This window comes from Trichosurus vulpecula, chromosome 4, assembly GCF_011100635.1.
Source record: "Trichosurus vulpecula isolate mTriVul1 chromosome 4, mTriVul1.pri, whole genome shotgun sequence".
In the NCBI taxonomy this organism is placed as follows: Eukaryota; Metazoa; Chordata; class Mammalia; order Diprotodontia; family Phalangeridae; genus Trichosurus; species Trichosurus vulpecula.
The window spans coordinates 156,600,754-156,729,166 of NC_050576.1; the positions used below are offsets into that span (position 1 = coordinate 156,600,754).

Sequence of the window (128,413 nt, forward strand, 5' to 3'; positions counted from 1 at the left end):
TAAATCTCCCTTACTACTTCTAAGTAGTAAGGGCATTCTGGCGCTAGTCTAGTCAAGAAGTGTCAGAAAACTGAAGTCTTAAAACAGTTGGGAATTAACAGGTTGTCAAAGGGTCATCTTAAAATCTCTAGCAGAGCAGCGTACCCATTTACCCTCTTTCCCAATTTTAAATCCTATCATAACGAGATAGCTATGTGATCTCATCACTCAAACACCAGTACTAGCACCACGACTCTATCTATTTCCTTACAAAATTCAGTGACATTATAAAGGAGAGTATGGTCATCAATAGTAACAATTTGTAAATAAGCAATTACAGACACTTTTGGATCCTGGAGTGCACAGTTAGCTTTTTTTTTTTTTTTTTAGTTATCTTCCTAAAGAGTATTTTTCTGTCCACCAACATAGCAAGTGGTAAGTAAAGGTAATATGTTCAGCTGGTTCCTCCACACAACATATTTCACATTGCCAGGTGAACCTTTCACAGTTCCTTCCAGAAAGTCATGCACCAGGAATTAACTCATAGTCTTTTGTCCTGGAGTTGGTAGATACACTATTGCAACATAGTCTCTTTGCTCTGGAGTGGCACATCCTCTTTTCTATACTGTAGAGAGGTTATTAGTACAATTATCCTATCCACTTGCCTTAAACTCTATAGCAGCAAAAGTTCGTTTACAATTGAAGACGTGATTTCTGTATTGAAGCATCTGGCTTTCAGCAGTCATTTGTTGGCGGTAGCATAGTTACAAAAGTCTTTCAGAATTTCCTTTGTGATGGCTTTGGCGGCTACTTTAGCAGTAGGGGGAAAGGGAAGAGAAGAAAACAAGCATTTCCCATCATGCGCCAGGCCCTGCACTTGGCACTTTGCAAATATCTCATTCGATCCTCACAACAACCCTGTGAGGTAGGTGCTGTTATTAATCATCCTGTTTTACAATTGAGGAAACCGAGACAAACAGAGGTTAAGTAACTTGCCCGGGGTTATATAGCTAATAAGTGTCTCAGGTCAGATTTTCCCTAATGTCTTCCTGACTGTAGGCCCAGTGTAAGATAAACATCAATTCATTCTAAAATCGTATGTACAACAACAAGGATACATTCATCATTAGAGCACTTAGTCATATGATGAAAAGAAAAAAATCCATCATATATTCTCCTTTCTTTGTGTTAATAACTAGCATTCACATGGCTACTTGGAGGTTTACAAAATATTTTGTGTATCTAAATTCGTTTGATCTTCTCACTGTTCCCAGGGAATAGATGCTATTATCTGATTTTCACAGATAAGGAAACTGAGTCTGAAAGAGTAAGTGATTTGACCAGACTCACACAGACAATAAGGTTTCCCTGAGCCCAATGTGTTAATTACCCCATCCTTTTTGGGCAATATTATGTGCCTGACAGATGAAGCCAGTACAATAATGTTGTTAACATTTTCAAAAAAAAATTTTTTTGTAGTGCATAATAATATCGAATAATCCCAATTAACATCAACTACTCTCTTTGCCCCCGTGCATCACATCTGGCACTAAATGAAAGTGAGGATTATTTTTAAACAAAACAAGTCTTGTGGAAGAGCAAGGTCTTCTAGATAGGCTAAGGAAGCTAAAGTAAGGTTTAGTCATAACTGCTCTGTCTGAGGTTTGAAAAAGATCTTGGATATCGAATCGACTTCAGCCTAGCTATTCCCAGACCAGACTTGAATTGTACTTTTAAAAGAAAAAAAAATCCCCCTTCATAAGCTTTATGTAGTCTATGAAAACAAGATTTCCAAAGTTTGTCTCTAGCCTGAATTTTCCACTTAACTTTTTTATTCTCCTGAACCCAGTTCTCCAGAAAAATGGTTGACAAGAGACTTGATTTACAATAGTCTAAATTTGTAAATCAACCATAGCATTCTGATCAAGGGGGACATAACCTCCTAATGTTGCAAATGAATTACAGTGTCATTGCAAAATCAACAGCACCTCTATATAAAATTTCCAAACTTACAAACATAACACTAATATAAAACAATCTCATGGACTTAAAAGATAAACACAACATTCTATACTGATTGCATTCAAGGAGGGTTGTCTCAGTACTTCAAGCACTGGAAATAGTTCTCAACAATGAGAAGAAATCTGCTGGCAGTTGCCTGGGACTATGCTCAGAGTGAAATACCCACTGATAGAAGTTTAACAATCTCAAAAATAGGGTAACTTGAATAGATTACAGAAATATGTTTGGGTCCCTAAGGAACAATTTACTAAATTTATCATTAAGTACAATATAAGTAGTTTATCTCACATTTAAATTGCTTCTAAATATTCCCATTCCTTTGAATTTTACTGTTTTTCAAGCTACACTTTCTACTAGCATTTCCAGCTTCCCAAAATCTGTTGTACTGTTTACCAAATTCAAAAGGACATTAAAAAACAAACAGAGGATACACAGTCATCATTCCATACAAGAGACCTGTTTTGTAATGATTCTAATTCATAAATCAACAGTAGCATTCTGACCAAGGAGGATCCAACCTCCTGACATTTTAAGTGAATCACAATAGATATCATTGCAAAATCAACAGTATCTTCATATAATAATTTCCAAAAACCGTAACGGAATAAATTTATAAACATAACATTAATATAAAGCAATCTTATGGACTCAAAAGATAAATACAAAACAAAATGTCTCAATAATCAAACAAAATCAACCTAGTTGAATGCATCTCCAAATAACCCATGTGGAAAAATAATTTCATTTTTTTACCACTTTTGTCATTTTATACTGATTGCATTCAGGAACCAGAATAGCATTATTCTGATTTTTTTAATTTGGTTTTTCTCAAATTAACAAGTATTTTCTCTCCCTAACCCACTTCCCATTGAAAAAAGAAAAGAAAGAAACAATCCCCTTGTAAGAAATATCTATGATCAAGCAAAACAAATTCCCATATTGGCCATATAAAAATGTATACCTTGTTCTGCACCTTGAGTCAATCCCCTTATAGGAGATGAATAACATTCTTCATTATTAGTCTTCTGGAATTGTGGTTGGTCATTGCATTGACCAGAATTGTTTATCTTTACAATGTTATTATATAAATTGTTCTACTGGTTCTGCTCACTTCACTCTGCATCAGTTCATATAAGTCTTCCAGGTTTGTCTAATACCATCCCTTTTGTCATTTCTTATGACACAATGAAGTTTCATTTCATTCATATAACGTAATTTGTTCAGTTCTTCTCTAATTGCTGGTCTCTCTCTTAATTTCCAGAGGTTTTTTTTTGTTTTTGCCCTTACAGAAAGAGTTGCTACAGATATTTTTGTACATATAGGTCATTTTCCTCTTTGTGTGTCAAAGAAGTTGAACAGTTTAGTAACTCTGGGGGCACAGGTACAAATTGCTTTCCAAAATGGCTGGATTAGTTCACAGCTCTGACAACAATACATTAATATGCCAGTTTTCCCATAGCCCTTCCAATATTTGTCATTTTTCTTTTCTTGTGTTTGTCAATTTTGCCAGTATATAGGGTATGGGATAGAATCCCAGAGTTTAATTTGCATTTCTGTATTAGTGATTCAGAAGATTTTTTTTTTCATGACTATTGATAGATTGGATGTCTTTCTTCAAAAACGCCTGTTCACATCCCCTGACTATCAGTTGGGAAATAGTTCTTATTCTTATAATTTTGAATTTAGTACCCTGTCCATCTTGGAAATGGTAACTTTATCAAAGAAACCTGTTGCAAATTCTTCCTGCCCCACCCCAGTTGATTCCCTTCTAAGTTTAATTGAATTTAACCTAAATCCTCTTTTAAAAAACTTTTTTTCAAATTTTCAATTAAATTTTAATGTTCAATTAATGAAAATCCACCTTCTCTCCCTCCTCCCACCCCCCCTTACCATTGAAAAGGCAAGAAAAACAAAACCTTTGTAAAAATGCAGTCAAGCAAAATAAATTCCCATGTTGTGTCTCCCCCACTTCCCAAAAATGTCTCAATCTTCACTCTGATTCCATCACTTCTCTGTCAGCAGTTGATTTGCGTATTTTATCATGAGTACTCTGGAATTATCTTGGTCATTGTGTTGCTCAGAGTTTCTCACCCTCTCTTTAGGAGTAGAGAGGGGTAGTGATAAAGCACTAGTTCTTTTGGTTTGCTGCAATCTGCTTTGGCTCTACTGCCTCTTTTCTCTTTCCCTGTCCAGAGCCCAATCACAGATTCATATCCATTCTTTCTTTTTAAACCCCTCTTCAAGATCCATCCTCTAGGATTGGAGTTTATTTTGCTACTAGGACTAATTCCTGCCTTAGTTTACTCTCCTTTTTTATTCTTCCCTCTTTTTTTCCCCTATTTTTCTGTTGAATGAAATGTATTTCTGCATCCAACTCTGTGTGTGTGTGTGTGTGAGCATGTGTGCATTCTTCCCTTCTTTGACTAGTTCAGATGAGAGTGAGACTCAAGAGTCACCTGCTCCCCCCACTCTTTGGTCCTTTTTTTTTATTTCTGCACCTAAATTATGTGAAAATTTCCCCACACTTCTTCCTTTTCCCCTAGTGTGTACATTTTTCTCTCCCTTTCCTTTCTTCTTTTAAGATCATCAAAACATAAAAACTCCCTTCCAGTCCCTCTGTTTTATTATATTTTCTATGATCCCTTATGATGCTGGGGTTCTGAGGGGACACATTTATCATCACCTCTTATTAGAATGTAAACAGTTCATCCTTGTTTAGTTCCTTATTATTGTTTCCTCATACTGTTCTTTTATGTTTCTCTGGACAGCAGTCTATGTCTGTATTTCAAATTTTCTACGTAGCTCTGGGCTTTTCACCAGGAATACTTGTAAGTTCTCTATTTCAATAAAGGCCCAATACAGTGAGATTACATTTAAGTTTTCTGAATTAGTCTTGATCGTAAATCTACATCTTTTTACATTCTGGAACATTATATTCCAAGCTTTGGACTCCTTTATAGTGGCTGCTTCTAAATCTTGTGTGAGTCTGATTGGCTCTTCTGTATTTGAATTATTTTTTTTTGGCAACTTGTAGCATTTTTTCTTTGACTTGGAATCTCTGAATTTTGGTTAGAATGTTTCCGAGAGTTTTTATTTTAAAAATTTTTTAGGAGGTGACTGATGTATTTTATTTCCATTTTGTTCTCTGATTTTAAGAGATCTGGGTAGTTTTCTTTAATGATTTCTTAAAATATAATGTCTTGGCTCATTTCTTTTTTTTATCATGGTTTTCAGAAAGTTGAATGATTCTTAAATTATGTCTCCTTGATCTGTTTTCCATGTTAGTTGTTTTTGATAGGAGCTATGTTGCACTTTCTTCTATCTCCAAAATGCTTTTAGTTTTGACTTTGCTTTAATGTTTCTTCTTGTCTTGGGGAAACATTAACTTCTATCTTTGCCTTGGAATGCTACCCTTAGATGGCACCTTAGGTGGTCCTCTTCAATCTGCACTAGAACTGCGACCCAACACAAGAGATTAAATTACAAAGCTATCAGTTGGCATCTGGTGTTACTTCCTGTACAAACTCAGTCCTCTCTCTGCCAGATCTGTGACCTCTTCTTCTTGCTCTGGTACACAGTCACAGGCAGGCCTTCCTTCAGGCACCATGCTGGAAGGTTCTACACAATGCGCTCCTGCCATCCTTAGTGTCTACAGTTGTCTCTGACAATCTTTCCTATGCTGAACTGGGCTGGAAAAAATGACTTATAATTTTTTTCTTTAATTTCCCAAACAGGACTCAATGTGGTACGCTTTCTAAATCTACAGAGTGCAACTGGGGAAAGTTTGGCCCTATTATTTCCATCTACTCCACTGGTAGTTATCACTTTTACTAACACAGCCACAAAGATGTAGCACTAACATTTACTATTCAGAACACAGATTAGCCACACTTGGAATAATAATTATTCCTTATTAATTTATCAAACATGATATAAATTCAAGTTTTAAACTGTTTAATTTGTTAAGGCTGCTACGTGGATCCAGACACTTTTCCACATGTACAGGAATACTAGTTATGTGGAAATTAAGCTTTGAAATCATTAGCAATCTCAGTATTAACTTCATCTTCCCAAGGATAAAATAAGCATTTCTCCAAGTTGAATTCACAGCTTTAGAGGAGGCTTGCTATTTTGCCCTTCTCCTATTTCATGAAAGACCAAAAACTTTCTTAAACTTTATGTAATACTTTCCAAAATCCTGGCCTTTTCTTTTTTCTTTACCTTTCACTCTCCCCTATCACCTTCCACCCTCCACCCCCATCCCCAGTCCTGATTGGAGATTCTGACAGCTTTTGGGGAACCAGAAGTTGAAGCCACTCCTCTGAGTTTGAGACGAGTTTAATACTTCTGCAAGCAGAGTTGTATTTTTAGGTTTTGGGCTTTTTTTTAACTTTTAACAGCACCTTTATACATTTCTCATTGTCTTTTAATTGAGCGTCAAGTTGACACTCTGTCACAGCTATTTCTCATTCTGATTTTTCTCCCAAACTGAGCTTTCCAAATCACAAAATTACATTTCTCTTTATATATTATTTTACTTTCTAAGTTTGCGTATTTCTTAATCTCATTTTTGTTTGCTTTCAAATTGTTTCAAATTGTTTTTAAGGCCAGTTTCTTTTTACTCTACTGAGTCTCTCCTTTGCAAATTAGCTCAATTTTCTTATACCTCTCAAATCTATTTCAAAGCTTTGCTTTTGGGTGATCAGGGCTGAAACTTCCAGGTTTACTGGCAGTTTCTCATTTGGCCACGCAAAACACTTCCAATTTGGTTTTTTAACTTAAGAATTTGCAAACAAATGGTATATTGAAGTTCCCTTTAGGTAACTTTGCCTCTAATTTACAAAGACAATAATTTTCTGCCATATCATCCATAAACTCACATTAAGCTGGAAAACCAAACTTTTAAAATAAAAATTTGCCCTTTTTCCTCCCAGTTACTTGCCTTTTAAAAAGAACAAATACCTGCTAGTTTTTTTCTTGAGTACCAGGGATGACTTAGCTTTAAAACAAACAAACAAAAAAAGCAAATTCTTTTTTCTTTCTCTCTTTTTTGAAGTTACTGAAGAGAAAACTAGTTTCAGTTCTGTTTACGGACTGACCACCTTTTAACTAAACAGATATTAATACCGACTTACAGAAAAGATGAGAAATGTTTCCGTTGCTAACAACAATCATTCACATAACCAAAAATCTACAGGGTGCACTCTTAAATTGGATTAAACAAGGATCCTTTACAAACAATGTTAGTCAAATCATTTTGACCAAGATTTCATGTTTCATTTCTCTAGTGGGTGAGATATAAATGCTAGCTTTTCTGGGGACAGGGACATTCCTCAGTTGAAGGTTTCCCCAACTTTTCCCAAGTTGGACATTCAGTACTGATGCTAACTCCATAGTGGAAGACCTCTTTTCAAAGTTCACTGGCCAACAGAAGCCTGAAGCCAGCTCCACCCCGATAAAAGGGAATCTGGTCTTTTTTTTTTTTTCTGCATGCATAGACATCTCTAATTTCATTTCCTGTTGCAGAGGATCAGCAACCATGATTCTGAGGACAACCACTCTCAGCTAGGAGGGTTCAATAACCAATTTTGGTCAAGCACTCCAAAATGACCAAAAGGATCTCTGAATTAAGAAGTCAAGTACTTCTTGGGGTAGGAGGAGGATGCTCTTGTGGTCCCATACACTTTTTTCTATGCAGGCTCTACTAATTTTAAGATCAATCACTCTTTAGGCCTTTATATTTTAAATGCATAACTGAGGAATAGATACTAAAATGAACCACAGGAGTGAAAAATACCAAACGTACCACTTTTTTTGTTTGTTTGTTTTGCCAGTTCGGAGTTCCTTTGACAGAGTACATTGGGGTTTGTGGAATTCCCAGAGGATCCAGGAATAGTTAAGCTTATGGAAAAGACCACTAGTCCCAGGTGAACTGCTGCCCAACACCAAGAAAAGGGTAAAGATAGCTTACCTGTCACCTAGGATCATGGGATTAGGCACAATCATCCTCAATAGCAGAGACACCATCCTTTTCCTAACCAGGTGGTCAATTGTGGCTGAAATTGTCTTAGTTCCAGAGTAGAGAGATGACTTAAAGCTGCTAAATAAAGGATTTATGCTGGCATAACATAAAGCTTACCATACACAACATATAAGGTGGCCATCAACACAAACATGAACAGATATGCTCATGTTCATCAGGACAGGTACAAATACCTTTTTACTGTAGCTGACAGCGTCAGCCTTTCTCTCAAATGGTCAAACTCTGTGAGCCTCACCATAGGCTGGAGGCAAAGCTAGGGACAGTTCTGTAGTAAAAACCTTCCTATAAAGATTTAAAAGGTCCCTCCATTTCTATTTAGTTGGCCACAAAAGTCTTTCAAAGAAAAGTTGTCCAGGACCCGTGGTGGCTTTCTATTAGGCTTAGGAATTTAAGTAATTATCCAGTGTGAACTTTAAATAATAAAGAAAAAATAATACAGTACCCTGAATTTAGGCTCAGCTTTGTAAAAAAAAATTAATTTAGTATTAATCTAATATCTAAATATTTCTAGTTTGGAAAGAGAGATGTCCAAACTGCCTTAGTCTCCCATGCTTTCCAGCATTACTCTCTGCCCCAAGATTTCAGATAGCATTTCTAGGAATCTTAAACAAGGAAAAGATCTCAATATGTAAAAATACAGTTTGAGTTTATATTCCAGAATTGTTGCAAGTCACCATCACACTTCTTCCTGGCTTATTCCCCTTGAGGGACCAATGGGAGATGATATTGAAAATCTTTTCTGAATAGGATGTGGCAAGGGTGCCTCCCTTTCAATGGAAGAGAAGGCACTTCATTTGGTTGAGTCCTAGTATCAATTGTTTTAGGGGTAGGAGAGCAATGATGTAAAGAAGAGTTCTCCTTTGGTGGTTGCATCCTTAATCAAATTCCCTAAGAAAAACCTTATTGTTCTCTACCTATTAACTCACCTTTCCCCAAAGCTTTCCCCAGGAGTCTGGAAATCATCAGAAGAACTAGCACTTTAAGGTTTTTGAAGCATTTTACAAACATCTCATTTTATTCTCACAATAATCCTGGAAGGTGCTGTTATTATTGTCATTTCACAGATGAAAAAACTAAGGCAGACAGAGGTTAAATGACTTTCCCAGGGTCACATGGCTAGTAAGTATTTGAGAATGCATTTGAACTTGGGTGGTACAGTGGACAGAGTACCTGCCCTGAAGTCAGGAAGACTCATCTTCCTGAGTTCAAATCTGGCCTCAGACACTTACTAGTTGTGTGACCCTAGGCAAGTCATTTAACCTGTTTGCCTCAGAAATGGCAGACCACTCTGGTATTTTTGCCAAGAAAACCCCAAATGGGGACATGACGGAAAAACGACTAATTTCTGACTCTAGGTCACTGGAGTCTATCCATGCTACTACCTAGTTACCTCTTTATTTTTTTTTTTGAGGGGGAAGGTAGGGCAATTGGAGTTAAGTGACATGCCCAAGGTCACACAGCTAGTAAGTTTGTCAATCATCTGAGGCCAGCTTTGAAGTCTGGCCCTCCTGACTCCAGCGCCAGTGCTGTACTCACTGGGCCACCTAGCTTGTCCTCTAGCTACCTCTTTAGAGGAAGAAACTATTTCTCACTATTTTCACTTTTACTGAAAAAGGAAGTTCTTTTACTTCCTTTGGCACATAGCTGGGGTTCAGCCAAACTGGCTGTTTTGCTCATCCACTGCCCTCCTACCTTCATATCTTTGCACCGATTATCCCTCGTGCCTATAATGTACTTACTTCCTCCATCTTTCAGAATAAAAAGTTTCCTTCAAAGCTCAGCTGAAGCTTCACCAGCTACATGAGATTTTCCCTAGTTATCCCATGACTAATGTGATCTCCTCCCTCTAAATTGCCTTTTAATATTTTGTAGTTATACATGTATAATCTCTCCCTAAACCAGGGTTTCTTAACTTGAGGTCCTACAGACCTCCAAGGAAATCCATGGATAGCTTTCAAGGGGTCTGTGAGCTTGGATGGGAAAAAAAAAGTTCGGTATTTGCTTTAACTTGTAACATAAATTTAAAATTTCTTTCAATCATTTAACATTACTCTAAGAAAGAGTATTTAGGTTTCACTAGAATGCCAAAGAGGGCCATGACAGAGAAAGAAAGGTTAAAACCCTAGACAGTAAGCTCCTTGAGGCCAAGAGCTATTTTTACTTTTGTTTTTGTTTCCCCAATGCCTAGCCCAGTGACTGGCATATAAAGATACTTAATGGGAAGGAGGAAGGGGGACAGGAACAAGCATTTATTAAGTGCCTACCTACGTGCCCAGCACGGCACTAAGTGCTTTACAAAGACCTCATTTGATCCATACAAGAACCCTAGGATATAGGTACTATTATGTATAATCCTCATTTTACAGTTGAAGAAACTGAGGAAAACACATTTTTGGAACCCTTCAATGTCAATATCCCTTCCCATTAGGCAAGCATTGTCTGAATAATTGAGTGTAATATCGGAGGGGGGAAGGTCCAGATCTCTTGCCTCTTTCCTCATGGTGTGACTTTAGTCCTTTAGATGAAGAGGTCATGTGGGTGGTGTTTGTTCTCCAGACAGGATGCTGTTCCCAAATTGTGTGGGCAATCAATCATCTTTTTTTAGATGGTCTGTCTGATGCATGAACTCTCAAACTGTGTATTATTCATGAGGTAGCTCCCAAGGTTGGCGCTGCCCAGACAATCTCTTCTCTGGGTAGAAGGTTAGATTCTGGGTTGTCCAGGGTGCGGAAATCGCTGCCCCTCCCCCCAACCACAGGAGGTTAGAGTTCATGAACACCGTCCATAAATCCTCTCTTAAGACACATGAGCAAGCATATTGCTACTTTAGTCATGTGCTTCTATTGTCCTGAGAAAATCCCTGGCCAAGAACTCTAGTTTTCGCCCTCTTCTCAGAAAGCTGTGGACAAACTCAGGTAACTACCACTGTCTCTGCCCCAAGGCAGAGACTGGTTTGAACTGGAAAATGACAACAAACTAGAACTGGTTTGAAGGGCTAGGAAGACAATGTGCAAATGCACAGGCTCCCTTTACTGTGTGGTTATGAGTAAGTCACTTAGTTTTAGCCTTAGTTTGCTCATCTCAAAAGGGGGCACAACGTCTGTACCTTGTTGTGAGGCTCAAATGAGATAATGCTGAGCATGGTGCCTGGCACATAGTAGCAGCTTTTTATATCTGTTTGTTTATATAATGTACAGTGGCATGGAAATTAACTGGGACAAAGCAAAATAATTCGATTCATTGACATATGGCAAACCCGACAGCTTTTTACATCTTTTAAAAAACTTTTTTTAATATGCAATATCCTCTTCTGCTGCCATGACTTGTTTATCACGATTCAACACTGGGTTTAAAAGATGTCATGCTTTTATCACATTAAGGGTGCCTTTGATGATAATCCATTCATCTAAGTCTAGCCTTGATTATGGCCCAGAGGTTTTCAATGGGGCTCAGACAGGTTCTTGAGCCACTAAAGCATGTCTAGCTAGTGACAAGTGGACAGAGCGTTGAGCCTGGAATCAGGAAGACCTGAGCTCAGATCTAACCTTAGACACTTACTAAGCTGTAGGACTCTTGGCAAATCACCTGACCAGTCAATTTTTTTTAACAAAAGAAAGTTTCCTCAACTGTAAAACAGGTATAAGTAACACCTACCTCTCAGGGTTGTGGTGAGGATCAAATGAAATAATGCATGTAAAGCACCTGACACATAGTAGGTGCTTAATAAGTGCTTGTTTCCTTCCTTCCATCCATCACTTGGATACATTTCTTGACCTTTCGTGACATTCAGCATGATTCAAGGTTGTGTTTTTGCAACTTCAAGAAGCTTATGCTACATCCTTAGATAAAAGAATCCATAACAAGCCCTCTGGTTGCCAGGTCCCTCTGAGAGTCTTTGCTTATGGGCTTTGTTTTGGTTTGGGTTTTTTAGAGAGCTAACTGGGCTGTTTCCAGCAATAGTTTTGTCAGCTCTTGTTGTCATTTTTCATATTTGACCACGCTTTCCTTTGCACTTGGGTATGACTAGTCCCATTTCATTGTGGGCTCGATGACTCTTGAAACGCTTGGCTTCCCCCACACTTAGCCCCTGCAGTCTCTCTGACGGTCACTGAACTGTGCTCTCTGAGAGTTACAAACCTCATAAGATTCATTGTAATAATATCCATGCTTAAAACCACAGAATTAAAAATATCATAAAAAGGTAAGAGTTTGAGTATGGCACAAAATCCAGTGCCCAAATGACAGAGAAGCCAAGAGGCAGAGATGAAGAGGGAAGGCTTTCCAAGATTGAACTTAAGAGAGCCTAGCATATGTAGAGTGGACTTTTAGGTATGCCACTTTCAAACCTGAATGGGGTTGTGTTCAGATTCAAAAATATGGCCTTTTCTATGGCCACAGAAGAGTTGCGCACTCTTGGGTCTAGGGAGGATTGTAAAGCTAGGACTGGGTGACTTTTTACACAATTCAATTCAACAAACATTTATTAAGCACCTACTCTGTACTAGGTGCTAAGAATACAATGATAAAAAGCCCAATTCCTTTCTTTCTAGGAGCTTCCTTTCTAGGAGGACACAGCATCCTATGGAAATTTCTCAAGAAAATGACAAAGTCTCAAATTGTATGGTACCACAAGCATTCTAACCTACTCTTTAATTACTTTACCTTCTTATTTCTGAATATATATTTATATATTCTCTCCTGTTGTAAATAAGTCCTGAAAAAAAATGCCACTGGGGTTCTGAAGTGTGTGATAGACAAGTGGTGGTTGTTGCTGTTTGTCCATTATGGTTGTTTGTCCTTTGTTCTTAAAGAGGACCTTGACATCAGGGAGGTGATGCCATGACAGCCTCATTTTCTCCTCCACAGTTAGCCGGGTCCAGTGGCCAGATTCACATCAGGACAACTGAAGATGGCCCCAGATACAGTGGAAGACTTTGGCCTTTTAAAGCTTAGGTCTTTAGCCGAGTTTGACTGAGCCAAAGCTCATTCAGCAATTAAGGTGAGGTAAAAAATGAGGCAAAGAACAGCCCCTTTAACCTAGTTAAAAAAAAAAATCAAAACCCTCAGGGTTTCTGGACAAAACAGAAACAATTCCTATTTATATTCACTGTGAGTTGATGAATGAAGTTAATTGGGATAGGACTAATTGGGCTGGAGAGAGACTTGAGACATATGGCTGCTGATATCCAAGAACGGTGGGTCTCTTAGTATTCAGTGAACCCTGCTGGACTCTGGCAAAACCAGCCCAGGATGTGAGGCTGTCACTGGGATGGGGTTGGGGCTACAGCAGCAGCAGGAAAGGTGAGAAGGTGAAGCAGGACCCACAGCCTGAATTCCAAGAGAGTAAACTGGGGTTTTTGGTTTCGTGTACCTCTCTTTTGTGAAGCCAAGTATGTCTAGGTCACCATAAAGGAAAAACAAATTAAACTCCTCATACCTCACAGGAGTTGGAATAAAAATTGGGATAAATGGGTTCCAGAAAGCAGAATCCTCAAATACTGGGACACCAAGCTGAAGAAACCTTCAAAAAACCTATCAATAGGAATTCGAAGAAGGGAAGACAAGAAAGGAAGCTGTAGGAAAGAAGATGTCTGGTCTACAATACAGAAAAATAAAGAAGTGCTTTTTTTTTCAGAATTAATCCTTCACTATTTGGAGGCCTCTGCAGTATCAATGTGGAAAAAATAGTCCTGTAAACTGTTGCCCAGAACCCTAAGCTTAGGTTTTACGTGGACTATATTCATTTGTTAAGAGAGTCCACTTCCCAGATGTTATATACCTTTAGGTTTTTTGTTGTTTTGGGGAACCTTATATCTCGATCTCTTCAGAGAGAGAGAGGCCTCACCTCCTATGCAAGCATTCAAAGTAACAATGCATATCAGAAATAGCACAGCCCTTTTTTCACCTCATGGAAAATGAAAAACAATATAAAGGACTCACAAGTAGGCGTACATAGTCAATATATTTCTCTTTCCCCTCTTCTGTTGAGTCTCACCTTTTCCCCAGGGACCTATACAATCCTGCAGCATTATAGTACTATCCTAAGGGCTTAGACTCCCCCCTAGGAAAAAAGAAATTGAATTTGGGGTTGCTAGAGATCAATCCCTACATTCTGGTGAGTCCTACTTTCTACCCCAGGGACTTTTGCAGGCCTCCTATCTTATATTATTATTCTAAGGGCTTGTTTTCCCACCAAAAAGGAGACATTTAAGGTTGAGAGAAATCCCTCTTCCCACTGGAAGTTGTTAACTGAGTAAGCTATTGTGGCAAAGCCCAAGTTTAATTTCTCTACTTTGTGATTCAGTCCATTGCTATGCCTCCAATTCCAGGGTCAAATGCTGGATCTTTGGTCCACATCTAGAGGATGAACTCCCATAGTGGCTTTTCTCTCCATGGCTACCATCTCCGAGGCTGAGAGTTTGCATCACTGCCTGTCCAAGAACCAAGAGTTTTAGAACCGTTGCCACTCCACCCTTGCCACCTGTGCCCCCATCTATTGCCATTTCTTGGGCAAAGAGGCTTTGCTACTACATTTCCATGTCCACCATCTCTGAAACTGGGGGTTTGGTAAGCTGAGTTCCCTGAGGGACTTTACTGTTGGCACCCAAGTCCATTCTCATGTCTTTGGTCTGTACTCTATTATCTCTGAATCTACAGATCTCAGCTTGGCTCCCTTTCTAGTTCAAAGAATGTGTCTTAGATCTATAGTCCTCTGATCTAATGAAATCACCTCTGATAATTGCTACTTAATTATTCCACAGGGATGTTCCACCCATCAAGGAGGCATAATCAGAGTTTTCCCCACGCAATAAAAGACCTCCAAAATGGCTTTATCTCTATAACCGCACTTAGTTGACCAGCATCTGCTGATTCACCTGTACCGAACAAACAGAATTGGAGAAGGCAGAAGTTCCAGCTCAATGGGCTTACAGAAGGGTCTGAAAGAACCTGACTTGTTAAAAGGATAGAGTTAAGGTTGAAGAAAATATTCCTGAAGCGCTGATACTGGGGTGTTTGATCACCAGCCAAAAACAACTGTTTTCTCTTCCTGATAAGAAGAATGTGGACTCAATTCTAGAGGATTAGAAAAGTTTTAAATTACACAGAAACACAGATCAGAAGGATTGTGCTTGCTATTAATGGACTTGTGGCAGTGATCAAGGAACACTCCAAAGCAATGTCCTCAGTTACTCCACAAATTTGAGAAACCACAGTACATCGAGATCCTGGTCAATCATCCCACAACCCCTACGTCACAGGTCTACACTGCCAACATCGACTATGATGTGGACGCATGGATTGTTTTATGAATTCTCCCAATAAGAAGAATTTGGTTTATTGTTAAGCTATTTGCACCATTTCTTAAAATAAATGGCAATTCTTTGACTTTGTTTAGCACCAGTGACCTGTTCTGGGTATCATCAGAAAACTGTACTAACTTGACAGCTTATGTCATGTGCATATATCTATAAACATATATGCTTTATATATGTATTTGATTTAGTTGTTTTAATCTAAGCTTCAGTTATCTGTGAACACGTTGCATCCCCCTAGAATGTAAGCCCCTTGAGATCAGGGACTATCTCACTTTTGTCTTTGTACCCCCAGGACCTAGCACAATGTCTGACACATAGTAGGTGCTTAATAAATAGTTCCCAATGGATGTATGTAAGTTTTATTTTTATTCCTGTTCTTGTGCTAATCACAGACTTGGGAAATAATGTCTGTGTATATAACAGGACTGATGTTTATTTCTAAAGTAGAAAGTAATCCTAATCTGTAGATCTGTTGTTACTCTCCTGCTTAAAAACCTTCAGTGGCTCCCCACTGTTTATATGCTTAAATGCAAATTCCTGATCCTGATATTCATGCCATAGGGCACAGGAGATAACATATGGCATACTACTATTACCGCTCAATCACAATGTTTCTTCAGATCTTAATGGAAATAACCCAAGTCCCTGAGCCCAAAAGCTCTGGGAACAGCAATGCCCCCCAAGACCACCTACCTTGTTTCTAGACCTGTCTCTGCAGCCATCGTCCAAGGAGCCAAGCCCTGAAGAAGAGGCCATCCCTCTTCACCACCACCAACTGCTGACCAACTGCCACCAACAGGCAGAAGCCTCAGGACTCTAAGAACAGTAACATTCCAAACCCCTCTCCCCACCCCCACCCCAGGCCCCTGAGTTTCTTGAAGGCAGGGACTATCTTTTGCATCTTTTTTTATCTCTATCACTTAGTGTAGTGCCTGGCACATAGTAGACTTTTAATAAATGTTTATTGATTGGCTGCTTTCACCCCATTTCCTGAAGTCATCATTTAGAGAAGTCGTTGTGAAAAGGCCAGTTATCCCCTCCAACTGCCCATTATAACTGCCACCTACAAGGCAGGCAAGCTAGCCTGGTTGAAGGAATAAGGCATTCAGCAGTAAAAACAGAAGGCAGCATGTGCCAGGCAGGTCTAACTTTAACCACTACCTCTAGCTACTGCCCAACTGCTACCAACAGATGCTGCATCCTGCCTCCTCAGCTCTTCCAAATATTCCAATATTTTTATTACTCCTCTAGCCTCTCATTGAAATCCTTCCACCCATTTGACTGTGGACCTTGCCTTCACAAAAACAAACTAATAAATGGATAGGTAAATGAATGAATGATTAAGTAAATAAACAAATAAAAGTTGAGGACATTCACCAAGAGCTCCCTCTTCTGTCCACCCTCACCTCATACCACGGAGATAATATTCCCCAACTATCTCCTCCTTCCTCCTATTTTACATGAAGATGTGGCCCTTTTCCTTGCCAAGGCATCACTACCCAGCAGATTGCTCCTCAGTCTCTCTCTATTCAATTTCTCCCTTTCTATTGGTTCCTTCCCTGCTGCCTCCAAACACACTCATGTCTCCTGAATTCTTAAAAAAAATAATCCTCACTTAATCTGCCCCTCCCTACTACTTATCATCCTGTATCTCTCTTTTCAGTCTCATCTACACTCCTTGTAAAAGCTGTCTACATTAGCTACTCCACTTCCTTTTGACTCTCTACTAAACCCTCTGTTCCAATTTCCTTCTGCATCATTCAACTGAAATTGTTCTCTGCAAAATTACTAGTGATCTCTTAATCAACAAATCTAATATCCTTTTCTCAATCCCCATCTTTTTTTGACCTCTTGAAGCCTCTGACACTGTTAAGCACCCTCTTCTGGATGCTCTTTTGACTGTTTTGTGATGCAGCTCTCTTCCCATTCTCCTCCTATCTGTTCAACTACTCCTCAATCTCCTCTGCTGGATCATCATCCTGGTCATGCCTACTTACTGTGGTTGACCTTCAAGGACTCGTCATGGGTTCATTTTTCTTTCCCACTATACCAATTATCTTGGGAGATCTCACCAGCACCCATCGATTCAATGATCATCTCTAGGCTGAATATTGCCAGATCTATATATCCAACTCCAATCTGTCTTCTGAATTCTACTCCTATATAGCCAGTAGTTTTTTTGGACATCTCAAAGTCAGTATGTCCAAAATAGAAATCCTTATTGTTTCTCTCCAAACCCTCCCCTCTTCATTTTTCCTATTACTTTGGCGGGTGCCACCATCATCCCAATCACCCAGACTCACAATCTTGGGGTCATCATCAACTCTTCACTCTTCCTCACTCCTCATGTCCTATCTATCATCAAGATTTGCCATTTGTACTTCACAATAGCCATATTGTATGTTACATACAATATCAGTATATGGTCTCTCCTTTCCATTCTTAGTCACCACCCTGGTCCAGGCTGTCCAGCAGCATTAAGATTGAGAAAAGGTTATTGGATTTGGCAATTATGGATCAATGGTAATTTTGTAGGGAGTAGTTTCAGTTAAATCAGAAGCCAGACTAGTAGAGAGTGAAGATGAGAGTAAGAGGGAAGAAAGAGATGTCGATCGTAGATGTCTTCCTCCTGAGGAGTTTAGTCATGAAAAGAAGGAAACATATAAGATGATACCTAATGGGGATGGTCAGATCAAGTGAGAGTTTTTTTGAGCGAAACGTGGGTGTGTTTGTAGGTGGCAGGAAAGCAGCCAGTAGACAAAGAGAAGTTGAAAATAAGTGAGACAGCTGAGTGTGATCCACTGCAGCCTTTTAGGGGATCAAAATGTTTTGGATTTGCTGTGCAAGAGAATCTGAGCAAACATAAAAGCTAAGGTCATTATTTTCTCCATTCCCACCAAGTCCTGGCCTTTTAATAGGTATCTATAGCAGACACAAGCCTGATTGTTGTGATTTTCATAATTACTGCTTTTGATCTGGAAAGAACCTCAGACATTATTCCACCTCGATCTCTGTTAGATAAGCAGACTGAGGTCCAGAGCAGTGATATAATTTGCCTGAATAGAATCCAGGTCCTCTACCTCCCAATCCATTGCTGTTTCTTGTTTCCTGACTGGTCAAGACTGATAACCCTATTTAGAAAGAGGGAGAACCAGCTCTTTCTCTTTCACAAAGATCTTCAGAGGACAAAATGAAATGATAGGAATAGCTGTACTTTGAAAGTAAAAATGCTACAATAATAACAGTGGGCTTGGCTATTTTTATTAGTCGTTGTAATCTAACCTCAATTATCTTTGCTAATGATATGGTACCAATTATATAAAATCGGATAAGCCAAAACATTGATAGTTGATTTTAGAAGGCATTGTATGGTTTGTTTTAGCCATAGCTTTACCTTCTTAATTATGTTTTCCTTAGGCTGCAATTAAAGTTATTTTGGGTGGCCCGAACACATGCTAAATGATGGCAGGGAGCCCAGAAATTTCCTAGGTAGGAGGAAGAAGTTTGCTTGGAGTTAAAATTTGTTTCTTGTCTTAGTGCACATGGGGAATCATCTGCATCTCATTTGAAAATTTGAGGGCTAACTATTAAAATTGGCTTATCTTAAATTAATAGTCTCATTTATGTAGCACTTGTAAGATTTATAATTCATTTTCCTCGCAATCCCTTTCCTCGCAATAGCCCTAAGCAACTACTAGAGTGACCATTTTACAACTCAATCAGGCAACCAACAAGCCCTTAATAGGCTCCTACTATGTGTTAGGAACTTTGCTAGCACTGTGATAGAAACACAAAAATGAAATTGTCTCTGCCTCAAGGACTTTTTAGCCTAGACAACACATGCATATATAAGTGCATGCAAAACACAGAAAAAGGGAATGGGATTGACCAATAACTGTAAGCAGCTGGGCGGATCTGGAAGGTTTCATGTAGAAAGTGTCACTTGAGCAAAGTCTTGAAAGAGGCTAGAGATTCTTGGAGGAATGAAAGCATTCCAGGCATGGGGATCAGCCTGTTCGAATGCCTAGAGATGGAATGTGGAATGTCTTATGTGAGAAAGAGTAAGAAAGTCAATTTGACTGGACTGGAGAGGGCAGGAAGGGGAATACTATGTAATCAGGCTGGGAAGGTAGCTGGAGGATACGTTGTAAAGGGCTTTAAATGCCAAATTTTTTGTTGCTCAGTCAGTTGTGTCTGACTCTTTGTGACCCTCATTTGGGGTTTTCTTGGCAGAGATATTGGGATGGTTTACCATTTCCTTCTCCAGCTCATTTTACAGATGAGGAAACTGAGGCAAACAGAGTTAAGTGACTTTTCCAGGGTCCCACAGCTAATAAGTACCTGAGGCCAGATTTGAACTCAAGAAGATGAATCTTCCTGACTACAGGTCTGGTACTCTATTCATTGTGCCACCTTGATGAGTTTATATTTTATTCTGGAAGTAATAGGGAACCACTGGTGATTAATGAGTAGCGGAGTGACATGGTCAGGTGTGGGCTTTAATAAAATCACTTTGGCAGCTGTAGGGAGGGGAGGGGAGAGACTTGAGGTAAGGAAGCCAATTAAGGAACTATTTTATTAGTAGTGATAAGAACCCAGCTGAATAGAGAGGAAACAGATGTGAATATATCTTCTTGGAGAAATAAATGACAAGATTTAGTCACTGATTTGTGAGACGAGTGAGAGTGAGGATGACACCAGAGGTTGAGACCTGGGTGACTGTGAGGATTGTGATACCCTCGACAGGAATAGGGAAGTTCAGAAGAAAGGTGAATTTGGGAGAAAATATAATGAGTTTTATTTTTGACAGATTGAGTTTGAGATGTGCCTTCTCCAGTCTCAGTGCACTCACAGGATCTCCCAGCCTAGAATTCATTATCTCCTCACCTGGGGCATTAAAAATCCTTCTTTTCAAGCCTTCACCTGGTCATTACCTCCCCTCTGATCACCACCACCCCTTACCACCAGCTGCAAATGCCCCCCCCCCCAAATTTTCCTAGACTGTTTTGGATAAATGCTTGTTGGTTGTTCGATTGACGAATGGATCTCTTTTCCCTCCTAACTCCCTAACTTGTGTTATATTTTTAAACAAAATTATACTATATTTATTTCAACATTAATTTTTTAAAATTTTGAGCTCCAAATTCCCTCTAGCCCCTTCTCCACTTACTGAGAAGACAAGCAATATGATATCAGTTGTACAGTGATAACCTGTATACTTACCTATGTATATGTAATATGCCTGCCCCTCCCCCAACTATAACTTCTTGAGAGCAAAAACTTGTCATTTTTAATCTTTGTGGAAAACAGATCAAGGCTCTCCATATGTAAGGATGATTTGTTTCATTGTGTTCCCAGGCAGGTGGTATTATTGAGTTCTCATGTAAATAGGTGTCTCTAACATTTCCCAGCTACCTCACAGGTCCCTTTCTGGGCTCTCGTTTGTCTCAAAGGCTTCTTATGTTCTAGCTAGCAAAATAAGTGATAGTTTATGCTTAATTGCTTTCCTATTCTGCACGTGTATGACCTATATAAAATTACTTGCTTTCTCAATGTGGGGGAGAGGAGAGGGAGAGAGGGAAGGAGAGAATTTAGAACTCAACATTTTTGAAAAAATGAATGTTAAAAAGTTGTTTTTACATGTAATGGGGGGAAAATGAAATATTAAAAAATGCTTTCCCATTTATAGGTAGCTTACATTAGTCTAGAGGCTATGTTTATGGTACATCAATATTGCTTAGGTTGATGTTCAGTCATTTTCGTTGTGTCTGACTCTTTGTGACCCCATTTGGAGTTTTCCTGGCAAAGATAATGGAGTGATTTGCCATTTCCTTCTCCAGCTCATTTTACAGATAAGGAAGCTGAAGCAAACAGAGTTAAGTGACTTGCCCAGGGTCATAAAGTGTCTGAGGCCAGATATGAACTCCTTACTCCAGGCCCAGTGCTACCTATTGCTTATGGGAAGTTCAAATGGGATATATGTCCACCCTCCTCTTTGCCCCCTGCTCTCCTCAGATCATTTTCAAAACAGGGATAATATCTCCCATCTCTTTTGGGTCAAAACCTCTTCCCAAATCTTCATCCATGGTGCCCTTAATCACACCGACAAGCATGTAGGCATCTGTCTGATTTAGCATTTATCAAACACATGGACATATATAATAATGCAACAGGGTACAACTAGGAAATAAACAATGTAAACCCTCACCTATGTCCTTTCTTCTGTCTCTTCCTCCTCTTACCTGAGAAGGAAGGAAGGTAGGGGTAATAAGGAGCAGCTCACAGTTCATCTGGGAATTAAGGAGGCTTTCAGATAATGCCTCTCAGACAATGAAAAGGAGCAGAGGCCTGAGAAGCCCCAGTCAGTTCAGACCTCACCACTACTTCATTCAGTTCTCATTGATTGGTCCATTCCCCCCAGTTCCAGTTAACCCCCATGTTACAACAGCAGCTTGCAAGAGTTCCAGTAACCCAAGGGAAAGGGAAGGGGGCAGGTAGCCAGGGATCAGATGCCCGTACTTGACCCTGCCCACTACCCTCTACCCTGCAGCATACAAAATAAAATCACTTCTGGCTTCTCTTTCCCACATAAGTCTCAGTGCTAAATTAAAAACCCTCAAAACTGGTGAATTCTAAGGCAGAATCTATGTGGCTACATCTAGGGTCTGGTATCTCTATGGCTACATTCACTAGGCAGCAGGCTAAGGGCTAAAGGACTGCATTTGTATTCCCAGCAGCCCACCATAGGGCCATGCACATAGGAGCTGCTTTACAAATACACTTCACATTTCAGTTTCAGTTTAACTGGTCTTTATGATCCTTAGACAGCAGACATATCTCATGTATCGAGTCTGAAGCTTGGATAGTAATGGAAATCTGTTCATATTAGGCTTTTATAACTTTAGCTCTAATCAGATAGCTTTCCAGGCTCCCAGTCTACTACATGTCAAAGCCTTTTTGAGTGAGATTGTGTGTGTGTGTGTGTGTGTGTGTGTGTGTGTGTGGTGGGGGGGAGGGAAGGAGAGAGGGAGGAGAGAGAGAGAGAGAGAGAGAGAGAGAGAGAGAGAGAGATATTAAGGGAAGTGTCATATAAATAAATTAAGCTTCTTACACAAATTAGTTTTAGCAAATTCTACCCATCCAAGAGCTGGTTGTTTTACTCCTCTATTGGGAAAGAAAGAAATCTTTTGTTTTCAGAGGTACAAACCAATATCCTGTTATGTAACTTTACCCTCTCTCCACTTGGGCCTTTGAGGGAGAAGTTATAGGGGAATGAAGAAAGAAAGAACACAATACAGTCCTCCTGGACCATCAAAGAAGATAATTTAAGACTGCCTCATTAATTAGCTTTAATAAGCCCAGAAGGGATTTGACTCTCAAGATAGAATATAAGGGTGGATTAGAAAGGAACATTCTAATTAAAGTCCCTTCTAATTCTGAGATTCTATGCACAGTTCATTCATTATTTGAGAGAGAAGTGATATATAGTTCATGAATCCCCCTCCTGCTATATATCTCATCCATGCTGAACCTTGTTCTCTCCACATGAACTTAGGTAAAGATGGAGGGGATACTTTACATGACACCTATCTTCAAATGCTTGAAGGATTGGCACATGGAAGAGAGATTAGATTTGCTCTATTTGGCCCAAGAGGGTTAATTGTGTGAAAGTCATAAAGTGGCAAGATTTCAGCTGGATAGAAGTGTGAGCCATGGCAGAGGACCCCCTACATCCTGGGCTCACATGAACCATCTTGGGGATTCACCCCAAAATGGTCCTTTTCTCTTTGGTTTGTTCCCATTACAAGTTTACTTCAAGAACATTTTCCAATATGCTGGTACATGGCTCTCCACAAATGTGGCTAAACCATGGGTACCCAGCTACTGTACAAGCACGTGGTACAGTAAATGCAAATTGGCTATAGGACAGCCTTTATCTCACCCCACCAAAAATGCAAACGATTCAAAGAACTCACAGGATTTTGTAAGCAGATACAGAATACACACAAAGGACTCACAGGGGCCCATAAATAGATATTCAAAACACTTCAAGCAAAGTAGTTCTGCTCAGAAGGAACTGAACTTGAAACTTCCTCCGTCAGGCCCATCCTCCCAAGTGCTTCTTCTGCCCAAGAAAGCCATTAATAGCTCCTTGGGGGAGGAGATTGTGCATGCGTAGGTTTCCCCACTCCCTCACTGTAGAATATGGGGTTCACACTGCTATTTGCTGGTTTGTTCACCAAATATGGAAAAGGCAGAAAAGGACACCACGAGCTCTCTTCCAGAGAGATGGTTCCTTTGATGAGTCTGTCATCCTGAGCCCTAGACAACCAGTCACCTTAGGGGCAGCTCCAGTCACTGAAAAATCAATTAGTGTCCCAGATACTGGCAACCAATTAGGAGGTGTCTTTGATCTTTTAATAAGGTACCAATGAGCATGACCATGCTCTGACAGCTCACACAACTGATTGGGTGGGTGGAGGCACCCCTGAACAACCTTCTTATTTAAAGACAAACTTCTCAGCAGTTAGGACAGTCCAAAAATGAATTGCACTGCCCTGAGATCTATCTAGCAAGCTCTCTGTTACTGGAGATCTTTAAACAGAGATGGATGGATACAGGCTGGGACTGTCAGCTGGCTTGCTAGTTGTTTCCTGTACTTACCTTTCCATCTCCTGAATCTTGTATCTTTAAGGTATAGGGACTCTTCTGTTCCGGGAATGGCTCTCTCCTGTCCTGCACTTCCAAATGTCCCTAGCTTCTTTCAAAGCTCAGCTCAGGCATCACATTCTGTACAAGGCCTTTCCTAATTATCTCTTCTGCTAGTACCCTCTGCAACTTGGAAGTTATTTAGTCTTACTTCATGTGGATTTATCTGTGGTGTGTCTTTGAGCCCCTAGTGCCTAGCACGTAGTATCTCCCACAGAGCAAGAGGCTTAATAAATGTTAGCTGAAATGGAAAATGGAAGTTGAATTGGAATGTTTTGCTATAGAAAGAATTACTGTTCAGGTACGAGTTGGGCTAGAAACGGATGCACTGACGGTGTGTGCCTTGGTATAGAGTACAGTGTATAAAGTATGTCTAAATTTAGTATTATGGTGGAAAGAGCACTGGCTCCGGAGAGAAGACCCAAGTTCCAGGTCTGTTTCTGACATTTACTAACTGTCTGGCCTTGGACAAGTCACTTGACCTCCTTGGTCCTCAGTTTCCTCATTTGTAAAATGAAGGACTTGGACTAGATGGTTCCTGAGGTCCCTTCTAGCAACTATAGCTCCCTTCTGCACCTTTATTTTCCTGATGTCTTTCCAAAGCAAATTAACTTTCCTAATGATAATATATAACATTTAAATAGCACTTTGAGGTTTGCAAAGTGCTTTACAGGTGTTATCTCACTGGATCCCTGCAATGACTCTGGGAGGGAGGCATTATTGTTATCCCCATTTTACAGAAGGGGGAACTGAGGCAGACAGAGGGTATGTGGCTTGCTCGGGGTCACACTACTAGATTAGTGTTTGAGGCCTTTCTGACTCCCACCCGGTCCAGAGCTCTGTTCCCTGCACCTTTGGACTTGGTCATCAGCTGACTTGGTGATTGTGAAGCCTGGAGCCACATCCATCTCCTATCTACAGAAACTTACACTTTCAAAATTGTACCTTCAAGAGCATTGGCCATATCAGCGCTTCCCCCTCTGCCTCGCTGGTTTATGAGCCTAGAGTTAAATAAACACCTAGCCTGGTTTTAGCGGGCACACGGGTGTTCATGATCAAGGGCAGATTTTTGGTATATGTAAGAGATCATGCTGAAAATTAACTGAGGAGCATCCCTGCTGGGCCTAGAGTCAGGAAGACCTGGATTCAAATACAGCCTCAGACACTTACTAATAACCTTGGCCAAGTCACTCAACCCTCTCTTTGCCTTAGTTTCCTCAACTGCAAAGTGGAAGTAATGGTAACACCTACTGCTGAGGGTTGTGGTGAGGACAAAACATTTGTAAAAAGCACTTAGCACACTGCCTGGCAAATAGTAGGTGCTACATAAATGCTTATTCCTTTCCCCATGAGGAACATCTCAGATTGCACCAGTCTGTTGTACCTGGTTTTTTTTTAAGCAATTTAAAGGTTTTCCCCAGAAGAAGCAAAGCAGCCAATGAGACTAAAAAGTACTAGGTCTTTATCTGATGCATTTTAATTCACAGAGGAGAAACTACTTGACCATAGACATATGTAAGTAGTGAATGAATGGAATGAGATGAGAGAAGGGTAAGTCTGTATTACCTTCACCAGAGATACAAAGATATTGCTTTATCATCTGAAGGGTGGGCTATATAATCTGTGACTTAACCAGGAGGGAAAAGGGAAAGAAAGGACAGGAAACCCTCGCTTTGAGAGGATCTTTAGACCACTAGAGGATGAGGAAGGGGTCATGGGGGAAGCTCCCTCCTAACCTAGCATCCAGGTTAGACCAAAATCTTATGCCTTCTCCACTTTGGGGCTGGCATATTGTAATGTTAATGGGATAGGAAGATCTTCCCCTCTCATTAATAGGCCTCATGTAGAGCCCATTAAGGGAAGCTTGCTTGGGGAGGCTTGCTTGTAGGAAGGCTTTCACACCTTTTGGCACTAAGTTGATTAGGCACTGAGTCACAGAGGGCTGTGATGCCTTCTGGCTCTGAGAAGTATATATATATATATATATATATATATATACTCTGAGTTGGTATTTTGCTCATGAGAAGGACCTTGTGATTCCTTGGTTGAGACTCTGAGTAGCTGTATGTTCAGACCCCTCAACTGCTCAGATGTAAAGGCTCTCTCAGTCCAGTGGTTTATGTAAAGTGTATAGTGATATTGCTTTGATTCAGGCAGTCAGAGCCCTGTCTTTGTGCTTTGGTCTTTGTGCTAATTTCTCTGCTTGTATTTTCTCTGATGTTAAGGGTGTTGACCCTTCCCCTAAACTAGTGAATGTAATTAAAAGTAGGATTGTTAACCTCTTTTTGAGTAGTCTTTCCTAGAAAAGCAGCTTAAAGAACCTGTGCTAAGAGGCCATCCTGGCTATGCTAGGGTGCTTGCTGACACACACCTTTCATTGGCCCACACGGCGAGGCTGTTGCCCAACAGAAATGAAGGCTAGGGGCTTTGTGGTATGGGGCAACGTCTCCCTCAGACTAGTCTGACTAGCTGTTTGTCACATCTCTGATGTCACAGGAAGGTAGTTTTGCACTTAACACCTACTGTGTGCCAGTCACTGTGCTGAGCATTTTTTACAAATGTTACCTCATTTGCTCTTCATAACCACCTTGGGAGGTAGGTGCTTTTATTATCCCCATTTCTTACAGTTGAGGAAACTGAAGCAAATGGAGGTTAAGGACCTTGACTTGCCTAAGGTCACATAGCTAGTAAGTGTCTGAGGCTGGATCTGAACTCAGGTCTTTCTGAATCCCAGCCCAGTGCTCTATCCTTTGGGCTATCTAGCTGCCTAGGCAGGAATGAATTAGCTAGCTAAGGGAAAATTTCCAACCAGGAAGGGTCCAGATATATATAGTTTTAGACAAAGGGCAGGGACTGGGTAGGGTAAGAAGCAAGACTCGGGAGTGGAGGAAAAAAGGTAGCTTGAGTAGGGACAAACTATTTCAAGAAAGGCCAAGCTCAGAAAACATGAGGATTTTTGAATTACCACACAAAATGTAAGGAAAAACCCATGCCATAGTCCAGAACTGCCCTTTTCCTCAAAAGTGTGAAGAGCAGGCACTGTCAGCTTAAGAGAGGCAAGCAACAGCTATTGCACATCCTGTGGCAGTCTCCAATCCATCTTCCTCTAGAGCAGGGGTGGCCTTGAGGCCCCAGGTTCCCCACCCCCACTCTAGAGAGTGGGTGTTGATTGGGAAAGGAGAACCAAGGTTACCTTAGATTCAGCCTCAGATGGGCTAACTTAGATGGTAGCTCTTGTTCTAAGGTAACCTTAGTTCAATCTAACTGGGAGACAGCAGTGGTGGGATTCAGCCAGTTCACACCGGGTTTGGGAGAACCAATACCTAATTTTAGGTTGAGTTCGGTGAACTGATTGTTACTGGGGGTGGGGCCTGCGCCCCCACATCGCCACATTGACAGCGGTGCCTCGGCTCAGTGGAGAACCAGTTGTTAATTTATTTGAATCCCACCACAGAGAGACTTAGAATCCAGTGGGGGAGACAGTCCTTACCCTCAAAGAACTTACAATCTAATGGGGTAAGACAACACCTAAAAGGAGGAGTCAGAAAATGAGACCAGACTATAGCTACCGATTAGGAACAAATCTCAATAGTTTGCCAAAAATTTCTAACATTGCAATTTTGCATAGAATGGAGACTTCTGGAAGGAGCTTAAAACAATTTCTTTACAAGTATCCTTTGGTCTCATTTGCATTTGAGGAAGTGGGGCCTTGGAGGAGGGGATATGATGAATTCTAAGAAGCCAAAATGGGTTTCTAATTATAAGTGCTGAGCGAGAGACTCAGGGGGAGACAACAGAGAAGGCAGTTAAAAGTTTAGCTCAGAGAAGAATTCGGAAGAAGAGAAGCTGTTAACAGAAGAGTTCTGAGAATAGGTCAAAGGGCAGATCTGATCTGAGCCTAAGCTTCTAGCTTCTGTTGTTGCCTGGTGCTCGGAAAGAGCTAAGCCTTAGCCATTGATTGAGAGGCCTAAAGAAAGCTTCATAGCTATTGGTGGAGAGTGATGATGGATAAGACTAAAGTCAAGTTTCCTAACTATTGGTTAAGAATACCAACAGGCCACCATTTAAGTATAGGCCCTTATCACCCCTCAATTAGATTATTGCAATGGTCTTCTAATTGGCCTATCTACCTCAAGTTTCCCTCTTCTAATCCATTCTCTATACAGCTACCAAAGTGAGTTTCCTGAAGTCCAGTTCTGATCTTCTCCTACTCAATAGACTACAGTGGCCCCCTACTACTTCTAGGATAAAATATTATTGCATGCCATGCTATGCATAGCACTCTGTGTGTAATTTTTCTCTTTGTAACCCTGGGGCCTTAACATGGTACCTGGCACATAGTAGGTGCTTAACAAATACTTGTGGATTAATTGAATGCTGACTAAATGGAACCACAGTACTCAGTGACCAGGAAAAGTCAGTCATCCTGAAAAATAGTGAGATAACAATAAATGAATAAAACAGCTCACCAGTGCTTGGGGATCTGCAAAACACTTTCCTTATAACAATTATGTAAAGTAGATAGCATAAATATTTCTATCTGTTTTACAAATGGGGAAAGTAAGGCACAGAGCAGTGAAATGATTTATGCAGGGCCACACAGCTATGCAAGGGACTTGAATCAAGGTCTTCTAACCCCAAGACCCTTATTCTTTCTGCTACATCCCAGGAGCCTCTCCATGTTGACTGCCAAATAAGAGAACTATAATAAGGGCTATGTTAATTAAAAGGCAAGAGAAATCACAATAGGCTAAGGTGGTCAGAATGGACTTTATGGAAGAGGTGGGATATGAGTTGTCTTTTGAAGACGTGTGAGGAGAAACTTGGGTCAAAATCAGGATAAAAAACCTGGTCTTGAAAGAGATTGTTTCTCCAATTCCGAGGCAGAAGAGGGGGAAGCCAGGCTTTTTGGTGCAGACAGAGGAAGTTAGGGAACTACCAGGGATTGGATCATTTCCCTTTTACCAGACCCATCAGCCAATTGCCTTCCGTCTCTCTGTTCCTCTTCATTGGCCATCTCCTGCTTAGTATGTCCTATAGCTCCTGAGGCATTGCATCCTGAAACCAAATCCTAGGGCATTGCCAGGATGAAGGTCCCTCCTTGGCTCTTATTCTTCCTTATGCTTCTCCACCCCCAGGAAGGTAAGTGAGTATGGCCTATTCCTGTTCCCTTGTACCCCTTTTCCCTTTCTTTTTCTGCTAAGGCTTCATCTGGTATATAGTATCCAAGGGTGTGAATGTGATTGGGAGGAGGATGTTGCTATCCCCATGGAGAATTCAGCCTTTTCTCTTGGCTCCAGCTGAACTCAAGGATAGCTGCTCTCTGTGTGTCTTTTTTGCTTGTCTCTGTTAGTCTCCAAGGTTATCTTACTGTGTAGAAGAATTACAGGGCAGGTTTGAATGAGTGGAGAAAGCTAGAGCTGTAGGAAGAAGAGAAAAAACTTTGAATAAAATAAGAAGGAAAAATCGTCCCTACATGATGTTAGAACTGGAAAGATCCTTAAAGAGTCTCAAGTCAGGTCTAACCTTCTCATTTGATAAAAAGCCTGACCTCTAGAATGATGCCAGCAGGCATTAACAAATAGGTGGCATCCTCAAACCAGGATTTTCTCTGACTGAGCTGCCTCAGCCTCATATAGGACCTGGAAGTATGTAGGAGAGGTGAGTTCTACTAGGTCCCAGCAATCCTGTGGTACCCTCCTTGACACTTCAGCTAGTTAATGACTACTTCATACAGAAAGACCTCTTACTAATACTGGACTCCCCCCTTTTTTAAATCATATAAGATTATGAACATGAAGTCAGATAAAGTATCTGGGAAATGATACAGTTCTTTGAAAACCCAGGTAAGAGGTTATCAGGTATTTGGACCAAACTTATTAGCACCTTGCTGCATAATAGTCAATTAGCACCTATTTATTTATCAGTTACTATGCTGCTAGGCTCTGCAGGAACAGAAGATCCCTGTTCTCAAAGGGCTTACACGTGTGTGCACGCTCCCATATGCATATGCATGCATACCTGTGTGTATATGGATGTACATGTGAATGTACGTGCACATGCTCATACATGCATGCGTATATAGATATACATACCTATACATATATGTACATGTGTGTATGTGCGTACTTTAATCAATACTTAGAGACTCTTAGGATGACAGAGCTCGTAGGAACCATAAGACAGTCTATAGAATGTCAAAGCCAAAATGGATCCTCAGAGCAGATCCTTTGGAATCTAGAATCCTTTAAATTGTAAGGTGCTTGAGGGAAGGGACTGTCTTTTTCTTAATCGTATCCCCAGCACTTACCACAGTGCCTGGCACATAGTAAGTATTTAATAAACATTGATTGGATTGGTTGGATCTCATCCTAGGGAGCCTGTTGGCCTTAGGCTGAGAACTTCAGCTGAGCTAGAATGGGGCCAGGTTGGTGCTTCAAGGACAGAGGGTTGGACATGGGTTCAAATCCTGCCTCTGGCACTTACTAGATATATGACCCTGGGCAAGTCACTTAACCTTTCTCAGCCCCAATTTCCTTACTTGCAAAATGGGGATGATATTATCTGTATTGCTTACTTCTTAGAGTTGCTATAAGGTTTAAATGAGAAAGTATGTGTAAAGCACTTTGAAAAATTTAAAGTGCTATATACCAGTTAAGGTTATTATATCCATTAGGAGAAGGACAATCTGGAGAGGACCCTGATACAGAAGAGCTCATGGCAGTCCTGGGGGAGTCAATCACTCTCCCCATGAACATCCCAGAAGGTGAACAAATTGGGAAAATTATTTGGATTTTCAAATCACCTCTTGCCACCATTAAGGAAGGAGCCGCTGGAGAGCCCACCATCACTGTATCTGACCCTCGCTATAAGGTCCTAGTGAATAGCCCTGACCAGATCTACTCCCTGCAGATCAGTAACCTGAGCAAGGAGGATGAGGGAATCTACAGAGCAAATATATTCACTGAGGGTCCCCTGGACACCATCACTCGGAAGTTCACCCTACACATCTACCGTGAGTCTGGTGGGTGGGACGCCTGATGTCTGGTTTCTCCAATGTTTGTTCAAGTTGCTGTGTCTGGGAGGTGGACAGCAGGACCTCTGGAGGTCCTGTCCTTCACCTTCCCTTTACCTGGGCTATCCTGTGGCTGATCCTTAACCAGTTGGAGATGCTGGTACCAAGATTCCCTTTGAAGATCAAGGAAACATCCAAAGTCTCAGCCCCAGCTCTATGGGAGTGGTAGACCGGGGCCCCCAGACCTACAGGCACAAGTTTAGAGAGCTCATAGGATAACTGAGCTGGGAGAGATCTTAAGGTCAGGCATAGGCCCTTAATTTTACAAACGAGGAAACAGTCTCAGAGAGGGCTGTGATGTGTCCAAAGTTACAGAGGCCATGGAATTACAGTTGTTAAGTGGCTGAGCCCAGTATTCAACACAGATATGCCACCAAATCCATCATTCTAATCTGCCATGGGCTGAAAACCTCATTGTTCAGGAGTGGTCATTGTGAATGAATGGAAGATACTCCAAGGTTTGTGCCTCCCACCCTCTGAGGACACATATATCACTGTAACACCTTTGTTTTATGACAGATAAAACCTCCCTTACCCAACCTTTTCCTTCTTTGACCATCTTGACAAAAGGGAGGCAACCCTGTTACCTGGGCACATAACCTTACAGGTAGACAGAATAGGTAGGTTTTCAGCTCCACAGCAATGTTGAGAAGGTCTTTCCTTCAGTACTTCCCCAAAGTATCTCTTACTGACTGAAATTCCACTATTAGAGTTCACTCCTTTGGATTTATCCTAAAATACCTTAAATCTTACTGGTTAACACCTTATAAAGATCTGGAATCTGGAGGAATGGGGAGGAAGGAAGGGAGTGGTTGTTAGAGTTGTTAAGAGAGACAAAAAGGGGCCAGAGGGCTCAGCACAAACATCAGCTTTTAAATGAAGCCTTCCCCCTAAAATTATCTTGTTTCTATTTTGTATACGTATAATGTACAAATTAACATTTCTATGTTTTGTACATCTCCCCTTGAGAGTTTGTAAGTTCCTTGAGGACAGAGATAATTTCATTTTTGTCTTGGTATCCGCATAGTGCCTGGCATATAGTAGGTGCTTAATAAGTGTGTGTTAATTGAAGGAGAGGTGGGATGATACAAATAGGCAGGCTTTGTCTAATTCCTAATCTAAGGTGGAATTGAGTTTATAAGGGGAATCAGGGCCCAGAGAGTGAAACTGAGGTTCTCCTGACTCAGTGGGGGGGGGTCTAAGACCATAGTTTTAGTGACACCTCTTAGTCCAGAGGTGTCAAACACAGAGCCTACAATTCTCTGGAGCACCATAGAAACCAGATTAAAATGTAATGGGGAAGAATTTAAAAAAAAATAAAAATACAATGTAATGTTAATATGTTTTCTAGGTCAATATGCAGCCTGAAGGGATCTTTATGTACAGTTCAGCAGCCTCCCTTCTATTTGAGTTTGACTTCACTGATTTCATCTGCAGTCATTTTCCAGATGATGAAACTGAGGCTCATAAGGAAAAGTGACTTATCAGGGGGCACACAGAGAGTAAAGGGTAGACCTAAGATTGGAACTGAGATTTGAGAGCTCTCTGACTTCAGATCTAACATTCTTTCCACAGCACCAAGAATAGGTATTAGTTCTTGATCCCAAGGGTCTTCATACTGTCTTTCAGGACGACTTCCAAAGCCCAAAATCACCATATACTTGGAGATCTCAGAGGAGTCCATGTGCAACGTCACCTTAAAATGTCATGTGGATGGGAGTGGAGATGATGAGGAGTACGGCTGGACACCCCTGGGAGCAAGGACTATTGTTTCTGATGGGGGCTCTGTCCTCCACCTCTCCTGGAAGCCTGGAGACAGTGACTTCACTTCTACTTGTGTAGTCAGAAACCCTGTCAGCATCAGTTCCCACTCCCTACAAGCTGGGCATTTCTGCACAGGTAACTGGTTCCATTGCCACCTCCCTAGAGCCCCGAGAAAATGCCCTGAGCAGTCCCAGGGACTGGGTGTCAGAAGGAACATACCACCCTCACCCCTAGTTTGGTTCTTTCAGCAGCACCTTCTTTGCTGAAGCCTGTTTGAAACAGACACCAAGTCCTCCTCTCTCCAACCTCCACAGTAAAGGGGAGCATCTTCCTCTCCACCTATGTCCTCATCCTGACCCAAATCCCCATTCTCAAAGCATGCTTTCCCCTTCTCTCACCTAATGCCCAGAAATATGCCTCCAGCTGCTTCTCTCCTCAGATCTCCCAGGTTTCTTATCTCTCTGGAGACCCACTATCTGTCCTAGGGATTCTCCAATTCCCTTCTCAGTAGAATTCTGGCTTTAATTTAGCTTCCAGGTTTCTGGGGAGGGAGTCAGTTGAGTTCAGAGAATTCCCAGTGAAGAGATCTCAGCTGGTTCCAGACTGAAAGATTCCCTGCCCCACTCTGGGATTTGAGGGATGAGTCTGGTCCATTTGTGAGCTGCTCCAGCTTTCTTAAGGAGGCTCCAGAGTCTTCCCCTCTTCACTTTCCCCATTTGGCTTGGGGGCCCAAAATCCTTCTCTGGAGGAAGATAGTATCACATTCCCTTGGGAGGTACCCAGCTGACTGGTTCTTCTCTCTCTTTTCGCTATTCTAGGCTCCAGAAGTTCATCTTCAACATCATGTTCCCCCCTGACAAAGGGACTTTTCATCCTGTTACTCTTAGGGATCTTAATAGTTGGGATTATCGTAACTAGGATTTTAACAAAAAATAAAAAGACAATCACAAGAATTCACAGGCAGATGAAGCTGAGAAAGAATGTCAAGCGACAAAAAATGCGAGCAAAGGAGTTTCCATTAGCAGGTCACACCTCTGAATGACGGACAGGCTCAGGGCCTGAGCCCCGGATGGGGAGGCCCATCCCACCCCATTCCCTTGCTATATGTTTCCTCTTTGGGAGCCTTCTTGGGAATATTTTCTCAGGGACTTTTCTCCCTCTTGAAGACTTTATGAGAGCCATCAGGCAGGAACTCCAAAAGTTCTCACTATCTTAGGAAAGAGGTTCAGGCAATAAAATCAAGTCAAATGAAAATGACCAGAACTGCTCTTTTCCCCCCCTCTCTATCTTTAAAAATTCTTTGTTATAGAGGTGGCATTTTGGGTGAAGGAGGGAGAGGGAGATATTGGAAAAGGTAAGTGATGCACCAAATAAAAGAGAACAGCAGAACAATTAAGAAAAAAGAAGAGTAAAAAAAAAATTCAGAAGAGTTTTGCCCTGAGCCTGTCAATCTATTCTTTTCCCGCCGGTGGGGCTGGACTTTATTGAAAACTATTTCCCTATTCTCTCCAAGTCTCTCTTCCTTCTTGCAGCATTCCCTTCCCAGACTGGCTAGGTCCGTCTTCCAATCTGGGAGGAAAAGTAAATCTGACAAATGCACTTACAGTAAGTGTTAGTGGCTTAATATGCTAATTCTCCCAAGAGAACTTACCTTTAAAAAGATAACAGGGAATAATTTGGAATCTAGTGCAAGGAAATCTTTGAGAGAGGAATTTTAGCCAGGGGAAGGGTGGAAACATCTTTCGTCTGTCGGTGTCCACCTTCCTGGAGTTATGGTCTTTTTGTCTTTTCCACTCCAAAATCCTTTTACCTCTAGTAGATGAGTCCACTTAATATCTACCCTTTGGTTCATCCCTTCTTCCGGTCTGGGGACACTTCAACCTGAGTGAGAACCCCAGGTGAGAAGGAACCAGCAATATTCCCCGCCCCCCACTCCACCCCCTTCTTTATCTGCCCAAGCTTCCTTAACTCTGCTCAGTATTATTACGACTTGAACCAGCTGTTACTATGGTTCCTAGCCTCTCAAGACCCTTTGATCCTCCTCATCATGGCCCAAATATGGACAAATCTCTTTTCCCCCTAGTTCAGCTGAGGCAAAGATGGAATTATTCAAATGAAAGTTGAGCAAAAAGCAACTCAAACCCAAAAAGACCTGATCATATCAGTCCCCTTCTTAAATACTTTTAATGGTTTCCCTTTACCTAAGTGTTATAGGAATTTGTGATTTCTTTTTATTATTCAGGACTCAGGGCCATTCCTCCGGCAATTTTTGGTTAACTAAAAGTCTGTTTTAATATTGACCTTCACCTGAACAAAAGCTTTCTCTTGGGATATAAAAATTTATCTAAGAGCCTTAAGTATTCCTTAGATGAGAAGGCAGAGGAAGAATTTCCACTGTCCCTGACTCCTTAAGTGGCATTCTCCTCAAGCAGTCTATTTGAAATCTTCTAAATGTAGTATAATCTATAACTTGATTTAGTTTCTCTATAGAGTTTGTTTGACTTGGCTTGTTTCCTTAGGGGATGTGTGAATTTATGACTGTTTGAGATTGTTCAACTTTTGTGACTCTGAAGGAAGTATGGGATTAGGGATCTATCCTCTCTTTAACTCTGACGGCCTAAGATGAATGTGCAAGATTGCAATATGTAAAGAAATTCTTTTTCCATCACTCTGATTTAATTTTTCCTACAAGAAGACTTGTAAGAATCCTAATCAGGGTTCAGGTGAACCTGTGCTTGAGCATAATAATCAAACCTAGGTTTTTACCTTCATAATTTCTGTGTTGTGGTAAATATATTGGCCGCAGTTACCTAGCGCATGAACTCAGGAAACACTTCTCCCACAACAAAGAGATAGGGATGCGCCCTGCAATTCAACTGGTACAAAAAAGATACTTCTGACGAGGAAACTCCCCCTACGTATGCAGGTTGGCACCTTTTTTGTAACTGCTAGCCTTTGAGAAATGCCTATTCTCTAGGCCCTAGAACACAGAGGGGATAAGTGATTTAACTGAGAGGCAAAAAGATGTAGTGAGACTTAAGAGTCAGGAAGAGCTGGTTTTAAACTCATTTCAGATATTTAAGTAGCTATGTGACCCTGGGCAAAGTCACTTCATTCCTGGGCTTCAGTTTCTTCATCTGTAACGTGAGGGAGGTGGACTTGATCACTTCCACAACGCCTTCTAGCTTAGTCTCTATGACTTTCCCAAGGTCATGGGATTAGATTTTAGGGAGATTACATCTTGGGTCTTCTTGGTTCTCACACCAGGTCTCTATCTATGGTATTTCCATGGATGTACTGGAGATAGCTCAAAAGGCTTCTTAATTTTTCAGTATTAGCATTTTCACCTTGGAAATCTGCAAATACTTTGAATCAGGGCTTGATTTATTGTTTTGTTGATTGTCTAGACTTAATCTGATTTCAATCTAACTGTTCAATTTCCATTTGTGTACCATATGTTCAAATAAACTGGATTATTTCTGTGTCCCCAATTGCATCCTGCCCTCCCTATGACTGTTTCTACTATTCTCTCATGATTAGCAGGGACTCTTCCTCCACTCCTCTCTGTTGAAGTGCCCTCACTTTCATCAATTCAGATGTCATCCCTCCATGAAGCCCACATATGTGAATGTTCAATATAATTCAATTTCATAAACATTTATTGAGCAATTATTATGTGCAAGATTGCTTCGTTGGCATCCTTGAGATACCTTGAGAGTTCCCCTGGCATCTTGTAATGTCAGAAGAATCAAGGAAGGCCTCTAGCTTGTCAGGCGGACCCCTTGTGATGAATAAATAGGAAGAAATCAATGAGTTGCACAGGATGAACAGACATGGATGGGTATCATTGGCAGGAATATCCAAATTGATGAGATCATTGATACCTTTGAGCACTGAGATTTTTAAATGTGAAGGCGCCATGCAAGTTGCTGGGGATACAAAAATGAGAAACAGCCCAGTTCCTGCCCTTGAAGAATTTACATCTCTATTGGGAAGATGTAACATGTACAAAGATAAGTATGATACAGGGGAGACTGCGAAGTAATCAAGGGAGAAGTCTAAAGTATTCTAGGAATATCTAAGGAGAGAGAATATTATTTTAGCTGTTGGTGGGGGTGGAAGGGTGGGATAGGATCAGGGAAGGTCTTACAGATAAGACGGCACTTGAGCTAAGCCTTGAAGAAAAGAGAAGGCTTTTGACAGGTGGAAATGAGGGAATGCATTACAGTCACAGAGATGGCCCCAGCAAAAGCATGAGGGTAAGAAAAGGTCCATGTTGCACTATAAGTTCCTTGAAATGAAGCCTATGTCCCATCTGGGAATCCTCAGCATTTAGCACAGAAGGTTGCACCCAGTAGGAAGTTAATAAATATTGGTTGAGTTGAATTTGATGAAAAGAAAAAAGGGAAATTCAAAAGCACAGAGGTGAAGGAATTTAAAGAGGACAGACTCCTGAATAATATTTAGTTATACATTGGCTAGGTTCACCTGTTTTATGGGGGATCCAGGCCTTTTCCTATTCTTTACCTCAGCAGACCTCTCTTGTTTGCCCGAAGCATCTTTACTAGCCAGCTGTTAAAGTTGATTCTATATGTACTCATTGGTTGTGTAGGGCCTTGGGTCTGATGCTGCCTGGCATGAAACTACCTGGCATGAAGACAGGAGTGGGTAAACATTTAGTAGTGCAGCACAACCCTAAGCAAATGACATTGGCCAAGGTATGATCCTGATCATTGCTTGTACTCTTCTGTTACTGACCTAGAGAGATGTGACTAGGTTACATTACTGTTAAATAGATCTGGAACTGGCTGAACGTCCAGTTCCAGTGATTATGGATTGATTTTAAGTGTGAGTGACATCATGATGAAAGAAGTAGAAAATGAAAGATCCCACCTTTCCTATTGTTTGGGATATATTTGCATATGTACATATATGCATATGTTTATATACACACACAAGTATATACACATATACACACATACATATACATATTATGTAAATTTGATTAATTAGAGCAAAATATTGCCTTTAAGGGTAGGAAGAAAGGAAGGAAGGATTGGGAAGGCACTCTGCTGGCAATGTAGGGAGAACAAGAGATAACTGATACACAACCTTCAATGCTGCATTGGTATCAGCACAAAAGATCTAAGGAAAGGCTCCTACCACGTAGGATGAACAACCTGATGAATATTTTTCATAAAATACAACATATAGAATAAGCAAGATGAGAAAAAGATGGATAGGTTGCAAGTGACATCATTGGAAGAGTGCTCCTATTAATGAGGTCACTGATCCATCAAAGTATAGAAACAAGTCAGCCTAGAAGAAGTTCTCTAGTGGACTTCACCAAGGATCTGCACCCAGGACTGCACCAAGTATATTTCCTTCTGTTCAATAGCTTTATCAATGATTTGAATGTCATATATGCAGATGAAACTGACCTGGGAGGGCTAGTTAAAACACTGAATTCACAGAACTAATATTTGCAAAGATCTTGATGGGATGAACTTATTAAGATGCCATTTATTTATGCCATTTGCCTTTATATTACAGTAATTTCAACCTTCCAACCTCTAGACCAAACCCTCTTTTGTGACAAAAAAAACCAAAGGGAAAATATTTGATATAGGGACTACATCTGACAATGAATACAATCTCCTGTCCTATTCATCCCCTGCCTCTCTTTTGTGAAGATGAAATTTAACGTGGATAAATAAAAAACCTTATACTTGGCTTTTAAAAAAAATCAACTTTTAAAATTCAGGATGGGAGAGAATTTGTTAGATAACAGTTTGTGTGAAAAAGATTTGATAATTTTAATGAACTAGAAGGAAGTTGAGACTGAAAGTCATGATGAGGGCAAGAACAGGTATAGAAACATGTTAATACAGTAGAAAGGAGCTCTGGCTTTGGAGTTTTAAGGTTGAAATCCTACCTTTATCATACTGCCTGAGTATGACAGAGCCTACCTGTCCCACTTCCTTTCTTAAATCATAGATTAAGGACTGGAGGGAACACTAGAGATCATCTTTTTCAACCCTCGATTTTATCAATAAAGAAACTGAGACCCAAAGGGTTCAGTGACTTGCCCAAGGCTACTCATGTTTCTCTTCTATTATTTCCTTCATTATGGTGGTAAGGTTTTTTTGTGCTGTCATATTCTTCTGGGAGACTGATGATTCTTAGGTTGTCTCTATATACACATATGCTTTGCTTGTGAGCATATTTTCTTTTAATGTTCTTGTTTTTTGCTTGTCTTCTTCTAGGTTGTCTTTCATTTCTGTGTACTTGCATTTCCAATCTATTGTCCACTCTTTTGTTTCTTTGGTGAGGCTTGCCATGGAAAATTCAAGTTTCTCTATTTTGCTCATTATTTTTTTTGCTGTGGAAGACATAAATTCTTGCTTTTATAATTCACGTATCTCCTTTCTTGCCAAGTGTTGGATCATTTTCCTTCATTTTGCAATATTTATTTGCAGATGCTTGAAATAATTTACTAGATCTGGAAGCCAAATTTCCTTTCATTACTGTTTTTCCTGTTGATTTATCTGTTTATGTCCAAGGTTTTTGAGATTTCTTCTTCCTAGAATCTTTGATACTTTCAGTCTTCTCCCCACCCCCTTATTTTCCTCATTGCTTACTTCTGACTTCCTTCTATCTGATTGTGGTTTCTTTGTGGGTTGGTTCTCAAAGCTTCTCAGCCTCATCCCAGACTGGATGATTCACAGTTAACCAGCCTAGGTCTCTGCCTCAACTGACTTTTGGGTGGTCTGAATTGGCCCAACTGGATGCTGTGCTCTTCCCTTAGGTTTGGTGGAATGCTGCAAAACTCTCCACATACACTGTTACCTCTCCCACTCCTTCTGTTTCTTATTTCTTGGCCCAGTACTGGCACTTCAGAGCCTGCTAACACTAGCAGTTCAGAGCTTTGCAGCTTTGGTGCTTCCAGGTTGCAATCCTCAGCAGGCTCTTGCCCCTGAAGGGTTGTGGCCAAGTTGGCTAACAAGGCCCCTTGGAAACTTCTGCAGCCTCGAGCCAGAGTCTCTAAGGCCCTAGAAAGAGGTAAGGGGACCAGAGTGTTGGGGTGGGTTTTGAATTAAGCCTGTGTCATGCTTGGCTATACTATTTCAGCCTCACTTCAGTAGCATGGAAAGTGAAGGAGGAGTGCTAAGTGAGCTCAGGATGAGTGGATGTCAGTTCCTGGATTTGGGGTTTTTTTAAACCTTGTTTTGGATTCTTGGTTTCCTAGACCATGGAAACAGCTGGATTTGCTTTATCTTTAGGGCATAATTTCTGTTTTGGGGAAGTTTGAGAGGTTGTGGATACTGGGAAAAACTGTCTTGCCCCATGTTGTTGCTGATGTGACCAGGAACAGAATAGGAACTAAGCAATATGTTTTCCTTTCAGTCATCACTTAACTTTGTAAAAGGGGATGCCCCACTGAAAGCTGAAAGGCTGCTGGGGCTAAATGATAGAAATTGAAACTTAAAGCAGAAAACCCTCAGATGCAAGGTAAGCATTCTCTACCCCAGAAAGAGTAGGAGGCTTAAATAGCCCAATTGCCTATGAAGAAGTCAATGAAACACAGAACCTACATCCAAGGCATAACTGGCCGTAGCCAACTCTTCTATATAAGGTTCCCAAAAGAGTATGGGAGGTGAAACTGACTAAATTGAAACTAATCACCCTAAGGCAAGTGGAATGGATTATTGAAGGTAAGGGTTTGTAAACCAGGGATTGTCAAATAGGAAAGGCAAGACTTCACTGTTGTTCTGCTTGAAAGTATCTATTTGATAGATACCTCAACTTTGAGAGTAAAAGGGCAGAGGCTTCTGTACATTCTAAGCTGTTCCAAGGGGTGTTACCTCAACTTAAAAGAGGCATAGAATAACATTCCAGCTGAAAAGAGTTCCATGGAACTACCCATCCAAGTCAATGACTGAAAATAGAAAAGACTGTAGCTGCCCATTGAAGAATAAGCCCAGAGCAGATTGAGCCACTACAACCTGAAAAAAGCCCAGTGGTCAACTGACCTGCCAACAGACCTGCCTTGGGGGCTTGGTCTGGTCCAACTGCAGTGTATCCTGCCCAGTACTGTCTGGTAACAAGATACCATACCCTAGGGTGAGCAAACCCAGCTGTACACTTTGCAAATATTCTCAAATAGACTTTTCTATTCTGTCTATCTTGCTTTTAATAAGAAGCAATAATGAAAATACAAACTATGTCCCTATTGGCTCCACTTTCTTGCCCCCAATTTCAGAATCTTTGGTAATGCTTTCTATGTTTTTCCTGTTATCATTTTTACTCATGTGAATCATACATTTTGACACACAAGATGTCATCCATTTGGACAAGTCTTGAAAGGTTCTTTGTTAACATCTTGGATACAAGACCACTGTATAATTATACTCTTCTTGCTGTGATAGCAACTGTGGATCTACCCTATCATTTCTTGGAGGACAAGTAGTTGTTTTCTCCTCAGAACGTCCAGCTTCTTGCTCTTCATAGAACCTCAATACCCTATCTCACTCTGATTCACAATTGTTATGTGTCCAAATAATTTCCCAACATACCCTCCTCATGGAAATCTCCCTTAAGAAATTTGAGGATAACCCAACAGACACAGCAATTGTTTTTGAGAATATATTCACCATTCTACACCTGTAGTCTTCTTTCACACTACGAAGAGAAGGGACATATATTTCCTTTATCTTTCTCTGGGCCCAAACTGGTCACTATGTCCTACAATGTTTTAATGTTGTTTTCATTTACATCACTATGGTCCCTGTATTTATTATTCTTTTGGTCCTACTCGCTTCACTTTGCATCAATGAGTTTATACAAATTTTCTCATGTTTCTAAGTTCCCTATCATGTTAAAATCGGTTTGTTATTTTAACTGCAAATGTTCAGTGATCCTTCTTCCCTTCCTCTTCCTCGTGGACAGTTGTCCATCCTCCAACCTTGGGAAAGCGATCAGTATTCTTTATCAGTTTGGATCCACTTCAAATTGAATTTCTATATCAGTATTTTCACATTGAAGTTTCCTATCTGCTGGAACTAGTTTTGGAACACTACACAGTCCCTGATAAACTGGAACAAATGTGAGCTTTCGTCTTTTCTTCTAGGAGGAAGAACAACCTGAATTCTGAACAAAAGTGACAACCATTTGTCCCTGGCAAAAATGCAAGCATCTCTCACTCAATGTATATCACTGCAAACTTCTCCTCGCTCTCACTTCTCCCTGGAAGTCACATCTTCTATCCTTGCTTTTCAAATAGCTCGTGGGTGATTATAACCTACAACATTAGCTCCTCATTAAGACCTTAATAACCTCTTTGGTGGCTCCTAAGAACCCAGTCATACCTAATTTCCTTTGCCTTCATTGTACCCCACCTTATCTTACTGATTGCTTTTCCTTACTTTGCTTTAATAACTACCTTCTCCTTGAGGCCTCCTCAGGTGCTTTCTTTCAATCTTTTCCCTCCTTCAGATTGATCCCTTCTTTTTTTTTTAGCCTCCCTCAACTTCTCCCAAATTTCTCCATATCAAATTCAAACTCTTGCCTTTTTCACAATTCCAAAGCCCTCTAAAACACCTCCATGATGTTCTCACGCTTTTCCCAAACCCATTTTTTGCCTCACAAACTTCTCCTTCACAAGGCAGAAATTTTTAAATATCAAAATCCTTTATTTGTTTACCCTTCAGGTAGCTAAGTGGCACAGTGAGAACACTGCTGGGCCAGAAGTCTGGAAGGCCTGAGTTCAAATCAGGTCGCAGACACTTACTAGCTATGAAACCGTGGGCAAGTCGCTTAACCTCTGTCTGTGTCAGTTTCCTTGACTGTAAAATGGGAATAATGAAAGCATTTCTCTCCTAAATTTGTTAAGATCAAATGAGATAGTATACATAAAGTGCTTATTAACAGTGCCTGGCACACAGTAGGCCTTTAATAAATGTTTGCTCCCTTCCCCTACAATCAGGTACCGCACTACCTTTTTAATTTTATTGTGTATTATTCCCTTCCCGCACAATCAATGTTGCTTCTAAACCATGCTGCTCTCTGTCACTCTAACATGCCTTGTATGTTCTCAATTCCTCCATATAGTTGTATCAACCATTCCCTGTTTCTGGAATGTTCTCCTTCCCTCTCTTATCCTTTTGATTCTTACCAATTCTTTAAAGTCTCATTCAAAACAACTTGAAACACCAGACCTCACATAGATTTTTTTTTGGTACTTTTCCAACATATATTTGCTAATTAAGGTGATCCCCGTTGTCGTCGTTCCATCGCGTCTGACTTTCTGTGATCCTATTTGGGGTTTTCTTGGCAAAGATACTGTAGTGGTCTGCCACTTCCTTTTCCAGCTCACTTTACAGATGAGGAAACTGAGGCAAACAGGGTTAAGTGACTTGCTCAGGGTCACAAAGCTAGTGTCTGAGGGCAAATTTGAATTCAGGTCCTCCTCACTCCAGGTCTGGCACTCTACCCACTGAACCACCTAGCTGACCCTATTTTACTCCCATTCTAGACTGTTATCTTCATAAGGGCTGGACCATGTCTTATCTCATATATTTGCATCTTCCCTAGCACCTAATATAGTGCTTTCTGTACAGTGGATGTTCAACTTGTAGACTTGAATGATTTTGCCTTAGCAATTGGGAACAGCTCATAATTGCCTCTGTTTCCCAAATTTGAGGTAGAGGTGAGAGAATCTAGGGCTTATCCAGTCCTTGAAAAACAATATTATTAGACATTTAATTATTTGGTAAACATTTTATTTATACCTTTTTATATCACCCACATTTTACAATATATCCCTTACATTTTCCCCACCCAGAGAGCCATTTCTTATAACAAAAATTAAAAAAAAAACAAAACAGAAAGCTCATCAAAAAGTAACCAATACATGGAAAAAGGTTGATCATAAATGCAGTGTTATTCACCCATAATTTCCCGCCTCTGTAAAGAAGGACTGGAGAAGTTCCTTCTCATATTTCTTCTTTGAACTGAAACTCTGTCATTATACATTCAGGACAAGTCGACATGCATTTATGAAACATCTGCTATGTACCAAGCACTGTATTTTAATTGATTGTGACTGTTCTCTGTATGCATTACTAAGGTCATGGTATATATTGTTTCTGAGGTTCTGATTACTTCACTTTACTTCAGTTCATAAAAATCTTCCCTTGTTTCTCTGTATTCATCTTACTCATAATTTCTTGTGCGCAATAATATTCCATTTCATTAATATACCACAACTTACCTATTTCCAAACAATGAACAGCTACTTCATTCCAGTTCTTCGCTATATTGACATTTGTTTAGCGCTTTAAGATTTGAAAAAATTTGATGTGTTTCCCATACATTATTTCATTTTATCCCTTCAATAATCTTGTGAGGATAGTGCTACAGGTATTATTATTTACATTCTATAGATGACAATACTGAGACTAAGACAGAGTGTCACTTAATCTGCCTGGGCCTCAGCGTCCTAATCCTTCAAATGAGGGGATTAGACCACATGGTCTCTGAGGACTTTTCTAGCTCTAGATCCATGACTTGTCCACAGCCACACAGCTAGGAATTATTTGAGGTAAGATTCAACCCCTAGAACTCTAGGGGAAACCCAGCGCTCTAACTACCATGACACCCTGAAACTACAATGATTCTTGAAATTTACAAAGTAGCCTAATTAATAGGGGTTAACCACTAATAGGGAGTAGAGGTGCTAAACTCATGGACAGAAAGTAGGACAGATGACATAGGATACAGACTCTAGAACCTGGGCTATATCTGAAACAGAACATTGAGGACTACTGGGGAGGGGGAGGTTGGCTTTGGATTCCTCCAAGCCTTACTATGGCTAGGTTTACAGTCATGATGATGATGATAGCAACTAGCATTTACACTGTATTGTCAAGGTTTGTAAAGAACTTTACATTGCTAATTCATGTAATCCTCACAACGATTATATAGGTTGTTATACTTTCACCTGTAGGTGCTATATTATCATTTTTGTAGATGAGAACACCGAGGCTGACAAAGTTTAGATGGCTTGTTCAGAGACTCAGGTCTGTCCAACTCCAAGTTCAACATGTATCCATCGTATCCATTGTACCCTTTAGCCATCTAGCTAATTCCAACATTGTGCCCTCAGCTACCTTGCTAACTACAGCACTGTGCCACCTAGCGGCAAAATGAGGCTTATAACCTTTTGTTCCTCTGGTCCCCACTTATCTAATTAGTCCAAATATAGTCTGTTCCCCCTGCTGTATTATAAGCCACCTTTCTAAAAATAGTATCTCATTGAAAATATATATATATATATATGCATATATGTATGTGTGTGTGTGTGTGTGTGTGTGTGTTATGTACTGAAAAATAGCACTGCTTATAGCCTACACATTTTTTACAAGCCTGATTTTGAAGGGAAAGAGAGTTTGTTGTTGTTGAACCATTTCAATCATTTCCAACTCTTCTTGACCTCATCTGGGGTTTTTTTGGCAAAGATACTGGAGTGGTTTGCCATTTCCTTCTCCAGCTCATTTCACAGATGAGGAAACTGAGGCAAATAAGGCTAAGTGACTTGGCCAGAGTCACACAGCTACTAAGTGTCTGATGCTGGACTTGAACTTAATGAAGATGAGTTTTCCTGGTTCCAAGCCCAATGCTCTATCCACTGCTCTACCACATTCAAATCAATACGGCATTTTGAACATAGGAGTGGCATTGTAAATACCCTAAATGCCTTGGAGTCAGGAAGACCTAGGCTTAAATCCTGCCTCTAACCTTTACTGGGAAGCCCTGGTTGTTGTTGTTGGTCAGTCGTTTTTTGGTTGTATCCAAGTCTTTGCGACCCAATCTGAAGTTTTCTTGGCAGAGATACTAGAGTAGTTTGCTGTTTCCTTCTCAAGATCGTTTTACAGAAGAGGAAATTGAAACAAATAAGATTAAGTGACTTGCCCAGGGTCACACAGCTAGTCAGTCTGAGGTGAGATTTGAACTCAGCAAGATGAGCCTGTCTGACTCAAAGCCTGGGGCTCACTCCACTGTGCCACCTAGCTGCCCTATGAAACTCTGGGCAAGTCATTTAACCTCTATGTATTTCAGGCAATTCACTAAGTAATAATGTACTAAGTCACAGATGGGCTGTGATTTGTCTCAATTTACATAGCTTTCACACCTGGAGTCCCAAGCTGACAAAATTACAGATCCCCTATGTATTCATGTATAGTATGCCAAGTCCTCAGCCTGCCATTCAAGGCTCTTCACAAACTGACCATAACCTACATTTATTTTCAACCCTATCTCTCATTAGTTTTCCATACTCTTCACTGTTCTGCTCAGAGTCTCTTGATTGTACTCCATAGCTTACTTACACTGTTCCTCCTGCCTAAAATGTCTTCTTTGTCACCCTTCTTACTACAACAATCCTGCCCATCCTTCAAGGGCCCACTAGAATCCCACCGCCTCTTGCCTATGAGCCTATGTGGCCCTTGGCAAATCAGCTAAGCCCTTCTATGCTTCAGTTTAATCATCTACCAAATTAAGGTTGGGCTTCTTGGTCTCAAGAACACTTCCAGCTCTAAACCCATGATCCTATGATCCTTTTTTGATCGCTCCATGGAAGAAGGAAAGACATCATCTCTGTTCCCTCTGGAGTCTTACAGCACCTCTTTCATGCATATGGCACTTATATTTAGCCCATTATTACCTTTTTTTAGATGTTTAAGTTTTTTAATGTAATGCTTATGAAGTTTTCGACTGTTCCTGTTCACATGTGACTTTGTTCTAATTGCACTGAGCAAGAGGGAATGTGCAATAATGGATTTGGAGACAGGGGATCTAGGTAAGAATCTTGGCTCTTTTACTTAGATACAATAGCTATGTGAGCTTGGGCAATGGTTTGATTTTACACCCTGGTCCTCATATTCCTCACTTTAAAAAGAAAGAGTTGGACAACATAATCTTTTAGTTTTCTTCTGGTTCTCTATGATCCTAACACTGCAAAACACACTCAGAGAAATCCATAATGCAAAAGAGATTATACTAACCATTCACATTATAAAAACAAAGTGAATGAAAAGTACATATCACTTAGACTATGATAAATGATATCAATCAGACTATGAAAAGCCCATCAAACACTACAGATGTTCTTTAAGCTGGAACCAGGATCAGAGGGGATAGAGTTCAATTCAATTTGACAGACATTTATTATATACCTACTATATGCAAGAAACTATGGTAGGCACTCTGGATATAAGGAAATTGCATTATTAAGTACCTACTGTGCAAAGAACTATGCACAGTTGTATACAAAGAAATCCTGAATTATGCATAAAGAATACAAAAAATAGAAAAAAATTAAATTAACATTTTTAAAGATATAAAAACAAAACCAAAACAGTCCTTTTCCCCCAAAGAACTTGTAGTATGGCATAACGGAGAGAGTGTTAGACTTGGAGTCAGGAAGACCTAGCTTTTAATCCTACCCCAGACATTTCTAGCTACATGACTTTGTGTAAGTGAGTTAACCTTTTCAAGTCATAGGTTTCTCATCTATAAAATGAGATAATAACAGCACCTACCAAACAGGGTTGTTGTAAGTACCAAATGCCAAAGGCTTTGAAGACATTAAAGCACTACATAAAGATTGGTTATTTTATTGTGCTATATTGTATTTGAAAAATTTCTCATTACCTTCACTGATTTTTTAAAACCCCTTTCCTTCCACAAAAGTCCAGTATCCTCTAGCCCATCCTCTAGAACCTTGAAAAATTCAATAGGATGCTCCTGGAAGAATCAAAATTACAAATGCCCTCAAAGGCATTGAAAAGAAGCATGATTAGTTCTAACTTGACCCCAAGAAATGGCCTAACATACTTTATGAAAGACATGTGTGAGCAAAAAAAAAAGAGGGAGTCTATCATATGTTGAGAATGAGATCTAACAGACAGATGGTGGCTGCATGGCATAGTGGAAAGAATGGTGCATCTGGAGTCTAAGGACCTGCATTCTAATTCTGGGTCTGCCATTTACTAGCTGTCTTTTTTTTTTATTCATGTGTAAATCGTATTTAAGTGAGGCAGAGTTGCACAAGTCATTGGCCTTACTCTCCTCCAGAGTCATTACAGTCCAGTGGTAGGACAGAATCAAGATGACTGCTGATGGCTCAAGATGCAGTGGATCACCTTGGACTCTTCAATGTCTAACCAGGCTCTAAGCACTCCACAGCACCTGCTTCAGCTACCTTCACGGCCATTGGAATAAATTGTTCTCATCTGCCCATTCCACCAAGGCAAGTCTTCACATGCTTGAGGTAGACATTCTCCTAACTCACCAACGGATCTGAGACCCCTGGGTTACCCTCAACCTGGTTCAGCCTGTCTGCCCAAATGGTTTGCCAGGGTGTGGCCATTGTGCATTCTACAGCTTGTTGGAGCCACAAGTAAGAGTTAGGTAGAACAGGTGGACACTACAGGTGGAAAGCTAACCTGAAAAGGGCTCAGCAGCCTTCACACCAGAGGTACTAGTCTTCCCTGAACACATTTATTAGCTCTATAGTCTAAGACAAGTCACTCAACATTCCTGGGTCTCAATTGCCTCATCTATAAAATGGCAGGGGGATAGGAGGTTACATTAGATAACTTCTAAGGCCCCTTTTAGTTCTAAACCTGTTATCTTCTATCGTATGACATCCTGAACGGTCCACTGGTACCCCCAACATAGTAAGGGAACAAGAAGAAGAGCTCCAGTGTTGGGTAGATTCTCTTGTGGAGGACTTAAGGGAGGTGGAAGAATGAATAAGGCACAGGATGAGAAGGCATGGAGGGGCTTTAATCTGCACCGGCAGATGGAACACCTATACTGATGAAATCAACAAAATGTGAGTAGAATGTAAGCTCCTTCTAGGCAGGGAATTTTTTGCTTTTGTCTTTGCTATTTTTTTCTCATGAGTCAAAGCCATGATGGCATCTAACTCAGTGCCTTGAACATAATAGGCACTTAATAAACATTGGTTGAATTGAATTGGACCTCCCTAAACAGACTGTAAAGTCCTTGAGGAAAGGAGACATCTTAGCACTTTTTTTTTTTAAAAATCCCAGCTCTTTGTATGTACCATGTACCAATATATGGGTAGGTGGCACAGTGTATAGAGTGAAGGATTTGGAATCAGGAAGACCTGAGTTTGAATTCTGACTTGGATCCCAACCCTAGGCAAATTACTTAATCTCTCCATGTCTGCAATATTGGGATAATAATAGTACCTACCTCACAGGGTTTTTATGAGAGTCACACGAGATAACACATGTACAGTGCTTTGTAAACCTTAAGGTTCTAGATAAATGCTAGCTATTATTGTTATTAATATATATGGAATTTATAGCATTACTCTACTTATCTGGAATCATGTTTCATGGTTATCATGTTCTTGTGTTATTTCATGTTTACCCTGTCACCCTAACTAGCTCAACAGCAGAATCTAGGTCTTATTTATCTCTATGTCCCCTAAATAGTCTAGCCTACAGCTGGGTATATAGAGGGTACTTAATAAATGTTGACAATGTAGTTAGTACCTGCCCCTTTCACTGATCTAGCCCAATAATTGATTTTGCTTTTCTTCTCCAATCTTGACCCTAGCCAATTCAACTCCACAATGTCCTCCACTCTTGAATTCCCTACTCCCTTGTCCTATTACCACTCATCTCTTGGCAAGCCCCAGCCCTGGATTACTCTCACCATATGCCTCCTCTGCTCCTCCTTATGTGCTGCTGAGCAGAACTGGAGGAAGCCACACAACTGAGCTTACTGGTACATTAGAAATTCATGATATCCAACTTCAGTTAGGCCAGGGCTGTCCAACCTTAGGTTATCTTAGGGCCGCATTAAAATAATTATTTGAGGGCTGCACCCAGAATAAAAAATACAGTACACTAATAGAAAGTGGGGGAACATGTGTTATCAATATGACAGGAGAAGGGATGACGTGCAAAAGCAAACACAAAACAACAAAGCAATAACACAACAGTATAAAGGTAGGTGCATACTGACTAGTCTGCAACCTACAGACAGAACGCATCCCACAGATCAATTGAAAATTCCGTGAGATATGTTCTGTCTGTAATACTGCTTAGAAACACCAAAGAAAATTAACAAGATTATTTATTAGTGATGGAATTAAAAATATAATATGCATTCCATGCAAATTATTATTTTATTTTATCGTTCATGATAATTAAAATCCACAGGCTGGCCATGTAAAATCGCACTGCAGGCTGCATGTGGCCTGCAGGCTGTATTTTGGACAGCCCTAAGTTAGGCTATCATTGTAGGAAGCTGGATCTTTTGTTCTTTCCTATCTAAATCTTCACAAAAACTTTCCAAACTTCTCTCATCAAACTTCCTACACCTCCTCCCTCTCCCCTCTCTCAGCTCGGGAGATCACCCAATGTTAGCGGTCTCTTCTCTCCTTCTCTTCACCTCAAAATCTCTTGATATCATCCTTACTCTTACTCCCTTTGCTCCAGTCTCTGACAATGATGGGGTCTGTCTCCTTGTGAAGACGAACCCCTCTCCATCCTGTCCATTCCTATATTTTCCAGCAGATTACAAATTCAATTATTCCCCCTCCCCACCAATCTTAATTTCTTCTACCTATCCATCGGCTCCTTTCTTACTGCCTTCAATCATGTCCAAGTCTCTCCCATCCTTAAAAATCCATCAAGCTACTCTTCTATTTCTCTCCTCTCTTCCTCAGACAAACTCCTAGAAAAAAACATCTACTCCCTTTACTCCCTCTCCTCTCACTTCATTCTAGAACAACCTGTTGCAGTCTGGCTTCCAACCTCATCATTCAACTAAAACTGCTCTTTTCAAAGTTACTGGTAATACTTTCATTGCTAAATCTGATGGTCTTTTTTTCAATGCTCATCCTTCTCAACCTGTCTGCTGCGTTTGACACTGTTGATCACCCTCTCCTCTTGAGTATTATCTCCTCTCTGAGTTTTCATGGTGCTTATCTTTCCTCAGTCTTCTACCTGTCTAGCCATTCCTTATCCATCTCCTTTGCTGGTTCATCATCCAGATTATACTCTCTAACTGTGAGTGTTTTCCAAATCACTGTCTGAGCACTCCCCCTGCCCCACCCATTCTTCTCTCTATCTTCCTCCCTTCTCTTTTCTCCCCTTCATCTCCCTCTAGTTTTCTCTTTCTCCCTTTCCTCCTTCTCTCTTTATCCTTCTTTATCTCTCTCTTTATCCTTTATCTTTATCCTTCCTTCCCATGTCCCTTATCTTCCCTCCTTTTTCCTCCCTCTCCCCCCTTTCTTTTTCATCCTCCATGGGTTTCATTATCTCTATGCCAGAGTGACTTACAGATCTAAATAGTCAGCCCCAGTTTTTGCTCCAAGCTTTAATAGTATATTACCAACTGATTATTGGACATTTCAGACTGGATGTCCTGGAGACATTCAAATTGAATATGTACAAAAAAAGAACTGGTTATCTTCCCCCACCCCCTTAGAAACTTCCTTATTTCTGTCAAAGACACCATCATTCTTCCAGACTCCTAGGTTCATAACCTTGACATTATCCCCAACTCCTCACTCTTCCTCACCCCACATAGACAATTATTTGCCAAATCTTGACATTTCTACTCCCCTCACCCCCAACACCTCTTTTCTCTCTCTATTCACATCGTTACTGTGTAATATTCTTGCCTAGATTATTTCAATGGCCTCCTAACTGATTTCTCTGCCTCAGTCTCCCTCTACTCCTGTCCATTCTCCATACTGTTGATGGCCCTATTGCTTCTTGGATGAAATTCAAACACCCTGTTTAGCTTTGCCCCAACCTATCTTTCCAGCCTCCTTACTACATAATTATCCTTGACGCACTCTGGGATCCAGCTAAATTGGCCTTCTCTTTATTCCTTATGCAAGATATTCCACCTCCCATTTCTGATGCCTGGAATACACTCCCTCGTCACCTACTCTTCAAAGAATCCCTCTTTTCCTTCAAGGCACAACACATGCCCAGCTTTCTACATGAAGCCTTTCCTAATTCACTCAACTGCTATTATTCAACTACTTTGTATATAATGTGTATGTATGATATATACTGTATACATTGTAGATATTTATATTTATTCTGTAATACACATATATATGTATATAGGTATAACTAACTTGTTTCCTCTGTTAGTTCCTGTGAATTCCTTTTGAAATGTTTTATTTAGTTTTATAGTTCATTGTATACTGTGTTACACTCTGGGGTTCCCCCAAACTGGCCTATTCTCTACTCATTACACCACATTCCATCTCCCATATATAATATACACTGTATACATTGTATATCCAGAGTCTAGCATATAGTAGGCACTTAATACTTATGTTTGATTTGAAAGGGAGAGACTGAGACAAAGAGGAGGAATGTTCTCTTGACACATGGGTAGTTTGTGGTAGAATTAAAACTCAGATTTTCTGACTTTTAATGTGAACCTTTGATTTCATCTTCTTTACTACCACTGAAAATAACTTAATTTGTCTGAATCTCAATATCATCTTCTATTAAATGGGGATAGACATGGACAAAGGGTTAGACTAGATGATTGTTAAAGTGCCTTCTAGCTCTAAACCCCAAAAGACCAAGTTGTTCCACATCTATGGACCTGTTTCCTCATCAGCTAATTGGCAATAATAATATTTGTACTATTTACCTCACAGAGTTATTGTGAGGAAAGGGCTTTATAAAGCCAAAATAAGATAAAAATTAGTTATTGTTATCATTAAAAAGTTAATTCACTCAACAAATATCTACTGATCACCCACCAAGAGTAAGATTGACAGCAGTTTCTTCCCTCAGGGTTATTATACTCCAGCAGGGGAGACAAGATTAAGAAATGAAAAGGAAAAATCTTTGAAAAGGAAAAAAGATACGGTGTGTGGACAAGAAAAAAACACATTGATTATAGGTTCTATTTAAGTTACAAGAGGTATCATAAGACAATAAATTATAATTACTAGATGAGTGACAGAGACAATAAGGGAGAGATGAATGTCTGTGTGAAAAGTAGTAGGAAGTTTCAAGGATGAAATTTGAGTAGGTCTTGAAGTGTAGGAACAGCGTCCAGCGAAAACGGGACCTCTGCCAATTAAGAGTTCTCAAGTGGAAATGTTGGACTCTAGACTTCCAATCTTTGGATTTAGAGCTGGAAGGGAGTGAAATCCAGGGTCTAGCATTGTAGAGTTCCTGGGCGAGGCTGAGGAGCAGCGGGTCCCGCCTCTATACAATGCGGGCGGTGGGAGTAGGATTAGGGCGCTTGCCAACACAGACAGGTATTTCCAGTCCAGTAAGAAAGTCAGGGGGAGGGCGTGGGGCGGGGAGGGGATTGGATGTACCGAAGAGTGGGGTGGATCTCCTGGGAGAGGGCGGGGAGGTCTGCACCCTGCGTGCTGTTTCTGCCCCTAGGGTTCAAATTTCAGCCTGGGCTCCAGCCCCAGTCCCACTGCTCTTCCCCCCAGAGAGTAAAGGACAGCGGCGTAAGGCTACAGGACTGCAGAGACAGGAGGTAGAAATAAATGAGAAGGGGACAAGCTAAGGAACTAGCTCCTCCTGTCAACACCAAGGACAAGGACATTGTCTGAGCTAGCTGGCTACCAGCCGGGACTTTCGAGAGCGCCACGAGGGGGCGCCAAGGGTCCGTGGTCCACGCTGCAAACCCCTAGAGAAACTACAACTCCCAGATTCCGGCTGGGACCCCGCCAGCCTAACCCCTCCCCTAGCTGGCTCCCATTGGCAGCAGGCTGAGGGGGGATTGGCGGTCTCCAGGGTAACTGGAGGCGCTCCGAGCCCCTGAGCCTGAGAGGCGGGACCGCCCCCTATTGTGTGACTGGGAGAGCGGGCGAGCAGAGCGCAGCAGGTGAGGGAGGAGGATCTCTGGGGGAGCAGAAGAAGTGGGGAGTGGGCTGGGGGGGGGTGCTTATGCTGGGGAGACCCATAGAAGTGGGAAACTCGGGTAGTGGGGTGGAGGGGTGGAGGATAGAGCAGAAGAGAGAAGTTTTGGGGGAGAAAACAAAGACCAGAGTATTTTTTAGGGGGGAGGGAAGGAGGGGTGTTGGAAACAGGAGAACAAGAGAGTTCTTGGGGAGATAACAGGAAAAGAAAAGAGTTTTGGAGGTCAAACCACGAGGAGAGGGGAGTTCTGGGGGACAAGAACTGGAGAAGAGAAGCGTTCTAGGGGGAACAACAGAAGAGGGGCTTACTAGGGGATAACAGAAGAGGGAAGTAGAAGGAGATGAGAACAGAAAAGGAGTTCTGGAGGAGAGAACTGGAGAGGAGGATTCCAGGAGGTGGAAACAAGACCGAAGTTCTGCGGCAGAGAATAGAAGACGGGGAAATTCTAGGAGGAGAGAATGGGAAAAGCACGGAGTACCTGGGGAGGGACCACTAAGAAATGGGAGTTCCGAGGAGAGAACAAGAGAAGAGACCGCAAGAGGGGAGGACAGAGAGACAAGAACAGAAGTGGAGTTCAGGTGGTGGAAACAGAAAAGGGGAGTTGGGGGACGGGATCAGGGGAAGAAGGAGATTCTGGAGAAAGAGAACAGAAAAGGGAGTTCTAGAAAAGAGGAATTCAGGAGGAGATAACAGGGGAAGAGAAGATCTGGGAGGGTGAGAGAACAGGAAAAGAAAATTTCTCAGGGAGAGAAGAGGGAGTTCTGGGAGAAAAGACCACCAGAAGAGAGGGGTTCAAAGAGGGCTCTGAGAGAAACAGAAGAGAAAACAGTAGTAGTTCTGGGAAGAGAACAGAAGAGGGGAGATCCAGGAGGAGAGAAAAGGAGATGAGGGAGTTCTGGTAAACAAGAAAAAGAGATAAGGGGAGTTCTGAGGGACAAAAATAGGAGGGGGGATCCTAGGGAGAGAGAACAGAAGAGAGGAGTTCTTGGAGGAGAGACAACTAAAAGCGGAGCTCTGGGAGAGAACAGAAGAGGAAGAGAACCGTAGAGGAAAAGAAAAGATGAAGGGAGTGGGGAGGGCAGAGAACAGAACAAGAGTAGTTCTGGGGGAGAAAACAGGAAAAGAAAGGAATTCTATGGGAGAGAACAGGAAAAGAGGAGAGTTCTAGGGGTAGAGAACAGAAGAAAAGGGGAGAGAAAAAGAGATTCTAGTGGGGATGGGGTGGGGGAGGCCAGAGCGGAGTTCAGCTGGATCTGTTGGAAAGGAGAGGAAAAACAGTTTGGGGGATTTCAAGTCCTGAGGGTTTGTACCTCACTATTGTTTGTTCTGGGGCTAATGGTGTCTGTCATCTGGGCAGTTCCCACATTGAGTACCAAAGAATTGCTTCACAGAAAAGAGAAATGAATTATATTGGCTTCCAGCAGTAGTAGAACCACTGGGTTGGGGTAAGCTTGCCCAGTGGGGTAGGAAGGGCATAGAAAGGAGCGACCCTGGAGGATGTTAAGGGGATATTTGAGGGAAGAGGGAGGAGATTAAGTGGGAAGATGGGGTATGGAACCTGGCAGAAGGAGGGCTAGGCAGTCTATGGAGTCAAGAAAAGGAAAGAAAGGAACTAACTTGTTCAACTACCTACCCAGACCTGGAGGGAGGCTCCACCTGCGCCCCCCTCAGCCTGTGAGAGGGTTGGGGAAGTTGTTCCCACCTACTCCCTGGGGAATGTGATTCATCTTTGAAACAGGAACCTTTTGGGGAGGCTTCTGAGAAAAGCAGAGAATACACAGCTTGGATACAGTTGGAGTCCATCATGAAGCAGGGTGTCAGAGAGGAGGGCTTAACAAGTAGCAGTATGAGTAAAAGAGAAGGCAGGAAAGCTGGGGAGGCGGGGGGGGGGGGGGGGGGGGGGGGGCTCAGTACAGGCTAATGTGATTTTTAAGCTGAGATTTCCTTGCAATAGATAGATGGCTGTCTTTAAACTTTTTTCTTTTCTTTTTTCAATTACAAGCATATGTTTTCTCCCACTTCCCCTTCTCCCGAATTGGGAGGGGGGTGGTGGATTTGTAATAAATAGGTATAGTCTAGCAAAACTAATTCCCACATTGGCCATGTCTGAAAATGTGTATATCATTCTGCATCACTCTGTCAGGAGGCAATTGGTATGTTTCATCATTTGTCCTTTAGTATCACTGCTTGGTTATTTTGTCCATCAGAGCTCTTTAAGTCTGTCAAAGTTGTTCGTCTTTACAGTTTTATTAATATTGTATAAATCGGTCTCCTGGTTCTGTTCAGTTCGTACAAGTCTTCCTAGGCTTCCCTGAAACCTCTCTTTCATCATTTCTTATGGCCCAATCATATTCCATTACATTCATATACCATAATTTGTCCAGCCATTCCCCCAATGTTCATCCCTTTAGTTTCAAACAGTTCTCTGCCACTAAAAATAACTGCTACACGTATTTTTGCACATATGGGTGGATGGCAGTGGTGGGGGCGGGGGAGAAGAGAGAGAGAGACAGAGACAGAGTAAGACACACACACACACACACACACAGTAAGAGACAGACAGACAGACACACACACACAGAGACAGAGTCAGAGACAGACATACACAGACAGAGATGGAGAGGAGAAATTGGGGATAGTGGAAGTAGGGGCAAGAAAGTTACAGTAGGAATTGAGAGACTGGAATGTCCTGACTCTGACACTATCTGGTGTTGTCAGAGCACTAGCAGGTAACTTAACCCCCCTGCCTCAGTTTCTTCTCTCAAATTGGGACTATAATTATAATAGGTATTGTAATCATCCTCACTGAGTTGACCCTCTCCAAACTTGATGATGCCATCAATCTCCCTAGTTTCCCAGGGTCACAAAACTCAGTCAGCATTGATTCTTTCCTATTCCCTCTCCTCACATAATAATCAGTTGCCAAAATACCATTTTCTGTCTCTATAATGTCTCCCACATCTGCCTCCATAATATCTCTCATATCTGTCTGTGCTTTTTCCAGATTCTTATCATCTCACATCTGGATTATTTTAATAACCTCCTAACTGGTTACAATCTATTTTCAGTCCCTCTCTTCTCTGATCTGTACCTCATACAAGTGCCAAAATAATCTTCCCAAAAAATAGACTTGACTCTTTTATTCTCTGGCCAAAACCTTTGAGTTGGTCCCTATTGTTTCTATTGATGGCGTCATCAAGTTTGGAGAGGGTCAACTCAGTGAGGATGATTAAAATACCAACTGCTTTGCCTGGCATTTAAATTCTCTGCGGTCTGACTCCAGCCTCTGCTTTCTAGCCTTACCTCACATTCCCTTCCTCCCTTCTGCCTCCTCCCCCCACCCAGGCTGTCTGTATTCCTTACTGGACTTATAGCCATTTCTCACTTCTTGATTTTTGTACAAATTGTAACCTATGCTTGCAATGGTCCCTTGTTTCTGCCTTTCAGAATCCTTTGCTTCCTTGGAAGCCTTTAGTGATTTTCTACCGGAAAGTGTTTCCTCTCTCCTCAATTTTCCCAGAGCGTTTTATCTATATTTATCCACTGCCCTCTACTTTATACTATATACTTAGCTTCATACCCATTGTATTCTCACCCCAACCCCAATAGAATGTCAGCTTCTTGAAGGCAAGGGACGTTTTCATTATTTTTTCATCTTAATATCCCCAGTACCTAGCCTACGCTAGGCATTTACTATAGGTTTATTGAATTAAATTAACCCCATAATACTTTCACAGTCCTGTTGTGAGGCTCAAATAAACCTAGGAATAAAAAATATTATTGGGAAACTTGGTGGGGAGCAGATTATCCAGTCTGGTCTTAGGGATTCAGGATTTTTCGTTTGAGCTTGAGTCTCTATTTTTCTATTCCTCAGGGCCTCCACTTTGCACCACCTGGTATACTGCCTATCATTCCCCTTATATATTCTTTCTAGCCTAGTAGGTTCTCCCTTGACATATTCTGACTGACATGCTTTGCTTTACCCCTTTGCATTTTCTTCTTCCTTTCAGATACTGGTTCCCCAGAGAGTATCCCCATCTGGAGTCACCTGGGCCAAGGCCCTGATCTCTCAAACATCAAATCTGGCGAGTCACATCTCCCTGGTGGCTACACAGAGGAATTGAGGAGTCTGCTGAAAAGCAGAGAGGAGCACCCCTCAGCCAGGGCCCATCCCTCGGCCCCTCCGTTAGGGCTCCTTGGGGACAGGAGGGGCCGGGTGGGACAGCTGTGCTATGATTTGGTGCCTCGGCCTGGCCACCCTCAGCCTGATCATCAGTCAGGGGGCCGACGGTGAGCTCCTTCTGGGGCTCATGAAGCCCAGAACTACACACACACACACACACACACACACACACACACACACACACATGTACATGCACATGTACATGCACATGCACATGCATACACGCACATACATGCACACACATGAAAAATACAGCAAGGTCCAGCTTGGGAAGAAAGAGAGCCCCTAGCTCAAAGTGGGTCCTGAAGGGCTGTGGGGCCTTGGGTTTATACCTGGGTCAGGAGATGGCCAAAATAAATGTTTCTTTGATTGAATTAAAGCCTTCACCCCTAAGTCACCTGTATGACCCTGGCACAGGTACTCCTTACTGTAGTCCCATTGCCTCTCTCCACTCACTTCCCACAGGCCGTGTGAAACCTGAGGCAGTGACAGTGGTGGGCCGTACTGGGGAGAGTGCCTTGCTAAGCTGTGACCTACTGCCCCCCACGGGGAGACCTCCCCTGCATGTCATCGAGTGGTTGCGCTTTGGCTTCCTGCTTCCCATTTTCATCCAGTTTGGGCTGTACTCCCCCCGTGTCGATCCTCACTACGTGGGTAAGAACCATTCCTTAACAGGGGCATCCACGTCATAAGGATAGGAGCTGGGACTTCCTAGCTTGTTAATCAAGCTCTCTAACCCTCATCCCATTGCCCTGACCCTCAGTTCTAGTGCCTAACCTTTGATCCCTTACTCCTATGCCTAACTTTTACCAAGTTGATAATAGCTTTACCTTTGGGGACCCTGTACCCCAAGCCTCTGAACTAATCCCATCTTGAAATCCTATCAGACTCTACTCCACCCTCTCAGATTTATCATAAACCCAAATTATCCTCCTCTCCAGACTCCATCCTCTGATTCCTCAACCCTTAGGATATACATAGAGCTGACATAGAGCCCCAACTTGTGTCTCCCCATGGGAAGTTTCCCAAGGCTAGAATGCAGAAGAGAAGAGGATTTTTTAGAGCTGGAAGGGACGTTAAGAGGTCATGTAATCCAAGCCCTTCATTTCAGAGATGTCAGGGTTCCAGGAGGCCTTAGTACATTCTATCACAATATTAGGGTACAGCTTGACAATGAAGGAGAAGGAAGTACTACACCTAAGCTGGTGAGAAAGGCCTCTAGAAGCTGTTACCTAATGATTATACAAGGGAGAAGGCTTGGATGAAGGATGTATTTTTTCCCTTTCATGCCCCTGGGGTTGGGTACTGGACCCCAAAGCTGTCCCTCTCTTTCTAGGCCCTTTACTCCACCCCTCAGTCCCTGGGTGGCTCTGCTTGCTTTAATCTGCCAGTTGGAGACATAATTCTGTGGCTGGTGCCGGGTCCCAGGGACAAGCTCTGGTCTCTGAATTTAGGGGTAACACAAAGGAAGAAAAGACTTTTTCCTTCCTCCTGACTTAACCCCTAGCTTTTCAACAACAGATAGGAAAGAGACAACTGTTGTCTATTAACCCCTTGAGTGCGCTACAATTGAAGGCACCCATCCCCAGAGCCAGAGCCTTGGGATGGCAGTGATGGAGTCTGAAGGAGGATTACACAGAGGTGGTGTGGGCTAACGACTAGGTGGGATGGGGTGTCATGGTAGGGTGGGGATCAAGAAAAAGTTGTATCAGCAACCGATGTTGGAAAAGGATGGAGTTTAGACCATCATGGTGGTATTCAGGGGGGGAGAATCCCAAACCTCTGAATAAGGTATCCCTCTACCTCCCTATCCTCAAAGTCTTTCCATGCTGAGCCTCCCAAGGAGAAACCCAGAAGAGGCCACTGAGGGAGCAGAAGTGGGATCTTGAGAGCCCACCCTCTTTCTCTACTTTGAATCCTGGAGGGAGCTGTGGGATTGGTTGAGATTAGTGGAGGAGGTGCCAGTGGGAGAGGAGGAGACTGGCAGGTACCTAGGGGAGGGATACCCAGTGATTTACTTCTGTTTTGTTTTTTTTTTTTTCAAACTAGGACGGTTGTTGGCTACAGGCCCAGTTGGGGGAAGGGCTTGGTCAACTTCATAGGACCCCTCTCCCTCTGTGTATGCAAATGATGCTCCAATTAGGGCCACTAGAATAAAAACAGCTCCACTGCCTAGGGTAATTAGAGTCTGTGAGGAGATACAAGCTCTAAGACAGTGGGGCCTCCCTAACTGTAAGAAGGACCTGCCTGGGCAGCCTCTCCTATTAGAAAGGTGGGGCTGCCTGCCCGCTGGAGAATGTGGTGGGGGGCAGGGAGTTTGGGATAAGAGAAAAGATACTTTCCCCAATGATTCCCAAAGGGAACTCTGCAACTCATAACTTTCTACCCTTCCTGCCTCCACCCTGCATCCCCACCCATCGCCTCCTTTAGTTGTCAGGCTCCCAAAGAGATAATTTTCCCCTAGGGCTTCTTGCAGGGGTGGAGGGGTGAACAGAGATCTATTGCCAAGCAAACACTCACTGTCTCCCCTCTTTTTTATCTCTCTCTATTGCTCCGGTTTCTTAATCTACCTACCGAAAAAGCTTTGTGCCTTTCTTGGCCTCATTTTCTGGTACTCCTTATTGTACTTAAGGGCTCCTGGGGGTGATGTCTCTGGGGAAAAGGCATGGGGAATAAGGGAAGTACTGTTTCCTAATTTGGGGCTCCCTCTTACCAGAGACAAGTTGCTGCTGGACAGTATGCTGGGTTAGGAAGTCAGATAGGTAAGAGATACCTGTGCCTATTAACCCCTTGAGTCCACCACAATTAAGGCATTCTTATCTATCACCCCTACTCCCTGCCTACCCCCCATTACCTGCCAACCCCCCATTCCCTGCCTACTCCCCATTCCCTGCCTACCACTCCCCACTCCCTGCCTAACCCCACCCCCCCATTCCCTACCCCCAGGGCCTCTCCTGCCTTTGTGTGGGGACTCCCAACCACAGAGTTGCCAAGCAACAGGAGGTGGAAGTTGTTTAGGACAATGATGTTTTGTCATAAACCCTCTGGGCTAGTGTAGGGGAGACAGGCACGAATGCAGTGGAGTCAGTAGGGGGTGGGGCAGGATGGACCTGAGATTTAGGGCATATCTTTGGGAAAATAAGTTTAGGATTTGGAGGGGGTGAGTGGGAGAGGGATTAATGTTATACTGAAGAAGAAAGATGGAGAGTTTGATGTCAAAAAGGGAAGAGTTAAGGCCTAGATGCCCATGTTCCACGAAGAGTCAACTACTTTGGAGTTTTCCTTGCCTGGGAAGGAAGGACTAGCAGCTAAGGAGAGTTAGAGGGAGAGGGACTTTTAGTGTTATGGTGGGATAAGCTAGAGAGACTCCCCATACCTTCCACCCTAAAGCAATGAATCTCGAACATGGTTTTTCAATTGGAAGATATCATTAATTTAACAGATGGGTTGAATGCTTAGCAGCAATGGATGTGAGTGGGGGGAGTGGGGAAGAGGGGAGAGAGGGACAAGAAAAGCAGAAGATAGATGGCATGGCCTTGAAGACTTACAGAGTTACATGCAAGAAACAATCTGAGCTTACTCTAGACTTCAGTACTTCGTGGATTCCTGATTTCACTGGTCTAGGTCTGGCTGCCGCTGGTGCAGACACACTACTTACTACAGCTCCATTCATTCTCTGCCCCTTCTACCCTCCTATTTGAAGCATTCAGGACAACATGTAACCCAGCACTGGGTGATGTGTTTTTTTCTCAGTAGGAAAAGATGGGGAGAAAGGAAGAAGGAACTCACCCTCGTCCTCACCATAAAGGAGGTTTCCTGAAATAATGCTCTCTTTCCTTCAGTTCAAAAATAATTTATTAATCCCACCCTTCAAGTGCCAGGTGCTGTGCTAATCACTGGGCATATATACAAAGACAAGAAGAAAACGGCCTTCTAGGAGCTGGCATTCTATTGGTTGGAAATATTGTGCCCAAACAAGTAAATATAGGTAAAAAAAATTTTGTACCAAACTTATGGCTTCATTGGTATAGGGAATTCCCAGTGAGAAAATTCCTTCTACTAACATAAATAAGGACCTGCTCTGGAATGTAGGATCTTAGAGAATTACTTGAGCCCTGAGTTGTTAAGTGACTTGCTCAGGGTCACACAGTCAGTACATGTCAGAGACAGAACTTGCACTCAGATCTTCCTGGTTCTGAGGTTAGCTCCCTCTCCACTACTTCAGGCTGCCTCTCTGTAAGTATAAAATACGTACAAATTAATTACAAAATATTGGGGGATGGGAGAGGAGGGACAGCACAAAACCTTTCAGGGAAAGGGAATATCTCCAAGGAGGAGGGAAACTGAGGCAAACAGGATTAAGTGACTTGCCTAAGTTCACACAACTAGTAAGTGTCTGAGGCTGGATTTGAACTCACAAAGATGAGTCTTCCTGACTCCGGGCCTGGTGCTCTATCTACTATGCCAACTAGTATTGCCAGGCTCTAAATACTCAGAACTGAAATGCTGTAGAAGTGTCCCAGGTTAAGGAAGTGGCTGTGCATTCTTTCTGTCCTGGGTAACTTGAGAACTCAAATGCTTCTGTTCATTCTCTCCCACCCAGAATGCCCAGCCTTTCTCCCTGTACTCCTTCATGTGTCTCTCCTTCAAAAATTTTATCTCTTCCAGTAAGCCTTTCCTGGTTTCCCTTGCATCTCTCTCTACGGGGTGTTCCTAAAGTCTGGACACATAGGCAAAAATGCGTATTTTCAAGAAACGAAATGAATGAAGTTTTCAACAACATTTTATTTAATTGTAATATTAACAAATAATATCTTCAATATGATTTCCACCATTTGTGATGCAAAGGCTGATGCGCTTTGCAAGATTCACGTGAACTCGATGCAATAACTCCACATTGCCATCAGCTTTAGCACATTCACTCTTTATGCGTTCAATGAAGTGCATTGCATCTGTGATTTTCGTTGAGTACACCTTCTCCTTTAGCATACTCCAGTAAAAGAAGTCAAGGGGGCTAAGGTCTGTTAATATTCCAATGAAATGAAATGTTGTTGAAAATTTCATTCATTTCTTGAAAATATGCATTTTTTCCTATGTGTCCAGACTTTAGGAACACCCTGTACATTATTTATTCTTCATACCCTCTACATTTATTTACCTACACAATTGGCACTAGATTCTTCTGTATTCCTTCCTCTGTTTCTATGGTCTTATCTCTCTCATCATTCTCCAAGGTCAAAGATTGTCTCCAGCTCTCAGGACTAGCACAGAGCTCTGTCTGCCTGTGGTGCTGCCCCAAACCAGGAAGGACAGACTTGCCAACAATCTTATCATCTGTAGCAAAGAACAGGGGACACTGGTGACCTCTGCCCCCCAGAGTGGGCCATGGAGGCTGGTATCATCTGTTCTGCTCTATATCAGGACAGTCAGGTGTTCCACATCACCAAATATTCAGGTTAACTGAGAGTCACCACAGAGATCCTGTGGGAATCACCAAGGTCTATTAAAACATGCTCTGCACTGAGACATTAGGAAACACAATTTGATCTGTGATAAATGAAAAGGCACATCAGTGTCCCAGGATCACTATCGTGACATCTATTACCACTCTTAAAACATGCTGAAGCAACCTGGTTACCTTGGTGGTTTTGAATCTGTATCAACTGGAGTTCATTGCAAGTCTTTGGTTTTTCTTAGGTGTCTATAGACCTATGTCCAGAGTACTCAGTAGTCAGAGGTGTAGCCATATGGTTAAATATTTACTTGCCTGAGCAAGGCTTATCACCTGGGAGGGGAATTGGATGGAAAACCCTTTAAACAGGTCCACCCATTCTTCAGTGTCACACCTGTGCAACTCAGGGCCCATCTGAGAGTGATTTACAAAGGGACATAGTCCACTTGAATAAACATGTTAATATGGGCTTTACTATCAAGTATCTTAATGTGGGTAGTTCCTCCTTTCAGTGGAACTAGCCTAGATTTGAAGTATTAAGGGATGTGATCAAAGTATGATTTTGTTCATTGGGAATTCAAAGAGATAGACAGAATTGGGATATTGCAGGGACTAAAAAGTTGGAGTTGAGTTTTATGTATGTGTATGTGTATTGGATTGTGAGTCCACATTAAGCTATGTGCACATCTGTAACTTAGTCTAGGCATCTACTATGTTTTTCGAGCATTAAGTATCTACTATGTGTTTAACATAGGGACATCTAGATGAGTCAGTGGATAGAGCGCTGAGCCAGGCATCAGGAAGACCTGAGTTAAAATTCAGCCTCACACACTTACTGTGTGACCTTGGGTAAGTCAGTTAGCCTCTGCCTAGGAGGCAACTTTGTGTCGGATAGAAGGCCGGGCCTGGAGTCAGGAAGACCTGCATTCAAATCCAGCCTCAGATACTTACTAGTGGTGTGACCTTGGCCAAATCACTTAACTTCTGTTTGCCTTAATCCACTGGAGATGGAAATGACAAACCACTCGGTATTTTTGCCAAGAAAGTCCTCTGGACCATATGATCCACAGGGTCATGAAGAGTCACACATCACTAAATGACTAAACCACAACAGCGTGTTTAATAGCACAGCACTGTTACTGTACCCCAAGTACCCTGACACTGTGCTGGGCTTGAGTACCCAAAGACAAAAGAGAGGCTTTGGTCCCTACCCTCAGGGAGTCTGTTTTTTATTGGGAGGCACAAAACTTTTTACTTGTGTCACAAGTCTAGTCTAGTCCTCTCCTAACTTGGTTGCTACTTTAGGTCAGGAGGCTGTTAATTTTTTTCCATCATCGTCTCCCCATTACCTAAACAGCATCTTGGTCTGAATTAGGTGTTTGATGGTTTAATGCTTATTGAATTGAAAGCAGGAAGCAGGAAGCATTCTAGGACTAGAACCAAGGACCAGTGTTAGCCAGGACCTGACCACAAGTCTGGGAGTACAGTGAGCACGAATGCTTGGGGAAATCGACAAAGCTGCCTGGAAGGTTTTATAAGAGGCAAAGGAGGAGAAATGAGTCTAGGAGGTTGGTTTATGTTAGTCTCTCCACTACAATTCCCATAAATCCTAGTGTCTTGGTGCTGGGGGTGGATGTGGGGGTTGTGTGTTCATGTGGGTGGAGGTATATGTTTGTATAGAGCTATACATCTGTAGGTCTGTATGAATCTCTGTGAATTGGGCACTCTGAGAGTCCAGAAGAAGGCAACCAGGATGTTGAAAACACTTGAGTCCGTGCTCTAGGAGGATCCATTGAAGAGACTGGTCATGTTTGGCCTAGGGAAGAGAAGCTGGACTGTCAGGGTGGGAGGAACCAGAATGATAGCCATCTTCAGATATCTCGAGGGCTGCCACAGAGGAGACATTAGACGTTTCTACTTAGCCCCATAGGACAGAACCAGGAACAATAGGTAGAAATTGCAGAAGCATGTTTAGATATCAGGAAAAAAAAAATCCAAAAGCCTTCTTTAACAGATCTGTCCAGAAGTAGAGGTGTGTGTATATGTTTGTGTGTGTGTGTGTGGGGGGGTGTTCCCCTTTTCTTGGAGGTCTTTAAGCAGAGGTTCGATGATCACTTGTGGGTTATGTTAGTGTTAATTTATAGATTGTATTAAATGACCAATGAGGTTCCTTCCAACTTTAACGTTCTGTGACTCAGTGATTCTTCAAATCAGTCCAGGGTATGAACATCTAGGGGGAAAGGAGCTTTCTGAGGTAACAAGGCCTCTGATTTTGCTCCCAGCCTGTTTGCCTGGCTGACCTGGGTTCTAGCCACCCTAAGGCGCTTAGGCCTCTGATAATAGCTCTGGGAGATTAGGGGCTTTGGCTGGAGAAACTTGGCCCCCAGCCAGGACAACCAGCTCTGTTAGAGTTACAGGGGCCCTGATTCCCATGGTGGGTGGATGTGGGTGGCAGGGTCAGTAGGGGAGGGGGAATGACAAGCGATCATAATAGCTCTATGTATCTCAAACAGTTTCAGCCATACCTCACCCTCCTGAAGAAGGGCTTTAGAGGTGGAATATCTTTTGGGGTAAGGGGTGAGGAGGATAAATCCTGCAAAAAGATGGAAGAAACTGAGAGCTAATGTCTCTTTTCATCTGCCTTCTTACCCTTAGGCTATCTATGTTGGAGCAGGAGGGAGTGTTTCCTTTTGTTTGGGGGTGGATCCCACATGTAGAAGCTGGAGCAAGGGGGAGAGGGGAGAGGAGGAGAGGGAAGGAGGAGGTACAGAGGTGGGCTTGCTGGACAAAGGGAACAGCTTTTTCAGACCCCTTTCCCAGTTGTGGTAGTATGCTCTGCCAGAATTCCCAACATCCAAGGGGGCAGGGGGTTGCCCTGGGTGTCCATAAGGAGTTTTTCAGATGATAAAACAATGCTTTATGTCCGTCTTTCTTCTTCTAGGGCGTGTGCGGCTTCAGGAAGGGGCATCTTTACTCATTGAAAGGCTTCAGACAGAGGACCAGGGTTGGTATGAATGCCGTGTCCTCTTCCTGGATCAGCCCAGCCCTGAAGATGACTTTGCCAATGGCTCCTGGGTGCACCTCACAGTTAACTGTACGGGCTGGGCAACAAAGTAGTTAGGGGGAGGAGGGAAGTCTAGGGTTGAAAGAAATATGGGGCCAGGGGAGCTGGAAGGTGGGAACTGCTCAAAGGGGATAATGGGAAGAAGTTATTCTTTCTATGTGAAGTACAGTTCAATTCCACAGCTTTTTCCATTTCTGTGTTCTATTCTCTCCTTTCATCCCTTCCCCTCCATCTTTTCTCCAGTCATCTTCTTTACTCTGCTCTCCTCCTGTGATTCCCTTGGGTATTATGTACCATCCCTGTATGATCTTAACCCTCTTGCAAAGTGCATTGGCACGTTGTCTCCTTTGAATCCTCAAAACAGAGTAGGGAGGCTGTTTTTATCCTTATTTTGCAAATGAGACACCTGAAGCACAGACTACATGACTTGCCCAGGCTCACCCAGCTACTTTGGAGGGAGGACTAGAACTCTCTCAGTTATGCTATACTGCCTTCCTTCTTCCCCCCTACCCCAAAAAGGCCCAACTCGCCCCCCTGCAACTCCAAACAAGTCTGGTATGGGGGAGGGTGTGGGTGCATCCAGCCTGTCGGTCCCACTAATCCTGGCCTGACTTTCAATGACAGCTCCACCCATCAATTATGGCCCTGGGCCATGGATTGCCTGGGCTGGTAGGGAGGAGCAGCTGTGGATAGGGTCACTGTGATGAGAGTCATGGTGGTTATAATGGAGATAGGGCTGAGTCCAGAAGACCCGAGGTCAAATCCTTCCTCCCATGGGCAAGTCACTTAATCTTGGCCTATGTTTTCTCATTGGTAAAATCAGGGCCTTGGACCCAATGACCTTTAAGGTCCCTTCATGCTCTAAATCTGTGCTATGGATCCTACCGTGGATCCAATTTAATTAACTTTAGGGAGAGTCTGCTTCGTGCTGGAGATAATACTTATGTTTTAAATGTCTGTCTGTGTGTCTTTTCCCCACCCCATCCCCACCCTCGTTGGGGAGACGTAACCCAGGGGCCCTGATGCGTCCTGGGTCGGCGACAGGGCCAGGGGATGATTCTGCTGACTCACCCAAGATACAAACCCTCCTTCTTCTGCCCACTGATTGATTGATTGGGCAGGGCCTTGTGCCCTCTAACAAACTCTTTGTCAACAGCCCCTCCCAGATTCCTGGAGACTCCCCCACCAGTGTTAGAGGTCTGGGAGTGGGAGCCAGTGACCCTGCACTGTGCTGCCAGTGGCAGCCCCCAGCCTCGTGTGGCCTGGAAGCGTGATGGGCGGGACCTGGGCCAGGGCCAGGGCCAGGTACAGGTATGAAGCAAGGAGGGTGGCAAGGGAAGGAAACTGGGAAAGGGACATAGAACTAGGGCAGAGCAATGGGCAGGGAGGATGAAGAGGACTGTGGCTACCCCTCCCTGTAGCTGGAGGTGGGAGGCAGTCTGGCTTGATCTATTCCTGGAACTAAGTGCCATGGCTGTGGTCTCCCTGTTCTTGGGGTTCTGCTGCCCTCTGCTGGTCATCTCTGGTAGCACAGGACTGTGCTGGAGACTGAAGCTGAGTTCTCTCCCTCCCTCTCCCATTCTTGCCCCCCAGGTGCAGAATGGAACCCTTAGGATTGGAAGAGTGGAGCAGTCCAGTGCTGGAATCTATACGTGCCATGCCTCCAGCACTGAGGGCAGTGCCACACATGCTACCCACCTCCTGGTGCATGGTAAGCAGTAGGGTTGAGAGTGCTCAGGAACAAAGGAAAAGAGATGATGATGTGGTAGGAGCTGGGACGGGGAGGGGTAAGGACTGGGAAAGCAAATCCATTTACTCCCCTAGGAAGAACCCACAGGGGCTGGGGAGCCAACTCCTCTGTGCCCTGATCCCACCCTCTCCTGTTTCTCAGAAGTTTGGCCCTTCTATCATCCCCCTGCCACTGTCTTCAATCCCTCTCTATATAATGGCTCCTTTTCTGCTGCCTATTAACATGCCAAGGTCTCTTACATCCTTTAAAAACTTTTATCTAGCCCTGCCGTCTTGCCAAGTTACCATCCTGTATCTCTTCTTGCTTTTACAGCCAGAATAAGTCATCTCTACTCTACTTACCTTCATGTCCCCATCCCTCCTCTCAGTACTGCTTTTGACCCAAGAAGCCTTGGGCTTCAGACACCAGCTCTGTCCTCTTACTTCTCCATTCTTAACATCAGATTCAATTCAAATCTAAAGAATTTGCTCACTATGTGCAAAGCACTGTACTAAATATTGGGAATACGAACACCAAAAGGAAACTGTTCCTGTTCTCAAGCAATTCCTGGTCTATAGGGGAAAATATCACCTGTAGAGAAGCAAGTAAATATAAGTTAATTTGAGGACGGAGAAAACATTATCAAGTGAGGGAATCAAGAAAAGAGAGAAATTGGGGCTGAGCTATTACCCTAAAACAGCATCTTGGTTCCAGGGGCATCGACCGATCCCCAAATAACTACTGAGCTTTAGCTATGTTTCCAATCATGTTACATTTGTTGTAGAAGAAACAAAGAAGCAACAGCCCAAGATCCCAGGATTTAGAGACAGATGGGACCTTTGAGATTATCTAGGCTCACCTTTTCATTTTATAGGCGAAGAAACAAGTCCCAGGCAAGTTAAATAAGGTACTAAGGTCGCTCAGATAGTAACAAAGCTGGGTTCTCTGGCTCCAGACCCAGGAAACATTCAAGTACCCTGCCCTTAAGTAACTTGCAATTGAATTGGAGAGTACTAGCACTCATAAAGCTATTCCAGAACCAAGTGTTAGAATGGGAAAGCATTGGCCATCAGGACTTCTCAGGAGGAAGGATGACTTCATGAAGTGGTGGGACCTCATCTGGGAAATGGAGGATGGGTTGGATTTAGATAGGTGGAGAAGAGGAGGAGGTAAGGAATTCCAAGTAGGCAGACAGGCATGAATGAAAGCACAAATGAATGAATGAGCATTTTGTGTGCAGGAAGATAATGAAAAGACCAGACTGGAATGGAGTGGAGTTGTGTGTTAGGGAAAGGAATAAGATTGGCTCCATAGACCTGAGGACTACTTTTCAGCATTGTTTTGCAAGGAAGGATTTATTAAACACCTACTACGAGCTAGGCATTGTGCCAAGCACTTTACCAATATCTCATCTGATCCTTGAAACAAGGCTGCAAGGTTTTGCTATTGCCATTATGCTGTTGAGAAAATTGAGACAGATAGGTTACGTGACTTGCCCATGGTTAGGCAGCTAGTAGATGTCTAAGGCTGGATTTGAACTCAAGTCTTCCTGACCCTAGGCCCAGCAGTCTACCCACTGTACCATGTAGCTGCCTCAGAAAGGTTTCTTGGTCAGGTATAGATTTGATTAGATGGCCTCTGAAGTCTCCTCCACTTCTAACATTCTGTGATTTATATTATGGAATATCTTGAAAAGTTATAATAACAGCATTTTTATAGTGCTTTAAGGTGTACAAAGCACTTACATGTGTTACTTTATTTGAACCTTACAATAACCCTAGGAGGTAGGAGCTATTATTATCACCTTTGTTTTAACAGATGAGGAAACTGAGGCTGAAAGAGGTTAAATGGCTTACCCAGGCTCACACAGCTAGGATTCAAACTCAGGACTTCCAGACTCCTAAGCCAGCACTGTGGCCACAGCACTGCCTAACTTTCCACTTGAGAGCCCAGTGGAAGTGTTCACCCTTGATGCCATTGAAATATTTGCCCTCTCTTGGCCTCAGTTTCTTCATACATAAAGTGCAGTTGCACTCGATGAACTAGGAGGTATCTAGGACACATTTTGATGAAATAGAAACATCCATGAGTTTGTAACCAGAGGATTTGAGACCTCAACTCTGCCACCTATGTGACCATGGGCTAGTCACTCAACGTTTCAAGGTTTTGGTTTCCTCATCCTATAAAATGTGAGGATTGGACTAGATAGCCTAAATTTCTTCTAGATCAAAGCCTAGGATTCTAGTACCTAGCACAGTGTCTAGATCATAGTGGATACTTAATGGATGTTTGTGGAATTGAATCATATAATCTCTAAGGTTTCTTCCACTTTTGGCTCCTATGCTCTTAAGGAAGATGGGAGCCATGGTACATTCATAATTAGGGTTAAAGATATGCATGAGGATTGAGGGTGAGGGAAAGGCTGTAGCCAGACCATATAGAAGGCTTCTGAAGTAATCTTGGAGTAACATGATGGGAACAAGGGAAGTAGGAATGGAAAATAAAAGGAGAATCTAAAAGACATTTTGAAGGAAGAAACAAGAAGATTTAGAATGGCCATCTGGACTGAAGAAGAGGGAAGGGTCAAAGATGACCCCAAGCTTGGTAGTCTGGGGGTTAGGAGAAAGCCTAGAGTAGCCCTGAGTTCATGTATGGCTTGATTGATCAGCCTCAAGATGCCCAAGGGCCATGTTGTGTGTTGGTCAAGCAATGCCCTTTGCCATCTGTTCTCCCTTCTTCCTTCTCCTTGATGAAAATGGGAGAGTTAGGAAGGGGAGCTGGTTTTGCAGAGAAAATTGTGATCATGCATAATATTCCAAGTGGAGATATTCTCTGTGTCTGGTGCTCTACTGTCTCCATAACAAACAATTGTAATTTGTCTGAAAGAGAGGGTCAAGGGGATGAAGGTAGAGATGGGGAAAGGAACAGGCAGAGAGTTCTCTCTTCTGTGGTTCTGAGATGAGTATAGTAGAGTCCCCTTTGATGTGCTTCCCCCACAGGACCTCCAATCATCGTGGTGCCCCCCGAAAATAGCACAGTTAATGCCTCCCAGGATGCCTCCTTGGCCTGCCAGGCTCAGGCTCACCCTGCCAACCTCACCTACAGCTGGTACCAGGGAAGCACCAATGTCTTCCACATCAGGTGGGACCCAGGGAGGACTAAGGGAACTGCTGCTCTCCCAGAAGGGAAACAGACCACAGGGAAGTTTGGGGTGGGGCAAGGAGATGAATGGAGGGGAGCCCCTTCTGGGTGGGACAGGAGTCCTGATAACCTAACCTCTCTAAGAAAATGATCCCAAGTAAGCAAGTGAGGGCTGGTGCAATCAATCTGGAGAACCAGGCCTCCCTGAGAAACAGTTTGCCTTTTCTCTGCACCTCAGAGCTGATAGTATAGTGGCCCCTCTCTCTTTGCTGCTGCCAGCCCCAGATTTACCATCCTCTCCCCACCTATCCATTTTCCTGGACTGGACATAGAGGTCCCTTTCATCCCCCTTGTTCACCAGAGGTAAAGAATGGGGATTTTTTTTTCTTCTGCTACCAGTCCCTACCTGGCTTCCAAGGTATAAGTGGGAAGAAATTCACATGAGAAAATAAAACTCATGGAGGGTGGTCTGAGGTCCAGCTACAAGTGCATATTCTCCTACCTGCCCTAGCATTCCTTTACATGCTCTCCACACATATTGCATTGCAGCCGCCTGCAGCCCCGAGTTCGGATCCTGGTGGATGGGAGCCTCTGGCTGCAGGCTACCCAGCCTGATGATGCTGGACGCTACACCTGTGTGCCAAGCAATGGCCTTCGCCACCCACCCTCAGCATCTGCCTACCTCACTGTGCTGTGTAAGACCCTCTCCTAGCTCAGAGATCTCTGTCCTCTGTGGTTCTAGCCTGTCCTTCTAAAGCTTTTTGTCTCATCACTACCCAATCCATTATCACCTGCCTCACATCTCCACCCTCCTATCACTACCCTTTCTCTCTCATGATCCCTCAGTGGCATAGACTACTCTGGTACATATGTCTTTTCCCCCTCTTTATTGCCTGCTTCCCTTCAGACCCTGCCCAGGTGACAGCAATGCCCCCGGAGACACCCTTGCCTGTGGGCATGCAGGGAGTAATACGATGTCCCACTCGTGCCAATCCCCCTCTACTCTTTGTCAACTGGACCAAAGATGGCCAGGCCTTGCAGCTGGACAAGGTATGGTTTGGGGGAGGTGGGGAGAAAGGTCACAGTGGAAGCTGGATGGGATCAGGAGGAGGTCTGGGGTGGGGGACTCAGGGCCTTTGTTTCCTCATCTCTAAAAATAGGAGGGGATGTAGACTTGCTGACTTGTAACATCTCCTTCAATCTCTGACATTCTGTGATTCCCTTGGTCCCATCCTCAGTTCCCAGGCTGGTCCCAGGCTTCAGATGGCTCATTGGTCATTGCCCTGGGGAATGAGGATGCCTTAGGAGAATACACCTGCACTCCCTACAACAGCCATGGCACAGCTGGACCCTCCTCCCCAACCCGCGTGCTGCTCAAGGTGAGTGAAGGTCCTGGGCCTTCTCTGTCCATGGCTGGCCCCCAGCCTCTCCTTCTCCTGAGGCAACCATGGCAGAAACTTTCCGATGCTGGGTTTCCCAGCCCAGAGTTAGTGCTAATTCCTAGTGTTAGCATCAACACAAACCGGGGAGATAAAGGGGGGAAGGGACAGGAACAGTGTCCATTCTGGGCCCAGCACTGTGCTGGACACTTAAGGAAGTGCAGCTTCAAAAGGGATCCTCCCTGCCCTCATGGAGTTTGTGATCGAATAGGAGAGTAAAGTGTGCAGCACTAGATACACAAGGATGTCTAACGATATTAGAGAGTGGCAAAATAAAGAACTGTGTGAGCTTTAAGGCAGAAGGCTCTGAGGGACTTTTGTGGAGATAGCTTTAATTCACTTCAGTTCAACGGCCTTCCAACGGAACGGACATTCACTGAATGTTTCTATGTACCCTTGTATGTACGTACGTTTTATACAAAGACGAAAATTAAACAGCCGCTGCCCAAAAGGGAGATGATCGTCTTGGCTTCAGATGCTAGGGAGAAATTGAACAGTTGAAGGGAAATAAGAATATTCTGGAATTGGGAACATAATGAGCAAAGACAAGGAGGTGAGAAAACACAAAGTATATTTGGGGACAGAGAGTAGTCCGGCTTGGCTAGAGTGTATGGAGGGAGAGGGGTACTGTAGCACCTGCTCTGTGCCAGGCACTGTGCTAAGTGCTTTAAAAATATTACCTCATTTGAGCCTTACAATAACCCTTGCAAGGTAGGTGATGACATTATTCTCACTTTACAATTGAGGAAACTGAGGCAGACCTAAGCAATTAGGTGACTTGCTCAGGATCACACAACTAGTAAGTGTGTGAGGCCAGATTCGAACTCAGGTCTTAAGGTCCCACTTCACCACCAGCTGCCTCACATAAGAGTGGTGCTAGGTTGTGGAGAGACTCGAATGCCAGACTCAGGTTAATGAACTTTCCTTTGTATGTAGGGAGTCATGAAAGAATTTGGAGCACAGTCATGATATGACTTGATTTATGGATTAGGTAAATCATTCTGGCAGGGGTAGGAAGGATGATGCAAGCCATTCTCCCTGCCCCTCTGGATTTGTGGAGTGGGAAGCTGGCTGCGAGGCTACCAGATGAAGAATTGGAGATCTGTTCTCTCTTGATCCTCCTGACCTGATGCAAGCACTTCAGTCTCTTCTGTAGCAGTCCAGTCCCCTCCATTGACTGTCTATCACAGGGGGTCATCTACTTCCCTAGAAATAACCTACTTTCCCAGATTTCCTTCCACCTCAGCTGAAGTCATGGGGAGTCAGAAAAATTAGGGAAGCTAGTAGAGAGGAACAGGGAAAGTAAGAGAGCTAAGTGGTGGGAGAGGCCAACCCTCGGGCACATAAGACTGACATGCATGTTAAGAATGAGTTGGGGTAGGAGATTGGTGTTTGTTTTTGGTGTGTGTCCTTTGTTCTCAAAGAGGACAATGACATCAGGAAGGTGATGCTGTGACACGCAAGTGAACTGGATTTAAGTGAGGCAGGGCTGTGCAAAGTCACTAGCCTCACTTTCTCCTCCAGAGCCATCTGGGTCCAGTGGCAAGACATAGTTCAGGACGATTGGAGATGGCCCACTGGGGTAGGCGATGGGGTACCACTGGAACCCTCACTCTGTCTTTCTACCCTTCAAACCTCGATCTACATTTCAGGCTCCTCCAGCTTTCATTGAACAACCAAAGAAAGAGTACTTCCAGGAGGTGGGGAGGGAATTGCTCATCCCTTGCTCAGCCCATGGGGACCCCACACCCACCATCACCTGGTCTAAGGTGAGACACTCAGACCTGGGCCCCATAGTACTCAGCATTCATTTACCTCCTACCCTTTCATCCCCAGGCACCTGGTGGGAAGAAAAAAACCCAAATGCCTTTTCTGAGGGGGAGGCAGGGAATTCTAGGATCCCATTCTCAGTCATGGGGTGGAGTAGTGTTAGGGAAGATGAGGGGTGCCTTGGATAAAGGGTATGGTACTTTGTCATTAGGAGTGACAGATGGTTCTTCTGCAGGTGGACCGAGGCCTACGGGGTGAGGCCCAGGTGGATAGTAATAGCAGCCTGGTCCTGCGGCCACTGAGCAAGGAAGCCCATGGGCGCTGGGAGTGCAGTGCCAGCAATGTTGTGGCTCGTGTAGCAACCACTACTAATGTCTACGTGTTAGGTCAGTGTCCAGGGGTCAGGGTTTGGGGCAGGGAGCATGGGGTGGGACAGATGGGGAATCCGGATATGAGGAACTTGGCTCCAGAGGCATAAGGTTTGAGGATGATGGAGGAGCATGGAAGGGGGCTCAGACATAGAAGGGCCTCAGGTTAGAGGATTCGGGCCTCCACCAAGACCCTGCCCTATCTCCTTCCCAATCCCCTAACCCTAACCTTACCCTACTTCTGTCTCCCTAACAAGGTACCAGTCCCCATGCTGTAACCAATGTGTCTGTGCTGTCCTTACCTGAGGGGGCCAACATCTCCTGGGAGCCTGGTTTCGATGGTGGCTACCTTCAGAGATTCAGTGTGTGGTATACCCCTCTGTGAGTATTCCCCTACCCTCCTCTTCTTCCTGGCCAGTTCCTTGAGGCTTTTCTCTTTTCCTTAACCACCTCAATCCCACTGTCCGCCTTCTTGTCGCTTCTCCACTCCCTAGCCTCTTCCCCAAATCTCTTATCTCTCTGTCCCAGTGGTTTTCTCAGGGACTCCTGGGGATCCCCAAGACTCTTTTGGAAGGTCCACAAGGTCAAAACTATTTTTGTAATGATACCAAGATGTTTTAGTTTCTAATATGGTAAATATCAATAGACATAACCCACATAAACAAAAGTTTGAGAACTTGGTCTGGATCAGTTCTAGGCTTTGGGTTCCAACGATGGGTTAGTCTCAGTTCCCAGGTGAGTGAGATCAGGAGCCAACCCCCAGAGGACAGGAGGACAAATGCAGAAGGGGTGGCTGAGGGGACAGGAAGACATAGACTACTTGTTTGTCCTAGGATCTGAAGGCTCTCATGGACTTGCCACACACCTCCTAGTTTTTCTCTTCACCCCTCCCCCAATCTTAGAAAATTCTGGATAATACTTATAGGAAACCAAATTATCTCACTCCTCTGTGCCCCAAACCTCTCCAGTTCATTAGCCTCTTTGCCTTTAATTTCCACAGGGCCAAGCGTCCCGACCGTGCCCACCATGACTGGATATCCCTGCCAGTGCCTGCAGGTGCTGCCCACCTAGTGGTAGCAGGTCTGCAACCCCATATCAGCTACCAATTCAGTGTCCTGGCCCAGAACAAGCTAGGGAGTGGCCCTTTCAGTGAGATCATCTTGTCTTCTCCAGATGGTGAGACTTCTCATCCTAAGAGCTATCCAGATAAAGTTGGGGGAGGGCAAAGCTAGGGGCAGGGATGTGGGAGGGGTTTGAGAGGGACTTGGGTGGGGACAGGAATGAGGAATTGAGAAGGGAGAAAGAGGTGTTTGGGAACTTGGGTATGGGAAGGGGAAGATTGGAGAGGGGAGTTGTTGACTTGCATAGTTTACAGTAATGTGGAGGGTAAATGTTAGGGACTGAAGAGAGATTGAGGAAGTGGAATGTTGATGCTGAAAAGAGAACAGATGCTTGGGAATTACAGAAGGATTACCATGCGGTAGAGAGGTGTTTTGAGAAGGAGAACACTTGAGTGCTGGGGAACTGGAGGACTGAGGAAGAAGTAGAAAGGTTTGGGGGAAATGAAGCAACCTGTGTCCTAAGTGTCTGCTGTTCCTAGCAGGGCTCCCAACCACCCAGGTGGTCCCTATGTCACACGCTACGAAATCCCAACTACCCCTGTCCCCACCTCGGGGACTCATGGCAGCGAGGACCCCGAGGGGTGTGCTGCTGCACTGGGAGCCTCCCTTGCTGGCTCCTGAAACATTGGCCAGTTATGCCCTGGAAGGGCGGCATGGCTCCCATGGCTGGGAGGTGCTGGACAGGGCCATCAATGGAGCTGACACTCAGCTGCTGGTGCCTGGGCTCATCAAGGTAGGAGAGAAAGGCTGGTGGGCTGGAGGGAATGGGGAGACAGAGACAGAGAGAGAGAAAGAAAGAGAGAGACAGAGACAGAGAAAGACAGAGAGAGACAGAGAGAGACAGAGACAGAGACAGAGAGAGACAGAGACAGAGACAGAGAAAGACAGAGAGAGACAGAGACAGAGACAGAGAGAGAAAGATAGGGGGAGAGAGGAAGAGAGTGCAAGCAAGTGCATGAGTGTTCCAGGCACTGCTAAATGCTAGGAATACAAATATAAGCAAATAAGACAGTCTCTACTGATAAAGGGGAGCTAGGAGTAGGGAGAAGGGCTGGAGGGGCTATGGCTGCAGTCAAGGGGGTGGAACAATCAGAGAGAGGGAGCTGGGTCTGGAGTGAAATGAGCATGGCTGGAACCCTTTGGAAAGGTCTGGGCTAGGAAGTCACAAGTTGGGAGAGTGGGCCCTAGAGTAATGGTTTCTCCAGGATGGGAAGGTAGGTGAGGATTAGTTTTCTTCTGAGGGTTTTCCTCCTGTGGCCTTTGACATCATTTCCCAGGTGACTCTTCTGCTCCTTATTCACTATTTCCTTCTCCCCATCACCTTCAAAAAGACATTTTATTGTGTGCCTGCTCTACATGGGACACTGAGCTGTATCCTGTACCCCTTCCCCTCCCCAACCCTCTTGCCCCAACGTAGGATTCCTTCTATGAGTTTCGTCTTGTGGCTTTTGCTGGCAGCTACATCAGTGACCCCAGCAACGTGGCCAACATCTCCACAGCTGGTGAGGCCTAGGGTGGGTCTATGCTGGGGTTGAAAGAGAAGTGGAACCTCTTTACCTTTGGGAATGGTGGGCCCTCAGAGTCTTTGGGGTCACTCTGTTTCCCTCAGCTCCCCCACACTGACTTCTTTCCCCACTTCCACACTCAGGCATGGAGGTGTACCCTTCTCGAACACAGCTTCCTGGCCTGCTGCCCCAGCCTGTGCTGGCTGGTGTGGTAGGTGGTGTCTGCTTCCTGAGCATAGCCATTCTCATCAGCACAGTGGCTGCCTGTGCCATGAATAGACGGCGGGCTGCCAGACTCCGAAAACGCCACCGAGGTAGGCCCTATCCCACTGCTACCCACCTAGACCCCAGCTTTTCACTTGTACCCCACCTGAGGGGGGATGTATCCCAGCCTCACCTGTCCTCTCACCTAGGCCCTCTTCTTCATCCCCAGAAGCCCCAGCCCCACCAAACCCTACCTCCTCATCTGGTCTCACCCTCAGCCCCAACTTCCAAGCCCCAGGACAGTTCCCATTCTCCTAGCTTGTTTCCCCTAGTATAATTCCCATTCTTCCTTTAGGCCCCATCCATGGCCTGTATTTCTACTCCATGTCCATACTTACTGGTAATGAACAACCTGTCTTTACCCTCACGGTCCTGTGCCATGCCCCAATCACAGCACCCTGCCCCAGCCCCTTTTCCTTCCCACTCCCTCTAGAGGACTTTTGGAGCTCCCCATGTTGGGGCTGGGGGCTCTATGGGGTGGGTAGGAGGAGCATGTCCCAGGGCCTGGAGCATGGAGTAAACAAAAGACCAGAGTCCTCTCTCCATTGCTGTCATCATCCCCCTGTTCTCACACCCTTCCAGATCTACCACTCATCTTCTCCCCCCCAAGGAAGTCACCTCCCAAGTAAGTTCTTCCATTCCCAAATCCTTTGACCCTGCTGTGCCCTGGGCTCTGCTACTTCCTTTATTTCTCCTTCGCCTTAGGTGGGGAAGCAGGTGGTGGGGCCTTGGGGGTGGGTGGGGCTTGCCTGGGGCGGAAGCAGTTTGGAGCAGGTCAAATAGGGGGCCTGACAAGGGAAGCTCCACCTTTAGCCTTCCCACAGGCCAGGGTCATTGTGCCAGTTAGGGCCCAGGCTTACCACTCTCCCTAGACTGGTCTTCTCTTTCCTTTAAACCAGGGGTTCTTAACTTGGGAGTCCATGAACTTAAAAAAAAAAAGAACTACAACAATTCCAATAGAATTGGTTTTCTTTGTGGTCTATGTGTTTTATTTTGTGTATTTAAAAATACTATGGGTCCATAGGCTTCACCAGACTACCACAGAGGCTCATGACAAAAATGGTTAAGAACCCCTGTGTAGACACTGGCTTTGCCTCCCGCCTTCATCTCCTTGGCATTGTCTTCCCATCTGTGGCTCCTGGGTGGTTAGAATTGTCCTGTGCTCCCCTCCAAGCTGACATGGGCACTGATGCCCTGCCCCTCTCCAGTTCTGCTCCAGGCTCGGGCAGCCCTGACAGTGTGGTGAAGCTGAAACTCCAGGAGTCCCCATCTCTCAGCCTTCGACAAAGCCTGCTGTGGGGGGAGACCAGCCAGCTCCCCAGTCCTCCCGCCCAGCTCCTGCCTAGCCCACTGCCCCTAGAACCAATCTGCCGAGGCCCTGATGGGCGATTTGTGATGGGACAAGGTGCTGGGTCCCCCCAGGTTTCACTGACCCAGATCCAAGATGAGCCCCAAAGCACAGGCCATCGCCAGGCTCACTCACGTGACTGTAGCAATAGCAGTCCCAGTGGAGCGGCCCAGCCCCTTTACATTGCTGATATCAGTCCTGTGGGCCCACCGCCTAGCCCTCTGCCAGCCCCTGGCCCCCTGCTCCAATATTTGAGTCTCCCCTTTTTCCGGGAGATGAACGTTGATGGGGACTGGCCCCCTACTGAAGAACCCACTCCTGCCCCACCTCTTGACTACATGGACACCCGGCCAGGCCCTGAGACAACCCCCTCTCGACCTCTGGGCTCCCCATTAGGCCTCCCTAAGGCAGTTCTGCCTGGCAGCAGGGTCAGCAGGCCAGGCTCTGAGTCATCCTACACTGCTTTGGCAGACTGGACACTTCGGGAGAGGGGGCTGCCTGGACCTCCCCTCCCTGTGCCCAGAGGCAGCCTCACCAGTCAGAGCAGTGGGAGGGGCAGTGCCTCCTTTTTTCGCCCACCCTCACTGGCCCCCTCTCTTGGGGGCAGCTACCTCAGTCCCCCCTCAGGGGACACTAGCAGTTGGGCCAGTGGAGGAATTGGTCTGGAGAGGTGGCCTCGGAGAGAACATGTGCTGACTGTCAGTAAAAGGTAAGGATGGTTTTTTCCCAACCCAGGGTCCCAATCCCTGATCTCCTCTTCCTTTTCTGTTGCCCTCCCTTTTCTCTTTGTCCTCACTATTTCTTCCTTGTACCAAAACCTTGATTCACCCCTCTCCTTAGGGTTCTCTGAAGTAGTGGTTAATCTCTGATTGTGGGCATTCCTCCGAGGCTGAGGGCACCTTCCATAGCCATTTCCAGGTGAGGAGGCACATACTCTCCTGAACTTTTCTGCTCTATAACCAACACGTACACAATCATATGCTTACAGGAGGAATACTTCAGTGGATGAAAACTATGAGTGGGACTCTGAGCTTCCTGGAGACTTGGAACTGCTTGAATCACTGCAGCTGGGGCAGAGGGGTGGTGGCCCCCGGGGCCAGCCAGAACTGAAACTGGGTACGTGAGACCCCAGGGCAGGGGATCAGGTCCTGGCCTCTTCATCCTTCCCAGCTTAGCTCCCTGGGCATCTGTCTGCTCCATGATTTTTGCTTCCTACCTCTCCAGCCCTGGATTCAGCTTGGGGCCTGCTTGTTCTTCACTCCTAGCCAAAGTTTAGTTTGCACTTGTACCCCTAGTCTCTCTGTTCTGAGATAATAGGATATTTCCTATCTTACTCTCACAAGGGAGGTTGGCTTAGGCACTCTCTCTTCTATGTCCATCACTCAGCTTGTCCCCTGAAGCTTTTGTATCCTCTAAATCTGTTCCTTCAAAATCTTTCTATCTCTCGCTCCCCTGCTTCATGCTTTCACAGGCTCCAAGGAACCAGAGGAGTGCACCTGGGGTGCTGCCCACCCCCCTGGGCCAGAGGAACGCTGTGCTGCCCTCCGTGAGGAATTCTTGGCCTTCCGACGTCGCCGTGATGCTACCCGGGCACGGTTGCCTGCTCGCCGGGACCCTATCAGCCACCCTGAGCAAGCCACATTGCTATGAATGCTTGGTGGTAGTGGGACAAGGACCTATGGGCAGAGTTGAACAGGGACAGCTGCAGGGATACTGGGGACATTGATAATACCCATTGGTACCCAGGCACGGACACTTGCTGGGTAGGGGGAAGGATGTGGGTAGCACTATCTCCCTTAGGTTGAATTGGGTTTCCCCAGAGGGGCCTCTCCTCCCTCCTAGGGCAGAGAGGGAGGAGATAGCTACAAAGATCTCAGGGTCTGCCTTTGCCCCTTCTGTGTGAGTGAGGCATGGGGAAAGTTTTTACAAGCAATTAAAGAGAGACTAAGAATCCTTTACTTGTGTGTTGTGCCTGGCTTTGAAGCTGGAGGGAGAGGTGGGGAACGGAATAGGACCATGACTGGTAGGGATGGGAATCCTCCAAATTGCAACATGAATCCCTCTGCAGCAAGGGGCCAGACCCAAAGCTGTGCTGAAAGGGTGATCCCTGAAGGAACTTCTGTCCCAGCAACTGCTGTCTCCTTTACTCTCAGCTCCAGCCTCACCTCTCTGCCTAAGAAGGCTGAGTCCCTTCTGAGGAGACCTCCCTGCCACAACCCACTTTCCTCCATCTTGTAAATGTGCTAAGGAGTAATAACTGAAATGAAAAAAAGTGATGGAAAGTGGGAGAGGAAAGTCAGTCCTGAGCTCCCAGAAGCCAACCCTACCTCTGCCTCTGGGGCCCCAGGGAGGAGAGAGTGACCTCACTCTGTTACCACCTGTCCAGGCTTGAAGAAGGTGGCAGAGCAGGGCAGGGCAGGCCAAGCAAACAGAATAGGATCGAGTCCTTGGCCTGAAGAGCCAGGAGTTGGGGTAGTACAGAAATAAAATCAACAAGCATTATCAAGCACTTAGCCTGTACCAGGTATTGTGCTAAAAGGCTTGGAATACAAAGGGAAAAACAGGCCCTGCCTTCAAGGAGCTGTCTAATAGGGGAGACTACATCAAGACAATCGCACCAACAAGATATTTGCTGGATAAATCGGAGATAACCTTGGAACAGAGGCGCTACTATTAAAGGGGACGGGAAAAAGCTTTTTGCAGAAGGGAACGCACTGAAATCAAAGGCCCTGGACTTCAGTCTTCACTGTCACTACCTTGAGCAATTCACTTCTCTGACTTCAATGACCTCCTCTGTTATCTGGACTAGATTTCTAAGATCCCTGATCATTCCAAAGTCCACGATTTTACTATCTTCTTCCCAATCAGAACTTATTTCTATCCCCATTCTGCATAATGGAGGGGGAGGAGGAAGAGAGAGTTGTCTTGGAGTGTGCCTCAGTTTCCCTATTTATTCCACTTATCGATACGTATACATAAGGGGTGGCAGGACTTACACCCAATATTTAATCACTCAGCTCCGAAGTTTCCCAGCTAGCTCCAAATCTCTGGGCTTGCTAATGGAATCTGAAGGGGGTACCTCCCAAGAGTCCCAGAACTCAACATAGCTCCCCGTTGCCTTCCCTGCCCTGTGCCTTTAAGTCCTCGCCCGTGGCTCCGCCCCAGGCCCGCCCCTTGGCCGAGGCGGGATCTGCCTGAAAACCCCCCGCCTCGGGAAGTCCAGTGCCACTCACTGCGCGCCGCGCCCCAGCCCGCTCCGCTCTCCATCCACCGCCTCGCGGTAAAGGTGAGCGCGGAGGGCAGGGGGGGAGGGGAGAGGGCAGAACTGGGAAGCCTTGGGTGGCTGCGCTGTGGGTCACTGAGAGCGGGACTCAGGGTCCCCTCCGTGCCCTGTAGTGCCCCGCCCGTCCTCTGGCTTGGTTCTGCGCTAGGCTAGCTAGGCAGGTGGGGCAGGGGCGGCGGCCCTTGCTCTGTGCGCTGCGCTTAGGCTTCGCGGGGTCCAGAAAACTTGGAATCCGTGCCCCCCTCGCCGGGCAACAGGAGAGATCTGGGCGAAGCGGTGGTCGCGACTTTGAGAAAGGAGGAGGGGGAAGATGTGGGGCTGGCACGGGAAAGGACCGTATAAGTACCGGGTCCTTTCCCGTGCCAACCCGTTAGTGCCCTCCTTGAGACTGCCCTCTTGGCTTTCCTTGACCTCAGGCACTTAGGTTTTCCCCTGATGCACTTCTCACTTCTCTATTCGTGCGTGGCACACGTGTGGAGTGCTGTCCTCTGTTCTCCAAACTCATGGCTGACTTTCTTCTTGCCAACTTTTCTCTGGAGCATGGCACTGCCTGATTCAGGCCTCCCAACAGGGACGTCCCTATGCCGGTGCTCCGTTCCTCAGAGGCACTGGGGTTAGGACTATAGTACCTGGGTTGCCTCAGTAACCTCATTGTCTTCGTATTAAGAGCAGGGTCAGCACTTTGATCCCATCCCTCCAGAATTATTGGGGGCTGGAGGGGGTGGGCTCCCTCCATACTGAGGATCCCTGGTTGCAGCCCGACCGGTCTGGCTCCCATGGCCTTGGGTTGGGGGGGAGGGGGTCTGCCCCTTCCCCACCCCCATGCCCCCTGCTGCTGGGAAAGCCTCTGGCCGTGGCTGTTGGGCGGGCTGGCTGCCCAGACCACTGCGTCACCCTGGCGGCGGGTGAGTCATCTTTCAGTAACGGCCAGGGTGTGGTTGGGGTGGGGGGGGCGAGAAGGTAAGGATTAGGGAAGGCAGGGGGCCAGACGTGCTAGGCAAGAGCGGGATTAGCACCCCTCCTGTAGAGATGGGAATGGAAGAGTATAGAAGGCCAGGAGGCCACAGATTTAGATTTGGGATTGGGGTGGGAATGAAGCTGGATGTATCTTAGTTGGAGGGGCTGAAATAGCTCCCTCCCTATTCTTACAAACAATCTGGAGAGATACCCATCTGGAAACTGGACTAGGGGTGCACAGTGCATTGCCTGGTACACCACAGGTGCTTAATAGGTGCTTCTTGATTCTTTGATTTGCTGGTTCCTAGCTGGAAAGAGTAGTGGTGGGATTTGTGTGTGGGAGGGGCATTATGGATTTTCCCTCACAACTCCCTAGTACATACAGCCTTGAGTTTCCCATTCCTGTCTTCTGATGAATGGGAAGGGAGTGGAGATGTTGGGGTGGAGCAGAACCTGGAGGGCCCTCTGGACCCCAGAACCAACAAATCCTCTTTGTCTTCCTTCCCCCTCGCCCCCATCCTGCCTCTGCCTTCCTGTTCCCTCAGGGCTAGATCCTGACCTCATTTACCCCTCTGGGATTTTTCTTTTGTACATATGGGTACTAGCCCTGAATGCTAGTACCTCCAGTAGAAAGAGTCGTAGGACTCTTTCCCCCAGCTCACTGGCCTTGGGGGCCTATGGAAAAATCTCCCTGCTTGTTCTGAGGTGACCCTAGCTAGTAAATGCTCCTCAGGGTGGTGGTGCCACCTCCTCCTTACTCCAGACTGTTCTCAGAGCCTTCTCACCCTTTTTCTGTCTGGGAGGGATCGTCTTTGTGCCCTGCCTGGCGCCCCCACCTAGCCCCTTGTACTATGTTTAGTATACAAAACCCATAGCAACAACCCCCGCCTGACCTCCTCTTGCCCCCCCTCCCTTCTCCACCCCAGCACACCCTCCTCCCACCCAGGCCTTGTGGCTTCCTGTTTGTGTATCTCTAGCTTTCTCCACTGGGGGGGGGGGCTGCCCCGTGGGGGACACTGTAATCAGACCCATACTGCCTTCCCATCTCCCCTCCTTCTTCCTGCTCCTCTTATCCCTTTACCCTGTGAGCAGATTCCCATTCCTTCCTTCTATGGTTCCTTTCAGCATGGTCTGGGAAACTGACTCACCCTTCTTCCTCCTTGGCCTTCAGAAAGGCTTTTCCTCTTCACCTGAGATTGGGGCTGAGGGACACAAGGAGAACAGCATAGGCCCTTGGTTTATTCTGAGGTTGGGCTTGAATCTAGTAATTTGAGGGTAACAGGGGCATCCCTTTTCCCTATTCCTCCAGCTCTTAGTAACCTGGAGAGTAGGATCGGGTTCTCGTCAGCCTTCCTGGGTCAGGCTTGAGGTCCTACCTTTTTCCCTTTACCTCCCACTCCCATACACCGTCCCTCCTTGTGCATCTCAGAGTAGTTTTAGTGTTCAGATCTGCCCCCTCCCTTCCTCTTAACTGCCTTTCCATATTCCTGAGCTATCCAGCTGCTGGCTTTCCATGTCTACTGTGGTTTAGGCATCTCTGAGGACCCCACACCGACTTTGTAATCAGCATGTCCTCCCCTCTGGGCAGAAACCCACTCTTTTCCCATCCAAGGTAGGAGGGGCAGTCCAAGGGGTTTGCTGCCAGGGTGGGCCTCTTCACCCTTAACAGCCCAGCCGGAGCTTGTCAGCTCACGCCTGTGATACCTCCTTCCTCCCTTCAGCCAGGATGGAGAAGGGAGGAAGAACAGCTGTTGGCCAGGATAGTTCCTTCCCAGGGCCCCTCCCTGCTGCTCTGGCACCACAGAGTGGCTGGGGCTTCAGAACATAGCAGACATTGCAGCTGGAGCCCCCATCCTTTGCCAGCTGTGGCCCAGGCCCAGGACAGTGGGGGAAGTGGTACCTCTGAATTCCTCCTCTCAGGGGCAGTTTGGTACAGTTCTGTGCCTGGTTCAGCCCTGGGAGGTTAAAAGGATCTGTCTAGCTGGGCATTACTTTCCCTTCTTTCCCCACCCCCTGTGCTTGGGTTAATTATTCTCTTACCTGACTCTTCCCTTAGGCTGTGCCCTGGTGATCCCTGGGCCATTTAGCACTGAACAAGATGCTGATCTGAGGACCAGGCATGCAAAACTGAGTTGATAGGAGGAGATGAGGCTCAGAACTTGGCTTGGGAAGATTGGGATGCTTACGTCTCTTCAAAAGGGATCCACCTTAGGATTTTCCTCTCCCCTTACGTCCTCCTCTACCATTCTTTTAAAGCCCTCACATTATCAAGGAAAGGTTGGCAAGCACAATGACATTTGGATCAGGAAAGGAAAACGCAGTCTCCTTCTTCAAACCTTGTCCCCCAAAAGGCTTGACCAGATTCCTCAGCTCCGTCTCTTTTCCCAGCCTCTCTGCTCTCAGTTGATGAGGAGGTCAGGTTAGGGCCCAGACCAGAAGTTATTCATTCTCACCAGTCTTACTGTCTTGGCTTTCTCCTGGGGGAAAGAGTATGTGTACTGGGGGTAGGGAGGATGCTTGTTAATGAAGTTAAAAATAGTTGATTTTAGAACCTTCTAAGCAGGAAGTAAACTGTAAAACTTGATAAGCTGGGAAAGGAAGGAGGGTTTAGATAGTGAAAAGAGGCTGAGCCCCTGGTTATTTGGGAAGAGAAGCCTTTATAATTCCCTGGGGCTCTTCACCACACTCATATCTCAAGGGGGAGGAAGCTTCTAGAGGTATGTGCCCTGGTTACCTTCCATGTTGCCATGATGAATTTAGACTCCTCAGTTGGATCCCACTAGGGAAAGCTGGAGTAGGAGGATGGGGGTAGTAGATTGCCCACCTCTGAGGATTGGTCTATGGGCTTTTGAAGCTAGTGCAGTAAAGGAGGCAATTTCTTAGCACACATTTGTTCCTTCACCTGGATAGTGGCAGCTGCCCTGGCAAATGCCTTTTGTAGCGTAACCCTACAGCAGGGGTGGAGAACCTTCGGCCTCAAGGCCACATGTGGCCCTCTAGGTCCTCAAGGGCAGCCCTTTGACTGTTTGGATTCAGACAAAGGACTGTACTTGAGGACCTACAGGGCCACATGTGGCCTCGAGGCCACAGTTCCCCACCCCTGTCCTAGATCTGTCCTCTAATTCTGGGGATAGAGGATTCTGAAGGAGAGAGTGGGCATGGGATGGAGGCTGAACAAGTTTCCAGATGGGGCAGTAGGATTGTACTGGGCCTGCCTAGACAGGTATTTGGGTACTGGGCCAAGGCAGGGGGCGGGAGGGTGAGGATAGGCAGCCCCTTGGCACAGCATGGAGGTTCTAGCTCAGGCTGGCAGACAAGCAACCACCCAACCACTTTCCCTTCTATCCCTTTGACTCATGCCTCTTCCCACTTCCAGTCCCTTCATATCCATCCCATCCAGTTAAGGGAAACTACCCTCACCTGGATTCTGTAGAACCATGCCATTCTAGAATCCCAAGAAAGGAGGGATGAGGGACCATTCCCCTCCTATAAACCTACTGTCTGCTAGCCTTGAGCAGTTTACAATTGTAAACTCTCCCTGGTACCATTCCCTCTACCTGGACTGCCTTCTAGAACATCTAGCCATCCTTACCACCCATCTAAATGCTGCCTATTTTTCCAGGCCAAGCCCAAGTCCTCCGTGTTCCATGAGGAGGTTCTTGACTACCCTAACCCCACTATGTATCTTCTGAATGCCAATAGCCTGTAAGAATCAGTACCACACAATTAAACCTAAATTGCAGAGTTTGCTGTGATTGTTTCATATGTGTGGACTCTTGCCTCTCCAGTGAATAGTAAGCTCCTTCAATAGAATGTATGCTCCTCAAGGGCCAGGCCTATTTTGTTTTTGTTTTTAAATGCAAGTTGAATACTTGAATGAATTAATCCTTCAAGGCTGGGTTTTCTCTTACATTGCCCACGGGGGCCAGCATGGAACTAGGCACATAGTAATGTCTCAGGAAACATTTATTGGCTGACTCTACCCAAGTCTTTTTTGCCCAGTCATACAAGTCAGGCCCCACTACCATTGCTTCCTACTCTATTGTTCGGAGTTCTTTTCCCCAACACAGAGAAAAGGGAAGGAGAGACCTGGGTTAGGATGAGTAGAGTTGATTACTGTCCAATCAGTAGTACATTTGTCTACAGTGTCTCACCTGTCGGTGAGATGCTATTAGCCATGCACCTTGAAGGATGTTATATGGGTATGGGTTATATCCTCTGCCCTGCAGGGAATAGTAAAAGCATTTACTGCATTCCAGGCTTTGGGGATAGAAACCAAAAATGAAAATAGTGTCAGCCATCAGGGAGCTTATATTCTACTGGAATACAATGTGTAATGGAATTCATTCTAGTCTTAGAATCATCAACTATATCTGTGTGACCTTAGGAAAGTCTTTCTCTCCTCGGGGCCTCAGTTTACTCATATTTAAAGTAAGGAAGTTGAGTTAGATCAGAGCCAGAAGGATCCCTAGAGAGAAGGCTCAGTACCTTTGCTTAACTTGAGTATGGGGTGTCTCCTCCCAGATACCTGCACCACCGTCTCAGAATGGCCAACAGGGGACCTGCTTACGGACTGAGCCGGGAGGTACAGCAGAAAATCGAGAAGCAGTATGATGCTGACCTGGAGCAGATCCTCATTCAGTGGATCACCACACAGTGCCGCCGAGATGTTGGGCGGCCCCAGCCTGGACGAGAGAATTTCCAAAACTGGCTCAAGGATGGCACGGTCAGAGCTGGGGTTCAAGATATGGAATCAGCAGGGAGAGGAGACAAAAATATAATCTCTATTTCTATAGCATCTTATGATTTATAAATTGCTTTATAAACAGTATCTCACCTGATACCCAGAGGGCATAGAAAGAGTTCAGAAGGGTTCTAGTAGCACAGAGTATGAAGGTGGAGCCAGGAAGGGGAGGGCCCACGTTCGCCAGTTGGGAATCTGCTACCCTATGGAAGAGGAAACTGAGAACGTGGGTCCTCACTCTCAGGGGGGATCTACTCTGCTCTCTCCATTGAGCATAGGGTGAGAGTGATCAAATGTTCTAGAAGAAAACTTGTAGAATGCCAGGATGGGAGCTAGAGAGCTGTCATGTTCTTGGGTGGGTGTTATTTAGACAGAAGAAATTCCTGCTCTTCTCTACTGATCTTGGTAGATTCAGCTAGATGCTCCTAAGGAGACTATTGGAGTCTTCCCCGGGGATACAGGGTGTCATTTCTGTCCTACCTCCTCCTCCTTTTCTGACCCCAGGGGGCAATTATGGGCCAAGATAAGGCAGGCCAGGAAAATTGGTCTGCCCCATCTGTCTGCTGTGGGTTAGATTCCCTTTCATGCCAAGCCTTGCCTTCATCCAGGTGCTGTGTGAGCTCATCAATGGGCTATACCCTGAAGGCCAGGGCCCGGTAAAGAAGATCCAGGCTTCAGGCATGGCCTTCAAACAGATGGAACAGATTTCTCAGTTCCTGCAGGCAGCAGAGCGCTATGGCATCAATGCCACTGATATCTTCCAAACTGTGGACCTCTGGGAAGGTTCGAAGCAAAGGCGGGGGATGGGCTGATGGAAGGGGAGGCTGGATGTGGTGGTAGTGGTGGCGACGGTGGTGGGAGGGTCATGGTGGGGTTAGGACATCTCCTGGGATTTGATCAGGTCTAATTTAGCTCAGAGACTAGATACTGGCCCAAGAGCAGCTTTGAAGGATGGTGGCTTTGTGGTTGGGAAGAAGATTCAGGTTACTGATGGGCAAGGATTTAAAGGGCAGGGTAGCATTTTGAAGGAGAGAGAAGAAGGAAGGACCGGGTCATGGTGGGAGGGGATTGGGGAAGAAGGGTAAAAGATTCAATGGGATGGTCTCTCCTTCCTAATATTTTTGGGGAGACTTTTATCTAGATCTCCAGCCTTTCCTTCTCATTCCTAGGAAAGAATATGGCCTGCGTGCAGCGGACACTGATGAACTTGGGTGGGCTGGCAGTGGCTCGGGGTGATGGGTTCTTCTCTGGAGATCCTAACTGGTTCCCTAAGTAAGTAATGGGACATTCCACCCTCCCCAGCGTGGGTGGGAAAATTCTTGCCTACTTCCCTTCCATCAACAGGGTGGCAGGATTTATTCTGACATCTCTGGATTTCCCCCTTGCCCAGAATTTCCCTTGTGGCTGACCCCTGTCTTTTCTACCACCAGGAAGTCCAAGGAGAATCCCCGAAATTTTACAGATAACCAGCTGCAGGAGGGCAAGAATGTCATTGGACTGCAAATGGGCACCAACCGTGGGGCATCTCAGGCAGGCATGACTGGATATGGGATGCCGCGGCAGATCCTCTGATCACCACTCTTCTTTACCCTCCCTTGAATGGTTAATATATTTCTAGCAGTGACATTCCCAGGAAGCCCGTGGAACTCTCAAGCCCCTTCTGTTCCCAACTCTTCCTCTTTCCCCCCTACTCCCTACCCACTAGTGGCACTACTTCTGTTGTGCCTATAGGTGCTGAGCCAGTGGCTTTTCACCTTGAACTTGCCGTAATACACTCCTCATCCCCCAAATCAGCAAAACTGGACCAACCACCCCATCTCCCCTTCTGGACCAAAACTGGGGGGTACCTGACCCCTTCAACATTCCTATTCATTCTCCCACCCTGGCTCATCCTCTCATTTGGGAACTTGCACCCATATAGCCATTCTTTAAGCTGGGGTTCAGGGCACTGCCTTGAAAGGAGCTGAACATGGGACCAATTTCTCTTCCACAAGGTTGTTCTTCCTGCTCCTCCCACCCCCCAGCCTTGCCACTGTGGGGACTTAATTTATAGGGAGGGACCTATGGTGGCTGCCGTCCTGGCCACAGCTGGACTTTGAAAGCCATACATCTGGGTAGGCCTCTCCTTGGCAGGGCCTTCTTTTTCCCTTGGTCCCTTCCTTCTTGGCATTCCCTTATGCCTATTCCCCTCTTTACCCGGTGGCCTGAGACAGGGTTGGGGGGCGGAGGGGATGTCCAGGGAGGTGGGTTGGCCTTGCCTTCTCTCTCCTCCATCCTTCCCCTCTTCCTCAGAAGGCCCACCCAAAGTCTGAGACTTGAGGAATGTGAGTTTGCTGATCTGAATAAAGATTCCCAGTCTTTGTAAGATGAAGCCTGGCTGTGTCTGAGGGAGCTATAATGTAGATGGGAGGGAGAAGGGGAGAAGGGTGCATGTCAGAAATGGAATTAACTTAAGTCAGCGACAAGGGAAATGAATTCTGGAAGGGGAGGGGATCTTCAGACCTGTTTCTTCATCTGTAAAATGAAAGGACTGCTCTGCACAATCTCTTCAGTTTATTTTCATCTCTAACCAGACTGTATGCATCTATGCTCACACCTCTACTTTCCCTTAGAATATCTCCCTACCTTAGAATAAGGGTGGGAATTAACAAGGACCTGCCTCTGAGTTGTCCCTGGGGTAGGAACTGTGATGAGTGGGAGAACAAGGACTTTGGGCCACTGGGAACAATCCCAGACAGACATGTCTGTTGGTCCTTTTCTTCTCCACTAAGGTGGAATTGAGAAGGCTGTACTGTTTTCCACTGGAGGCAGTGACCTCCTTCCCAAGTAGGGCCAAATGATCTATGTTTCTCTATGTACCTGCCCCTGACTCAGGTGAACCCTCTCTATACTCCCATAGGCTCGCACAGCCCTCAAACACGGCCACCCCAGCATTTAGGAAGAAGATCCTGTGGGAAGACCTTGGTGGGGAATAACCGTTGTGTCTGGATAAAATACGGAGAGGCAGCATGACATAGTGTATGCAATATTGGATTTAAAGTCAGAAAGACCTAGGTTCAAATCCTATCTCGGATATTTACTAGCTCTGTGACCTTGGTCAAATCACTTATATTCTCTGAAACCTAGTTTCCTCATCTGTCAGTTGGGGAAAATAATGTCACCTGCCTCCTAGGGTTCCTGGGAAGACTGAATGAAGCAATATGTCTGAAGCACATTGTAAATCGTAAAGTGCCACATAAATCTTAGCTATTATTTTTACTACTTACTTATGAGGCTCAGATGAAATGACTTTAAAGCACAGCATGGTTATCCCTTCCACACTGCAACTTTCCCTGTCTCAGTTTCAATATGTCGCAAGTTGGAATAAGAAATTTAATGGGAATTTTAGGGGAGTTTTGCGAAAGCCACAGATGACATGCAAAGGCCAGCAGACACAAAAAGAGTTTAGAAACTCAGAAATGCATAAAATATATGTATAGTATTGTATGTCAACCCAAATTTTACAATAACATGCTGTAAACACCCCATAAAAGAAAAAAAATTGAGACAAAGGAAGGGCCAAAAACTTTTACACAGATTTTTCAGAGGGTGGGGTGCCACACCTCTAACCTCCATGATGTGGAAGTGATAATAGTATAAATACCAGTTATTACTAGAGAAAGTGGCATGCATCAACTGGAAAATAAGCCTGCTTGGGGTTGGGAGGTGGTACTCAGAACCTCTCTATTAACTTCATTTCTTGTGTGGGAAAGCCCCAGTCTGCAACAAACATTTATTAAGTGCCTTCTGTGTGCAGAACACCACACTCTGGATTGGAGACATAAATGACCACACTTGCCCTCATGTAGCTTATAATCTAGTTCAGGGCTGTCCACCCTTACGTTTTTATTGAAACAATAGACAATCTATTTTGATTTGCCATTTTAGTGAGAGCTCTGCAGTAGCTCAGCTTCATTTACTAAAGCATTTATGTAAATGTCTATGCTTGTAGGTGGGCTGCATAAATCGCTCTGCAGACAGCATGCATTTTGGACAGCCCTGATCTAGATAGAAGGATACTGTTAATCGCTCACTCATTGCTTGTATAGCATCTCAAGGTTTCCAAGGTGCTTCTTCTTACAACAACCCTTCAAGGCAGGTATTTAAGTCACGCTGTACCCTGCCTCCCTCCATTTTATACATACAGAAACAAGATCAGAGAGCGAGCTTTAGTGGTAGGATTTGAAATTAAGTCTGGTGCATTCCATCCTCTCTCTATATGTCTATTTACATATGTCTCTAGGCGTGATACATGTAAGTAACTACAATACAAAGTGACATGATAACAATACCCGAGAAGGGCCAACCAAGTGCTGCATAAGGTTTGAGGAGCAGAAAAATGTAACTTGTTCTGGGGGATCAAAATGGGATGTGTGGTATGGTGAAAAGAACTCAAGTGAGAGTCCACAGGTTCAAATCTCTCCTCTATCTATGACCTTGGGTAAGTCAGTTAGTTTCTTCTGTAAAATTGATGATTCAAACAGATGGCCTCTTAAGTCCATTTCAGCACTAGATTTATGAGCCTGTAAAAAAAGTTTTTTGGGGGCAATCAGGGTTAAATGATGTGCCTAGGGTCACACAGTAAGTTTCTGAGGCTGGATTTAAATTCAGGTCCTCCTGACTCTAGCCACTTAGATGTCCGGAGCCTATAAACTTTTGGGATAAACCTTAAAAGTCAGATAATGGGTAGAGTTAGGGTGGAAGAGAGGAACATTTCAGATATGGAACCTCATTTTCTTTATAAACATTAAACCAGGGGTTCTTAATCTTTGTATTTAAAGCACAATACAGTTATCTCTTCCATGGACATCTTTGGAAGTCTGTGGACCCCTTCTTGGAATAATTTTTTTAAAAAAGAAAATAATTTTATTAAAGCTAAGGAAGGTTTAGTATATTTCTAGGAGTAAGATAAAACAGAAATAGAAACATTTAAATATTAGTTTCTAGGTTTCAGAGAATTTAAGTGATTTGCCCAAGGTAGTAAATATTCAAGATAGGATTTGAACCTAGGTCTTTCTGACTTTAATTAGAACTGAGCAATCCCATATTTATGGCAAGAAAGAATACTCCCACAATGGAAACTCTCAACTTACCACAAATTTTGGAATACATTTTTAAATGTACAGAATAGAATATGTTGGATGACAAAGGGAAACAATTATGTTGTAATACAACTATAAAAATTTTTTGAAGTTCATGAATCCAAAAATTAGAACCCCAGTTTAAAGTTTAAACAGAGTGTGTAGGGTTAGATTATCTCCAAGGTCCATTCCAATTCCAAATCCTATCATTCCCTGAGAAAGGCATGAATGTCAGGAGCAGGCTGTAACCAGCCCACAACTCAGGTGTGGTAATCCTGCCTACAGCAAATATTGACTGAGAGTTGGGCCATCTCGGCCTGGTACATGCCTAACCCTTTGCTCCTCCCATGTGCAGAACTCCTGAAGTCTTCTCCCCAGAGCCATGTGTTGTTACCCTCTTTTCCTCCCAAACCACCCTGTTTCTAATATTCTGACCTACTTTGTATTTATGCCGTTTTTGCAGTGCTAAAGGCTCTTGGGTAGAAATTTTATATCTCCCCAAGCTATTTCCATTCCATCATTTTCTGGTGACTTATTTTTCCCCAAGGGATAGCTCTCCTTAAGAGAAAAGCCATCTTCCTAATTCTTGAGAGTGATAAATTAAGGGAGAGCTTGGAATCAGGCCTCTTGGCCCCAGATATTTCCTGCCTTGTGAATAGACGTAGGGAGGGATTGGGAAGAGACTGAACTTCAAAGAGAGGGTGGAGCAGGATAGATACAAGAAGGCCAAAAAAGATACGGACAGAAGACATCTAGAATTGTACATAACTATGCACAGCGAGAAGTTTAGTAATGATCCAGTAATACCGATACCTTATATATGCTTCCAAATTCCCAATCCCTTGTGATTCCTATACAGGATTTAGGACCAGAGTTCTTATCAATGGGACTGTTCTCTTTGATACTTGCTTCTTTTTAATAGACACCAGGGAGCCCTGTAAGGAAATTTTTCTTCTGATCTGACACAGACCTGGAGCTAGAAATTTTGAGACTTGGGACAAGAGGTACTAAAAGTGGAATGGGACACTGGCATAAGGCATTGGAGGCAGAGGAAGGTCCACAACTTTTCATTTAAAATCTCCCTTTTCCTCTTCTCTTTCTTTGTAGGTTCCACCTGTGGTTGCTAGAGCAATGAGAGGGGGAGCTTATGGTAGCATCAACAAGCTAGGCTGTGTGTGTGGGGGGGAGAAGAGTGTCGTAGAAGGGGGTATTTTGGGAAGGGAGGTGAGGATGGGAGAGTATTACTTCCTCCTCTAAGTCTTTGAGAAGGCTCAGCAGAAAGGGCTTGAATCCTCACAGTGTGAGGGGATGGGTGCTTATGGCAGTGGAACCATGATGTCAATTTGACCTTCCCTCTAACCCTATGAATGATACCAGAGTCCATTCCATTTTGGCTGGCATGAGGACTTCCTGTTGTGTGAATCTCCTCGTGCTAGCCTTGTTACCACACCTATCCATTCCACTCCAAAGGCAGGTCCTCAGCCAGACTCAATAGGATGCTGAGGCCCTACTCAAGCCCAGGTCCTTGTCTTGGGGCTATCCTATGCTTTCTGCTATGGCCATGGGAGATTACCTAATGCATCAGTTTTAAGATCAAAGGATTCCTAGCTGTCTCCAGCTCTACAACCCTGTCTTGGCCAGCTTGGGGAGGAGGTACCCGTGGTATTAGGGTTGAGGTGGGTCTGAGGGAAGAAGAACTATTTGGTTCCAATTTTCCTTCATACTGCAGTGTAAGGGCAATGTTTGCCTCTGGTAGCACCAAAGCCATGGTAGGAAAATCATTTTCCAAAGAACGTAGGCTTTGCCAGTTAAGCTAAGGGTGTGGAAGAAAGGTCATAACCTCATGTGTGTAAGGAAGTGGTATGGGAGGAGATTCCTTTCTCTCCTGCTGTTACTCTCTAATATGTGGACCTTTAACCTCTTTCCCCACACCCACAATGAGTTTGGCTTTTGGTAAGAGTCCTCAAAATCTGGCACCATGGAGCAAAGCCATTGTTCCATCTAGTTATAGCTCTGGTATAAACCAAGCCAGTTAGTTATTGTAGTTTCAGTTCCTTTCCTTGAGCTCTATCCTCAAAGGAAATACTTCTGAGTCCAGCCAGCTCAATGTTCCCTTCCCCAGGATACATCTCAGACATCTTTTAGTGTTTTTTCTTCATCTCCCTTCTGTTGTTATTCTTCATCTAAAGTTGAGGCACTCAAAATGACCCTGGGGCTGGGATCCAGGAAGAACTCTCTCCTAATGTTTTCCTATTGGTGAATGCCCATAGCACAGTAGTCTATAATTCCTATATCACAATAACCTAGCATCCCCATATTTTAGTAACCCAATGTCCTGTCAGTCTGTATTGAAGCAATCCAGAGTCCTTAGATTTGAGACGAACTCAAGATGATCAGCTCTCTCTTCCTGAGGACAGATTCCCCCCTCCTAGCTAATCTAAAGCAATAGTTCTAAAACATTTTGGTCATAAGATTCCTTTACACCAAAGGGGAAAAAAGTTATTTATTTATTTTTAACATTCTTTTAAAATTTTGAGTTTCAAATTCTCTCCCTCCCACCCATCCCCCAACCACTGAGAAGGCAAATAATATATCAGTTCTATACGTGAAATCATGTAAAACATATTGCTATATTAGCCATATTGCAAAAGAAGCAAGAGAAATAAAGAGAGAAAACTATATTTCAGTTTGCTCTTGGAGTTCCTCATTTCTCCCTCTGGAAGTGGATAACATTGTTTTCATCATTAAGTCTTTTGGAATTATTTTGGACCACTATATTGATCAGAGTAGTCAAGTCTTTCACAGTTGATCATTATTACAATATTGCTATTACCATGAACAATGATCTCCTGGTTCTTACTTCACTTTGCATCAGTTCATGTAACAAGTCTTGATGCATTTTTCTGAAACCACCCTCCTGATCATTTCTTGTAGCACAATAGTATTCCATCACAATCGCAGGTTACAACCTGTTCAGCCATTCCCCAGTTGATGAGCATCCCCTCAATTTCCAATTCTTTGTCACCTAAAAAAGAGCTGCTATGTGATTTCACATATATAATTGATAACACATTTCTTGCCTTCACAATGGGTGGGAAGGAGCGAGAGAACTCAAAACTCAAAATTTTTAAAAAGAATGTTAAATGTTATAATTTTTTAAAAAGAGCTACTATAAATATTTTTGTACTTATAGGTCCTTTTCCCTTTTGTTTTATCTATTTGGGGTATAGATTTAGTAGTGGCATTGCTGGGTCAAAAGGCATGCACAGTTTTATAGCCCTTTGGGCATAGTTTCAAATTGTTCTCCAGAATGGTTGGACCAGTTTATAACTGTACCAATAGTTCATTAGTGTGCCTATTTTCCCCATAGCATTTGTCATTTCTGATAGGTGTAAGGTGGTACCTCAGAGTTATTTTAATTTGCCTTTCTCTAATCAATAGTGACTTAGAACATTTTTATATGACTATATATAACTTTGATTTCTTCTTCTGAAAACTGCCTGTTCATATCTTTGACCATTTATCAATTGGGGAATGGCTCTTATTTGTATAAATTTGACTCATTTCCCTTGAGAAATGAGACCTACTAAAGTTGCTATAACATTTTTTGATATTCCTGCATTGTCTGTGGTACCTTTTAGCAAAATGTAGTTTCTAATTCTATTTTTGCTTCTGCTTTGCCTGAGATCATGATTGCTATCTCCAGCAGAAGCATAATAGATACTGCTCTAGCCTTTTATTTTAACTCTATGTATGTCTTTGTGTTTCAAGTTGTTTCTTGTAAACAACATATTGTTGGATTCTGGTTTCTAATACATTCTACTTTCTACTTCTGTTTTATGGGCGAGCTCATCCCATTCGCATTCACAGTTATGATTACTGTGTATTTCCCTCTGTCCCATTTTCTTCTGCTTCTCCTCTCTCTTTTTATCCTGTCCCTGTCTGTTTTGCTTTTGATCACAGCCTCCCTTGATTCACCCTCCCCTTTATCATTCTCCACACCTCCCTTTCTCTTATCCCTTTCCCCTCCTAATTCCTTATTGGGTAAGATAGATTTCTATACCCATTTGCACATATATTCTTCCTTCTTTGAATAATTCTGATAATAGTGAGGTTTATTCATTGCCTGCCATGCCTCCTCTACTTTCTTTGCCACTGTAAAAGCTCTTCTTTGCATGCCTTTTATGTGAGAAAATTTACTCCATTCTTTCTCTCCCTTCCCCCTTCTCCCAGGGCATCACTCTTTCTCACCCCTTCATTTTTTTTTTTGAGATCATCCTAACATAAATCAACTTATCCAGGGGTTGGGAACCTGTGGCCTTGAGGCCACATGTGCCCTTCTAGGTCCTTGGGTGTGGCTTTTTGACTGAGTCCAAGTTTTAAAGAACAAATCTTTTTATTAAGGGGATTTGTTCTGTGAAGTTTGGATTCAGTCAAAGGGCTGCACTTGAGGACCACATGTGGCCTCAAGGCTGCAGGTTCCTCACCCCTGATTTATACCCATGTTGTCTGCCTATGTAGACTCCTTCTAACTACCCTAAAAATGATAATGTTTTCAGGAGTTACATGTGTCATCTTCCCAAATAAGAATGTAAATAGCTTAACTTTATTGAGGCCCTTATGATTACTCTTTCATTTTTATCTTTTTATGCTTCTCTTGAGTCTTCTGTTTGAATGTCAAATTTTCTATTCAGCTCTGGCTTTTTCATCAGGAATGCTTGAACGTCTTTTATTTCATTCAATATCCATTTTCCTCTGAAGGATTACATTCAATTTTGCTGGGTACATGATTCTTGGTTGTAATCCTAGTTCCTTTGCCTCCTGGAATATCATATTCCAAGCCCTCCACTCCTTTAACAGGGAAGCTGCTAAATCTTGTGTGATCCTGACTGTAACTCCATAATATTTGAATTGTTTCTTTCTGGCTGCTTGCAATATTTTCTCCTTGACCTGGGAACTCTGGAATTTGGCCAGAATATACTCGGGAGTTTGCATTTTGGGATTTTTTTCAGGAGGTGATCAGTGGATTCTTTCAATTTCTATTTTACCCTCTGGTTTTAAGATATCTGGGAAATTTTCCTGTATAATTTCTTGGAATATGATGTCTAGACTCTTTAAAAAATTATAGCTTTCTGATAGTCTAATAATTCCTTAATTGTCTCTCCTCAATCTATTTTCCAGGTCAGTTATGTTTCCAAGGAGATATTATACAGGCTATATCTGTCAATAATTACCACATTAGAAATGAAACGATCACATTTAAAAAATATTTAAGTTATTTTAAAATAACTATAATAAACCCATTACATGTTAACATAAATAACATATTTTAATGACTATATGTATACATATATTTCAAAACAAAAAAATTAGTGAAAAGAGTGGCATTGTTTCACATATTTTTACAAATCTCTTTTAATGATTAGCTTAATAGAAGAGGGCTTAGATTCCCATGTCTGTCTGTACTCAGCATGTTGATTTGGTTGTCATATAAAGAAAATCTGTCCCCACACAGATTGGAAAAGAAAGGAACATTTTAATAGGAAATAATACCTTAGTATTGCTAAGAAAATAGTTTTGACCCCCTGAAAAGGCCTTCGGAAATCCCCAGGGGGACTCAGATCATACTTTTGAGAACATAAAGGAAATTATAAAGAAAGACAGACCTTGGAAGCTTGGCCAACCGAATTAAATTCAACTCAAAAAAGTATTTCTTAAATAGCTACTGTGGGCAATGGAGACCACAAAGATGAAGAGTGATAAGAGTCTCTGCCCTTAAGGAGTTGGGTGTGAGGAGGAGAGGATGATATGAATGAGTGTGTGATGAGTGGGTCTATGTATTCAGGGTGTTTGTATGCATTTTGGGCGTGCGTCTGTGTATGTGCAGAAGTTTGTGCAGGTGTGAATAGCAGAACCCTGACTAAGGCTAAGAGAAAAGAAAGGAGAAAACGAAGGAGAGGGTGAGGCGAGGGGCCACCCACCCCAGCCCATTGACTCATTTTCCACTTCTACAGACCAGAAAAATCACACTTTGGTGGTGAAGCAGGCATAACATTTGGGCCAAGTGAAGCTCTGGGGGAGAAGCAGCCTCACCCAGAATGTATGTGCCTATGAATACATAGGTGTGTGTATGTGTGCTGGGCTGGTGGGGGTTAGGGGGAGTAAGGTAAGTGGTAGAGACGGAGGAGGGGGAGAGTGATCCATATGTCCCATTGCAGAGGGCTCTGCATCATCTAAGTGCAGTGCGTGGGTCACGTGTCCATACATAGATGTATGTATGTGCGTACATGTAAGCATGTAAGCACGAGCACGTAAGTTTCTATGTATATTTCTGCATGGCGCTCCACAGAACAATGTGTCCCCTTCCAGTGTCCACACAGAGTTTATAAAGGGTGTGGAGAACTTGGCAAAGGACCCAACTCACAGCAAAAAGCAGGACAGAGCTGGGAGGGCCAGGGCCTGGAAGGGAGAGCTAGGGTACTAGGGGTTAAACTTGAAGATGCAAAGGCTGGCAGTCGACAGTGAAAATCTCTAAGTAGACAAATGTTGATTACACATTGGTGGAACAGATTAGGAGGAAATGGACTGAGGTTGTATCTAGAAAGATGTAGTTTCAGAAATATGAGGAAGGAGTAAGTTTCTGAACAAAAGAGTTATTAAGCATAGGAGTAGGGGGCGAGTGAGCAATAGAAGAGGGCAGAGAGTGACCATAGGAAGTGAGAGGCAACAGGAATGTCGTGGAAACAGTACTTAACAGTGTTAGAAGCCCTTGGTGGAGTCGCAGCCCTGCCATTCACTAGTTAGGTGACCCTGGAAAGGCATTTTGCCAATTTGGGGCCCAAGTAGAAAATCCTTTGGATTTAGAGTCAGGACCTAGGTTCAAGCCCTGCCTGAACTATTTACTGTATGATCTTGGGACAGTCATTTATTCTATCTAGACCTCAGTTTTCTCATCTGTGAAATGAAAGAGTTGGGTAAGATGAAATCCACTTTAAACCTACAGTCCTATCAGACTGATTCAATATGTGTATATGAATTAATGCATGTATTAACATGCATAGTACTTCCCAAGTGATGGGTAGTGGGCATGCTACATATACACCATCCAGACTTTCTTGAAGGCTTGCACACCTTTCTCAAGGACAGTATATTCCACACTGTCCAAATGTATTCTACTTGCTCATTCTTCCAGACTACTTCCTGACTTTATACTTGATTCTAGGACGAGGTTCTGTACTCTTCTGGAATGAAGTTCTCTGTTGTATTGACTGTGTTATTCCAGGATCTCAGGGACAGCTTGCACTGGAGACATGTAAGCTGTCAGTGCTCCCAAAGTGTTCTGATTCAGGGTAAAGTCTGATCACTGTCCCCTTGTTCTGAGCTCTGCAAGTTACTGACCTGAATTTGAATTTAAGTAAATACAGAATGCTGCTAGTCTTTATCCGCCATTTGGGAAGCTCCGTCTTTAGATATGGACAGAACTGCAGGCTTCCCTTTGGTCTGGGATTCCTGCCATCCTTATTCCTCTGTAGGCTTCAGATGGGTGGGAAGTTGCAGCTGAGACACTGCTCTGCTTCTGAGGTCCAAGTTACTTTTTGGGATCCACTGCTGCTTGCTTCTGAACTAGTTCCTCTTTTGATGTGGAACCCCAGACCTTTGACCCCTCCTTTGCCAGGACCCTGGACTACTCCTTATGCAGGAAAGCCATCTCTCCATGCAGGTGCCCTTCTTGGTCTGTCTTGGATCTGCCTGTAGCAGGTAGCAGTATTGCTGCAGTTGGCACCTGTCCCCACACCCTGCTCAAGGTCATGATGCCACATGTAGGTTTGGGACCTCCTTTTGCCCCGCACTGGAATGCTCTATGGTCCATGCTCTGGCCACATCCAGTGCCCTGGGTTCACAGACCTCTTTGTTTCCCTATGCCAATCTGGGCTGGAAAAAATGACTTACTATGGAATTTTCTTAAGATCTTTCCATCTGGATTTGGTCTGGTGAGTTTTCTAGATACTGTATATTCAATGGAAATTTTTTGTGGGGGTTCTTATGGCACTTCTTCTTGCTATTCTGCCAACTTGGCTCTGCCTTCCAGATAGCTTCTGAACTGGGATGGAAGGATGCTCTCTGCAAAGCAGCAGCTACCAGGTGAGGACCATAGACCTCAGAAAGAACATCAGAGGTCAGGTATCAGGCTGAGCCTGGAGGGGAATAGCAATTCTCTCCTTTGGAGAATCAATACAATGTATGGGAGAATTCTGGCTTTGGAGACAGGAAACCTGAATTCATGTTTATTGAATTGGTACCACCACCTTCAAATCCTGGCTCTCACACTACATGGGTGATCATTAGTAAATCATTTTGCCTTGGTAGGCCTGTTTCTTCCTCTGTAAAATGGGTCACTTTCATCCATTAGTGGGTCCATCTAAGGTGCTGGTGGCTTTCCTAAAGTTCTTTCAAAATCAGTGGCCACCAGCTGAATATGACATCTACCTGTTCACCTCATTCTTGTGAATGAGCCCACCTTTTTTAAATCATACATTTCTTTGAAGTCATCCTTTACACAGTTTCTTAAATGTAATTTCTCATTTGTAATATAGCATTCTTATACACCCTGTAAACATTACTGATTGTCCTTTGGGTAATTTTTAGTTCTAATTCTTCAAAGACTATGGTTTTCCATGAATTGAAACCATATAACATCACCAGAAAAATACTAGTGTGAAAAAGATAAGGCTTTGTTTTGGGAAGAAGCATATTTACATATATTATATACATACGTACATATGTGTATGTATGTGTGTATTTGTATGTACATGCACATAGGCATATATGGTGATAAAGGAGCTCTATAAGTTTTCCATCCAACTGTACTTCATAGTCTGTACACCAGTCATTTTTCATCCACTTAGCTTTTCCTATGTGCATAACCACGTTAGATTCTTTTGAATGATTATGGATATCATTTAGGAAGTTCTGTATTGTTTGAAGCCTTGATGCAACGAGCTCAATCAAGAACATCTAAAGTCCTCATCCTCCCTTGTGCCCTCTGGGGTCCTTGTTTACAAATTTTCCTTCATCTGTGTGTATACACCAAGGCTCTATACCATGTCCCCTTCTTTCTGTACACATTCTCTCAATAGTATTATCAACCAACCTGGGTTTGACTCTCATCTCTATGCAGATGACTCCCAATCTACGTATTTCACCCTACTCCCTACTGACCTCCAGAGGCCCATCGCTACTATTTCTGTTATATGGTAGGGTCTCAAATTCAACATGCCCAATACAGAATTCATCATCTGCCTTCAACCTCCCAATTCAAACTCATTCATCTTCTCAACTTCCTTATTTCTGCTGAAGGTACTGCCATCCTTCTAGTCAACCAGGTTTTCAACCTCATAGTTGTCCTAGACTCTTCACTCTTCCTCACTCCACATAGCCACTCAACTGTCAAGTCAGGCTGATTTGACCTCTATCCTGTTTCCTATATCTGGCCCCTTCTCTCTACTGGAGTGACCACCACCCTCTTGAGGGCCTCTTCACCTCTTACCTAGCTTATTGAGACAGTCTGCCATAAGTGCCTTTGCTCTCCAAGTGATCCTTGGACCGGTCTGACCACGTCATTCACCTGTTCTAGTGGCTCCTTATTTCACTGTCCAGTTGTATCAGGCATGTCCAACTCTTTGTGACCCCATTTGGGGTTTTCTTAGCAGAGATACTAGAGGGGTTTGCTGTTTCCCTCTCTAGCTCACTTTACAGATGAGGAAACTGAGGCAAACAGGGTTAAAGGACTTGCCCAAGGTCACACAGCTAGTGTCAGAGGCCAGATTTGAACTCAGGAAGACTCATCTTTCTGACTCCAGGCCCAGCACTCTGCGCACTAAGGAGCCACCTAGCTGTACCTTATTACCTCTACTATAAACTATATGCTCCTCTGTCATTTAAAGCCCATCACAACCTTTCTCCATCCTACCTTTGCAGGTCTATGTTACATCCTCCCCACTCCCCACTCCCCACACCCTTTATAGTCCAACCAAAGGGGCTGCCTTGGTTTTCCTCACACAAGAAATTCCATCTCCTGCTCCCATGTCTTTTCACAGCCTGCCACTCCTATCTGGGATTCACTGCCCCCCACGACATACTTTAGTCCTGTCTCTTAGAATGCCTCTAGCTCAGCTCAAATGCTGTCTCCAACATGATTTCCTTTCCTGATTCCAGCAATTCCTTAAGGGTGTCTCTCCTCTATACCTACCTTATAATTATTTTGTATAAGTATGAGCATGTTGTCTGCCTAAAAGCTAGCTAGCATTTATACAGTGCCTTAGCGGTTTGCAAAGTGCTTACAAATATTACTTATTTAATCCTCACAACAATCCTGGGAGGGAGATGCTATTATTATCCCCATTTAACATATAAGAAAACTGAGGTAGACAGCAGTTAAGTGATTTGCCCAGAGTTCCATGGCTAGTGGTTGTCTGAGGCCAGATTTGAAATAGACTCTTGCAGGTTAGCTAGGTGGCACAGTGGACAGAGTTCTGGCCCTTCAGTCAGGAGGATCCGAGTTCAAATCCAGCCTCAGACACTTGACAATTAGCTGTGTGACCCTGGGTAAGTCACTTAACCTTGCTTGCCTCAGTTTCCTCATCTGAAAGATGAGCTATAGAAGGAAATGGCAAACCACTGCAGAATCTTTGCCAGGAAAACCCTGAATGGGGTCACAAAGAGCTGAACACAATTGAACAGCCACAAAGCCGGGATGCCGTCTAGTCCAATTCTGACCAGATCAAATATCTTCCCTTATGACCTACTGAACAAATAGTTAACCAGCATCCATTCGAAAGCAAGTGGGGGAGGGAGAGAGGAACAAGTATTTATTAAGTGTTTGTTGTGTGGCAGGTGCTTACAAATGTTATCTCATTGGATCCTCACAACAACCCTAGGAAGTAGGTACCATTGTTATATTCTCATTTTACAGATAAGGAGGCTGAAGCAATTTAAATGACTTACCCAAGGTCACACAGCTAATAAATGTCAAAAGCTAGATCTGAACTCAGCTCTTCCTGACTCCAGGCCCAGGGCTCTATCCACTGTGCCACCTAGCTCTCCTGAGGCAGTCTATTCCATTTTTAGACAGCTCTTATTGTTAGGAATTTTTTCCTTATATTGAACAGAAATCTACCCCCTTTCAACTTTCACCTGTTTAATAATACTGATTCTGTCCCCTTTAAGTCCCTTCTTACAGGTGAGCAGCCCCAGTTCCCTTATTTGGATGTATAAAGATATAATCCTCTCCCCCTCCCACCTCCCACCCCCAGCCCCAAGAATTAGGACTGGAAGTGGCCACAGGAAGTGAGGAGGAGAGGCCTGATACAGCCAGTAACAGAGAGGTGGTACTGTTCTCAAGGGGAAAAGGGTCAGGGAACATGAGATGGTGGCACTTGTCCAGGCTGGCCTCCATGAGGGGCTAGCTTCACCCAGACAGTCAAAGGTATTTATCAGTGACCAAATAAATCCCAAGACCTTCTTGTGTCTTTATTCACACTGGATCCTGCATTTCATGATCTTGAGCCATCAGTGAGCCCAGTGAATCAACACTACAACTCCAGGGATTCTGTGTCTGCATCGATGACAAGTCCTATGAAAGGGAGGCCTTGAATATCCTTTGGGAACTGCGCTGCACACTGCTTTGCCCACTCAGAGAGGCATGGTCAAGCAGAATCAGCCATGCTGTGGCTGCATATGTTCTAGAACTTGCTGTCCAGATTCGATTTCATGTCTCATGGATTTCCAGAGTCTAGAAGAGTGTGTCCTTGTCGCTGCTCGATGCATGTTTATTATTTACTATTATGCCTTGTCTCCTTGGGATGAGAGATTTAGTGCTAGAGGTGACCTCAGGGACCACCTAAACTAACTTCCTAAATTCCCTGGCTCAAATAGGTGAGTTTTTGCCTTATCTTGCCTCCATTTTGTGAAGGTGTGATATAGGCCTCTGTACCAAGTCCCTTTCTAGCACCCCTCTACGTATTATCCTTTTCCATTAGAATGTAAATTCGAGGGCAAGGGCCATCTCTGGTCCTCCTGATCTATATTTTGCCACTGGACCCAGATAGCTCCAGAGGAGAAAGTGAGGCTGGCGACTTTGTGCAACCCTCCCTCACTTAAATTCAATTCACTTGCATGTCGCAGCATCACCTTTCTGATGTCATGGTCCTCTTCGAGAATGAAGGACAAACGATGAGCTCCTTGAGGACAGTGGCTGTGTTTCTGTCTTCTTCTGTATACCCAGCTCTTATCACAATGCTTGGCACACAGTTAGTATTTGATAAATGCCTGTTGCCTGATTCTATATAGATCATGAAATGAAGCCCAGAGAAATGAGGTGATGCGGTCAACTTCACCTAACCAGAGCGACTGCAACAGCCAGGACCATAGCCCTGATCTTCTGACTCCCAGGCTGGTGCTGAATTAATTTTATAGTGGTCGTGGGTTTGTACTGGCCACAAGCTTGCCTTCTCAAGACCCTGGACCTTACTGTACAATGACTAGCAGGAGTTCAGTCTTCAGCAGGACTGAATATGGTTGTGGGGCTGTGTGTGTGTGTGTGTGTGTGTGTGTGTGTGTGTGTGTGTGTGTGTGTGTGTGTGTGTGTGTGTGTTTCAAGGGGTGGAGGCTGAGGCCACAAGAGAAGAAAAGGGGCAAGGCTACAAGGGAAAATGTGAAGGGTGGGACAAACAACAGGATAGTAGCTTTTGGGGGAGGGGGACAATGGATAAGGGAGAAGTAGTAGTGATGGTGTCGCAGAGAGTTAGTTTCCTCCTGGGGAGGGAGGAGATGGATGGTAACCGAGACATAAGGAAAGAAGCTGGGGGAGGGGACTCCCTCCCTGTGTTCCATGAAATCATTCCCAGATGGCCTGCCTTTGTATATGGGGTGGTCCAGCCAGGAACTCCTAGGGATGAGATCGGTTAGAGCCTCCAAGGATTTAGTTTTCTTTTGGAGGGGAGGGAGGGCACCAAGTCAGGTTTGGGCCACCCCATTCCCATCAATAGACAGCATCCCACCTACCTAACCAACAAGCTGAGTCCTCATTTGCTAGGGAACCAGAACTCTCCCTCAAGTTTACCAGGACCAGGGATGGCCTGAATCTAATATATTTGCTCAGAGTTTATAATCTAGAAGAAGCTAAGGCCCAGGGTAATTCCTTAGAGAATGCCCTCCAGCTTTCAGGTAGGGAGACTGAGGTCTGGAAGGAAACAGGGGACTGAGGCCTCCTCAGAGGAAAGTGAGAGCTAAGCAGAGCTTCCCCACCCACTGATGTTTGGGGACTGAGTTTGGGTTGCCAGGGGAACCAGGCTATGCAATTTCCTGACTTTGGCAGTTTTTCCTTGTTGCCCTTATCTTAGCGACAGTGTCCCAGCCCCTGAGCCCAAGCTGGTCACGTAGGCCGGGTGGGGGAAGCGTGTGCCAGGCATGGGGAAGGGGGGTTCAGTTTACCCAACTGGCCTGTGAGAGCCTTTGAGGCTTGTTGGGGTGATGGTGGAGTGGAAAAGCCTGGAAGCAGTCAAGCTGGACTACCACCCCATGGGCACAGGCAGACCATGTGGAAACAATTTTTCAGGACACATGGAGAAACTCTGTACCCCAGTCTCCCCCTTTTAAAATCAGAACCTCCTCCTTTCTGCATCCTTTGCTTTTATTTCCTCTTTCCCTCGCTCCCTCCTACGCCTTCTTTCCCCTGGCTTCATGGTCTTTGTGATAACCCCACATCCTTCTGTTTCTCTCATCCCCAGCTTCAGCCTCTTGGTGCCCATCCCTTCCTTTTTTTCCATTTCTGTCTCTTTCTTTAAAACTTTTCTATTCATTCCTGGAAACCCCTATTTTCTCTCTCCTGGTGACCTTGTCTCACACCTTAGTCTCTTCTCTCTTCTTCTCCCCACTTCTGATCCATGTCTGAGACCCCAAGGATGTCAAACTGTTCCCTAGGACTGTGTCCTTAGGCTGCAGCAGGAAGGATTTGAGGGAGGCATAAGGTTTTTTTTTTAAGTTTTAACATACTAGAATGGGTAATAGAAGATGATTTTATGGGAAACAAAAGGAGGCTAATTTTTTTTCAAGTACAATTTCAGTACAAAGTTTCAGTACCATTTGGGTAAGAGGCAGGACATTGGAGCTCTTCCAGTGGAAGGATTCTAGGGCATATTCCATGCTCTCCAGATAGATTCTGAACTGGCTGGTCAGACTAGTATTTAATAGTTTCAGCAGTAGGTCTGCACTGAAAAGCCCCAGGAATCTGTTCGTGACTTTATGAAGGTTAACATTCCTGTCAGTGCTTTAGAGAAAGCCATAGATGGCACACTCATCAAATCTGCAGATGACTCAAAGGCTGAGAAAGAGAGTTCATACACGGAATGACAAAGTCAGGATCCCAAAAGGTCTTTACAGGTGTGGGCCTGGATCTGGTAAGAGGAAATTCAGTGAAAGTAAATACAAAATCTTACACTTGAGTTCAATCAACTTCACAGGTACAGGATGGGGAGGCTTGTTGAGACAGCAATTTGTCTGGAAAAAGATGGGGGATATGGGTGAGGGTTGGGGGAGGGGATGGGAGGGGATACTGGCTTGCAAACTCAAAGTGAGTCAGCAGTATAATATGGTGGTTAATATTATCTTGGCCTCCATTAAGAGGCATAACTTTCAGGAAGGCAGCTAGGTGGCTCAGTGGATAGAGCACTGGGCCTGGAGTCAGGAAGACCTGAGTTCAAATCTGGCCTCAGACACCTAGCTGTGTGATCCTGGGCAAGTCACTTAACCTCTGTTTGCCTTAATCCATTGGAGAAGGAAATGGCAAACCACTGCAGTATCTTTGCCAAGAAAACCTCATAATGGGATCACAAAGAGTCAGACAGGACTGAACAATAACAACGAAGCCTTCAGGAGTTAGGAGCTGATGGTTCCTCTGTTCTCTGTCCTCCAGCCAGGTTCTGGTATTGCGTTCAGTCCTGAGAGCCAGAGTTTAAGGAGAACACTGGCTGAACTGGTTTGGAAAGGATCTTAAGTCCATGCTTAAAAGAAATGACGATAGCCTGGAGAAAAGAAGACTCAGGGTGCACAAGGAAGCTGTTCTCAAATATCTGAAGGCTTGTCACGTACAAGAGACATGAATTATGAGGACTATGGAAACTGATCTTGATTGAGATGCCCCTATGGGACATGACTTTCCTTCCCTTGGGATGTATCAGTATCTTAATGTACATCTAGTCCAATCCCCTCATTTTACAGCTGAACAAACAGGTCCAGATAAAGGAAACTGACTTGTCTCAAATCATATGATTAATAAAAGAAGAAGGAATTGAACTCAGGCCTTCTGACTCCCAGTCTAGAGCTTAGATATAACTGGGGCCTTAGATGATTCAGTCAGAAACCCCACTTGGAAGGAGATGGGGGTTGGAGGAATCAAAAAGAGTCTAGACTAGGGGTTCTTAATCTTTTTCTGTGCCTTTGGCAGTCTGGTGGGGTCCACTGGGAGCTTCTCAGAATGATGGTTTTAAATGCGTAAAATAAAATACACAAGATTACAAAGGAAATGAATTCTATTGAAATAGCTCTCGAACTATTAAAAAAAATTCAGGGGCCCCAGGTTAAGAACCCTTGATCTGGAGGACAGAAGAGACTATGGCCCCTGGAAGACTACTAGTGTAACAAGAGAGATGGGGCCCTCACAGAGAATAGACCAGATAATCCCCACAAGACTAAGATCATAGAGTAGCTAGAAGATCCCTATCTAGTCCAAGCCACTTATTTTACATTTTTGGAAACTGAGGCCCAGCGTAGGAAGTTGCCTTATGGATGATCACACAGCTAGAAGGAGCTGTATTGACTTAAAATCTTGAATATCACCAAAGAAACCACATCCCTCCGCCCTAGCTAAACCTCACCTTTTATCTTCCCCCAGTTAGTCCTTCCCTCCCCCACCTGATATTCTCATTGGCTTGGCTCCCCACAACTGCTTGTCTGATCACTCAAGGGCTGTGCTCACAGGGTCTCTACTGAAACTCCTGAAGCAACTCTTCTCTCCTCAAAGTTTACTCCTGTACGTTAGTAAGTGCATTCCCACCCCACCCTTCAGCCCACCAAGCTGCAGGACTGCAGGGGCTCCCCGTGCTAAGCCAGGAGACTGGCTGTGGGTCCTGATGCTTTTCCTTATAAGCAAATTAATCACCAGAGCTAGCCTGCCAGTATCCTCCCTACTGAATGTGTGGCTTTACAACCCAGTTAGAATTCAAATTCTGACCTCAGCCAAAGTTGGGGGAGAAGTTGATCAGAGCTAGCCAGGGAGGTGTTGCTCTAGACTTGGGGCAAGGTTCGAAAAAGCCCAAGAGAGATGTGTGGGAGTGAAACAAGGACAGAAACCCGCCCCCCCAACCCCTCCCCTGCTCCCGGGCCGCCAGCTGACGTCACTACCCCCTCCCCAACCCCCCCCCCCCACTACAGCCTTAACTCCAGCCAGGCTTCACCTCCCCTCCCAGCCAATGATCCAAGGAATATAGCCCCTCTGGGGCTTCATTCCTTAGCTTTTCAGAGGGTGGAGACAGGCAGGGGATGGGACTACTACATAGGGAGGGGGGATGGGGGGCGGGGCAGGGCAGTGGTGGTGTGGGCAGAAGGATGCTTCCTACAAACCCTCTCTTCTTGCTATAGGTTTGGACGTCTCCTTATCTCCCCTCTAGGCACTCAGCCCATTATATAGGAGGATGGAGTGTGTGTGTGTGTGTGTGTGTGTGTGTGTGTGTGTGTGTGTGAAGGGGGGAGTAGAATATATTCATTAAAGCAACAGAATTCACATTTTCTGGGATTTTTGGAGGGTAGAGTTTGGAGGGAGGGAGCCCACAGAGCTTTAGGTAGACAAACCCAAACAGAAGTGAAAAGAGAGAGAAAGGAGAAGGGAGAAAAAGGGAGAAGGGAACAGGATTTGGGTCAGAAGGCACAGGGCCAAAGGAGGATGTGTGTTAAGAGATGAGGGTGAAGAAAGCCCCTTCCAGGCAGGGAAGGGCTTCCACCACTGAGACCCAAGGCTCTAATCCAAAAAGTTTTGTTTCACTTTCCTACTGAGATCAGCTTGTACCAGACCCCTACAGCAGTTCAATTTAATTCAACAAATATTTATTCATGTTGCTTCCGGAAAAGGCCTGTCAGTCAATTGCTTTATGGGTGGACAGCCTCTCCAGGCTGTGACTTTCCATAGCAAAATACTTCCCTAGTCACCACATGCCTATATATGTGGTCTCTCCTATCTGAATGTACACTCCTTGAGGGCACAAATTTAGTTTCTTTTTTTGGTGATTTGTGTCCCTAGTACCGAGCACTGTGTCTGGCATATAGTAAGTGCTTAACATTTTTTCATTCATCCATCCATCCATTCATTCATTGATTTCTTCTACCATCCGTCCTACTATGTGCACAGCAGACTCTGGCTAAGATACAAAGTTTAGTTAATTAGGGGATCTTCTCTTCATTAAGCTTAACAATTTAATAGGGTGATATGACACAAATATACATAGAATTCACGATAGTATATGATAACTGTGTCAGATAAGTGCAAAACCAAGTGGTTTTTTGAGTGAGGGAAAGGTTTGTGACAAATGGTGGGGGGATCATGGAAGACTTTAGAAAGCTAGGAAGGAATTCAGCAGGGGAAGAGGAGGACATTTCAGGTACTGGGAAAGACAGGAAAGAACCTGGCGTGTTTGGAGGACAGGGAACAGCCCAGTGGGGCAGGAGTAACGCTGGTAAGGCAGGGTGTTTGATTAGAGACAGCCTTGATGAATAGGCAAAGGAGACTAATTTTACTTCATAAGCAATAGGGAGTTATTTTAGGATTTTCAGCAAAGATGTGATATAGCCTGACCCATGAAGGTTAATTTGGCAGCCGACAGGGAAGACTGGATTGGAGCAGGAAGGAAAATTGAAAAAAACAAACAAATCTAGGTTAACAATGTGAAAACCTGTTTGGAGGTGGTTGCAACAGTTCAACGACCTAGAACATTGTCTGTTTTCTTTTGTATTTTGTTAACAGGTTTCCCAATTACATTTTAATTTGGTTTCATCTGTACTCCAAGGTTTTACACCTCTGCCTTTGCAAACATCATTCCCTGGCCCTGGCTTGGACCCAATCACCCTCTTAATCGGACAAATTCCTGACTATTCTGCAAAGTTCAGTTCAAATGCCACCTCCTTCCCATAACTCCACCCATCTTCCATTTTCTTCACACACACACACACACACACACACACACACACACACACACACACACACACTGTGTTGTTCTGCCTTCTTTTGCATTTATCATATAACAATCATAGCTAGCATTTATATAGTGCTTACTGTGTGCCCAGCACGGTGCTAAGGGCTTTACACTTATTATCTCATTCAATCCTCACCCCTGCTACCAATATGTTAATGTTTTGTATTATTGTTATCTCCGTATTTAGGGGGAAGGGAAGAGAAGGGAAGGAAGCATTTACGTCGCACATGCTACATGCTGGGCACTTTACAAATGTCATGTTTGACCGTCATGACAACCCGGGGCGGGGGGTAGGTGCTGTTATCATCCCCATTTCACAGTCAAGGACACTGTTGTTATTGTTTGTCCTTCATTCTGGGAGAGGACCGTGACATCAGGAAGGTGATGCCATGACTTACAAATGAAATGGATTTCAGCAAGGGAGGGCTGTGCAAAGTCACCAGCCTCACTCTCTCCTCTGGAGCCACCTGGGACCAATGGCAAGAGATAGATCAGGATCCCCTAAGGACACCGAGACAGATGTGACGTGACTTGCCCAGCTAGTAAGTGTCTGAGACTGAATTTGAACTCAGGTCTTCTCAACTCCAGACTTTATCACTGCACCACCTGGCTGCTTGCTAGGGTGTATTAGAGTCTGAGTATTCTATGTGACTCTTTGTAAGGGGTCAACAAATCTTTCTTCTTTTAATTCAACTTTACTCAACAAGAGTAGGGGCTAAAATTTTTACTAAGGAATTATGGGGGTAAATAAAATAAAGTAAAATGTTATAGAACCATAAAACTGCTGAATTACACACACCATGGCATAGTCTTCTTGACTCTCTGATTAGGGCACTGGACTTTGAGTCAGAAGACATGGGTTCACATTCTACTTAAGACACCTACTAGCTTTATTAACTTCTCCTTGCCTTGGTTTCTTCATCTGTAAAATGAGGGCGCTGGACTAGATAATCTCTAAGATCCCCTCCAGGTCTAAATCTATTAATACTACATAGTAAATGTGTGTCAACACATTAAAGCAGAGGAAGGCCACCTGTTCTGTGGATTTCCCAGAGGAGCATCTTTAAGGTAACTAATGATCTGGTCTCCAGAGTTCTAGAGCTGCCCCCAGTCCAAGATAGTTTCAAACAGGCATCCCCTGCTGTAATGAAAGCTAGTTCTTGCCATAAGTCATGCTCAAGCCCTTGCTAACTTCTCAGTCTAATTTTCATTACAGTCTATGTGACTCAATTCTTTTCTTTTTTTCCTAGTTTGCACTGTTTTTTAAAAATTAATTTTATTACATTTTCTAAATTATACATATTTATTCTCTCTCCAACTTACTTCCCCCCTTTTTTAAAAAAAAGGTAAGAAAGAAAACTCTCACAACAAATACGCATATTAGTCAAAACAAATTCCCACACTGACTATGCTCAAAAATGTATGTCTCTCTGCATTTTAAGCCCATCATTTCTCTGATAGGAGGTGAGTAGCATGCTTTGTTTTCAGCCCTCTAAAATTGTAGTTTGTCATTGTATTAATCAGAGTTCCAAAGTCTTTAAAAGTTGTTTTTTTCTTCATAATGTTGTTCTCCTTAGAGAAATTGTCCTAATTCTGCTCACTTCACTTTTCATGAGTTCATAAAATAATTCTCAGTTCCTCTGAAACTGTACACTTCATCATTTCTTATGGTAAAATAAATATTACGTAACATTCATATACCATAATTTGTTTAGCCATCCCCTAACAGGTGGCTACATCTTTAGTTTCCAGGGTTTTTTGCTATTATGAAAATAACTGTTACAAATATTTTTGTACATATGGACCTTTTTCTTCTTTCTTTGATCTCTGTGGGGGTATATACTGAGTACTAGTATTGATGGATCAAAGGGTATGTACAGTTTAGTGACTTTTGGGGGGCACAGTTCCAAACTGCATTCCAGAATGGCTGGGCCAATTCACAGCTCCACCAACAGTGCATTAGTGTGCCCTTTTACCCATATCCCTGCCAACATTTGTCATTTTCCTCATCTGCCACCTTCATTAATCTGCTAAGGATGAGGTAGAACCTCAGAATTGCTTTAATTCTCATTTATTGGTGATTTGGGAGTGTTTTTTCATATCGTTGTGGCTCCACTATTTTCATAGAATCTCCGAGTTGAACAGGATATGAGAAGTTATCTAGACCAAACTCAGCCCCTCCAGGGATCCCCTTTTCACCATCCCTAATAATCTAAATCTTCCTCTTAAATATCTCCTGGGAATGAGTTGGATAGTTACTTCCAACCCAAGTTATAATAATAATAATAATAATAATAATAATGATAAAGAGCCAATGTGTATATACAGTGTACCAGGCACTATGATATAAGTACTTTACAAATATTATCTCATTTGATACAACAACCCTGGGAGGTAGGTGCTATTATGACCCTCATTTAACAGTTGAAGAAACTAAGGCAAACAAAGGTTAAGTGACTTGCCATGGGTCACACAAATATTAAGTATCTGAAGCTGTCAACATCATTCAACTGAGTAGTTATCTTTTTCTGGTATAAAAACTGGTGTCCTGTCTGGCACTCCCCACAGAAGTTTCAACTTGTCATGGCTCATCTGAACAGCTGAACAGATTTCACATAATGAATCTGGTTCACTTGTCATATTTGTCCCAAAAGGCTCTACTCAGTTTCCTCGGTAGCACAAAGTGAGGGATTCAGTGCTGACTTTCCTCTCGACCAGGGAGTAGCTTTTTACCGACCAGGTTCCCAGCTGGGGGGGAGGGGGAGGAAATTACAGAACATTAATATCATATTAGGGAAGCCTCCAAAAAAGTTATGCTGAGAGGTCTCAAGGTTCTGTGGAAGTGGTTCTGGGTTTCTTAAGGTTATTCCAGCAGATCACAAGTGCTACCAAAGTATGAAGGTCCAGATTGACACCTGAGGACCAGCCTAGCCAAGGGTGTGGCAGCTTACTATCACCAGAAAGATGGTCCCTAGGTGATGGTTTTTTTTTTTTTTGGCCACAGCTGTTCATAAAACCACCCACTGAACTTCTTCAGGGAGATTTCCCCCGTTGATGAAGCTACAGATCTTTTGAAGTACCAAAGGAGGAATAAAGGAAGTCTCATTTCAGGAGCATGAGGGTGTGGAAAAAGCTCAAAGGACTGGACTTAGAATCAAAAGACCTGGGTTGGTGTCCACTACTTGGTGTCCCAGATATCTGATTGTAGGCAAGTGAATTAACCTCTCTGAATCCCTATTTGGTCACTTGTACAATGGGGACAGTGGTATTTGCGCTAAGTCCCTCAAGGAGGCTGAGAATTATTTTAGCACTCCATAAAAGTGAGTTATTATTGTGTAGGGGCAGAATGTGAATGAGGATGAGTGGGTGACAATCATAGTGAAGAATTCTTGAGTTGGGGTAAATTCAGCTGGGGGTGGAGTGCGGTGGGGTGGAAGGTCCTGAGGACTGCTCACTCACTCACTCCCTGGTGGTTTTGGAGAAAGGAAATCCTCTCCCCTGGAGAGTGTGACTTAGCCTCTTTGCTGCAGAAAATGGTAACCAGTGTCTGTCCCCCTCAGTTAGGGGCAGTTGTTTTTAAATTTTTCTAACTTTTAAAATTAAAACAAATCTTCTCTTCTATGCCTTTCACCTCCTTTCTGCCATGAAAAAGGAAAAGAAAATCCACAAAGACCTAGTAATAAATATGCATAGTTAAAACAAATTTCTTCCTTTACCATGTTTGAAAGTATACGTCTCATTCTGCAAGCTGGGCAAAGTTGTGCCAAGAGAGGGGGCAGTGCCTCCCCTAAGGGTCTTGGCTGTACTTACGTAGAAGCAGTGAGAGGAAGAGACAGACCCAGGAGGAGCTGTGAGCCTGGAGAGCTGCCCGTGGGAAGGAAGTTCACCCCGCCTCATTGCTGGCACCCTGGGACAAAGCCCCAGTTGCTCAACCTTGTTAGTTATGGCCCAGGGGTAGGTGATGTAACTAGAAAGCTTCAAAGCGGCTTTACCCCTAAAATGCCTCTAAAGAAGCTTAAGAATCAAGGAAAAGAGAGAGCAGCTGACTGGGGTTTGAAGTGAGCTCTACATCGAAGGGCAGGGCTGTGGTTTCTCCCCCTGGCCTTAATATTGAGAGTATATAAAGTCCTTGTCCTAGAAGACTCCAAGTAGAATAAATAGCCAGGTGGTGGGACAAACTAGGAAAAGGAAATGATTAGAAAATGCTCACAGGAAAAAAAAGATACCCCTACTACAAAGTAACATTAAATCCTTCCTTCTGGGCAATAACAATGAGTCATATATTAATTAATGAACCAATTAATTAAATAACTCTGTGCTAGATGCTGGGGAAGATACAAAGGTTTTATAAGATGACTGGGCATCATCACAAAGCTTAGTAGGGAAGTAAGACACACAGAGAAAACAATAATACAAAACATTAACATATTGGTAGCAGGGGTGAGGATTGAATGAGATAATAATTGTAAAGCCCTTAGCACCGTGCTGGGCACACAGTAAGCACTATATAAATGCTAGCTATGATTGTTATATGATAAATGCAAAAGAAGGCAGAACAACACAGTGTGTGTGTGTGTGTGTGTGTGTGTGTGTGTGTGTGTGTGAAGAAAATGGAAGATGGGCGGAGTTATGGGAAGGAGGTGGCATTTGAACTGAACTTTGCAGGATAGTCAGGAATTTGTCCGATTAAGAGGGTGATTGGGTCCAAGCCAGGGCCAGGGAATGATGTTTGCAAAGGCAGAGGTGTAAAACCTTGGAGTACAGATGAAACCAAATTAAAATGTAATTGGGAAACCTGTTAACAAAATACAAAAGAAAACAGATAATGTTCTAGGTCGATATGCACCCGGAGGGGTCCTTAGGTATAGTTTGGTGGTCCCCATTTCTATTTGAGTTTGACGCCACTGACCCAAGGTATAAGTTGTTATTTGTCCTTCATTCTGGAAGAGGATCAATGATACCAGGAAGGTGATGTCTTGACTTGCAAGTAGATTGGATTTAAGTGAGCGAAAGCTGTGCAAAGTCACCAGCCTCACTTTCTCCCCTGGAGCCATCCGGGTCCAGTGGCCAGATATAGATCAGGACCACTGGAGATGGCCCAGGTTGCAGTGGGAGACTTTGGCCTTTTTAAGCTGAGGTCTTTCCCAGGTTTCAGTTTGTTTGAGGCAACACCCATTCAGAGATTTAGACCAGGTAAGTAATGAGGCAAAAAATGGCCTCTTTCACCTACTCAAAAAAAAAAAAAATCAATCTGGGAGGGGAATGGCTGGATGAAGCTGGGGAAGAAAGAAACCGAGGGACAGCAGCCTTATTCTGCTCCTTTGCAGCTCCCACTCTCCCTTCCCCCTTGTAACTTCCCTCCTCTGGGCTCCTTTCCAATATGGTAGCTCCCTCCCTTGCTCCACATGTGGGGAGCCTGTGTGATCATGGGTAGAGGGGACACAATCTTCCATTCTAGGAAATCCAGGAAGAGATAAGGGCTGGGAAAACCAGAGAAGGGATGTGGAATCACTGGGAGCAGCTACAGGCTCAGTCTTGTTACAAAAACAGTGGGGCTATCAGCAGGAGGCAACCCATTCCTTTCTCCCCACACCCCAGGGGACTAATAACATCATTCAGCCATTCTATCTGCCTCCAGCTATTCTAGCCCTGACCTCTCACCTCACCAGCTAAGGCAGCAGGGGGACAGTCATGGGGCTGGGAAGATGAGCAATGGGGGTCACTCTGGGCACAGGAAGAGGAACAGGGTGACCTGGGGGAATAGGGGTAAAGGAATCAGGGGAGGGGGTGGGAGGGCGGTGCTTGTGATCAGGGTGAGGAAGAAGGACATTTCACAGTAACTCCATGACTTCTTTCTGGCCTTTTCTGGAGGCTTTCTGGAGAAGGGGGATGGGATGTGGTCAGCCAGCTGGTATGGGAGGAAGGGAAATCTAATTTGGCCGGTTGGTGGGGGTGGGGAGCCTCTGTAGAGGAGAACTGGAGCTAGCTCAGAGCAGGGCAGGGGCCTCTCAAAGTTGGGCTCCGCCCCTCAAGCCAATGCAGGGATGACAATGTTCGGGGAAAATCATAAAATCAAGAACGCCCAGGGGTTTGTAGAGACCTTAAAACATATCCTGTGCATTAATTCATGTCAACCGGACCAGAAGCGAGAATTAAACCAGTATTTTAAAACAAAAACAAAAGAACCCTTCTGAATAAGAAATGCCACGTCCTCTGTCCAATGCTTTAGGGATCCACACCCTGAATTTTAGACCTTTAAGGGATCTTGTCTGAAAGAGTGTGGCATAGTGGATAGAAGGCAGCAAGCCTTGGAGTCAGGAAGATCTGGGTTCGAGTTCTGCCTTTGACACACCCTCAAACAGATCATGAATCAGTCCTTTAACCTCTTGAGGCCTGCAGCTACTTTAAGTCATTTCAGAAAAAGCTGCCTACCTGAGTTCCCCACAAAGGTGAAATCACAGGTTCTGTCCCCTCCATCCTTAAGAGAACTTAGAAACCATATTCTCTCGTTTTAGATCTGAGAAAAGTGAGATCCAACTCCAAGCCCCCCCCCTTATATTCGAGAAAGTGAGACCCAGCTGCACACTGCTAGTAAACAAATAACAGAATTTCATCCCATTCAGAACCAACGATTTTTTTTCTTTCTGCTGATTACGTCAGGATAGAGGTCTAAACTCACTTCCTTTTGCTGCATTATATTTTTTTCTGCCCTCTGCAGCCTAACTTATTGGTGTCTGCCTTACCCCAGCATGTGCCCTGGGGAGAAAAAAAAAGTAACTTCAGGGAAGGAATCTGAGAAAAGGACAGGAATATCCAGGTGGGCATAATAGAAACAATTTCCAGAGCTCTTTTCAGTTTATAAATTGCTTTCCTACACCAATCTCCACAATGCCCAGGGCTTAATTCCACCAAAGTAAAAAGGAGCATCTGCGGGACTTCACCATCCCTGGGGGCTCCTTTTTCAAATTGGACCTTGCCCTTATCAGTGGCTGTGGAGAACACTGTTAGCGATCACGTCTGCCTGTGTTACGAGTCACCTGATATTAACGCTCCGAGGGTCGTGGAGCAAGGTTATCTCTGGTGTTACGGGAAAGGATGGACAGAACCAGCACAGAATACAGGCAGATATATGGGTCAATTGTGCTGTGTTTGTTGGAGGGAGCCCACAAATCAAAGAGATCCCAGATCTATTTGTGCATATTTCTCTCCTGTAAAAAACTGGGCTGAGGTAAGCCAAATGTTAGTATAGCATGGTGGCTTGGCTGCGGCAGTGGACAGAGCAATGCAGAAGACCTGAGTTCGAATTCCGCCTCACTTAGTAGCCGTATGTACGATCCGGGCAAATCACTTACCTCTCTCAACTTTAGTTTTCCTCGTAGTCAAAATAGGAATAATGACGGCACCTGCCCCCCCCCCCCGGATGTTATGAAGTTCAAATGATAAGATATTCGTAAAGTTGTCTTGCAAATCTTAGAGCTATGTAAATGCCATTCTGCAGATTAAGACACTGAAGCTCTGAAAAGTGATAGTGTTTGTCCACTTTCCCTCAGTTTAGAGGCTAGCCAGATTAGACTCTAACCCAGGGGTTATGGATCCTCATCCACCGCTCTGCCCCACTTGTGTTTCTAAGGGGAATAAATCGATTCACCATCGTTCACAGGTTTTAAGGTTGGCAGAGGCCTTGAGGAGGGAACTGAGGACCAGAGAGGGTCATGTCATGACTTACTTTGCCACACAAAGTACTTACACACAAGCGGTCGCAGGTCCAGAATTCGAATTCATTTCTGACTCAAGTCCTCTCCAGGACACCCCATTGTCTCTTTCGACTGGGTCGGAGTAAGTTCCTTGGAGCATCCACTTTCTTTCCCTTCTCTTCCCCCCAATTTTGGGTTTGGAACGCTTCGTGGGAGAAAATGGAGGGAATATCAGAATATTAATAGCTCACATTCACTCAAGGATTTATTAAGCACTTGGTATGTGCAAAGCTTTGTGCTAGTGCAGCGGTGAAACTAAGGTGGGGGGGGAGGAGGGATGCCGCACTTAAGCAGGGTAGTGCAAGGTAATTCGAGGTGAGAACTCTAATTTGACTAAGACTTTCCTCGCGCAATCCCCGTGGGCAGCGCAAGTATTTTTCTCCCCGTGTTACAGATGAGGAAACTGAGGTTTATAGGAAGGTAAGATGACCCAAGGACGCAGAAAATGAACAGTTAAAACCAAGGAGTCCTGTGCCAAGTCTGGGACTCTTGCTACTATGTAACACTCTTGGGAGGACGTTTGGTCCCGAGAAGCTGCACCCCCTCCGACGATCCATGTAATTATCCCCCACCTCTTCAGGCCCCCGGGAGCGCCCAGACTGAGGGAGGGGGCGGGGCTCCTGGTTCCCATGGCAACCCACCCCGGAGGACCCGCGCCAGGCCCGACCCGTACGGGCGGGACAGGGCAGGGAACTGAGAGGTCACGCCAGGGGGTGGAGCGAGGCCCGGCTCTAGGTTGCTATGGTGACGCGTCAACACCTCCAGCCCGCGGCGGCGGCAGCTGTGTGGCTGCAGCGGCGGTGGCTCCACCCGGGAGACCAGAGAGGCCGGGGAGGCCTCGGAGGCCGCGGGTGCTGCCAAGATGGTGAGGCCCGGCGGTGGGGAGGGGGTTTGTGGTGGGCTGATTGTGGGTGCCTGGGTTCGAGGGCACGGTCGGCCTGGGAGCGAAGTGGAGGGGCAGGAGGCAAAAAGGGAAGCTGAGGAATCTGCCAGTCTGCCGGTCAATCAACAAGCATTTATTAAGCGCCTATTATGTATTAGGAAGTACAAAGTACAACCAAGAAACTTACGTTCTATGGGGAAAACAACAGGTACAAAATAAATGCAAGGAAATTTCTTGGGGGAGGGGTAGAATTAAGAAAGGTTTCATGCAGAGAGTGACTCGAGCTGAGAAACTTGGGAAATAGGTAGTCTTTGTGGAGAAGAGTATTCCAGGTACAGCCAGGGCAAAGGCCCGTAGATGGGAGATGAGGTATTGGATCAGCGGGGGGAGATCTGGGGCAAGCTTGTTAGTTCACAGCGTTAGAATCTGCAAGAGATGTTAGAAGTCATTATATCTCACCCCCTTCATGTTACAGATGGGAAACAGACCCAGAGAGGGTCATTAACTTGGCTGAAGTGAAAGGGAGTCGGTCCCAACTCTGCCTCCCACTAGTAGCAATGCTAACTTATAATCATATAGAACTTCACAAAGTGCTTTTGCATATGTGCTCTATTTAATATGATTTCCACAACCATCCTATGAAGTAGAGAGGACTTCTGTTTTATAGATGAAGAAACTGAGGCCCCGGGGGGCTAAAAAGACAGACTTAATCATAGAGCCACTGAGTTGGCAGAGACCTTAGAGGTCATCTGGATAAATGGCACTTAAGTCAGGAACTGTCTGCATTTGCCCATTTCCCACAAGTGGTCTTCATGTAGACCTCCAGTCATAGGGAATTCACCACCCCCCCAGTCAGCCCATTCTATTTTTGGAAAGCTGTAATTATTAGGAAGTTTTCCTTTATGCTGAGCTGAATAAAATTTCCCTCCCTATAACTTCCACTCGTTGGTCCAAGTCTTTCCTCAAGGGCCAAGGAAAACAAGCCTAATCCCTTTTCCACATGACAGCCCCCTAAGTGTTTGAAAGCAGTCCTCATATGCCTTGCAAGGCTTTTCTTCTCTAGGTGAAGCAGACCCGCTTCTCCCAAATTGAGGCTCAGAGAGGTTGTAATTTTAGGGTCACATAGTTTGCATGACATGATTTTGAGTCCCCTTGGCATCTGGATTTCTCTCCTCCGGGTACCCTCCAGCTTATCGTTGACTTTTCCAAAATGTTCCAAAAAACCAAACAACCAAAATGTTGTTGCCCAAACTGCAGACTTAACTTCAGATGTGCTTTGATCATCCGAGAGTACAGGAAAAATCCCTTCCCAAGATCTTACGGCTATCAAGTGGGGTATAACACTTCTTCTCTGCTCTGTATTCATTTTATTATACCGACTACCAGTTGTGTGAATTTGAGCAAATCACTTCTGATTCCCCACCTGTGAAATGAGACTAATAATACTTGCAATGTCTTAAGTCACAGAGTTATAAATTTATAAAGTGCTTTGTAAATGTGAAGGACTTCCCCTAAAATGAGGGGGGATGGAGATTATATGGTCCCCAAGGTCCTCGACAGCTATGAATTAGTGCTTCCACTGCAGCTGTGCAGGTGTAGGGTCCAGAAATGTGGAAGGTGGTGCTCAGCCTTTGGGAGGGGGATGGACCTCTAGGGTATGGGGGAAGAGAGCCTTTGACTGCCATGGCTGCAAGCCTTAGGGTCTAACCTATCTTAAGCCATCAGCTGGTTTCGGGACAATGGCCCTAACCTTTCTGAGCCTCCGTTTTTCAGTCTCTCAGATGGGAATACATGTGTTAAAGTGCTTTTGAAAAGTATAGAGTATCCTACGAGTGAAAGAAATTATTACCTTCAGGCAGCTTGGTGGAGCAGTTGACAGAGGTGGAGTCAGGAAGATGTGAGTTCAAATCCAGCCCAAGATGCTTGTTAGCCGTGTGACCCTGGCAAGTGACTTAACCTCTCAGCCTCGATTTCTTCACATTCGAAATAATAATGACTAACGTTTTGTAGTGCTTACTATGTGTCAGACACTGTGCTAAGTGCTTTAAAATTATTATCTCATTTGAGCCTCACAATTTTAGCAGGCAGGTGCCATTATTATCCCTATTTTACAGATGAGGAAACTGAGGTAAACAGAAGGAGAGTGCCCAGAGTCACAGCTACTAAATGTCTGAGGTTAGATTTGAACTCGGGTCATCCTGGTGCTCTGTCCACTGCACCACCTATAATAACATCTACCTGCCTACCGTGGTTGTTGTGAGGATTCAGTGAGATAATTTATGCAAAGGCTAGCTACTGGGCCACAGGGCCCAGAAGCACAGGGTGTCGTTGAGTCTTTGGTGCAGTACTAGGTGTGTGCTTCATGCCGGGAGAGGTTTCTGTATAACAGCCTTTTCTTAAAATCCTATACAGGAGAATTCCCCAGCCTTCTCTGGCAGAGCTTCTCACAGCAGGGGAGTTGGTGTGTAATTTAATCTCCCATCTAATCCAAAGCCCTCCCACTGTAGTTTTAGAGCACAGGTGAGAAGGGACAGACATGAACTACAAAAAGTGAAATGGGGAGGGGACCATCTCTAGGGCATAGAGCGATGTAGTTGGACAAAAGATGGAATAGTCTAGGTCTTGGAAGTTTGGGAAGGAGGAGGTAAATAGGGAGGAAGTTTGGCAGGTGGGGACCGTACTTGATCTGGGAGGAGGAAAGTGTAAGGGATTCTGGGTCCTGGGAAGATAAGCAAGAATTTGAGTGTGGGTAGGGAGCACTGGAAATATACAGAGGCATGGGAAAGGGAAAGAAACTGGGACCAGCTCTGAGGCCTGCTTGGGTGTGTGAGGTAGGGGCAATGCAGTGCTATTTCCCTAGGACTGGAGGAGATGAACCATTGGATGGTTGGATTTAGGAATTTGGGGTTCTTGTGGATTTCCCTCGAGCGTGTGAATACTATTTTTTGCTGTTACTAATTTTATTTTAAAAATGATTTTTATTTATTTCATTAAATATTTCCCTATTGCATGTAAAAACTTTTTAAACCATCATTTAAAAAAAATTTCGACTTTCAAATTTCTTCCCTTATTCGTCCCCCCTCCTCAAGAAAGCAAGCATTTTGATTTCAATTACACGTGTAAGGTCATGCAAAACATAGTTCTGTATTAGCCAAAGCATGTAAATCTACCTCCATTTTATAGATGAGGGAGCCACCGTCCTGAGAAATTAAATGACTTGAGCTTTTACAGTCTTAAAGTTGCAGAGTTGGAAGGGACCTTAGAATTACTTTTCTGGGGTCTCGATGTCATAAGTTCAAAAGGCAAGTAGGGTTTGAAATCAATGTAATCCATGTGTCAAGAACCACAGCTCCAGTCTCGCATGGACCAAGTTCATTCTTGGAGGCTTCTCTCTTCGATTATATTTATGGCTCATTTTATACCCACCCAGGAGCTCTCAGGAATATCAATATCTGGTTCATGCTCCTATCCAGTGTTTTCTGCTATGTAGCGGGGGTGGGGAACCTGCATCCTCAAGCTCACAAGTGGCCTTCTAGGTCCTTGGGTATGGCCTTTTGACTGAATCCAAGTTTTACAGAACAAATCCTTCTATTAAGGAGATTTGTTCTGTAAAGTTGGGATTCAGTCAAAGGGCCGTGCTTGAGGACCTAGAGGGCCACATGCGGCCTTGAGGCCACAGGTTCCCCACCCCTATCAGCTATGACATCCAATTTTGGTTTCTGCCCTACTAAATTTAGGCCATCTGTTCCATTCAAACACTCAGGTTAATAAAACATTAAACTTCAGGATAGATTTTATTTAACCTGACAGAAAATCCAAAGGACTCAGATCCAATACCATAAATAGTGACGACTTCTCTTCCCTTTCTGGTGGGATTCCATCTTCCTCAGGGACCCACACCATCCCTCAGACTTCCTCTTCTCCTCCAGGGGCAAATAATTTAGGATTGCTAGGAAATAAAACAACCCTACCCTTTCCCCCAGAGAATCCTACGATTCTCCATGCTCACAATGCTGCCCAAGGGAAATCCATAAACCTCTGTCTTTGGTGTGTCCACACTTCCTACACAGTACACAGGACTTAAGTGAGCCCTTTGGGCCTCCAAGACTCCTCCATGCCATGGCTCTCTGACTCTTTTGAACTTTTCCTTCTGTCTTATTTCCTCAAGGAGTCTTCATTGTAAGGGGAGGTAAGGGGAAGGTTCCATCATGGACGCGCGCGTGTGTGTTTGTGTGTGTTTGTGTGTGTGTGTGTGTGTGTGTGTGTGTGTGAGATACAGGGCAAAGGAGAAATCCAGTCATAGGATATATGGGTTGGTAGTCACTTGAAAGCTCATCTGGTCTTCTTTCACAATGATCCTGCGGCCCAGAGAGGTTTGTTAGGTGCCCAGTGTCGCACGGGCAGTGACAGAGCTCGAATCTGAATGCACATTTTCCTACTCCAAATGTACTCATTTGTCCAAACAAACAACTCTGAGGAATTTGAGGAAGTAGATGCCAATTTCAGCAGTGAGGTGCCGGTAGTGGGCATGGATTAGGAAATGCTTTATGGCTGGCGGTAGTACATGAAATTAGGGCTTCAAGGGAGGATCTTAACAGGGAGACTCTGGGGCTGAGGGGATGGTATAAGTGTAGGTTTATAGATGAGGGCAGGGCGAGAGTGGAGCATGGTGGGTTGCTGACTTTGGAATGTTGAATAGGTGAAGAGAAATAGTATCAGGGATGCCTGGAAAGGTATATTAGATAGAGGCAGATGGAAGATAATCTTGAATGCTAGCATAGAATACTTTCTCTTTTCTCTCTATCCTCCCTCCCCAGCCCTGTATGGGCCCATTAAAACCTACCCCAGATCCAAGGCCTGTTTTGGGTCAGCATCTAGACCAAACTACAACCCCCAAGCACATGCAGGTGCTGTTGCTGTTCCTGTTTTTTAAACTAGGGCAATTAGAAGCTATTTAATATTTAATTAAATTGCAGGGGAAAATAAGTAACAAGAGAAATTCATCACATACACACAGGGATGCAACTTCTCATATGTTACCATGCCACCTGTGGGAGAGGGAGCACATATGGGAAACACATGTAGTTATGGAACATGTTTGGCCAAGGAACATGCTGAGAGGCCACACACTTTGGGAGAGGTATATAAGGTGTGATCATAGAACATTTATGGGAAAAGGCATACTCGTAAGAAACAAGAGTGGCCGGGAGATCATGTGCAAGCAGAGAAATCATATTCCTACGTCAGTGTCTCCACTGGAACCCCTGTTGGGCTATCATAATGCTGCTTTTTTCTATGGAACTGCCAATGTCATTTGTCTTTCTTCCTCCTCGCTGTCCTCTCCCCTGAAACTACTGCTCTGGTCTCTCCTCCGGATTGGCATCTGTTGCTGTCTATGCTGCTTGCTTTCTGTCATCTGTTTTGTTTTTATTTTGCTTGTTTTGTTTTTTGCGATAAGCTTTGGACGTTCAGCCTTTCCCTTGCGGGGGAAGAGTCTCACTTCTTAAATCAAAGCCCCACAGTCTCTTTCAACACTTTAGTGATTCAGACCCATAGATAAAGCCAGGTAGCCGGAGCATCCCTCAGATCTTCATTGTGCTTGTAATTGCCATTCTTCTGCCTCCACTGCCACTCTTTGAATTTAGTGTCCTCTTTGAGTTAGGGTGAGGAAATTCCTTTCAATTCCCAACTTGCCCTTGGTCGCTAACCTGCAGTTGGCAGTCTTTGTCAGGCTTTCCTGATACCCTGATCTCCCTGTACTAACCAGTTTTATAGTTTGGTAGGCAGTAGAAAGTGAGATACTGTCTTTGAATAGACAAACCGTTGTATCAGGAAGTTTACTACTCGGGGTAGATGTTGAGACCATTTTGGAAGTCTTTATAGTAGTTCATATGAGAGATGATGAAGGCCAGAGATAGAGTGGTTGCAGTGGGAATGAAAAGGAGGGGACAGGTGTGAAAGATGTTGCCAAGAGAGGATTGATAAAATTTAGCAACTGATTCTGTGTCGTGATTGAGGAAGTCCAAGAGGTTATAAAGTTTTGAATGTGGAACGTGGAGAATGAAAATGGCGGTGCCACCAGAAGTAGTAAATCAGTTAGGGGGAAGGAAACATTTTCCTCTCCAGGTGTGTGTGTGTGTGTGTGTGTGTGTGTGTGTGTGTGATGAATAAGTTGTGTTTTGGAATTTTTGATGCTGGTGGGATATCCAAGTATAACTTTGATAGCACTATTTTAATTAGGATTTGCTACCATGTCTTTTTTTGCATGTTTTCCTAATTTTTTGTTTTTGTATGTACATGAGTGTGAGTGCATTGCTCTTGAATTCTGCTAAAGGGAGAAGCAGTTTTGCATAGTCGATTGAGAGTCAGGAAAATCTGGGTTCCGGTTCTGAGAATGACATCTACTACTTTTATGAGACTTTTATGAGTCAACCTCTTAGGGCCCCAGGCAACTGTCTAAGACAATAAGTTGTATTGCAAGTACACGTCTATATTGGTAGAGGGAATTCCTCCCTGGGAGCTCCACAGTAATGAAATCATAGTTCTGGCAGAAAAAAAATAATAGGAATAGGATTCTTCCAAAGGCAGACATCTTTGATCACTGTTTTTATCTACTCAAAAGTATTTGTTGAGCATCTAATAATAACAGCTTGTTTCTCTATAACAGTTTAAGTTATTTTTTTCCCCTCCCACAACAAACCTGTGAGGTAGGCAATGCACTACTTATTTATGTGTGAGATACTGAATTAGGCCATGGGCTGCATATACAAAGGTGAATGAGGTACTGTTCCTGCCCTCTGACGTCTAGTAGGGGCGGAGCTTCTTCTAGTTCCATGTCTGCTGTTATCTGTGTGACCATTAGTCTGCCACCTAGCGGGGAAAGGAAGGGAACAAGCATTTATTAAGCGCCTACTATGTGCCGGGCACTGTGCTAAGGGCTTTACAAATATTATTTCATCCTCACAAAAACCCTGGGAGGTAGGTGGTATTATTATCCCCATTTTCCAGTTGAGGAAACAGAAGAAACAACCTCTATTGGGTCGCAGTTTCTCTTCTTTCCCTCCCCCACCCCAATCTCACCAACCCACATTTATTATTTAATTCATCATAATTACATGTTAGATAACAAATAGAGAAATCATCCAAGGATTAGCTAATTTGCGTAAGGTTATCATCCTACAGTTAAACCAACTCCTTAAATATATTCAAAATCAAAACATGTCACCAATTTCAGAAGTGTCATTAGATGAATAACCCATCTTTATAAATCAAGTAAATTATCTTTTAACATGCAAGTACTTCCAAGATCTGTAATTTATTTTTAGCGTGGGTACTTCCTCCACTGATGTGTATTGCAACCCACTGGTAACTTAAGCAGGGTCTTAGAGATTTGTTATATCCCTCAAATTCACGAGCCTTTTCAAACCCAGTCAAGTTTGCACTTGGATTATAGACGTGGTGCATCATCGATGGACCCTAATTTCTTCATGTGTAAAATGGGGGGATTGGACTAAATCAGTGGTTCTCAACCTTTTTGGTCTCAGGACCCCTTTACACTCTTAGAAATTACTGGGGACCCTAAAGAGCTTTTATTTATGTGGGTTATATCTACTGATATTTACTATGTTAGAAATTAAAACTGATAAAATTTAAAAATTGATTGTTTAGTTGTGCCAGACTCTTTGTGACCCCATTTGGGGTTTTCTTGCCAAAGATACTAGAGTAGTTTGCCATTTCCTTCTTCAGCTCATTTTTACAGATGGGGAAATTAAGCAAAACAGGTTAAGTGACATACCCAGAGTCACACAGCTAATGCGTGTTTGAGGCCAGGTTGGAACTCAGGAAGATGAGTTTTCCTGATTCCAAGCCCAGTGCTCTGACCATGGTGCCACCTGGCTGCCCCAAATTAAAAAAAAAATCATTAATTTACTAAAGAAACCAAACATTACATATTAACATAAATAACATTTTTAAAGAAAAAAACTATATTTTCCACCAAAAAATTAGTGAGAATGGCATTGTTTTACATATTTTTTGCAAATCTCTTTACTGTCTTGTTTAATAGAAGACAAATTCTGATATTTGCTTCTGCATTCAATCTGTTGAGATATTTCG

The 128,413-nt window shown here is 44.0% G+C and overlaps 3 protein-coding genes across 5 annotated transcripts; all 3 read left to right on the plus strand.

The window, feature by feature from the left end:
• Positions 1-29,097: 29,097 nt before the first annotated feature.
• On the plus strand, positions 29,098-42,136 carry SLAMF9 (SLAM family member 9). Of its 2 annotated transcripts, none has more exons than XM_036758157.1 (4): positions 29,098-29,211; positions 30,746-31,084; positions 32,774-33,043; positions 33,727-36,404. In XM_036758157.1, exons 1-4 carry the CDS (start codon positions 29,157-29,159, stop codon positions 33,948-33,950), a joined length of 888 nt encoding a protein of 295 aa, XP_036614052.1. In that variant the 5' UTR covers positions 29,098-29,156; the 3' UTR covers positions 33,951-36,404. The 2 variants fall into 2 exon arrangements, with proteins under 2 accessions (XP_036614052.1, XP_036614053.1); XM_036758158.1 differs by lacking the exon at positions 33,727-36,404 and adding an exon at positions 42,039-42,136 and having other exon boundaries at positions 29,110-29,211.
• A 15,970-nt stretch (positions 42,137-58,106) lies between these two features.
• On the plus strand, positions 58,107-80,960 carry IGSF9 (immunoglobulin superfamily member 9). 2 transcript variants are annotated; one of them, XM_036756904.1, is made up of 20 exons: positions 58,107-58,164; positions 58,523-58,711; positions 66,451-66,603; positions 67,730-67,884; positions 68,167-68,284; positions 71,302-71,443; positions 71,993-72,138; positions 72,351-72,493; positions 72,682-72,822; positions 74,535-74,651; positions 74,888-75,038; positions 75,278-75,401; positions 76,021-76,196; positions 76,624-76,874; positions 77,559-77,643; positions 77,790-77,960; positions 78,493-78,535; positions 79,119-79,967; positions 80,247-80,374; positions 80,730-80,960. In XM_036756904.1, exons 1-20 carry the CDS (start codon positions 58,107-58,109, stop codon positions 80,906-80,908), a joined length of 3,519 nt encoding a protein of 1,172 aa, XP_036612799.1. In that variant the 3' UTR covers positions 80,909-80,960. The 2 variants fall into 2 exon arrangements, with proteins under 2 accessions (XP_036612799.1, XP_036612801.1); XM_036756906.1 differs by having other exon boundaries at positions 72,399-72,493.
• A 1,499-nt stretch (positions 80,961-82,459) lies between these two features.
• TAGLN2 (transgelin 2) lies at positions 82,460-90,607 on the plus strand. Its single transcript, XM_036758021.1, has 5 exons — positions 82,460-82,544; positions 88,023-88,224; positions 88,851-89,025; positions 89,412-89,514; positions 89,673-90,607. The coding sequence occupies exons 2-5, from the start codon at positions 88,045-88,047 to the stop codon at positions 89,812-89,814; spliced, it is 600 nt and encodes a 199-aa protein (XP_036613916.1). The 5' UTR covers positions 82,460-82,544; positions 88,023-88,044; the 3' UTR covers positions 89,815-90,607.
• Positions 90,608-128,413: the final 37,806 nt, after the last annotated feature.

Coding starts and splice junctions, on each gene's coding strand:
- TAGLN2 (XM_036758021.1), top strand. CDS start 88,045: ATGGCCAACAGGGGACCTGCTTACGGACTGAGCCGGGAGGTACAGCAG. Junction 88,225..88,850: donor ACTGGCTCAAGGATGGCACG/GTCAGAGCTGGG, acceptor GCCTTCATCCAG/GTGCTGTGTGAGCTCATCAA. Junction 89,515..89,672: donor GATCCTAACTGGTTCCCTAA/GTAAGTAATGGG, acceptor TTCTACCACCAG/GAAGTCCAAGGAGAATCCCC.
- SLAMF9 (XM_036758157.1), top strand. CDS start 29,157: ATGAAGGTCCCTCCTTGGCTCTTATTCTTCCTTATGCTTCTCCACCCC. Junction 31,085..32,773: donor GTTCACCCTACACATCTACC/GTGAGTCTGGTG, acceptor ACTGTCTTTCAG/GACGACTTCCAAAGCCCAAA. Junction 33,044..33,726: donor AGCTGGGCATTTCTGCACAG/GTAACTGGTTCC, acceptor TCGCTATTCTAG/GCTCCAGAAGTTCATCTTCA.
- IGSF9 (XM_036756904.1), top strand. CDS start 58,107: ATGATTTGGTGCCTCGGCCTGGCCACCCTCAGCCTGATCATCAGTCAG. Junction 67,885..68,166: donor AGGGCCAGGGCCAGGTACAG/GTATGAAGCAAG, acceptor CTTGCCCCCCAG/GTGCAGAATGGAACCCTTAG. Junction 72,494..72,681: donor AGGCCTTGCAGCTGGACAAG/GTATGGTTTGGG, acceptor TCCCATCCTCAG/TTCCCAGGCTGGTCCCAGGC.